Genomic DNA, 144,179 nt, shown 5'->3' with positions numbered 1-144,179 from the left:
TTCACCATCCACCACACAGCTTGGCCAGCCCAAAGCTCTAGAGAGGGATTTGGACGATTCTCTTAGACGCAAGGTCACGGGGATTTGCTGTGCTGACGATTGCTCTTTATTACAGATCAACACAGATCCCCAGTCCCAAGGGCGCCAGGCAGAATCTGGAGAATATGTAGATACGAGGTTCTTCCATTTCTTACGGGGAAAGAAAGAGATCTGTGCATTTCTCTCTCTCTCCACCTTCGGAAAAACATAGGAAGGGGAGAGTACTAATGAACAGGAGCATGCTCAGCTCAGCCACCACGAAGGAGGCTGCCCACTCCTCAGCACCTCTAAGCAGCAGCACCTTCAAGTCTCCTCCTGCAGCAGCAGCACATCAGTGTCTCTTGTCCCACCAGCAGGACAGTGGCGTCTCCCATTGCACCATGCCGACCTCCACGCCTCGAGTGCCAGCACCAGTCCTCATTGCGAGCTGGACGCTCAGGGCACTTGTGGCCACCCACCTTTGTGAGCTCCAAGGCTGACAGTGACTCTCTGCTGAGCTGCCACAGCTCTCAGGCATCCCGGTGACAGAGCTTTCGGCGCTAAGCTGACTGCCAGGAGAAAAGGCTGCCGTGAAATGGCTGTTCCACAATGCCAGGAGCAAGGGCTGCTGGGCTGGGGGTTCGCAGGGGAGCTCGGCCTTAGGCCTGGCAACTGCGCCTGGAAGCCAGGGACGGCCTTGGTGTGCAGCTGAACACCTGGGCCTGAGAAAGCAAGGTCTCTTTCCAGACACTTGGCACCATCGTCACCCAGTGGCTGTCTCAGGGGGACGAGAGAAATGCACAGCATCTCTTCCTGCCCTGCAGTGCTGCTGTCCTACACCCTTGGGGGTCTGCGGGATAGAAAAAGGGATGGATTTTGACCCAAAACCCAGCTCCTTTCTCTCGGAAGCATCACGTCCTCCCGTCTTTCTTGTATTTGGCTATGACTTTAGGAATCCCTGCATTCCCTGCAGCTGTGTCCCCTGCCAGCTTCTTGTGTGCCCCACGCATCCTCGCTTGCAGGGCAGTAGAAGATGCAGAAAAGGCCTTGCCTTAGTGGAAGCACTGCCCTGCAGGAGCTCCAACATCCCTCTCAGCAGCACGCTGTAGCCCCCAAATGCCCCCAAAACGGCACATTTCAGCTACTGGGAAGGAAATGAGCTCGCTCAAGGTGAGCTACCCACTCAAGGCCCTGCTCTTTGGCCCAGGTATCTCTGAGGCAGTATTGGAAATGAGTTCTGTTGTGAACATAAGAACATAACATAAGAACATAAAATAACATAACATAGAAAAAATGTATAATAACATAATGTACCATAAGAACATAAAACAAGAACAACTATCATCATGTGGTCTGCTAAGATCTAGGAGAAAGCAGAAATCCAGCAATGCTGTGTTTCCTACTCCTCTAAACCAATTCAGTTGACAACTATGAATGCTTCCAGCTGGAAAAAATTGGAAGAATGAAGTGGAGGACTCCTTGCCATCACTGTGTTTCTGGAGCACACCTCTACCTCTCTGCCCAACAAGGGCTTCTTCTTGGGAGAGAATTGCAGAACATGAAAAAACATGACCTAAGCCAGAGGACCCATCTCCACAACAGCACGATAAATATAAAAGATATCTCTAGATGCAGATCCCAGAGCTCCAATTCACTATGTCCCACTATTGGAAGCTATTTTTTATGCTTTGTTTTTAAGGCCGCTGGCTGCCTCCTCCCTTATGCTCCCCCTTGTCCCTGTTGTCCTGTCTTTCTCCTGCATTGCTTCCTTTCCTTGGTGGACCTTGCTGAGCTCTTTGATGTTGTGTTGTTGTCGTGGGTTTACATGGCAAGGTTTTGGTAGCAGGGGGCCATAGGGGTGGTTTCTGTGAGAAAGATCTAGAAGCTACCCCATGTTTGGGAAGGGCCCCGTTGTTTTCCAGAGCTGAGCCAATAAGCGATATTGTTTTGCGCCTCTGTGAGAGCATATTTAAGACAGGGAAAAAAAAAGGCTGCACCACACAGCAGCTGGGAGAGTGAAGGGAGTGAGGAATGGCCTTGCAGGTGCCAAGGTCAGTGTAGAAGGAGGGGGAGAGGTGCTCCAGGTGCCGGAGCAGAAGTCCCCTGCGGCCTGTGGTGAGGACCATGGTGAAGCAGGATGTCCCCCTGCAGCCCATGGAGTACCACAGTGGAGCAGGGTCCCCCGCTGCAGCCCGTGGAGGAGACCACGGTGGAGCAGGTGGCCCTGCACCGACGGAGGCTGCCGCCTGTGGAAGACCCCTGCTGGAGCAGATTCCGGGCCGGACCTGTAGCCCGTGGAGAGGAGACCACACAGGAGCAGGTGATCTGGCAGGAGCTGCTGCCTGTAGGGGAGCCAGGTTGGAGCAGTTTTCTCCTGAGGGATGGACCCCGTGGTACGGACCCATATCTGGAGCAGTTCTGGAAGAGCTGCTGCCTGTGGGAAGCCCACACCGGATCAGTTCATCAAGGACTGCATCCCGCGGGTGGGACCCCACAGCACAGGGAATGAGAGTGACTGAGAAGGAGCGGCAGAGAAGAAGCGCTGTAGACTGACCATAACCCCCATTCCCCCGTTCCCCTGCGCCGCTCGGGGGGAGGAGGTGGAAGAGGGTGGATGGGGGGGAAGGTGCTTTTGGTTTCTTTCCTTTGTTTCTCACTTCTCTAGCTTGTTAGTTAATAGGCAATAAATCTTACTATCTCCTTATGCCGAGTCTGTTTTGCCCGTTACAATAATTACTGAGTGATTTTCTCATCCTTGTGTCAACCCTTGAGCCCTTTTCACATATTTTCTCCCCATTCCTCTTTGAGGAGGGGGAGTGAGAGAGCAGCTGTGATGGAGCTCGGCTGCCCACTCGAGCGGAACCATGACACTTAGTTACAAGAGGTGAGGAAAAGGCGGAGGTGCTCAATGCCTTCTTTGCCTCAGTCTTTAGCGGCAATACCGGTTGTTCTCTGGATACTCAGTACCCTGAGCTGGTGGAAGGGGATGGGGAGCAGGATGTGGCCCTCACTATCCATGAAGAACTGGTTGGTGACCTGCTACGGCACTTGGATGTGCACAAGTCAATGGGGCTGGATGGGATCCAGCCAAGGGTACTGAGAGAACTGGCAGAGGAGCTGGCCAAGCCACTATCCATCATTTATCAGCAGTCCTGGCGATCGGGGGAGGTCCCAGTTGACTGGCGGCTAGCAAACGTGACACCCATCTACAAGAAGGGCCGGAGGGCAGACCCGGGAAACTACAGGCCTGTCAGTTTGACCTCAGTGCCAGGGAAGCTCATGGAGCAGATCCTCCTGAGAGTCATCACGCAGCACTTGCAGGGTAAGCAGGCGATCAGGCCCAGTCAGCATGGGTTTATGAAAGGCAGATCCTGCTTGACGAACCTGATCTCCTTCTATGACAAAGTGACGCGCTGAGTGGATGAGGGAAAGGCTGTGGATGTGGTCTACCTTGACTTCAGCAAGGCTTTTGACACCGTCTCCCACAGCATTCTCCTCAAGAAACTGGCTGCTCTTGGCTTGGACTGGCGCACGCTTCGTTGGGTTAGAAACTGGCTGGATAGCCGGGCCCAAAGAGTCGTGGTGAATGGAGCCAAGTCCAGTTGGAAGCCAGTCACTAGTGGCGTCCCCCAGGGCTCGGTGCTGGGGCCGGTCCTCTTTAATATCTTCATCGATGATCTGGACGAGGGCATTGAGTGCACCCTCAGTAAGTTTGCAGATGACACCAAGCTATGTGCGTGTCGATCTGCTCGAGGGTAGGAAAGCTCTGCAGGAGGATCTGGATAGGCTGCACCGATGGGCTGAGGTCAACTGCATGAAGTTCAACAAGGCCAAGTGCCGGGTCCTCCACCTGGGGCGCAATAACCCCAAGCAGAGCTACAGGCTGGGAGAGGAATGGTTGGAGAGCTGCCAGGCAGAGAAGGACCTGGGAGTGATGGTGGATAGTCGGCTGAATATGAGCCAGCAGTGTGCTCAGGTGGCCAAGAAGGCCAACGGCATCCTGGCTTGTATCAGAAACAGTGTGACCAGCAGGGCTAGGGAGGTGATCGTCCCCCTGTACTCAGCTCTGGTGAGGCCGCACCTTGAGTACTGTGTTCAGTTTTGGGCCCCTCACTACAAGAAGGACATCGAGGTGCTTGAGCGGGTGTAGAGAAGGGCGACGAAGCTGGTGAGGGGCCTGGAGAACAAGTCCTACGAGGAGCGGCTGAGGGAACTGGGCTTGTTCAGCCTGGAGAAGAGGAGGCTCAGGGGCGACCTATCGCTCTTTACAGATACCTTAAAGAAGGCTGTAGTGAGGTGGGGGTTGGCCTGTTCTCCCACGTGCCTGTTGACAGGACAAGGGGGAATGGGCCAAAGTTGCGCCAGGGGAGTTTTAGGTTAGATGTTAGGAAGAACTTCTTTACTGAAAGGGTTGTTAGACACTGGAACAGGCTGCCCGGGGAAGTGGTGGAGTCACCATCCCTGGAAGTCTTCAAAAGACGTTTAGATGTAGAGCTTAGGGATATGGTTTAGTGGGGACTGCTAGCGTTAGGTCAGAGGTTGGACTCGATGATCTTGAGGTCTCTTCCAACCTAGAAATTCTGTGATTCTGTGATTCTGTGAAATTACTTGATTTTCACACAAGGTGGTGAACACTGTGCATATGAAGGTATGCGGACTAAAGGTTTTCTCTTTTTTCTTTAGAGTGCTCGCAGCAACGCAATTTGAGCCAACATTTGCAAGAACAGCCTTCCCGTGTTTCGATGAACCAGCTTTCAAAGCCAGATTTTCAGTTAAGATTAGGAGGGAACCAAAGCACCAATATGCCCCTTGTAGGTGGATACATTCAATGTTGTGCTGTTGCTTGATGACCTTTAAAAAAAGAAAGTAAAAGGAGAACAGAATATCTAGGAAGTTGCTGTTCATGGGAATATTGACCTAAAGATTGTGTCAGTTCTTTTCTGAGAGTAAATGATTGCTGGTAGTGTTGATACACAGTTATAAAGGAATGCAACAGATGTTGCATCCTATGGGTTCCTGTTCTCTGCAGTGGTTTGAGAACAATGTAATCTCGCTAACCTTTATTTTACTCATAAAATGCTTTCATTCTTTGTCTTAGATTTTAAGAATTAATGTTAAAATGTATCTGAATACAGACACAATATTATTCAGGACCTTATATATATATATTAAACAACAACAACAAAAAAGTTTATTTTGGCCTTCAAAAAATATCTGTGAAAGTGGAGTATGTGTAATACCTACAAATATGGTTTGCAGTTACAAATATGTAGGCGTACGTAGGGTGGGTCACATGTCATACATTTGGTCTTACTCTGTGCATAAGAGATTCTTGGAACTTGGTTAAAAACAAACTAACAAACAAAACAGTTCTTGCATTGAAAAGTGGATAAAATAATGAATGAATGGTGGGTGCCAGTATTAGTATTCCAATGTGGCTAAATATACTCCAAGTCTAAGTTAGTTACCTAAGGCGAATCAAAAGGGAAAACTCTAACAGGCGACTCATTTTGTCTTGAAATAGATATCTGAGAGAGCTGAGTCATTGTTTGGAGTAGTTTATTTCTTTCATGTGTAACAAGTGATGTTTAGATTTAGACAACTTCTGATCAACTCAAGTGTGATCTTAATTAGATCGATGTGCTGGCAGACACTGAGGAAAATTAAAGCTTTTGAATGAGTATCTTCATCTAGTTTTAGCAATGTTGAAGTAACACTTACGAGTGAAACTACCTGTATGTTTCTGTTTTCTTTGTGTGGGGACGGGCTGGCATAGGGTTGACTTCTTTCCAACTTGTCTTTAAAATTGTCTTAGTGAAACTGAAAAGAAACACATTGATTTTTGGTGCCAAAGTCCTTATAGGTACTACCGGATGATGAGCTGTGCTTGTCTTTTTTTTTAGATGAAGACTGTGAATGTAAATTCATGGCTTGTTGAAGACCATTTTGATACCAGTGTCAAGATGAGTACCTACCTCGTGGCCTTTATTGTTTCCGATTTCAAGTCCATCAGCAAAATATCCAGTCTTGGAGTTAATGTAACTATTCTGATTTTCTAAGAGCTTATTTTATAACAAAATCTATATGGAAACATATACTGTACTTTCAAGCTAAATTGTTGGATTTATACATTGTGAAGTTTTACATGAACAAGAGGACAGAAAAAAGTTGGCTTTGTAATTGGATTATTAGTTTGCATTAAGACTAATTTTACTAATTCCAAAAGTTTTTGGTAATATGCTTTCTTTTTATATACTTACATGCATTGGTAATGTTGTTTCATGTAAGACTGTTTGATTAAAAGGAAATTAAATATAGTTTTATTGGAGAATCAGGAATAAAACAGAACAGTGGTAGTTAAACAGCTCTGGCTTGGTAGGGGATGGAAGGTATAGATGTCCTTTTACAGGCATAGTGGTTCTGGAGGATAAAGTAAAATTCTCATTTCTAATTTTGAACATATCTGTGTCTGGATTTTTTAAAAGTATCTTTTGTATGAAAGCTGTTAGGTATGTGCTCTACTGTCACTTTTCATGACCACTCACGTACCTATGTTAAAGAACAAATTCTGTAAACTTTTGATGCTGGCATTTAAATACTGCCTGCTTGTTTACTGTAGATTTCTGTATACACGGTACCAGAGAAGATCCACCAAGCTGATTATGCACTGGATGCGGCAGTAAAACTTTTAGACTTTTATGAGGATTACTTCAGCATTTCATATCCCTTACCTAAACAAGGTAAGTGTTACCTAATTTAATGTATTCAAGAATAGCATTAAGAATAGAGAGTAAAATTGCATAAAATCAATAAGTTAGGTAAGACTGGGACAATTTTGGCTCACATGTTTTTAAACTGTCTGCTTCGTGTAACTTAAGAGTATGTTGAAAAGCTTCACTGAGAACGGAAAATCCTTCTATAGAGAACTTTTTAAAGGTATGTTTTTGCTGTTACATTTAGGAGAACCCTTAAAGAAGGTGTGATGTGGGAGCTGTTGTGAAGTGGGATGAGCAGGTGACTGGGTTCTTTACTGGGTAAAACAATCCTAGCAGTTTATTAATGCTTCCCTCTCCCCCTCCTCCTTCCTCCCCCCTCCACCAGATTTAGCAGCTATTCCTGATTTCCAGTCTGGTGCTATGGAAAACTGGGGATTGACCACATATTGGGAATCCGCATTGTTGTATGACCCTGATAAATCCTCAGCATCTTCTAGACTTTGGATTACTATGATAATAGCCCACGAACTGGCTCATCAGGTGAGATTTAGGAGCAACAATAAAGGATCAGAAGGGACCCACAAAGTGGTCACAGCTGTGTGGATGGAGAGATATTTGAGAATATAGACTGAAAAGAGCTGTTTCAGTTTGAGGGTGTTCATCCGTGAATCACGCGACTGTTCCCAATAAAGTCTCGTTGGGCTTCATAGACATGCAGGGCTGTAACCAAAATCTGTATAGTTCAGTAGCTGTAGTGCTCTGGGGACTTTGCACCATTGCTAACCCTTGAAATTAATTGCAAGCCATGAATATAAGTAAAAAAGTTAAGAATTGTTACAGGTTTATGTGTGGCTCTCCTATCAAACCTGGTTTATTTATAAAGTTTCATGGAATTGTAATGGAAACCCATGCTGTAGAGTATTACCATTAAAATAAGAAATGAAATAGAAAGAGGCCAGAACAAGCTGCATTACTACAAAAATGTGCCTTAAATGTCAGTGATATGCTATAAATTCAATTTCATATCAGTCAGTAGCAGCTTTTGTGAAAAACTGTGTATTTAAATTAAAATTGTTGTTGCTGTTGTTTCAGTGGTTTGGCAACCTAGTTACCATGGAGTGGTGGAATGACCTGTGGTTAAATGAAGGGTTTGCAAAATTCATGGAGTTTGTGTCGGTCAACATTACCCATCCAGAACTGAAAGTTGTAAGCAGCATTTACTGTATTTTTATTGTATATTTGCATTCTAAGTCCACTAATTTGTAAGGGTGAAGACCAAGCATGTTTGTGCTGTGAAATAGTTTTTACTTTCTCTTTGAAAGAACTGTCTGATCTTAACTCGAAGGGTAAGAATATTGATTTTATTGTATCTAATTATTTCAAAAACTGGTGATGGAAGTTAATGATTGCAATCAAAGTATATTCTCTTTTCAAAAGCTATTTAGACTTCCGAAAGTATAAAGGCATTGCTAGTTAGTCAAGGGAGGTGATTGCCCCACTCTACTCTGCGCTAGTGTGGCCTCACCTCGAGCACTGTGTGCAGTTCTGGGCACCGCAGTACAAAAAGGATGCAAAACTGTTGGAGAGTGTCCAGAGAAGGGCTACAAAGATGGTGAAGGGCCTAGACGGGAAGACGTATGAGGAGAGGCTGAGGGCACTGGGCCTGTTCAGCCTGGAGAAGAGGAGGCTGAGGGGGGACCTCATCGCGATCTACAGCTTCCTCACGAGGGGGAGTGGAGAGGCAGGCACCGACCTATTCTCTGTAATCACCAGTGATAGGACCTGCAGAAATGGTGTCAAGCTGTGGCAGGAAAGGTTCAGGCTCGACTACAGGAAGAGGTTCTTCACCGAGAGGGTAGTCGCACACCTGAACAGGCTTCCCAGGGAAGTAGTCACAGCACCAAGCCTGTCGGAGTTGAAGAAGCGATTGGACTGTGCTCTTAGTCATGTGGTCTGACTTTTTGGGTAGACCTGTGCAGTGCCAGGAGTTGGACTTGATGATCCTTATGGGTCCCTTCCAACTCGGGGTATTCTATGATTCTATGAAATTTTATTTTTTTTTTCCATCATGTACAGTCAGACTTAAATCCTAATGAAGACCCCCAAATCCTTCCGCTAGCTTTAGTACAGGTTCAATATATGAAACTTTGCAAGTATGCCTAGTTCAAAGTAGTGAAACGAACAGTGCACTGGGAAGATCTATGCAGAAACTTGCCATAAAACTGCAGTGGAAAAATAATGAAGGAATTCATCATTTGCTTTTTTTTTTTTTTTTTTTTTCCCTTTGGTTTGTTTTGTGGTTACTAACCATTCATTTTGTCATCAAACTGTTGGAACGTGTGCATGTCTTTTTGGAGTTATTTTTAAGTCTCACTAGCTGGAGTATTAACGTTGGTTTAGAAGGGTAGAGGCAGTTTGCCTCTCTATATTCATTCCCTTCCCTTCCCTTCCCTTCCCTTCCCTTCCCTTCCCTTCCCTTCCCTTCCCTTCCCTTCCCTTCCCTTCCCTTCCCTTCCCTTCCCTTCCCTTCCCTTCCCTTCCCTTCCCTTCCCTTCCCTTCCCTTCCCTTCCCTTCCCTTCCCTATAAAGCTCTGGAATGAAATCAAAGATATGTTTGGCTTTCCTTATGGGATTTCAACATCATGTAGAATGGACTGAAATATGAACTAATAGGAATTCAGTAGTCACTAAGCAAAATTTGGTAGTAATAATCATTTTTGTCTCCTATTAGGAAGATTATTTCTTATCAAACTGTTTTGATGCCATGGAAGTGGATGCATTAAATTCATCACATCCTGTGTCTACTCCTGTGGAAGATCCAGCTCAAATTTTAGAAATGTTTGATGATGTTTCTTATGTGAAGGTAAAATCTGTAACTGATTTCATTCTCAGTTGTACTGATTGTACTATACGTCTGCATTGTACTGATTTCAGTCAGTCCTTTATACAAAACATCCCTGAACCGTGGTGTTAATATACTTTTTAATGTTGTTTTTATCTTTATATTCTATCTAAATCCTAGTCCAAAACTCCTGAATGTAGTTCAAATTGTGGTTTCCTGTTCCATCTATAGAAAGAGGAGGTTTTTGCCCCTTCTTATCTATTGTGTATCAATTTAAACATTAAAACATTATTTTAGGTGCTTAAACCAACCAGCATTTTTAATTGGAGCCTGCTCTATATAGTAATTGAAAAAATAATAGCATATTTTACTCAATCCAAAATATATTTAAGGAAATAATGAAAGCCAAATTACTGTTTAAATATATATAAAACCCAAATATTTCTCATCAGACAGACATACAAAATTGAACTGCTGTTTAGGTTAGCCTGCTGAAAAATTTCTGAAAGAAGCATCTTGCTGTCTAGGGAGTGGTTTTGTAAACATTTTGTCACACTTTTTTTCAGGGATCCTGTATATTAAATATGTCGAAGGACTACCTGACTGATGATGTTTTTAAAGCTGGACTTGTGCAGTACCTGCAGAAGTACAGCTATCAGAACACAAAAAATGAAGATTTGTGGAACAGTATGACAAATGCAAGTATTTCTTATTCTCTTTTTTTTTTTTTTTTTACTTTTTTTTTTTCCCCCCCAAATTTCATAGCTTTTTGTGAATAGTGTGTTTTTGTAGTATATTAATGAGGACTGTGACCAATACTTATGGTAATGATATCAAAAACAGATGACCAAAACTTTCTTCTACAGATTTGTCCCACAGTAGGTACTGATAAAAGTGAACAACAAGGTGATGGCTTTTGCAGAAGGAACCAACAGTCATCTTCAAATGCAGTAAGCATCTAGTTTTTTACTCATCAGTATTTGAGAGTTTGGTATTTATCTGAGTCCTCTCATGTTACTATACTGTATTGTGGCATCAGTATGTGTACAGACAGAAATCCTACCTCTGTGCCTAGGGCTGATCGGAAAACAGCACTATTTAAAGAGATGTCATTAACTATGTAAAAGTGTCCCGAAAAAGAACAGCCAGAGTTGTCATTGATATCCCATCTAAACTTTGATATCAATAAATATTGATATTCCAATCTAAACTTAACTATGCTGAGCTTACAAATTTACAGCAGTTTTTATGAAGTTCTTAGCTACTAAATTCATTGTCTATGCACTCCATCTTCCTCCTCTTCTTATGTATCCAGGCTTGTCCATGATTTTTATTGCAACTTTTTCACCGGTAAGAAGATGTCGTCCAAGCTTTACCTTCGCAAACCCACCTAAAAGTGAAAACACGGACATTTAAAGCTCAGCGTGATAACATGCTTTCATCCTTTTAATCCCGCTTGCAGAGCAGAGTACGCAGCACGAATTGTGCGCAATGCCTTCATTAGAGGAAGAGGCGATTTGAGTGATGGGCTGCCAACTAGCTTCAGAATCCTGCTCCAAAATTCACGGGCTTGAAGTCACTCTGTGCTCAGACAGCTGCCAGAGCAGCCAGGCAGACAGCAGGCAGGTGTCTTTGCTCAGAGGTCACTCCTACCCGTCCCAATCGTTTCGCGCAACTCGTAGTACTTCAGAATCTCCTCATCGCTGCTGACAGACATCCTGAGGCCGGCGGGCGCCTGCCCTTCTGCCCGGCACCTGCAACGACAAAGCGCCACGCGTGGCTGCGCTGCCCTCACAGCACGCCCCGAGGCGCGGAGGGGCCGCTTGCAGCACCGGGACCCACCGGGACCCACCGGGACCCCCCCGCCGGGCCCGTCCCCCCACCGCCTCACCGCTCCGCCACAGCGCCCGGCGCGGCCGTTGCCGTTTGAACCGCCTGCCCCGCTCGCCCGCTGGCAGCACGGGGCCAAAGGCGGCCGCCACGCGGCGCCCAACGGGAGGGAGGGAGGGAAGGAGGCTCAGCGGGGCGGCCATGTTGGGAGGGTCGGCGCTGCTGCTCTGCACCCTGCGGGGTCTGGGGGAGGGTGGGGAAGGAGGAACATGGTGATGCGCAAGGCCAGGGGGCCTGAGGAGATGGATCTGTGGGTCCTGAGCGAGTGGGCAGGCATTGCCCATCACCAGGCTGGGCAACCAGATCCAGTGGGTGGCACCCCTGGCCATGGCAGGGGGAGTGGAACTAGGTGGTCTTTGAGGCCCCTTCCAACCTGAGCCACTCGACATTTCTATGACTGTAGGATTCCGTGATTCTACGAAGACCAAGACACTGTCTGTGGCAGGGTCACAACTCTTTATTTTGATGACAACCACATTTGCCCTGCTAAAGGCGCGGGGGCCTCTTGCAGGGCTGGGGAGAGTCCGGGTTGCTGTCGGCTCTCCTCTTCGGGGGGCGCCGCGGCCCCCCAGGTGAGCTGTCCCTGCCCTGGCCAGGAGGAGAGGGCCCGTGGCTGCAGCTCGGCACCGCAGCATGTTCTGCTTCCTCCTCTTCAGGCTCTGAGAAGAGCTCCTCCTGCTCCTCAGGGATGGGTGCAGTGGGTGGGTTGCCAGGACCCCCAGGCAGGGCGGCACTGGAGGTGCTGGGCAGCTCCTCGATGTCAGAATCCTCCGCGCTGCTGGAGGAGAGCAGGCTGGTGACAGGAGTGTCCCGGGGGGAGGCAGCAGGGCTGTGGGTGGCCTCCAGGCTATCTTCGGGCTCCCAGGTGTCTTGGGAGCCCTCGAGGTCCACCTCAGGGCCGTTGTACATGTAGAGCTGGCTAGCAGGACGTGGTTCCAGGAAGCCCAGCTCCTCGAGGAACTCCTCGCTGCACGTCTCCCCCATGATGGAGATGAGCTGCTGCACAAAGCTCACCGTGTGGCCCTGCAGCAACGGCTGCAGCTCCTGCACCAAGGCGTGCTCATCGAGCCCACAGCGGCACAGCCAAGCGACGACGTTGGCCTCCAGCATGTCCTGGTCCCACCAGGCAGCGTCGAACAGCTCCCTGGCTTGCTGGCGCACCCAGGAGCGCAGCGGACCGAGGACTTCTAGGTGTTCCCTGAAGAGGGCTGCCCATTCCTCGGGCGGGAGGCCTCTCACAGCAGGCTGGGGCATGGGCTCTGCAGCCCCCTGCTCGTCCTGGGGGCTGTCATCTTGCGCCTCTGCATCGGGGGCCACCTGCACCTCCAGGAAGTCGTCTTCCGCCCAGATGGAGTAGCGGATGGAGGTGATGTGCTGCCTGCAGAGGGGGCAGGTGCTGCTTCTCTTGGCCCAGCGCATGATGCACCCGAAGCAGAAGTGGTGCACACAGGGGAGGACGTAGCTGGGCTCCTTGGGGACCCCCTGGCACACAGGGCAAGTGATGTCCTGGGCCTCACTTGCCATGGTGTCGGCTCGCTGCAGCGGGCTGGGGAGAGCTGCAGATGGGGAGCTGCTTCCCCTCGCTGGCACCGCTGCGACAGCTGATGTGCGCTGCAAGAAGGAGAGAGGTCAGGGTCAGTGGCTGAGCCAGGGCAGGCAGCGGCAGTGCCCCGGCCCCTCAGCAGGACAAAACCCCAAGCCGAGCCCCGGGGCACGTGTCCCCGCACAGCTCACCTGCACTGCTGCGAGCACTCCCTCCACAGCCCCGGCTGCCTGAGCCAGGCAGGGCCGGGGAAACGGAGGCACTGGCTGCGGGGACGGGCACCAAGAGCAGTTGCCGACGGCCCCACAGCACAGCTCCAACAAATCTCACAAGAGATCCTTGCTCGGCACTCCAAGCCTCGCACACACGCTCAGCGGGAGTCCAGGCACGAGCCAGGCTGGGCCAGGCTCTGCCGGCGCCCCAATATAAGCAGCGAGGGCCGTGAGGTCACAGCCCATTGCTGGCTGACCTCACAGCCCATCGCTGGGTGACCTCAGAGCCCAGCGCTCTGGGTGACCCCCAATAACCAAAGCACGTGTCTGAAAGCACTTGCCAGACATTTGGTGAACCCCAGCAGCTTGGCTGCCATGACCACTTCACTGGGAGGCCTGTTTCAGTGGCCAAGCCCCGTGTTGGTGTACAATCTTCTCCTCACCTGCAGCCAGACCCTCCACTGTCCCATCTCCTTGCCATTCCCTCAAGTTTTGTCAGTGGCCCCAGAGAGCAGAGCTCAGCGCCGGCCCCTCTGCTGCCCTCGTGAGGAAGCTGCCGGCCGCCATGAGGCCTCTCCTCAGTCTCGTGCAGGCTGAACAAACACGCGGACCTCATGTGCTCCTCATCCATGTTACTCTCCCGATCCTTCACCACTTCGAAGCCCTCCTTTGGACACTCTCCAATAACCTGATGTCCTTCTGTTAGTGTGCTGCCCAAAAGTGCACCCAGGACAGGACTCGAGGCGATGCTGCACGAGCGCAGAGCAGAGCACAGCAATCCCTGCCCCCGCCCAGCTGGCGATGCCGTGCTGGAGGCACCCCAGGATGCTGTTGCCCCTCCTGGCTGCCAGGGCCTGTGCTTGAATCACGTTCAACTTGCCATCGACCAAAACCCCCAGATCCCTCTCTGCAGGGCTGCGCTCCAGCCTCTCGTCCCCCCGACTGTCCATACAGCCAGGGTTGCCCCTTGCCAGGCGTGGAATCCCTCACTCGCTCTTGCTAAACCTCATATGCTTGGGGATTGCCCAGCTCTCTGCTTTGTCAAGATCTCTCTGCAAAGCCTTCCTCCCCTCGATGGAGTCAGCCACTCCTTCCTGTTTAGCATCATGCCTAAACAGACTCCATATGCCCTCAAGTCCTACATGCGAGTCAGTCGGGACAACCCTGAAGAGAACAGGCCCTAAAATGGAGGCCTGCACAAGCCCCTATGACTGGCCGGCAGCCTGATGCCACCCCATTTACAGTAACGCTTGGAGCCCGACCCGTCAGCCCCTTGTTCACCCATTGCATTATGCATTACTCTAGCTGTGTGCTGCCCAATTTGTCCAGAAGGAGACAGTGAGAAACAGTCTTGAAGCTGTGCTGAAATCCAAACAGGTGCCATCAGCTGGCTTCCCTTGGGCAACCAGATGGTTGGCCACTTCATAAAAAGAAATCAATGGTGGTGGGCAAGTGATGGGGAGGGGACATCGATAGGGCAGCTGACCTAAACCAACCAAAAGGACATTCCAGAGCACCTGATGCCACACTCAGCAATAAACAGGGGGGCTCCCGTGGGGAAGGGGGCTGTTCCTCCTGAACAACCACTACATGTTTTGATGCCCTGCTTCCCAGGACATGGCTGAACATTGCTCGTTGATGGGAAGTAGAGAATATTTCTTTTTCCTTCTCTCTGTGCTTCCCCGCGGCCTTATTGTTTCTTTTGTTTCTTTTTCTCCCCATTCCCCTGCCCTTTAATTAAACCATTCTCATCTCCAGCCTCTTTGTGCTGTATTTTCTCCCCCAATTTAATAGCCACTCTTCTGGGTTCGCAATAAGTGAAATAATTTTAATTCCTACCTCGCTTTTTTAATTATTTTAAAACAGCATCAGCAAGGTCTGTGGGACACCAGAACACCCTTATATAACACCCAAATAATTGCCATCTCCCTTTGGTGATTTGTACCACCGTGCCTGCTGTTTGTCATCATCGCACCATGCCCTGCTGAGATAGCTTGGCTTTGTCTTGCTGCCCTCCTTGTAGTTACGAGAAGGCTGCCCTGAGGTTCCTCTGCAGTCTGACCAAACATCTTTGCCTCAGCCCCTCCTCACTGAGCAAGGGCCCCAACCCCTGAGCATTGTGAAATTGCCTACAATCCATTTCTAAGGATCTCCCTAATGGGTTTTTGAAGACAAGATTGAAATTCTTCCTCCGTGGAAAGGAACCCATGATGGAGCAAAACACAAGTTTTCATACAAGCGTGTTGGACGTGCTTATGGTTTATCTCATTTCTATGTCTCAGAGAATTGCTTGTTCGGCTAACAATTTGACCTCTTTGAAAGCGTTTGTCCTGACCGTCTCTCAATTGTTTGCCAATGCCTCCTGCTGGCCACTGGCTGCCGCTGTTTGTCTAGGTAAAGAACAGCTTGTTGCACATGCACCGTTAGTTTTAAGCGGCTCCGGCAAAGACGTGCACGCCTGATGTAGCTTTGCGTATTTAAGAAGAGGTAAAAGTGTAGCTTCCACTCAAGTGAAAAATCTCATCTGCAGACAGCCTTTCCTATGTGAGTTCAGAACCTCTCACCAAGGAGGGCCGAGACGCTAAAGTTGCTGAAGTTGTGTGACTTTCTCCGTTTACTCACGGCAACGTTTAGCCATGATGCTAACTAAAATACAAAACCTGAAATCTTGGATAATTAGGGACTCAGCCTGCTGCATATCACAACAGTGTCATGGTCAGATGTGTCTTGGTGAGACAACCTGAAAGCCTCATGCTTGAATGTAGTGCGTGTTCTTGCAGCAGGGACACCTTGACGAGGACTGCGTGACAGAGCTTTCCGTGTTTCACAACCAGAGCAGGGAGAGTATATCGGAATTAATATCAGAGGTAAGAAATACATGTTGTTAATTTGTTGTAATTAAGCATGCTGATACAGTAAGTAACCTTAGCGTATTGGCAGCCTCATGGTCCCTTATTCTCAGGCGTGAGTTTTGCTGTGCTTTTCCAACCTACGGAATCCCCACAGAATTTCAGATCTGTCAGTACAGCTCTGAAGCTCAAATTTGCCTTTTCTTTTTTCTCCTTTTCATTGTGTTTCCTAAACTTTATTGATATTTTCTACCATGCTGATATCCTTATGAATTTCTGAAAGGCAAAATAGGCTCAACCTAAAGATGTCTGGATGAACAACAGATTTCATGCACTGGCTGAACTCCGTGCTTTTTTCAGTGCATCGCTCAGCCAGGCTATAAAATAAGCGCGGGGGAATTACTTTTCATAAACTTTGAAAGAAGTGAATCAGTTCCTGTCCCATTGGAATATAAATGTCAAAAGCTGAGCTGACTACCTGTAGAGGAATTGTACCAATGCGTTAGTGGTGATATTCTAACCTGGTAGAAGAGACTTACAACATGAGGTGGACTCCGGCCTTAATGTGAATCTGAAAATTGTCCTTTGAAAAATATTTTTTTTTATTCTACTGTATAGAATGAAGACTTGGGATAAAATCTTTCACATAACTGTAGCAGAAACAGACTTTAAAGTATGTGTTCTACTTAAAATGGATAAATTTTGGAGTAAACGTTGTTTGTTTGTTTTTGTTGTTGTTGTTGTTTGTTTGTTTGAGGAAACAGCTTGTCCAATTAAGTTTTGGCATTTACACCGTCCTTTACTAGGGGACTTCTATTGCCTTATAACTTATTCAGGCTAATGGTATTATGCTGCAAACCTGGCAAGCATTTTTCTTGTAGTCCTCATAGCAGTTGTGATACTGAAAATCACACCAAATGTTGATTAAAAAAAATTTTCTTGTTGTACTCCCAGTCAACTTGCTAGCAGGCAGCCTGGGAAGAGGAAAGAACTCGACTCCGTGTACACACTATGCAGAAACAACTAAAACATTGGTCTGTTATCAGCACTACTTCCATTAAAAATCTAAACATAGCACCACATGAGCTACTATGGACAAAATTAAATCTATCACAACCAATCCAGCACATACAGGAACAATGGTGGTCTGTCAAACCTTCCTGGCCCTGAGTTGACCATGAGGGTAATGATTTAAAAAACTAGGTGATGAGGTGATTCCTGCACCTGTTTGAGCCTCTGGTGTGGGTATAATAAGGGATTTTCCCCAGAATTAGTGATGACAGTGAAAGATAGGCTCCAGTTAACTTTTCTAATCAATACAGAAGCATAAGTGTACATGGTTAATGACGAACAGTATAGTGGAACTGCTCCATTAAAAAGATAACCATTATCCATTGTGGGAATTAATGGAAAGGTAACAATGCACCCAAAGATAAGGCTGAATTGGAATTAGCTGATTGTCACGAGATACAATCCCTCTTGTTATTCGGGGAAAAAAATGAATATCCTTGGGGTGGAGGTTTTTCAGGGACAGTGATGGATAGTTTTGTTTGGGAATGAAAAATTGCTGTCCTGCAGAGATGTGACCTTGTTGGTCATTCCCCATTACAACTGAATTTGTTACAAATGACTGAACTGCTGCCCAGCAGCAAAGAAACAAATACCCTGCAGTAAGGGATTCCACCAGAGGCACGAAAGCCAGGCAATGAATTAACAAAATATTTGGTGGAGAGGGGAACTGTTAAAAAAGTCCATTCCCCTTTTAATTCTCCAGTATGGCCAGTTACAAGTATTAAGGACATGGTGGCTTACAGTAAACTATAGAAAGTTGAATGCAGCTACTAAACCATTGACTGCCACAGCACCCAGGCTGTCTGACATACCTAATCTGCTTAATACAGCAGGATTTAAACGATGGCTGTCATTGGTGTTCGAGATATCTTTTGGTCACATTACCACGGCAGGGACAAGACAAATTTGCTTTTACTTTGGAAGTAATAGAGCATTTTTTTGCTCATTTACCCCAGAGGTTTAAGCACAGACCTGCACCAACACATGCTGAATTGGCTAAGACATTAGAAGAAGTAAGGTTACCTGCTGGAATCACATTAATTCGATATGGAGATATTGAGTGGGGGCAGTGATGAGCAGCAAGTACAAGAAGGAATGGGCTTCCTCATAGACAGACATATGCCAGCAGTACTCATACCTGTTACCCACTCTCACAACTGTTTGCACTTGCTGGCAGTTGTACTGATTATTGTGCTAAGAAGCTACCCATGAATGGCCAGGGGTATATTCCGAACATAGAGTCCCTACTAATATCAACGAAATTCTCAAATTCACCTTTCCAACCAAATGGCACAAACATAACACTAGTACTACAGAAAGTACAAATGAGAATTTTGAGTACAATGAGACATGGACAGGCTGGAGAGCTGGGCAGGAAGAAACCAAATGAGGTTGTTCGAAATGGCTCAGTCTTCAAAATAGGATTAAATAAAAAAATAGGATTTATTAAAAGAATAGAGGTAAGCAAACAGCGCTGGGTGCACCGGGAGTCTCCACTCCACCAGGACGCACACCAGGTACATCAAGTAGCTGATTTTTATGCTCCTAGACTGATACATATTCATTACTACTTCTAAAAAAAATAGGTTATTATAATTAGCTTCTGGGGTCCAGTCCCTCCTACTGGACCATGCGCATCAGTCTCCGGTGGTCCCTCTGGGGGTCTCTAGGGGTCTTTCATGCTGAAGGCTCGTAGTCTTCCTCTCCAAGTTTTTTTCTTGTCCTTCCCCTTTGTACTCCTTGGCACCATGTCAAGTTTATACAGCATCCCCTGCTGGTCTTGTCTCCTAGCCGTCCTCCAGCTTCTTTTTTTTCTTCTTAATCTCTTGGCCACCTGGCCAGATATCAGAGGCCTGCATAGTATCCCATAACAGTCACTAGTTGTTATCAGTTGTTCTGAAACCCCCAGACATCAAAGACTTCATACAAACACAAATAGCTTTCTTATTGACACTTCACCAGTAATTAAAACATTCCTCACCAGCCATTCACAGGGACAGTCACATCTATAACAGTGTTAAGTTAATCTCGAATAAGACAAAAAAAAAGGCTGTAACTGTTAGAAATAGAAGTCTGGAATAACAAAGGCAAACAGGTTCATAAATTTGAGGAGTATTTTCTGAAGACTTGATAAATTGAGTAGAATGAGGGGGAGACTGGGACACACTTCATCTGTGGTTCAAGAATTAAATTGCCAGTGCAGGGCCCAGAGGCAGACAGGACTGTTCTTTATTGACATGAATTGTTAAAACATTCCTAACGAGGTTTAACAAGAGCAAGTGTAGAGTCCTGCACCTGGGAAGGAACAACCACATGTATCAGTAGAGGCTGGGGGATGACCTGCTGGAGAGGAGCTCTGAGGAGAAGGACCTGGGGGTCCTGGTGGACGACAGGTTGGCCATGAGCCAGCAGTGTGCCCTCATGGCCAAGAGGGCCCATGGGATCATGACGTGCATTAAAAGGAGAGTGGCCAGCAGGGCAGGGGAGGTGATCCTCCCCCTCTACTCTGCCCTGGTCAGGCCTCACCTGGAGTACTGTGTCCAGTTCTGGGCTTCCCGGTACAAAAAAGACAGGGATCTCCTGGAAAGAGTCCAGCAGAGGGCCACAAAGATGACACGGGGCCTGGAGCATCTTCCCTATGAGGAAAGGCTGAGAGACCTGGGTCTGGTCAGCCTGGAGAAGACTGAGAGGGGCTCTTACCAATGTTTACAAATATCTTAAGTGTGGGAAACAGTGGGATTTGTCCAACCTCTTTTCAGTGGTTAGCAGGGACAGGACAAGGGCCACAAGACAGAGCACAGGCAGTTTCGCATCAATACGTGAAAGAACTTCTTCATGGTGCGGGTGACGGAGCACTGGGACAGGCTGCCCAGGGAGGTTGTGAAGTCTCCTTCTCTGGAGATATTCAAGGCCCATCTGGATGCCTCCCTGGGCAGCCTGCTCTGAGGAACCTGCTTTGGCAGGGGTGTTGGACCCGATGATCTCTGGAGGTCCCTTCCAACCCCTTCAATTCTGTGATTCTGTGAGAAGAAAAAGATCAGGCTACCAGGCTAGCAGGTCTGTATCTGAGATCTCAAATTGTACCTTCATCCTGATGTTGGTGATGCTCCTGGGGAGAGGTTACCAGCACCACCACCGAGGACCTTCTTTTCCATTTTCAGTTCTTATTGCAGAGATATCTGAGCCTGTTGTCCTTTACTAGAGATCTGCTCTTTCTGCAGGGTGAGAAACTCTTTTGGTAGTTGTTCTGCTCTGGTCATCTGCCTTGGTCATCCTAGAGTTTCCAGCATTCCTTGGGTGGTTTTGTCCTTCAGCAGTGGTACACATGGACCCAGGAACTTATTTCTGTGCCACAGGAGTGGTTAGAAACGCTTGGAACAGACCAGAACACCGTGATGACAGAGCATATTTTCATTTGAACTCCTTTGAAAGGACTCCTTTAAGGCTGGCAGGAATCTCGTGGAGTTGTGGCAAGTCCTGTACCTGTGGAATAACAACCCCAGGCACCTGGACATGCTGTGGGCACCCTGGTGGAGAGCAGCCTGGCAGAAAATAACCTGAGGTTCCTGGTGGACACCACGTTGAACATAAGCCAGCAATGTGCTCATGCAGCAAGGAAGGCTGATGGCTGGCGAAGCCCTCTGTGAAGCTGGAGAGCTGGGTCCTTTTCTGGGCTTCCATGTACTAGACAGACGTGAGTGTAGCGGAGAGAGTCCAACCAAGATGATCTCTGCTATTTATCAAAAGAAAGGCTGAGAGTGCCCAGGCTGTTCAGCCTGGAGAAGCGGAAGATCAGGGAGATCTCATCAATGTCTATAAACACCTGAAGGGAGGGTGAAGAGAAGACAAGAGCCAGGCTCTTCTCAGTGGTGTCACAAGAGGCAGTGGGCACAAACTGGAGCATGGGAGGCTCCCCCTGATCACAAGGCAGCGCTTCTGTGCTGCATGGGAGACAGAACACAGGCACAGGCAGCCCAGAGAGGTGGTGGAGATCTCTTTGGAGATCACCAAAAGCCTCCTGGTCGTGGTGCCCAGCACCCTGCGCTGTGTGGCAGCTGCAGCAGGCGGCCTCCTGCGGTGCTTCCAGCCGCAGCCTGGCCAGAGGCGCGGCCGTACCGTGCTCTGGGCTTCCTCTGTTAAACCCTGCTGAGAGAGGGACTCAGTCCTGACAACAGGTGCTCAGCGAGCAGCTGCTGTGCTGCCCCATGCCTTCCTTAGGGCAGTGCTCACACCCTAAGCCCCTGCTTTGGGGCCGGGCTTCTCCACCCCCCCACGGCTTCCGTGAGCGTCGGCGGCGCGCTCCGCCCCGCATCCCGCCCGGCTTCGCTTCTTTCACTTTCGCTTCCCGACTGGGTCCTACTCCCTCTCGGTGTCCCCGTCCTCCCTCAGGCTCTCTCGGTGCCAGCCTCCTGCTTCGGTGCCGGCAGCGCGGAGAGGGGGCTGGGGTCCCGGGGCTGCTGTGAGGCGGCGGGCGCAGGGCAGCCTCGTTGCCTCCTCCCTGCACTAGGTGCAAAATGGCAGCGCCTCGCCCAGCCGCCCCCATGGTGTCCGTGGTGCTGGGCTTGGCCGTGGTGGCCTCTTCCATTGGCGGTGGCAGCAGCGCACCATTTCCCTGGGACAAGGTGAGGCTACCTGAGCACGTCGTCCCGCTGCACTACCAGCTCCTCGTCCACCCGAACCTCACCACGCAGACCGGCCACAACTACACCGTCACCATCCAGTACGCTGCCAACCTCTCCGACTCCTTCCATGGCTTCTACAAAAGCACCTACAGGACCCAGGCAGGAGAACTCCGGTAATCCTCTTCTTTTTCGTTAATAGATATGTCATCGTAGATACCACATGTAACTGTTTTTAGAGTTTGTTGTCGGCTGCTTTGTAATTTCTCTTTGAAATTATCCGTGGCTGAGGTTCCTTTCACACACAAAACCACACCAGACTGTATATATAATGGGATATCGCAGAGATTGCCATTCTTTCAGGTAGCTGTGGGGTTCTTGGCTGTAGCCTTAGCAGGCCTTAATCCACCAATACATCCAGCCGTCCTGCAGTGATGTGAGAGGAAGAGTCCGGGGACTTGCTGGGCTCTGACAAGTTGTCTCTTATTGCAGAATCCCTTATCAGGGGGGTTGGTCAAGAAGCTTTATGTATCCACTTCTGTTCCCCACCACAGATTGAGAAATGGTAATTCTTAGCATACCAAAGATTTTGAAAGTACTTAAATTATCTCATAAATGTGAAATTTATGCAGCAGTTCAGGTCACCGGATGCGGGGAGTGTCTGAGCCTGTTGCTGCCATTGGCGGGAGGCTGAGAAACTGTGTGCATGAGGTGCGAGCAGGTGGATGACATGGTCCGCATGGTGGCGGAGCTCAAGAAGGAGGTGGAGAGGTTGAGGGCCATCAGGGAGTGTGAGCGAGAGATAGACTTGTGGAGTAACACCCTGCAGGGCCTCAAGGAGAGGTACCGAGGTGAGACTCCTCAAATGGGGGTGGACCCCCTGCCCTGTAGCCGTTGGGCAGAGGGAGGGGATCTGGGAGTTGAGGAGGAATGGAAACAGGTCCCCGCTCGACATCGCAGGCGACGCCCTCCCCTTCCGGCCCCGCATTCCCAGGTGCCCTTACGCAACAGGTTTGAGGCCCTGGAGCTCGACAGACCAGTTGCTGAGGAAGAGGTAGCAAGTGCTCCCAGGAGGATGCCTAGGGTGAGGAGGTCGACTCCACGCCTCAGGACTGCCTCCACCAAGAAAGACAGAAGGGTTATAGTTGTTGGAGACTTGATTCTTAGGGGAACAGAGGGCCCTATTTGTCGGCCTGACCCTACTCGTAGGGAAGTCTGCTGCCTCCCTGGGACCAGGGTCAGGGACGTTGCCAGGAAGCTTCCCAACCTGGTACGCCCCTCTGACTATTACCCTCTTTTGATAGTCCAAGCGGGCAGTAACAACATTGAAGACAGAAGCCTGAAGGCTATCAAAAGAGACTTTAGGGGGCTGGGTCGGTTAGTGGATGGAGCGGGAGTGCAGGTGGTGTTTTCATCCATCCCTGAGGTGGCAGGGAGGGGTACAGAGAGGACACGGAAAGCCCACCTGTTAAACACGTGGCTCCGGGGCTGGTGCCAACGCAGAAATCTTGCGTTTTTCGATCATGGGGCACTTTACTCAGCACCTGGCCTGATGGCCGCAGACGGGTCCCTATCTTTTAGGGGAAAAAGGATCCTGGGCCAGGAGCTGGCAGGGCTCATTGAGAGGGCTTTAAACTAGGTAGGAAGGGGGATGGGGCTGAAGCTAAGATTGTTGGGGCTGTGCCAGGGGGAACAATGGCAAGGCCGGAGGATAAGGCAATGGCCCAGCTGAAGTGCATCTACACCAATGCACGCAGCATGGGTAACAAACAGGAGGAGCTGGAAGCCATCGTGCAGCAGGCAGGCTACGACTTGGTTGCCATCACGGAGACGTGGTGGGACCAGTCTCATGACTGGAGTACTGCAATGCCTGGCTATAAACTCTTTAGAAGGGGACAGGCAGCACAGAAGGGGTGGTGGTGTGGCTCTCTATATTAGAGAGTCTTTCGAGGTTGTGGAACTCGAGGCTGGGAATGACAAGGTCGAGTCCCTTTGGGTTAGGATTGGCAGGGACAACAAGGCTAGTGTCCTGGTTGGGGTCTGCTATAGACCGCCAAACCAGGATGAGGAGACTGATGAGGAGTTCTACAGGCAGCTGACAGAAGTTGCAAAATCTTCAGCGCTTGTACTCGTGGGGGACTTCAACTTCCTTGACATATCCTGGAAGCACAACACAGCCCTGAGAAAGCAGTCTAGGAGATTTCTGGAGAGTGTGGAAGATAGCTTCCTGACGCAGCTGGTTAGTGAACCTACCAGGGGTGGTGCCCCGCTAGACCTTCTCTTCACAAACAGAGAAGGACTGGTGGAGGATGTGATTGTCGGGAGCTGTCTTGGGCAGAGTGACCACGAAATGGTGGAGTTCACTATTCTAGGCGAGGCCAGGAAGGGGACCAGTAAAACCGCTGTATTGGACTTTTGGAGGGCTGACTTTGAGCTGCTCAGGACACTAGTTGGTGGAGTCCCTTGGGAGGCGGTTCTGAAGGGCAGAGGGGTCCAGGAAGGCTGGGTGCTCTTCAAGAGGGAAATCTTAATGGCGCAAAACGGTCTGTCCCCACGTGCCCAAAGACGAGATGGCGGGGAAGAAGACCAGCCTGGCTCAACAGAGAATTGTGGCTTGATCTTAGGAGAAAAAAGAGGGTTTATAATCTTTGGAAAAGTGGGCAGACCACTAGGGAGGACTTTAAGGATGTAGTGAGGCTGTGCAGGGACAAAATTAGGAAGGCCAAAGCTCATCTGGAGCTCAATCTGGCTACTGCCGTTAAAGATAACAAAAAACGTTTCTATAAATACATCAACACAAAAAGGAGGACTAAGGAGAATCTCCATCCTTTACTGGATGCGGGGGGAAACCTAGTTACAAGAGATGAGGAAAAGGCGGAGGTGCTCAATGCCTTCTTTGCCTCAGTCTTTAGCGGCAATACCGGTTGTTCTCTGGATACTCAGTACCCTGAGCTGGTGGAAGGGGATGGGGAGCAGGATGTGGCCCTCACTATCCATGAAGAACTGGTTGGTGACCTGCTACGGCACTTGGATGTGCACAAGTCGATGGGGCCGGATGGGATCCAGCCAAGGGTACTGAGAGAACTGGCAGAGGAGCTGGCCAAGCCACTATCCATCATTTATCAGCAGTCCTGGCGATCGGGGGAGGTCCCAGTTGACTGGCGGCTAGCAAACGTGACACCCATCTACAAGAAGGGCCGGAGGGCAGACCCGGGAAACTACAGGCCTGTCAGTTTGACCTCAGTGCCAGGGAAGCTCATGGAGCAGATCCTCCTGAGAGTCATCACGCAGCACTTGCAGGGCAAGCAGGCGATCAGGCCCAGTCAGCATGGGTTTATGAAAGGCAGATCCTGCTTGATGAACCTGATCTCCTTCTATGACAAAGTGACGCGCTGGGTGGATGAGGGAAAGGCTGTGGATGTGGTCTACCTTGACTTCAGCAAGGCTTTTGACACCGTCTCCCACAGCATTCTCCTCAAGAAACTGACTGCTCTTGGCTTGGACTGGCGCACGCTTCGTTGGGTTAGAAACTGGCTGGATAGCCGGGCCCAAAGAGTCGTGGTGAATGGAGTCAAGTCCAGTTGGAGGCCAGTCACTAGTGGCGTTCCCCAGAGCTCGGTGCTGGGGCCGGTCCTCTTTAATATCCTCATCGATGATCTGGACGAGGGCATCGAGTGCACCCTCAGTAAGTTTGCAGATGACACCAAGTTAGGTGCGTGTGTCGATCTGCTTGAGGGTAGGAAAGCTCTGCAGGAGGATCTGGATAGGCTGCACCGATGGGCTGAGGTCAACTGCATGAAGTTCAACAAGGCCAAGTGCCGGGTCCTCCACCTGGGGCGCAATAACCCCAAGCAGAGCTACAGGCTGGGAGAGGAATGGTTGGAGAGCTGCCAGGCAGAGAAGGACCTGGGAGTGATGGTGGATAGTCGGCTGAATATGAGCCAGCAGTGTGCTCAGGTGGCCAAGAAGGCCAACGGCATCCTGGCTTGTATCAGGAACAGTGTGACCAGCAGGGCTAGGGAGGTGATCGTCCCCCTGTACTCAGCTCTGGTGAGGCCGCACCTTGAGTACTGTGTTCAGTTTTGGGCCCCTCACTACAAGAAGGACATCGAGGTGCTTGAGCGGGTGCAGAGAAGGGCGACGAAGCTGGTGAGGGGCCTGGAGAACAAGTCCTACGAGGAGCGGCTGAGGGAACTGGGCTTGTTCAGCCTGGAGAAGAGGAGGCTCAGGGGCGACCTTATTGCTCTCTATAGGTACCTCAAGGGAGGCTGTAGTGAGGTGGGGGTTGGTCTGTTCTCCCACGTGCCTGTTGACAGGACGAGGGGGAATGGGCTTAAGTTGAGCCAGGGGAGTTTTAGGTTAGATGTTAGGAAGAACTTCTTTACTGAAAGGGTTGTTAGGCATTGGAACAGGCTGCCCAGGGAAGTGGTGGAGTCACCATCCCTGGAAGTCTTCAAAAGACGTTTAGATGTAGAGCTTAGGGATATGGTTTAGTGGGGACTGCTAGCGTTAGGTCAGAGGTTGGACTCGATGATCTTGAGGTCTCTTCCAACCTAGAAATTCTGTGATTCTGTACCAAGAGGGAGATTCAGAAAAATTAGATATGGAACCCTTGGTAGTAGAAATAGTGGATCCACAACAGCCAATAAGGATTAGGTAATATCCTATCCCATTGGAGGGGAAAAGAGGACTCAAACCAGTGTGAGGAATGTTTGAACAATTCTTGTCAATAGAGAGCTTGAAGGAAAATGTATTCGTAAGTTTTTTCCTTGAAGTCTCTGATATCCGGGGGTTTCAGAACAACTGCTAACTATTATGACCTTTGCATGGGACACTATGCAAGCCCCTGATATCTGGCCAGGAGATGAAGGAGAAGGGAAAAGCTGAAGGACGGCTACAAGACAAAGCTTGCAGGGAACGCTGTGCAAGCTTTTGACATGCACCCAAGAAGTACAAAGAAGAAGGACAAGAAAAAAAGCCTGAGAGGAAGACTATGAGCCTTCAGCATGGGAGACCCCCAGAAGGACCACCAGAGACTGATACACATGCTCCAGTAGGAGGGTTCAGATTCTGGAACTAATTATAATAACCCTGCTTTTTTTAGAAGTAGTAATGAATATGTATTAGTCTAGGAGCAAAAAAAAATCATCATCTTGATGTAACGGGTGTGCGTCTAGGTGGAGCGGAGACTCCCGGCACACCCACTGCTGTTTGCTTACCTCTATTCCTTTAATAAATTGTAAACGTTGATTATTATCCTATTTTGGGATTTAGCCATTTATAACAACTTGGGGGCTCGTCCGGGATGGTTTTGGTTCCTGGATTTTAATCTAGGAGAGGCGTCCCACCATTTGGTGGCTCCTGTCTGGAACCAATGCCATCTTGAACCTGAATAAAGGTAAGCAAAGATTTTGATTTTTATGAGCTCCCGTGCCGGCTGCAGCATTATTTTTGCCCGTAATTCTGCGCGCGAAGATCTGGATGAAGACGACGGAGTCGTAAGTGTTTAAGGTGTATACCGTTCGGTTGTGTGGGATTCGGTTGCCTGTGTGTGTGTAAGAGCGTGACTGAGACGGAACGTAGTTCCGAAGCGAGTGTGGAGGTCTTCTAACCGCGGTTCCAATCTCCCGCGAGGGACTTGGCCGGTGAAGGACCAAAGTGATTCCTATAGGATCCGTGGGTGGGTGACAGGTCCCAACCCCCCTGCAAGACACTCTTACTAAGGTTATCAAGGGCTGTGGGAATTGCCATAGTAAAATTCTTAGATGGGTCAGACAAAGTCAAAGACCAAGGACCAGAAGGAAGGGAGCGAAATACCAGATATACCACCAGAAAGTCCATTAGGAGTAATGACTGGAAATTGGAACGATAGGGGCCCCAGAAAGGGAAAAAGTAAATTAAAAATGGTTCAGTATTGTATGAGAGTAGGGCCAAAGGAGCCTTTAAGACCACATGTCTTCTGGCCTGCTTTTGGATCTTTTGAAGACTGGATCTGCCAGGCCTTAAATATGCATGTTAATTCAAAAACACCTTTTTGCCGGGAAGAAAGTGATTATGCAAAATTATGGATTAGGACTTCACGTCCAGCCTCAATATTTACACTAAAAACAAATGAGAATTTTGAAGAAGAAGAAAAACAGGAGAAAGAACAAAATGATGAATGGGAGCCATTGGATAATTTACCACCTCTATATCCTAACAATACACTCCCGGCGGCTCCCCCTCCGGTGGCCGTAATATCTCCAGCAGTACCACCGTTGTCCCTGCCTCCACCACTAACAGCACCGGAATTAGACCTGCCTCCGGCTGCATGTACAAGAAGTAGGACTGCCGTATCTGAGAAAGCTTCTCTATACCCATTAAGAGAGGTAGCCCTCGGAGGCAATCAGTGAGGCATCGGGTTCATGGCAGTCCCCTTAAATACCACAGATGTAAGGAATTTTAAGAAAGAAATGGGGATCCTATTAAATGACCCCCTCGGAGTAGCTGAAAAACTGGACCAATTCCTAGGCCCTAATACTTATACCTGGGAAGAAATACAGTCCATTTTAAGAATCTTGTTTACTGCTGAGGAAAGGGGAATGATTAGGCAAGCCGGAATGAGGATTTGGGAAAGACAAAATCAAGCAGGACCCCCAGGAGACCAAAAATGGCCAAATGTGGATCCCCACTGGGATCATCAACAACCCCAGGGAAGACAAAATATGAGGGATTTGAGAACATTAATCATACAGGGAATAAGGGAAGCAGTTCCCCGAGGACAAAACATCGATAAAGCATTTAATGAACAACATGGAAAAGATGAATCTCCAACAGAATGGTTGGAGAGATTAAAGAAAAGCCTACAAATGTCTTCAGGAATTGATCCGAATACAGCAGTTGGAACCGCACTCCTTAGAACACAATTCGTAGCTAAATCCTGGGGGGGACATAAGAAGAAAATTAGAAAAGCTAGAAGATTGGCAAGAGAGAGGGTTAGAAGAATTACTTAGGCAAGCACAGAAAGTATATGTTAGGAGAGATGAGGAAAAACAAAAAGCAAAAGCCAAGATCTTTGTAGCAGTAGTAAGAGAAAGTCAGAAAAAGACCTTGTCCGGGGAGAGGAGAAAAAAAATAATAGAAAAAACCCCTAGGGGTCAGCCTTGTCGAGGGAAATCGACAATTCCCGTCTGTTACTATTGCAACAAGAAGAGACATGTTCAGAGGAAATATCATTAGCGGGAACAAGATGAGAAAATATTCAAAGAAGAATAGGGGTGTCAGGGGCTATATCTTCTGGGGACTTCAACATCAACAGAGCCGTTGATAAAACTATTAATTGGTCCCCATAAAGAGGAAGTCTTATTTTCAGTAGACACAGGGGCTGAAAAATCCACTATTCAAAAACTTCCAAAAGGAATAGAAGAAGGGAAGAGTTGCATGTCTGTAATAGGGGCAAAAGGAGAGCCCTTTAAGGTACCTGTTTTGAAAGATGTAGAGACAGAAACAGATAAAAAAATCTGTCTTAATGATTTACTTTTGCTCGCTGAAGCGGAGTACAATTTACTAGGAAGGGATTTGATTTTAAAATTAAACTTGAGCATTCAAAGCCAAGGGGATAAATTGCAGATTAAATTATACACTTTGACACAAAAAGACGAAGAATTCATTAACCCTTCAGTGTGCTATAAGGAAGGGGAAATTGGAAAAATAGAAATGGACCCCATAAATGTTCAAATAATGGATCCACATCGTCCAATTAGAATTAAACAATACCCTATACCAATGGAGGGTCGAAAAGGATTAAAACCCATAGACTTCTGGAAAAAGGAACTCTAGAACCGTGTATGTCACCTCATAATACACCCATCCTCCCTGTAAAGAAATCGGATGGGTCATACAGGACCTGAGAGCTGTAAATCAGCGAACAGTCACTAAATTCCTTGTGGTGGCAAAACCTTATACTTTACTAAGTCATCTCTCTCCCAAACATACTTGGTATAGCGTAATAGATCTGAAAGATGCCTTTTGGGCCTGCCCTCTGGATGAAAAATCCAGAGATTATTTTGCTTTTGAGTGGGAGGACCCTGAAACGGGACGGAAACAACAATTAAGGTGGACCGTGCTACCACAGGGGTTTACAGAGTCACCAAATCTATTTGGACCAACTTTAGAAAAAGTTTTACAAGATTTTGCATTACCCAGGGAGGTAAAATTATTGCAGTATGTGGATGATCTATTAATAGCAGGAGAAACTGAAGAGGGAACCCGAGAAGCTCCTATTAAATTGTTCAGTTTCCTGGGAGAAAAGGGATTCAAGGTGTCTCGATCAAAATTACAATTTGTGGAACAGGAAGTAAAATACTTAGGACATTGGTTAAGTAAGGGAAAAAAGAAGTTAGATCCTGACAGGGTATCTGGGATCCTATCCTTAAGACCCCCACAAACTAAAAAGGAAATCCAGCAAATATTGGGATTATTAGGATACTGTAGACCATGGCTTGAAAGCTACAGTGAAAAAGTTAAATTCTTATATGAGAAATTAATTAAGAACCAACTTAAGTGGTCTGCAGAAGATAATCAACAATTTGAAGAAATAAAAGAGGCATTAATACAAGCACCTGTGTTGAGCCTTCTGGATCTGGAAAAACCTTTTTATCCCTTTGTGAACACATCAAACCAGGCGGCATATGGAGTTCGTACTCAAGACTGGGCAGGAATTAAGAAACCCATGGGGTATTGTTCTAAGTTACTTGGTCCAGTAAGTAGAGGGTGGCCTGCTTGTCTCCAAGCTTTGGTCGCTACGGCATTATTAATAGAGGAAGTTAGAAAGATCACTTGTAATGCTCCCTTAAAAGTGTATACTCCACACAATGTCAGAAGTGTCTTACAACAGAAAGCAGAGAAATGGTTAACAGACAGCCAGATCCTAAAGTATGAAGCTATACTAATTGACTCCCCTGACTTAGAACTAAGGGTAAGCTCTGCTCAGAGTCCAGCACAATTTTTGTTCGGAAAACCATCAGAGGAATTACAACATAACTGTTTAGAGGTAATTGAGACCCAGACTAAAGGAAGACCCGATTTAAGAGATACTGAATTAGAGAAGGGAGAAGCACTGTTCATAGATGGCTCCTCCTGAGTAGTGGAGGGAAAAAGAAAATCAGGATATGCAATAATTAATAAGCACCTGGAACCTGTGGAATCAGGACCCTTGAGTCTATCATGGTCAGCTCAGGCTCGTGAGCTGTATGTCCTATATAGGGCCGTGGAACTATTAAAGGGGAAAAGTGGAACTATATATACAGATTCTAAATATGCATATGGGGTGGTTCATACCTTCGGAAAAATTTGTGAAGAAAGAGGTTTCGTTACTACTCAAGGGAGGAATCTTATACATCAAGAATTAATAATAAAAAATCTAAGGGCATTAAGAGAACCAAAAGAAATAGCAGTGGTACATGTAAAAGGACACCAAAGAGGATTAGATTACCACACCAGAGGGAACAATCTAGCAGATAAAGAAGCTCAGGAAGCAGCCTTGAGAACTCAGGCTGCTAAAATTAATACAGTACAGGAGGAAGAAAGACGAGAGGGAGAAGAAAAAAAGTTTACTCCTGAAGAACAGACAAAACTGGAGACAACAGGTGCTAGATTAGAACAAGGAAAATGGACATTGCCAGACGGGCAAGAGATATTACCACAAGCTTATGCAAGGCAAAGATTGGAACGTTTGCATACACAAACACATTGGGGTACAAAAGCATTAAGTAATCACTTACTTCAACAATTTGGTTGCATAGGGGTTTTTGAAATAGCAAAGCAAATCACACAAGGTTGTTTAACTTGTCAGAAGATAAATAAGAAAGTGTTTTGACAAGCAGCCGCGGGAGGAAGAAAAACAGCTTATAGGCCTTTCGAGAAAGTACAAGTTGATTTCACTGAATTGCCCAAGGTAGGGAGGATAACGTATTTATTGGTAATAGTAGATCATTTAATACAATGGATAGAAGCCTATCCCGTAGCACCAGCTACGGCACAAATGGTGGCAAAAATTTTATTAGAACACCTGATACCTAGATATGGGATAATCCAGTACATTGATTCTGATCAGGGCACACACTTTACTTCTAAAATAATAAGATTATTGTGTCAATCATTAGGTATTCCATGGGAATATCATACTCCATTGTCGTGGTTTAACCCGACCGGCAGCTAAACACCACGCAGCCGTTCGCTCACCCTCCCCCCTCCCTCTCTGGGATGGGGGAGAGAAATGGAAAGTGAAGCCCGTGAGTTGAGATAAAGACAGTTTAATAAGACAGGAAAAAAAATAACAAAAATAATAATAACAATAATAATAATGATGATACAATGGTGATAATACGAAAGTAATAATAGTATGTACAAACAAGTGATGCACAATGCAATTGCTCACCACCCGCTGACCGATGCCCAGCCTAACCCCGAGCAGTCCGGCCCCCTCCCCCCGGCTAGCCACCCCTATATATTGTTTAGCATGACGTCAGATGGTATGGAATACCCCTTTGGCTAGTTTGGGTCACCTGTCCTGGGTCTGTCCCCTCCCAGCTCTTACTGCACCCCCCAGCCTGCCCGTTGGCAGGACAGAGCAAAGGCTGAGATGTCCTTGGCTTAGTATAAGCACTGCTCTGCAACAATTAAAGCATCGGGGTGTTATCAGCACTCTTCTCATTCTAAGCCAAAACACAGCATTCCACCAGCTACTAGGAAGAAAATTAATTCTGTGCTAACTGAAACCAGGACATCTATCCACCCCTTATTCCATACCATTTATGTCATGCTCAGGTTACACTCTTTTCCATACATTCTAATTAGTCACCTATAGTAATCATGGTAGTGATAACATACAGTATAATATACTATTTAACATGGTGCAATTCAGTTCATGGGCTATTCTCACCCAGTATTAAATCTCCTTGAGGTACACACCGGACCTCTCCGTTCTTTTGCATCAGCCACCAAGTATATCCAGGTCCCTGAGCGAAAACAATTCCACGAATAGGTTTGCCTTTTCCTGAGGCAGGAGTAGCCCAGACTGTTTTACCCAGCATATTTTTTACATGCACTACAGGAACTTTATCCCCATCTACAGTACGTAACAGGTTTGATTGGGCAGGTCCAGCTCGGTTGGTAGATCCCCTAGTATTGACTAACCAGGTGGCCTTTGCCAAATGCGTATCCCAGTTTTTGAACGTCCCAGCGCCCATTGCTTTCAAGGTAGTCTTTAACAGGCCATTGTATCGTTCAACTTTCCCGGAGGCTGGTGCATGATAGGGGATGTGATACACCCATTCAATACCATGTTCTTTGGCCCAAGTGTCTATAAGGTTGTTTCGGAAGTGAGTCCCATTGTCTGATTCTATTCTTTCTGGGGTGCCATGTCGCCATAGGACTTGCTTTTCAAGGCCCAGGATGGTGTTCCGGGCGGTAGCATGAGGCACAGGATATGTTTCCAGCCATCCGGTGGTTGCTTCCACCATTGTAAGTACGTGGCGCTTGCCATTGCGAGTTTGAGGGAGTGTGATGTAATCAATCTGCCAGGCCTCTCCATATTTATATTTCAGCCATCGTCCTCCATACCAAAGAGGCTTTGACCGTTTGGCTTGCTTGATTGCAGCACATGTTTCACAGTCATGAATAACCTGTGCTATAGCGTCCATGGTCAGGTCCACCCCTCGATCACGAGCCCATCTGTATGTTGCATCTCTACCTTGATGGCCTGAGGTGTCATGGGCCCATCGGGCTATAAATAATTCACCTTTATGCTGCCAATCCAGGTCCACCTGAGCTACTTCAATCTTAGCAGCCTGATCCACCTGCTGGTTGTTTTGATGTTCTTCAGTAGCCCGATTCTTGGGCACATGAGCATCTACGTGGCGTACTTTCACAGCCAGGTTCTCTACCCGAGCAGCAATATCTTGCCACAATGCAGCAGCCCAGATAGGTTTGCCCCTACGCTGCCAGTTGTTTTGCTTCCATTGCTGTAACCATCCCCACAGGGCATTTGCTACCATCCATGAATCGGTGTAGAGATAGAGAACTGGCCATTTTTCTCGTTCAGCAATGTCTAAAGCCAGCTGAATGGCTTTCACTTCTGCAAACTGACTCGATTCACCTTCTCCCTCAGCAGCTTCTGCAACTCGCCGCGTAGGACTCCATACAGCAGCCTTCCATCTCCGATGCTTCCCCACAATACGACAGGACCCATCAGTGAACAGGGCATATTTCTTTTCATTCTCTGGCAACTGGTTGTACAGTGGGGCTTCTTCAGCACGACCCACCTCCTCCTCTGATGATATCCCAAAGTATTTGCCTTCTGGCCAGTCCATGATCACTTCCAATATTCCTGGGCGACTGGGGTTTCCTATTCGAGCCCGCTGAGTAATCAGTGCAACCCACTTGCTCCATGTAGCATCAGTTGCATGATGCGTAGAGGGGACCCTTCCCTTGAACATCCAGCCTAGTACCGGTAATCGGGGTGCTAGGAGGAGCTGCGCTTCAGTACCGACCACCTCCGAAGCAGATCGAACTCCTTCATATGCTGCCAATATCTCCTTTTCAGTTGGAGTATAGCGGGCCTCAGATCCTCTGTATCCCCGACTCCAAAACCCCAGAGGCCGACCTCGAGTTTCCCCAGGTTCTTTCTGCCAGAGGCTCCAGGTGGGGCCGTTCTCCCCGGCTGCAGTGTAGAGCACATTCTTTACATCTGGTCCTGTTCGAACTGGCCCAAGGGCTACTGCATGGACTATTTCCTGCTTGATTTGTTCAAAGGCTTGTCGTTGTTCAGGGCCCCATTCAAACTCATTCTTCTTACGAGTTACTTGGTAGAGTGGGTTTACAATCAGACTGTAATTTGGGATGTGCATTCTCCAAAACCCCACAACACCTAGGAAAGTCTGTGTTTCTTTTTTGTTAGTTGGTGGAGACATAGCTGTTATTTTGTTGATCACATCCATTGGGATTTGACGACGTCCATCTTGCCATTTTATTCCTAAAAACTGGATCTCCCGTGCAGGTCCTTTGACTTTATTTTGTTTTATGGCAAAACCGGCTTTCAGAAGGATTTGGACTATTTTCTTCCCTTTCTCGAAAACTTCCTCTGCTGTGTCACCCCACACAATAATGTCATCGATGTACTGCAGGTGTTCAGGAGCTTCCCCCTGCTCTAGTGCAGACTGGATCAGCCCATGGCAAATGGTAGGGCTGTGTTTCCACCCCTGGGGCAGCCTATTCCAAGTATATTGGACTCCCCTCCAAGTGAAGGCAAATTGTGGCCTGCACTCTGCTGCTAGAGGGATGGAGAAAAATGCATTAGCGATATCAATTGTGGCGTACCACTTGGCTGCCTTCGATTCAAGTTCATACTGAAGTTCCAGCATGTCCGGCACTGCAGCACTCAGTGGTGGCGTGACTTCGTTCAGGCCGCGATAGTCCACTGTTAGTCTCCACTCGCCATTAGACTTTCGCACTGGCCATATGGGACTATTGAAAGGTGAATGAGTCTTGCTGATCACTCCTTGGCTCTCCAATTGACGAATTAGCTTATGGATGGGAATCAGGGAGTCTCGGTTGGTGCGATATTGCCGCCGGTGCACAGTTGTGGTAGCAATTGGCACTTGCTGTTCTTCGACCCTCAGCAACCCCACAACAGAGGGGTCCTCTGAGAGACCAGGCAAGGTAGATAATTGTTTAATGCCCTCTGTCTCTAAGGCAGCAATACCAAAAGCCCACCGGAACCCTTTTGGGTCCTTGCAGTATCCTCTTCTAAGATAGTCTATGCCAAGGATACATGGAGCATCCGGACCAGTCACAATGCGGTGCTTTTCCCACTCATTCCCAGTCAGACTCACTTCAGCCTCCAATACAGTCAACTGCTGAGATCCCCCTGTCACTCCACAAATATAGATGGGCTCTGGTCCTTTATAGCTCGATGGCATTATAGTACATTGTGCACCGGTGTCTACTAAAGCCTTATACTTCTGTGCGCGTGATGTGCCAGGCCATCGAATCCACACAGTCCAATAAACTCGATTGTCCCTTTCCTCCCCCTGGCTGGAGGCAGGGCCCCCCTAATCCTGGTCAGAATCTTCCTCGTTTCTGTGTTTGAAGGACTGTCTGCTGGAAGTTGGAGCAGCAAACTTTTCGGAGAATCCCTTTTTCCTGATTGTTTTCTTTTGCAACTCACGTACCCGTGCCTCTAGGGTCGCGGTAGATTTTCCATCCCACTTTCTCATGTCCTCTCCATGGTCTCGTAAGTAAAACCACAGGGTGGCACGGGGTGAGTACCCACCATATCGTCTTCCTTGTGTGGGTGAACGCCTACCCCTGACAGCTGAGACACTGCTTTGTACAGGTGCGAAGGAGAATAATCTCTCTTCAAGTTGGTGAACCTTTTCAGAAAGTTTCTCCCAAGTGTTCTCCTTTGGTCGGTGGGCACTGGTTGGTTCAGGTGGGGAGGACAATAGATTCTCTTCAAGTTGGTGAACCTTTTCAGAAAGTTTCTCCACAGCTGAGACGCAGGCCTGTAAGGAAGAGGAGAGACTTTCTTCGTACTGCCGGAGTTGTTTAGCCGCTTCACCCACTGTGGGTTCCTCATCCTCTTTCCAGGCCATTATTGCCAATGAGCTGGCATATGATGATGGTGCACTCCGTACAAACTTCCGCCACATGGGTCGTGTACACTTGACTTCATCTGGATCTGTGGATGTTTGTTTGAGGTCTGGATCCTCATAAATCACTTCCCGTACGGCTAATTCCCTCAGGTACTGGATTCCCTTCTCCATAGTGGTCCACTTGCCTGGTAGACATAAAATATCTTCCTTGAAGGGATACCTTTCCCTCACAGCTGAGAGGAGACGCCTCCAGAGGCTGGTGGGTCGTGCTCCATCTGCAATTGCTTTGTCAATGCCGGCGTCTCGAGCAAGGGATCCCAGCCGCTTGGCTTCCCTGCCGTCTAATTCCACACAATTGGCTCCAGAGTCCCAGCACCGGAGCAGCCAGGTGACAAGCTGCTCACCTATACAGCGACCAAAATCTTTTCGCACATCTCGTAGCTCGCGCTCGTTTAGGCTTCGGGTAGTTACTGTTGCTCTTTCGGCATCCTCATCTTCCTCCTCCTGAATCCTTGACGGCCCAGCGTCGTCATCATCTTCGTCATCTCTATACTTAGTTTTGGCAGAAGCCTTACCTGGATTGGCAGAAGACTCTCTGCGTTCTAAACGACTTGAATTTCTATACCATATTTTCACCTTCTCTACAGGGGCAGCTTGCACTGCTACTGCTCGTTTCTCTGACTTTGTTACAGGGTCTGCCACAGGGGTTGGAATGCCCTCTGCAGGGTCAACTTGCACTGCTACAGCTCGTTTCTCTGACACGGCCACAGGAGCTGGAGCGGCTACAGGAGCTGGAGCAGTTGCAGGAACCGGAGCTGTAGCGGCTACAGGAGCTGGAGCTGGAGCTGGAGCAGTTGCAGGAGCTGGGACTGGAGCAGCAGTAGGAGCTGGAGCTGGAGCGGCTTCAGGAGCTGGAGCTGGAGCGGCTTCAGGAGCTGGGACTGGAGCAGTTGCAGGAACTGGGACTGGAGTAGCGGACGGAGCTGGAACTGGAGCGACTGCAGGAACTGGGACTGGAGCAGCTGCAGGAGCTGGAGCTGGAGCGGCTTCAGGAGCTGGAGCTGGAGCAGCTTCAGGAGCTGGGACTGGAGCAGCTGCAGAATCCACCGTAGGGGTCACAGTGGCCGTTGGATCTGTCACAGGGTTTGGAGTGGCCGCAGGGTCTGTCACTAAGTTGACAGCAGTATCAATGGCAGCTCGATAGGCATGAGCCAGGCCCCAGCACGTTACAATGATTTGTGTTACTTTGGAACTGCCAGAATCATTACACCTTTTTTTCAAGCATTCTGCCAGTTTTTGAGGATTTTGCCATTGTTCAGGGGTGAATTTCCAACACACTGGGGGTGCCAACTGCTCTAGATGCCTGCCCATATCCACCCATACTCCCTGCCACCCACAACTATACTGCCTCCGGGCAGATCTCCGGATGAGCTTCATAAGTAGTTGTTTAACTTTAAGCAGAATCTGAAGTGCATTCATGAGGCAGAACAACAAGACTATGGTATTCTGAGTATTCCAGAAATATTCAATATCTTGGAGAGCTATTGTGACAAGCTCAGGGGATAAGAGGGTGGTGAAGGAGGAAGGCAGAGTGACCCAGGAGGATACAGGGGTGGTGAAGGAGAAAGGGAGAGTAAGCAAGTAAGGAAAAATATCCTCCCCTTTCCCCTCCACAGATTGACTCTCTAATGGAGAAAAACAATAGGTATAATTGCTAATAGTTCCCAAGATGCTGTTTCCAAAGTACAGAGTCCACGATGTTACTGAGTATAAATACCAAGTTAGAGTCATGACCAGATATCTTATCGTCTCATAAGCCATTGCTATAACACTTAGTACCATAATGGTCTGAAACCAGGGCCCGGAGAGGAGAAACAACACTACAGAGAGCAAATACGGAAAATAATGTACTATAATACTCAATTTGGAAAACAGGCGCAGCAGAGTTGTGATTAAAGCAATCAGCATCATGACAAGTGACTATTAAGCAGGTCTAATCCTTCCACCAATTTTAGTTTAACACACTCTGATCAGATCTGCCGTTATCTCAACCTTTCGGGCCCCACGTTGGGCGCCAAAAAGACTGTCGTGGTTTAACCCGACCGGCAGCTAAACACCACGCAGCCGTTCGCTCACCCTCCCCCCTCCCTCTCTGGGATGGGGGAGAGAAATGGAAAGTGAAGCCCGTGAGTTGAGATAAAGACAGTTTAATAAGACAGGAAAAAAAATAACAAAAATAATAATAACAATAATAATAATGATGATACAATGGTGATAATACGAAAGTAATAATAGTATGTACAAACAAGTGATGCACAATGCAATTGCTCACCACCCGCTGACCGATGCCCAGCCTAACCCCGAGCAGTCCGGCCCCCTCCCCCCGGCTAGCCACCCCTATATATTGTTTAGCATGACGTCAGATGGTATGGAATACCCCTTTGGCTAGTTTGGGTCACCTGTCCTGGGTCTGTCCCCTCCCAGCTCTTACTGCACCCCCCAGCCTGCCCGTTGGCAGGACAGAGCAAAGGCTGAGATGTCCTTGGCTTAGTATAAGCACTGCTCTGCAACAATTAAAGCATCGGGGTGTTATCAGCACTCTTCTCATTCTAAGCCAAAACACAGCATTCCACCAGCTACTAGGAAGAAAATTAATTCTGTGCTAACTGAAACCAGGACATCCATGGCACCCACAAAGCTCAGGGAAAGTAGAGAGAATGAATCAAACAATGAAACAACAATTGGCTAAATTAATGATTGAGACACAAATGCCCTGGACAAAATGCTTACCATTGGCACTTCTAAACATAAGAACTAAACCACACAGTGAGACTGGATTATCACCATATGAAATGTTATATGGTATGCCTTATTCACAGGGAATGCCTCTGGGAAACAATGTAGTTGAGGATCGTAGTATCCAGAAATATGCAATTACTATTGGGAAAAGATTGCAAGAGCTAAGAGAAATTGGAAGAATGGCTCAGACACCACCTTTAGGGTTTGCTATTTATCAAATACAACCAGGGGACAAGGTCTTAATAAAAACTTGGAGGGAAGAATCATTACACGCCCGGTGGAAGGGACCATACCTTGTTTTACTTACCACTGAAACAGCTGTGAGAACAGCAGAAAGGGGTTGGACCCATGCATCTAGAGTAAAAGGACCAATAAATACCCAAACTTGGAGGGTTGAGTCTGCTCCTGGGGAACTGAAATTAAAGCTAAAAAAGAACTAATGTGCTGGCAATAAGGCTCTGCATAAATTAAGAATGCCAGAAGAAGGGGACAAGCCTGAAGGGAAGAAAGGGAGAAGGCAAGACCGGGGCAGGACCCTCCACTGCGGTGTGTATAGTCTACCAAGGGAGGCAACCCCTATGGGTATTGACTGCCGAGTGGGAGGGCCTCGACCGGACTTCGCCCACACTAAAGCCAGGTTGTCCCAGGAAAAAGAAACAAACAAGCAAACAAAAATATATGTGTATATATATATATATATATATATATAATCGTATATAATATATACGATTATATATATATTTGAGGGAGAGACCCCCTCAAATAGATCCTGGAAGTGGGCCCAACCCCTTGATTGGAGGCATTTCTCACACCCCCACGATAACCCCTGGATGACGCAGAAGGATGTTATACTTCCTGGTACTCTTTTTACAGGGGCAATTAAGCCACGGGAATAACTTGTTCATTCTGGGGGAAGAAGTGGCCAAGGCTTTTAACCTTAGCAATTGCTGGGTTTGTGGGGGACCACAGGGAACTGAAAGTTGGCCCTGGGTAGCTGGCCCGGTTGAACCTAAGTGGTGGGTTAGTAATTTGAGTGAAGTTCATAATGGTACACAATTCTGGAAAGAGGAAGAAGGCCCATGGCAATTGCACTTGTCAGAGCAGGGTATATACTGTTTAACCAGAACAGGAACAGTAAAGGTGGGAAAAAGCTTTTGTAAATGGACTCTATCTCCCGGATATGATTGTACTGATCCTGAATGTGGACCTATAAACTGTACATCAAGTAAAGGAAAATGGAACGCTACACATGTCCAGCTGAAAAATGGGACTTGGCTGAAATGCTCATATAAGAAATTTTTTGGACCTGGATGTGAAGCCATGGCAAGAGCACAATCAAAGGGACAATTTGACGTTCAAATCCCGAGTTGTCAGCGTGATAACACCACTAGGGAGCAGCATGTGGCAAGAGTCTACTGCTGGAGGTGGCAAGATGAGAATGGGACACAAGTGTTCTTTAAACATTTCTGGTCAGCTCGTGGTATGACAAGTCGTGAAGGAGAACTTAGTTGTAATTGTGAGTGGGAATCTAGTGCGGGAGCTTGGAGGTGTATATATACAAGTACTAATGGGGCAAACATTGTAACAGGACCACTTGGTAACGAAAACCCTTTGTATTTTCACACCCCAAGGAATAAAAGAGAATGGGACCGTCCTTTTCCAAATGGGACGTGGGCTCTAAAGGGACATTATTGGGTGTGTGGCAAACAGGCCTACAAAAGGCTACCAAAGGACTGGTCAGGAATATGCTACGTGGGGTACATAAGACCCTTGCTCTTTTTATTGTCACAAATACAAGGAAATCATTTAGGAATAAAATTATATGATGATCTGAATAGAGAAAAACGATCTATTGATGCTTCCTTAGCCGGAGGTAGTGCTCAACAACGGAGAGAAAATGAATGGCCCCCTGAAAGAATCATACAGTATTATGGACCAGCTACCTGGAACCCAAATGAGATAATATCTGGAGCCCGAGAACCTATTTATAATTTGAATCGAATAATTAGGTTGCAAGCTGTCCTCGAAATAATAACCAATCAAACAGCGACAGCTTTGGATCTTTTAGCTGATCAGTCCACCCAGATGAGGAATGCTATCTTTCCACATAGAATGGTTTTAGACTATTTACTAGCAGAAGAGGGGGGGGTGTGGGGGAAACTAAATGATTCTAATTGTTGCTTACAAATTGACGATAATGGGAAAGTGGTTAAACAGATAACAAAAGAAATTAGAAATGAGCCCACGTCCCAGCACAAACTTGGAAGGGTATGGATAGGGATTTATTTTCATGGCTGCCTGGTGGACCATGGGTTAAAAGGATGTTATTTTTATTTTTATGTGGTGTAATGATGTTATTATTCATACCTTGTATGATACCTTGCTTTACATTATTGATACACCAGATAATAAATAGTACGTTTGTAATGACTTCATTAAAAAAGGAAGGGGATATGTCAGTTATGATGCTTAAGAACTGGACCCTCCGAGAACGGACTGATGAAATCCAGTTATTAATGGAAAAGGTTGAAAAAGAGACACAAATTGAGGATATTAAAAAGAAGATAAGGGATTGTGAGGAATGTTTTAACAATTCTTGTCAATAGAGAACTTGAAGGAAAATGTATTCGTAAGTTTTTTCCTTGAAGTCTCTGATATCTGGGGGTTTCAGAACAACTACTAACTATTATGACTTTTGCATGGGACACTATGCAAGCCCCTGATACCTGGCCAGGAGATGAAGGAGAAGGGAAAAGCTGAAGGACGGCTAAAAGACAAAGCTTGCAGGGAACGCTGTGCAAGCTTTTGACATGCACCCAAGAAGTACAAAGAAGAAGGACAAGAAAAAAAGCCTGAGAGGAAGACTATGAGCCTTCAGCATGGGAGACCCCCAGAGACCCCCAGAAGGACCACCAGAGACTGATACGCATGCTCCAGTAGGGGGGGTTCAGATTCTGGAACTAATTATAATAACCCTGCTTTTTTTAGAAGTAGTAATGAATATGTATTAGTCTAGGAGCAAAAAAAAATCATCATCTTGATGTGACGGGTGTGCGTCTAGGTGGAGCGGAGACTCCCGGCACACCCACTGCTGTTTGCTTACCTCTATTCCTTTAATAAATTGTAAACGTTGATTATTATCCTATTTTGGGATTTAGCCATTTATAACACCAGTTATAGACAGGTTGCTCCAAAAGGGGATGCTGGAACCATGTATGTCCCCACATAATGCCCCCATTTTGCCAGTAAAAAAGGCTGATGGATCATACAGGTTGGTTCAGGATCTTAGGGCTGTGAATCAGCGAACCATAACCAAATTTCCAGTGGCAGCTAACCCATACACTTTATTAAACCACCTAACACCTCTGCATAAATGGTATAGTGTAATAGATTTGAAGGATGCTTTCTGGGCCTGCCCATTAAGTGAAGGGTCTTGGAATTACTTCGCCTTTGAATGGGAAGACCCCGAAACAGGAAGGCGACAACAGCTTAGATGGACTGTACTTCCTCAGGGATTTACTGAATCCCCACATTTATTTGGCCAAACCTTAGAAAAATTATTACAACTTTTTGAGGTAAAGGGGGAAGTGAAATTGTTGCAATATGTGGATGACCTATTAATAGCTGGGGAGACTGAAAAAGAGACATGGAGAACCACTATCGAATTACTTAATTTCTTAGGAAAAAAGGGTTGAAGGGCTCAAAATCTAAATTACAATTCGTGGAAAAAGAAGTAAGGTACTTAGGACATGGGCTTAGCCAAGGAAAGAAAAAATCGGATGCCGACAGGGTATCTGGGATTTTAGCCCTATCATCACCCAAAACGAAGAACGAAGTGAGGCAACTGCTTGGGCTCTTGGGATATTGTAGACCCTGGATTGAAGGGTTTAGTGAAAAGGCAAAGTTTTTATATGAAAAATTGACTGGAGAAAAAATTAAGTGGAACGAGGAAGATGAGGAAAAGTTGAGGTTGATGAAGAAAACGTTAATAGAAGCTCCAGTGCTGAGCCTCACAGATTTACAAAGACCCTTTTATTTATTTGTAAATGTTTCTAACCAAACTGCATATGTTAGTTGCAATTTACAGCTAACTCAAGAATGGGCAGGAATCAAGAAACCTGTGGGATATTGTTCCAAACTCTTAGACCCTGTGAGGAGGGGGTGGCCAGTGTGCTTCCAGGCAATTGTGGCTACTGCCTTACTGATTGAGGAAGCTAGAAGTCACTTGTAGGGCACCTCTGAAGATATATACTCCACATAATGTTAGGGGAGTACTCCAGCAGAAGGCTGAAAAATGGTTAACTGATAGTAGGATGCTGAAGGATGAGGCCATCCTGATCGACTCCCTTGATTTAGAATGAAAAATAACTGCTGCACAGAGCCCTGCACAATTTCGATATGGGGAACCCCTAACAGAACTACAACATAACTGCGTGGAAGTGATTGAATTGCAAACCAAAATCCGACCCGATCTCGAGGAGACAGAACTAGAAACAGGGGAAAAATTATTTATTGATGGATCATCCAAAGTAGTAGATGGAAAAAGAAGATCAGGGTATGCCATCGTAAATGGGGATATGGTCCTAATAGAGTCAGGACCACTCAGCGCTGCCTGGTCCGCTCAAGCACGTGAACTTTATGCATTATTACGAGCCCTAGAACTATTGAAAGGAAAAAGTGGCACTATTTATACAGACTCTAAATATGCTTATGGAATAGTCCACCCATTTGGGAAAATTTGGGAAGGGGACTCATAGGCACACAGGGAAAAGGGCTGATTCACCAAACTTTAGTTACTCCAATATTGCAGGCACTGAGAGGACCTAGGGAGATTGCTGTGGTACATGTCAGAGGACATCAAAAGGGAACTGCCTTCCACATAAGAGGGAATAACCTAGTGGATAGAGAAGCTAGGGAAGCAGCTCTTAGGAAGCATGATGTAGTCCTAACCCTACAAGAAACAGGTAACGGAAAAGGGACACAAGAGAAAAAGTATACAGAAGCAGAAATAAAAATTATAAAGACCATAGGAGCAGAACTGAAAGAAGGAAAAGGATTCTGCCTGATGGAAGAGAAATACTGCCAAAGGAACAAACTAGGTGTCTACTTTTACAGCTACACCTACAAACCCACTGGGGAACAAAAGCATTGAGTGATCAATTTCTAAAATTTTATGGGTCTGTAGGAATATATGAGATAGCCAAACAAACCGTCCAAGGATGCTTAACATGTCAAAAGGTGAATAAGAAGGTGATTAGGCAAGCACCTGCTGGAGGAAGACGAATTGCATATCGACCATTTGAGAGAATACAGGTGGACTTTACTGAACTACGAAAGAGACGGCTAGAAGAACGGTGGAAAAGGGGTGGACACATGCATCACGACTAAAGGGACCCGTAACAGGAACCTGGAAGGTTGAGTCTACTTCTGGAGATCCGAAAGTTAAGCTTAAAAGAACTTGAAGCATATCAGGGCATAGCTACCCTTTGGATGCTAATTGTATGTATATTAAATCTTGTACTGATTAGAATATTAGCAATCATTGGAAACTCATATAAAGGCCCTAATAGAAGGATTGGGGGACCCCAAAATCCCATAGGGGGAGTGCCACCTCCAGTAGAGATACCCACAACATCTTGAATTACCTGAAAAATTTAAAATAATAGGTGGGAAAATTTACCTAGATGATTGGTTATCTGCTTTGAATCGAGCCCCCACTAACTCGTGGAAAAGTTGAACGCAAATAGAAGAACCATTGCGTGTGTAAGTCTGGACCATTTCCTAAGAAGCATCAGGGAGAGGGCAAGACCGGAGAAGCGACCAGTACTGCAGCTCAAGAAGGTTTACCAAGGGCTGCAACCCCTTAGGGTAATAACCACCGGGTAACATGGCCTTTACCGGACCTCTCCTAATTACATGCTATTGGTCTCAGAATTGTAGTGAATGTATTGTTAACACCCGGAGGGGAAGAATTCAGGAACAAACACTACTATGCCTGTTAAACCTATGCTATGGAAACCAGAGTATGCTCGATGTAATGAAAGCAATAAGATAACCAGTTACAAGCCGAAAGAGGTCCCCTATCAATGGCGGATAGAGGTAAGAGCTAACAATGAAGGAGGGTTAATTGGGAAAAGTACAATTATTATACACCCTGCGGAATCATGAAACTGAAACACGAGCTAACTATGGGATTCCAACCATTGCTAAAAACTTGTTTATAAATCTTACCGAGAATATTGTGAAAGCATTCTTTTATGGTTCAATTGGCCTCGGCCAAATTCAAAGCCAAGACACGAATTAATGACATTCAAAAGAAGAGGAGGGATTGTTACATATGGGGTGGTAATTTGTGTCAGAAAAATGACTGACATTAATAAAGAAGGGGGAGATTTGGGAACGTGGCAATGGGGGTCGGAAAGCCTCCTGGTTGGTGATAACATCAGACTCTTAACGGTGAGGTCATCAGGAATGTAAAGTGGTTAGAGGAAATAAAGAAGGGGGATTGAGGCAACGCCCTGCTGTCTGGGGTTGCTTGTTTTCCCCTCTGTTAAGGCACAAGGCACGGAAGTTGCTGGGGGGGTTGTTGGTTAGAACTGTTAACATTTATTGTTTTATGTTATATGATAATAATATTATTAGTGTGGTTTCAAGGGTTAATGAAACGCGGGAAAAGCAATCCCGTTTTGTTGCTTTTGGGAACCTTGTGGTGGGCAGAGCATGTGCAGAAGAAGAGGGAGACAGTCGAAGCCGCTCCTGCAGTCTGGAACAAAAGGTTGCTAATGGTGATGGGGAAACCATGAGCCTTTCACCCACAAGGACCACCACAAAGAGAACTCTAATATGAAGCGGGGATAGGATATCCATATGTATAAGCGTACTTGGGTTTCTTGTAAATATGTAACAGCAATGTCCTCTATATATTTGGAAAGTTTGACGGTTGGGTGCGCGTGCTGGTAGAGCATAGACTCCCCACGCACCCAGCGCTGTTTACTTGCCTTTTATAAATATTCTTTTATGTTACTAAATTCAGAGGGAGTTGAGACTTCATTTATAACATGATGAGGTTGCATCATCGGTTGTGAAGGTAAAAGGCAGTCGGTTTTGACTGTAAAAGGCAGTCGGTTTTGACGGTAAGAAGACGTTGGGATTGATGGTAAGAAATTGTAAGAAGTTGTTGGGTTTTTGATGGTAAGAATTCGTAAGACGTTGTTGGGTTTGACGGTAAGAAGTTGTTGCGTTTCCATGGTAAAAAGGTTGTCGGATTTTTTGGTAGGTTTAGTCTGAGTATTGAAGGCTTCCAGCAGTAAGCTCTGCATCTGAAAGACAAAGGGAAGAAATGTCATTCCCTGCTGTGATAGTCTACGTGGAACTGTCTGGCTCACTGGTTTTCTTTCCAAAGAGAGAAGTCACAACCCTGTACACGGATTGATCTGCTCTCTGACTACAGGGCTGAACTGACTGGAGAAGGCGGCTTCCAAAGCCCTCCCATTAAACGGACTACATTTGAATTCTATGCTAAAATTGGTGAGCTGTACAGAATAGTAGGACAAAGCTACCTGCTTTGATAGCAAATGGTTGACCTTAGGTAAGTTACAGTCATATGAAGGTTTGACTGGATGGCATCCTTGGTTTACTAGTGATCAAAGCTGACCAAATCCTAGCCACAGAACAGAAGCGTTCACTAACTTGCTAGAGAGAGCACTTAGGAATGCAGGAATTTAACTGCTTTAATGCTGCTCTTTCTCTTACGTATCTGCAATTTCCTTAAATCACAAATTGTCACTAGCTATCCTTGTTCATTTATTCAAAGGAACATGATTCCGGTTGAAAAGGCACTCTAACAAGTCCTCCGTTGCTCCTAGTCTGTCCCTAGCTTCTTTGAGAGGTTCAATACAGTAGAAAATTAAAAATAATAAACTAGCAAATAATTAACGTGTGGAAGTGGTCGTTTTTCAGATTAGATTCCACCATTCAGAAAATCCTGCTTAAGAGACATTTTTTCTTTGCTTTGAAAGACTGACCTTCCCCAAAAGGAAACTAATTAGTATCTTTAGGCTTGACGAAATACTTGAATTCCTCAATTTAACAGAATTGCTTTGCACAGCCCTCCTATCCTGCTTACCTTGCAAGCAGTGTATCCAAGTGGGGTGGGTACTGCTGTATTTATCAACAAACATCTCTTTCACGTATATAGCCCAGGGATCCCCATGCCCCGCACTTGTGTAATGCATGCAAGACGTTGACTTTCTTCCTCTACTTTGGACTGTTTTAGAGAGAACGAGTTCGCCATCTGCTGGCCAGAGAATTCACTGAAGCCCGAAGAGCAGTAGAGCAGAGGCATTTTCTTCTGTGCTCTTCCTGATTTTTCAGCTAGAAGAGATACTTCCAGTCCAGTACAATCAGGATTCTTTTGACATTAGTATAGTAAAAAGTCCATTTTTGCAACACTGGAATTTGAAAGACCTCCGTTCAGTCCCTAATTTTGTTCTTGATAATGGGACAGATTGCATGAATGTTGGCAAGAATGTGTGAACAACCAGCCTCCCCTCCATGTCGTATTTTAAGATGACAGCTTCTGGTGCTCCCTGTCTCAGAAAAGAAAAATGCTTGGAAACAATTGCACTCGCTCTTAAGCTTGAAGAAACTTGTCAGTGCCAGAATCTACTGACTCTGGCAATTTACTTCATCATCCAAACTGGGCAAAAGATATGAAAACCTCTTCCGAGATTTTACTTCTCCAAACATTACGTAAAAGGCATTCAGCTGTACAGCAAGAAGCTGAAATAGCTGAAGGTAGTATGTTATTCACGTGAATTGTTCAGGCAGGTTTTTTTTAGGAAGGCTGTGATTCATTAGAACATTACTAGCCTCTAAGCCTCATGGCATCACCTTCCATCTTGACTGCTAAACCTCCTTGCTCCCTACTATCTTCTTTGCCAAGATACAGCTGTCCACATTTACTTTTCCTACTTGGCTGGACTGAATTTAAGAAGGGAGCTTGCAACTCTTCCTCTTGTTTGCCACTTCATCATCAAACCAAATGAAAACCATTTGCCTTTAACCTCTTTATTTCAGGCCTTCTTTCCTAGTGGTCATTCAAAACTGGGAAAAAAATAGTCTACCAAGTCGGGTTTTTTTTTGATTTGATAATAAATCTGCAGACTGTTAAGTCATCAAGCACTTCAAGACTGTTTGAAATAATCTCGAGATTAATATAAAAGGAATTCCTCACACACGCTGCGGCCGCTTACCTTTAGTATAGTCGTTGGATGCGATGGAGCAGTATTTCTTGCTTTCGCCTGCACTGGAAGTCTTCCCTTCCTTGTAAGGTTGTTTACTGCTCTCACTTCTGCATTACTGACATGAAGAGCCATCTGGAGGATGGGATTCTTCCTTCTTCTCCCGCGTTATCTTCTGGAAACGAGGATCTAAGTGTTCCAAGGAGCCTTTTGCTTTCCTGGTGTTTCTCCTTTTTCTTCTTTTTCTTCTCCTTTTTCTTCTTTTTCTTACGCTTGCGATTGGCATTGTCAAAGCGGAGCGCACAGAAACACAAATCATGAAGTCTGAAAGAAACATGCAAGTTAAAAAGGGAAAAAAAGATGTGGCACTTGTTGCCTATATGAAACCTGATTTATTTTACCACAGGTGATGATTTGCAGCATGTCAGCTATTTTGTGGTGCTTTGTGCACACGCAACTTACTTTAGATGCAGCAAACTTAAGCCGTCAGATTGAAGGACCATAGGTCCTGGTTTGTACACAGATCATTAACAACGGCTAGCTCTGGAATACGTGCAAGCAGAAAAAATCTTTTAACCTAATCTGGAATGGTGTACGGATGTGATTCGAACTATGTGGTCCAAAGCTAGTGCTCTGACACAATTCAGCAAGAGCTTTCCTGTCTTCACTGATCAACCTAACAACATGATCCCCAGCCAGCTGGTGCTATCTAAAGAACTTAGAAACTACCAAAAAAAAAAAGGAAGACATGAGAAGCACCCAGAAAAGAATTAGGATAAAAAATGCGGAGTATGCTGGAATCCTTGCTTACTTGGAATCCTTCTCTCCATCTTTATCCTTAGACTTCTGTTTCTTCCAGAACTTGTGATATTTTTGCATTTTTTTCACCACCTACAAGCTCCTTTTCTATCTTTCTGTCTTTCCTTTCTATTTCACTTTCACTACCTTCTGCACGGGTATATTTTCTTTTTCTGTTTCCTTCTGTTTCAGTTTTCTGGCGACAGTTCTCCAAATGAGCTGACACAGGTGGAAGCGCATGTCTTTCACGAGAATGTCTTCCGGAATGTTGCTGAGGTACCGAGCAACGATGCAAGTCTGCTCGGGGTGTGCTAAAGCGACGTACATCTTCCTCTCTCAAGAGGGAACCGTGAGGCCATCTGCTTTTGTAATGATAATGCTTATGTGACCTGCTGTAGTAAGTTGCAGTCGATCTGTCAAAGGCTGAATCGCCGTGAGAGAACTTTCTCTCTCTACTGTCTCCTGTCGCATGAGGTGAATAGTAATCCTTGTAATAGCCACATCTTTCCCATCTCCGTGCTTCGTCTCGATAGTATCTTTCTCTGCTCCAACTTCTTTCCCCTTTGGATCGGTAGTACCTATTGCTACCTTGTTCTGATCTTCCTCCACTGCCAGATCTGTACTTTGAATATTTGACTGCTCTTCTGCCATTCTCAGGGCTGTTTCTTTCACGAGGGAAAGATCTGTACCTGCTTCCCTCCCAGTACTCCTGCTTGTGACTCTTTTGCTCAACAAATTCCACGCTCTGAGAACACCTCCTCTTGCTGGAAGGACCTGCTTTTTGACTCTCCTTCTCTTCACTAGGAGCATGTTCCCTCTTGCTTCGGTAATGCTCTTTCTCAGTGGTTTTAGTCTTGTCCTTTGTATCTTGGCGTCTATCTGCAATAGCTAAGGAAGAAAGATTGTTAGAGCTACATTCAGTGTCAGACTGGAGAGAGGAAGTTTGCCGCAATTTCTCACCAGGCTCACAAGACTCTTTGCCGGACAAAACATTTTCTTTTGAAATGAGGTCACGTTCTTTTGATCTTCTTGCTTTCTCCTTGTCTCCACGGTCATCACAGTGGTACTGGGCGAGGTATTCATCATTCCCAGGAGATTTCGGAGGTTCCGCAACACTGCATAAAATAAAAACCCATTTCTCACTTCTGCTGAAGGACGTGAATATTAAGAGTAAAACCTTCCAAAGGCAAACAAACAAACAAAAACCTCCGGACTACAGGAACGCTCGCAAAGATATGCTATTTAGAAACCTCTCCTGTGATTAGGACACCTTCTTCAGCTCCCAGAGAAAGTGCTTTTTCCCCTCTTGCTTCTGAAGCCATTGCACTAAAAAAGCAAACGCATCTGTCTCCTTCCACCTGCTGCTCTGAGAAAAAAGGCATAGGGGCGAGCGGGGAACAGCCAGTGTTTCTCCAGACAGTGGAGAAAAATGGAAAAACATTCTATAAAGGAACACAAGTTCTCCTTGAGGCACCAACCTGCATCAGAGTGATATGCTCAGTGCTGATCATTAGTTCTGTTCGTGACACTGGACACACAGTATGGAATTGTACTAATTTAAATCCTTCCATTAAATACTATTAGTAGACAGATAAAACTGTAACGAACTTCCATAAAGTCTTGTCTTAATCAGACTGTGCTCATTTTACCTCATTTCCTCTGACAAGCTGTTCAGCTGGCTGGCTCTGAAGGACTCCGTGATGACTTCTCGATTGACTGAAGGCATAGCTCCAGGCATCTGCAATTAAAACGCACAAGTCAGCAGACAAAAAAATACTATTTGTAGTAGTACTGAGGACTAGTCTTGTCAGAATGTCTCCATTAAATGGTAAGCAAGACCGCTGTGAGTTGTATGCATTATCTACACTTCAAAGATAACCCCAACTCACCCCCCAAAATCTACTTTATGAAACTTAGGAATTTTTATCTCAGCTGAGCTTAAGTTGACAAGTTCTAATGTAAGCTCAGGTCTGCAAATTCTAAGGGGATAATACCACAAAGTCTTACGATCACATGTGTGCTGTGTTTTCTCAGTATTTCACCTGAATTAGGAACACAATAAACACTCCCGAATACATCGTAGGTGAGAAATTCTCGATGGAGCAAATCTATGTTTCAAGCAATCCATTTGTTTTAGAAAAGAACATCTCAGAAGGTTTAACAGGTTCAACTCGGCAAGTGGAATCATCAAGTTTCAGTCCGTTTTCTTTAGATTCATTAACTAACCTAATAGCACCATTTAGTGAATCTGTTTTTGGCAGCTCATGCTGGGATCTTCCTTTGTCAGCATTCTGACAGGAAGAATTGGAATGCTGCAATGTACGGACTACCTTTCCAACCAAAATTCCATTAGAGGACATTGCATTGCATTTCAAATTCCTTTGAAATAAGCCCTTTGACTCCTCCTCAGATTTTCCTGAAGATTCTGCACCATAAGGGACTGTGTTATCAGAGCTGAATTTAGGATTTTCATTCACTGTTGGCTCCACAAAAATTTCATCAGAAACTTTTTTGTTTGTTTGCATTTGCTTCATTTGCATTACCGAATTTGTAATTGTGGATGAAGGAACAGCCTGGTAGAGATCTTCATCCTCCACAGCACTGCTAAGACAGTCAGGCTGTGACACAGTCTGACGAGCAGGCAATTTATTGTGAATACTGATGGTGATCTTCTGTTTTCTTGACGTATCAGTCATTGAAGGCCTGGTAATTGCCTGGTTTTGAACACAGGCCATTGGTGGTGCTGAAGATGGCCTTTTTAGGGTGACACCAGTGGTCTTTGTGTCCTCTTTTATGGATCCATTTCCATTTAAACGGCTTGAATTCTGTATTTAAAAAGAAGAAATTGCAAGATGGATTAACGCCAACACTGCATGTAACATTTTGAAACACAAAACTCTCCTACTGAGTGTTTCTACAAATGGTCTTAACACCTAAAAAGAAAAACACACTGCCCTTTAAGGATAAATGCAAGTCCAATAAGCGTATTCAATTCCTGCTTTTGGTTTACTGCAGATTGGTATCAAATTAACATCATCTTTGAAAACCAGCCAAGCAACTTAACATTACCTGCTGCTATTCCCAAATATATTTATTTTCCCCTTTAAACATACCCTGAAAAGCCTGAAGTAATCGTTCTGGTGCTCAGGAATAAGACATTTAGTTTTCCCTGTCTTAGCTAAAGTGACGAGGATAGGAAAAACAAGTCCTCTTTTAAATGATTTGAGGATTAGTACACTCTGCTTAAATTGTCAAAGAGCGTAGCTCTCTGTGCTTTAGAAAGCTGTCTTGGAGGTATAAAGTAATGGAGTCGCATGGCTGCACAATTTAGCAGTAACCACTGTTTGAATGACTCTGGCTGTAGCATGAGGGCTGTGAAGAAAGCTGCAGCGTGGGAAGGAAAACAAAACTAAGATGCCGAAAACCAAACAAAAAACCCCACACCAAACCCCAAACCCACTAGCAGTTTGGTGCTGTTATCTGCCCTCCCGCTTCCCTGAATTACCTTAATCACATGAGGAAGAAGTCGTGGTCCCATAAATCCAGCCTGCTTACTATTAGCCCCCTGCTGACCAGGAGGGAATGAACAGGGATAAGATGGTGCTGGCAAGTAAAACGCACGTTCTCCAAGTGTCAAATCATAGCGCCTTCAGAAAAGAGCAGTCATCGTAGTTTAGTTTTTCTTTCAGCCTACTCTTGGATTAAATCCCATCCTATCATTTTAGAGGAACAGCTCATACGATATGGAAGCCTTCTCTACAAAAGGCTTCGCCAAGACTACAAACTGAAAAGTAGAGAACAGTCTTCCTACTAAGACTATCACTTGCACAGCAATAGTTCATTCTTACACCACAGATGACCTTCATTTCTCTCCTTCTCTAAAGTAGCCAGCTACAGATAACACATAGATAGCAATTTACACAAGTGCTGCAGTTTAAGGCCAAGCAACAAAAGATAATAAACGACACAGAGAATTTCAGGTTAGACAGAACTGAATTAGACAAATAATAATCTTCTCCCGGGATAGCAAGAAAAACACTTGCAAAACAGAAAAATATCAATAACAGGAAAGTAAATCTCTTCTGAACACATTTTAAGATTTGTTATTACCTGATATAAAAAAGTATGTAAGCTTGCTGACCAAGAACTCTTTTAATGTCAGTACGCACTACTTTAGCATCATTCATCTGATACCAAAGTCCATTACCAGCCTGCAAATAAAGACAACGATTTCTTTAGGTGAATTGCACGTTTTCCAATTGAAATCACGGATAGGAACAAAATACACACATGTCAAATAAAAATATAATGAAATCTTTTTCCCTAGAAACAGTAGCTGCTAGTCATGCTTTAATTGGTTTGCCAGCACAACCTTTACCCTGTTAGAAATGCTGTTGACTTCTACCTTTACATAGCATATATAGTGTCCTAAGTGACAGCTGACACCGTGATGTTCCAGCACCGCGTATAAGGCATAGAGCAGTGGTTCTCCCATTGACTGCGACATGTAGGCTCTCAGGTCCAAATACTCCGGATATTTCACCTCCTAAAGAGACATCAAGAAGATAGAAAGATTATCCCAGAGTACTTCGTGGACTAGCCAGAGAAAAACACTTCCAAAAAAAAAAAACTAGAGTTTATTTCTAGAATATATTTCTCGAATATATTTCTTGATTCACTACAAATAAGTCTTCCCATAAATAATGTTTAAGACTAGAAGTTGCAGAGAACTGTTTCCTGATGAATCAGCCTTCTCAGAGGAAAGCATATGCTTCTTGTCAAGCGGGAACTTTATTGATATTAAGAGAAAGAATAAGCCATAGTCGTTAGTCTACAATTATTGTCTGAAAATATTAACAACTTTCAGCTTTGGGGGATGTCCCATTACACAATGATATAGTTGCATTACAGTGGTAAATATACCTTGTTGATCTTTCCACCTGTGAAATCTGCAAATCTTTTCAGTGATATTGTGAGAACCTTGGAAGAACGGTGTATGGTAAATCTCTTGGATGCAGGAACCATCTTTTTACACCTTAAAAACAAGCAGAGAGAAGTGTTTGAAGGCATCTTCTTTTTTCGCCCCCAAAACAAACTCCTTTTAATGTCTCACGCATGCCTATGCTATTTGAATGATATTTACTTGCATAATAGGTTGGTCTTTTTTCTTTTCATAAACCCATGCACTGCGTGTCAGGTTTGTTAATACACAGAAGAAGGTAAATTTTCCCAACAACTCAGAGCACAGCGGGAACAGGAATCTCTCACAAAAGGGTATGACCAGGTTGGATGGCAAGGTACCATTTCTTGGTCTACAAAAGTGGCTATTTGAACTCCAATCATGGAAACATTCTTTCAGCTTTCAAGGGAAATACAAATACTGAAAGCGGAACGAGAGAGCCTTGGTCCCCAGGGCTAGAAATTGCAAATAATCTCCAACATAGGTCGACTATCAACATCAAGAATACAACAGAAGCACATGGTCATTCTACAGGAGGGAGACATTTAACAGTAGGAAGTCTTCATGTACTGAGCTTGTCTGGAAAGACACTGAACCCATCTGCCATCCTTTGAAACAAAATAGTTCAGTTTGACACATTGCCCGCTCCAAGGTAGGACCTACGGTGTAAGCAGTGAAAATTAGCCACTAGCCCAGAGAACAACGGAAACTGGGCAGTTTACATCAAGAAAAGTACTGTCGAGAGCTAATAAATAGAAAGAACAAAAGTAGCTCTTTTTGAATTCTGATGGCAAAATACAAGCCAGAGAATTGCAAACCCATAGGGAATGCCTATGAACAAGACTTCCCCCCTCCAAGGAAACAAAAATCCAAGTCTTTTATAAACTTCCACAAAACTTGTAAGTAGATCCAAAGTTTAGAGGTAGTCCAACAGAGTCATGCAACATAGAAAACTGACATCTAGGATTAAGACCTAATTCGTCAAAATCTTACTCGCTACATTTATAGCAATTCTCTCCATCCAGCTCTTCAGGTTTCACAAAGAGTTCCAGAGCTCTGCTAACAGACGAAACCGCCTAGAGCAGTGAGAAAGAAGAGCGTAAAGTCACCGTAATTCAGAATTCCAGAGACATACTAGTAGTTTATAAGAGAATCTTACTAACATACTCAAGCGATCTACTAGGAGCACTGTCAAGAAGGAGGCAGAAAGAGCATGCTCAGCATTGACCTCACCTGGAAGGCATTTGACTTTGGAACAAATACTTTTCCAGTAGCCTAGACAGCATCTATAGTGTGCTTTGTCATCAATACTGGGGACAAATTCATCAGTCTAACAATTAGATGTATATTGAGGTAGAACAACAAAGAAGTATGACAGCATTATCATTTTTGCAGAAAGAGAATTCTTTCCCCTTAAACCCAATGCAAATGTGGAGACTATTTACATGGGTTCCACGGAAGGACAAAGTCCAATCCACTTCCTTAGCACCACCAAGCTCTTATGTTTTAACATTATATGTGGTTTGGTTTTTTAAGTTAAACAAGTTTAATTTAGAAAGTTATGCATGTACTTAAACATCATGAATTATATTTAGAAAACATCTTACCTTTATATCCAAAGTGATATCAAGAAATGTCTCATACGTATCCGAAACTGCTTTGCAATTCAAGCACTTCACTGGAAGCAAAATATAAATGCTTAACATTATGTGAAGGAGACTAACTGTCCAAATTCAAGTTGTTGACAGATACTACTTTAGACAAACTACAGACTGCTTTACTACCGACAAAAGACACAGATCAGTTCTAAGGACAGGAATATTTTTTCAAGTACCTCTCGATCTTAGAAATCCTCCAAATATTTGATGAATGATGGTGGTAGCTTGAGAAGATCTGTCCAATCTGGAAATAAATTATAATCAGACCTCAGAAGATTTAAGGCACAGAGTCAACTCTTCAAAGAGTTTGATGAAAACCAAGGATGATGTAGACTTGCGTTGCTGATAGTAAATAAGGCACTAAAAGGTGCTAGAGATCATTTCTGAGAGTAAATAAAGGACTAGAAGGTGCTAGAGAATGTATGAAAGTGAACTTGTTTATGCTTACTCGGTGCTTCCGTTCAAGCACGCTTCCTGCATAGCATCAACAGTATAGCGCAAGAACTCGTGTGCGTCTTCTTGACTGCCAAAACGGAAATGTTGTCCTATTCCTAAATAAGAAGATGATAGTATTGACCTCATTTAAAAATGAAATCATTATTGTATTTCTAAAATCTCTCTTCATTGGAGTGTTAAAACCACTTAGACACATCAAATAATTATTTGAAGATTACAAGCTATCGAAAAGAAACACATCTGAAGCCACTTACGACTGAGATTACTGATAACATGCGTAGGCTCGATGGCATCAACAGTGCAACGCAGGGCCTGGTTAATGTGAGTCTCCATCGTGCACATCATGCAAAAATCTTGTTCACGACCTGAAGAGTGAAAGAACAAAGCATCCCAGTCCAGCGAAATATCCATACCTACAAACATCTAAGTACAATTTAAACTATAGATACAATATCCACTCTCCTTGCTACATTCTATTCTCCCAAGATGCCAATGTCCCAACAGTCTTGTAACATTTCATTTCACACAACTTGACAGAAGAAAAATATCCACTAAGCCTGTATTCAAATGCATTTTGTGAAGAGAAATCTAAAAGACTACTGCAAAGTCGCAGTTGTAAAGGCTGACAGGAATGTGAACTCCACAGGCTGCAAAATGTATTACTCTCTAAAATTACTACTAAATGCATTACTGTCCAATGCACTTCATTATTCCCATGAAGCAATAAATGATCCTTTAATAAACAAACAAACAAACAAACAAACAACTAACTAACTAAATAAATAAAACATGGTGCATTAATTGCACTCCATATGCTATTCGGAGCCCACTGCTAATACAGTGCTCAAAGCCAGCTGCTACAGGTAAAATCAGGCAAATAAGCTTATCTCACAGAATCACTGCTGTTCTTTCACCTTCAGAGCTATCCAACAGATTCAAAATACTGTTAGAAAGTACTCACATGACTGGCTGTGCTCAAGAGAAAGCATGTAATTGGCAAGTGGGGGTGTGTAGGTCAAACACTGCAGAGTAGCATTAAGAAAACATGTGTTGCCAAGATTGTACAGGCCAACTCCAACACTTTGTGTTTCTCGCCAATCCATACAAATCTTCTCAGGTGGAAAAAGAATGCTCTGTGGCGGAGCAATTCCATCATTAACGACTGCAAGAAAGTTAAATTTAAAAAGAGATCTTGTTTGTTTGTTTCGAAGAAAGGTATTTAAAAAAATACTATTCTGCAGGAGCACCTAGAGGAGCTAGCTACAATCCAAACCAGAAAAACTTATTGCAGACAGCTTTAATACCACCAAATTCAAATTGGCTGGTCAACACAATGTTTTGGGGAAAAAAAAAAAAAAAACAACTTTAGTCAACCATTTTAATTTTTCTAAGGCAAGGCTAACTGCCATTCTGTTTGTAGCACCTAATGCCAAGTTCCTCTCCATCTATAATCTTTAACCTGATTAACTCAACTACTGTTTTTTTCCTTATTATAACTTAAACCACAAACTTAGACTTGAAATTATACGGTAAAAACGTAAAAACTAGGAACTAGGAATGACGGTACCCCTACAGATACCAGATCTTTTCCTGAGCAATGTTATCCTTCAAAAAACCTGTGAAAAATGAAGCTGTGAATAGCAACAATCAAACACTTTTCTTTGCAAAACAGAAAAGACATGGAGGAATCTGTGCATTACAAAAAGCTCCCCATATTTCTCTGTTGACTGTAAATATATCAAAATTAATTTCTGTAACATCAGTCATTTCAGTTGCCTTAGGGGATTCGCTTTTGAAGTCTTTGTTCACAGTCGTCCCCTTCTCTATCAGTGCAACAAGTAAGAACTGCATTTTCTACTTTTGCTTTGAAGAAAATGGAGACAGGATAAAACGCACACTTACTTAGATCTCTTGGGGCAAAAGCCTTAGATTTTTCAGATGATCTACAGTAAATAGCACCTCCACGTCCTTGGGCCACAGAGACTTGGCTTGAATCTTCTGCAGGCACTATCCGGCCCCAGTTGGCGGTGCGTGACATCAGTATTTTAGGACTTGGTTTCTTGGATTTGCCAGACCGCCTTGAAGAGGGCTTTTTAGGCTTTGAAGATTTGGGCTTCTTAGCTACGGTCATTGTTCACATCTGCAACAGAGAAAGAAGTTCTGGCTGACGTAAGACTATCAAGAAGCATTCCAAGAAGAAAAGAGTAACAGAAGTCCTGTCACTTAATCTCAAAGAAACAGCCTTAAGAACTAAATCGCTGGTATGAATGATTTAAAAAGAATCCCCAAACTAAACACACAAAGTGAAAATTTCCATCTAAACTCTATCGGTATTACTTTTAGCTTCTGCAGAACTAGTGGCTGATGCCATTTCTTTCCCTTCCGTAGGATTTTAATCCATTACAACTCTGGAGTCTTTTTAATATAAAAATGTAGAAGACATTCTCTGAGGGGAATCAGTTATTTATTGATTTCCGGAGTTGCGCAATTATCTGTTAATTAGTACCTATGATCTAATAGATAATTGTTGCAATTATCTATTGCTGGCATTAGTAATGGAACACTATTACTTCACTGCCTGCCTTTTTCTGTTTCGTCTGCACAAAGGTACCCAGAACTCACTGCTACTTTTCTTCTGTCTTTCCAGGGCTCGCCCTCTACCTCACTGTCTACTGCACCAGTCATGAGGGGTTTGTTGTGATTCTATAATGAGCCTAGCTTTTAAATACACCTTTCATGGGCGTCACTTGGTGATGGCAAGTTAATCTGTGAGGGCTCCTCAGTCTACATCATGCGGTCGCTTTTTCCAGGTGAAAAAGCGGAGCTGTAAGTGGCAGTACACTAAAGCCCTGGCATGCTGAGATCCAAGAGGAGAGATGTTTGGCCCTCCTTTTCACTCCTGGGAACCATATACCTCAAAACCCACAGAGGATGGGCTATATCTCAGAGAAATCTTGGGAAAGGAGAGCATGAAGAGCATGTTTGCAAATTTATTTCTCCCTGGGCTTCTTCTGCTTCTCCAAGAAAGACGAGTTTGAATATAACTTTGGCAGCAGTACTTCTGGTGTTTTACTCCTACCACATTTAAAACTCCTATGACAAACTGAAAAGTTAGACTAAAAAGCAGCTCTTTCCGTTCTCCTTTCTAAAGTTGCACGCTTTCCTCATGCAAAACAACAGGGGAATGTAAGCTAGAAATGGAAATGCTGAATGTAAAACAAAACAAAACAAACCTCAGCCCTCCAGGACAAAAGCCAATAACTGCTACAAAGTCCTTTTTAAAATGCTGATTAGGTTTCAAGGTGATACCGCTTTAAATAAGCGTAGTTGTGTGTCCATAGGCAGAAGCTGAATAATGACAGGATGAACTTCTATACTTCATGTTTTGTTACTGTCTTACTGTAGCACACAGGGACTTGTTACCTTTAGGGAAACCACTAACCTCATGGAGGGTTTAAAACATAAGCTAGTTTGTTATACCAAAATGACGGAGAGAACAAAGCATAAAGTGCTTTCAGATTTCTAGCACGCCTTGATTGCTGTCCATTAAACTTCAGACACGTTAAACAAAACACAGTAAATAAGAAAACTCTTAGTCCCACAGCTGGCAAATTGTGTGCAGAGGTTGTAATTAGAACTTTTTTGCCTTGACGTTTTACATTTAAAGTTGATTTTAAATCCATTCTATACACACTTTCCATTCCTGAAAAAACAATACGCAAACCTGACAAATGCATTTACATGAGAAATGAAGTCGTCCTTGTCCGATTGGAAGACTAAGGTGACAGCTCCTGGGCTCAGGGATAAGCTCCGATCTTCACCAGTGACAGCTCCTTTTTTAGGATTGAAAGGGAAAATGTTTCAGCAACACATTGGAAACATACTTAAGGGACAAGAAACAAAATCAAGACTGCAGTGAGAACAGAAAAACAATACTGGGGGGAAAGGAGAGGAGAGGAGAGGAGAGGAGAGGAGAGGAGAGGAGAGGAGAGGAGAGGAGAGGAGAGGAGAGGAGAGGAGAGGAGAGGAGAGGAGAGGAGAGGAGAGGAGAGGAAAGGAGAAAAAAAGGGAAGGGAAGGGAAGGGAAGGGAAGGGAAGGGAAGGGAAGGGAAGGGAAGGGAAGGGAAGGGAAGGGAAGGGAAGGGAAGGGAAGGGAAGGGAAGGGAAGGGAAGGGAAGGGAAGGGAAGGGAAGGGAAGGGAAGGGAAGGGAAGGGAAGGGAAGGGAAGGGAAGGGAAGGGAAGGGAAGGGAAGGGAAGGGAAGGGAAGGGAAGGGGGGAAGGAAAAAAGAAAAAAAGAAAAAAAAAAGAAAAAAAGAAAAAAGAAAAAAAAAAAAGGGAAGGGAAGGGAAGCAAAGCGAAGCGAAGCGAAGACCTTGATCTTTATACTGACCCATGAGATAAGCCTTACACATTTTTAAGTTTATTTTTGACAACTGATTGAGGTGTTACCAGGTATTAAGTACGATTCAAGAGCAAATATTAACACTAGAAAGAAGAAATCCGATCCACCACCACTGTTTCAAAATACATCCATTTCTCATTTGGAGATGACGTCTCTCTGGCAAGATAGTAGAAAAACTGTAAATACCGATAGAGCTTCCTCTCCCGATGTTCCATATACATACCGATGCTGTTCCTACACCTACGCTCTGAGCATAAATTTATGTTGACATGAGTGACAAGAGAGGGTGTTACTCCTCTCTTTGTTTGCCTTGAGAGACACACCTCTTGTCCATTGAAAAGTAAATTCAAGATTCCAGATCACTTAAGACAGTTGCTATCCCCCCATTCAGAGTTCTGCAGCAGCACTCTTCAGATGTGTTTAGCAGTCTCTTTAGAAAATGTTATCACTTAGGACCTGCTTCTCAGTAGGTCCACGTTTGGCCTCCGCTTAGCAGAGAGTCAATCCCAGCTTAAGCTTTCGTACAAGAGCCCCTTCACGAAACGGAGTTGAACCCTGACATAACTGAGTTGAACCTTTAACCTTGAAGCTTCCTTAAAGAAGAAAGCAGCACCCAGGCCAGGAAATAGAAATTAATCGTCACTTTACCCTGAAATGCAGTGGGCTATTCTGTGCTGGCAGGATTGCTGCCGGGCTGGCCGACGAGGCGGCGGGCAGCTCCCCGGGGCCACAGGGCCTGGCACAGGGAGCCGCCGGGGGTCTCCAAGGTCCGGCAACAGCGGCAACAGCAGGGAAAGAGGGGACAGCAGCGACAGCAGCAGCCACCTCAGCCGGGGCCGTCTCCACAACCGCCACAACGGCCTCGGAACGCCGCCGAACTCCGAGCTCCAGCGTGACGCCTTTTGAACCTGGCCGCGCTGCTCATGGCTAAAACCAGAGCGTTTCCTCCGGCGTGTGTTTACTGTCGGTGCCGGATCGGCCCTCACCCCGAGCTCTCCCTGCCGGGAGGGCTTTGGGGTTGGGGTTTCCCTCCCGCCGCCCCGCGCGCAAGGGGTCCACACTGGGGAGCAGCATCTCACCCACGGCAAGAGACCGAGGCCACGACATGAAAAAGCCCCAACACGAAAAAGCCCCGACACGAAAAAGCCCCGACACGAAAAAGCCACGACATGCGGCCGAGGCGGCAGGGAGACGGCTCTGAGGGAGCTGCCACTTCGCCCCGCCGTCCTCCCCTCCCGGGCCGCCCCGCCGAGCCCCGTGCGCCTCAGGTGCTGCGCTGAGGGGGTGGCTGGCTACTGAGACAGCTGCCCAGGGCACTGCTCATGGCACCGAGCCTGATGGAGGTCAACAAGTGTTGAACAATGCTCTCAGACATTGGGTCTCACTTTGGGGTGGTCCTGTGTGGAGCCACGAGTTGGACTTGGTGATTATTGGGAGTCCTTTCCACCTTGGGATGTTCTCTGATTCTAGGTCAGCAATCCAGTAGCTGATGAGAAGTGTGGAGTCATTCAAAGGGAAGAGAGAGCACAACACTTCTCGTTTGCAGAAGCGGCTATTTGGTAACCAAACCGATGATTCCTTTGCTTCTAGAGCAACTAACAGCAGGGATCCGCTTTACAATAGAGGGAAAAGAGTCGTTGGCATGTCATGTGAAGTAACCTTCAAATCCCAGAGGATGATTTTGTTGGAACTTTATTCAGCTGAAAACACGGAAGCCTTGCTTCTGCTTGTGTTAGTTACAGCTCCAGTTTACTTTGGTTGGGAGGGAAGGCATTCCAGGCTAATGTGCTGTACCTGTTCCTTCAGCTCATTGTCCATAAACGGAGGAGCAAACGAAATCAGTTTAATCTCCATTAAATGCAGCAGACAAAGCGGAGTAGAGGGCGATCTAGCACTTAATTTTTCCTGTAAGCAGGAAACCCAGAACTCAACAACACTTTTCAAATCTTGTCCTGCAGTAAATGACCAGCTGAGTGAAGCTTGCATTTAGAGGATGTGCTCCTACAGTAGACGGAAATAGCTTTTCCTCTTCACAAGTGCAACTGAGTGGTGGACTGGCAGCTACGTGGTTAACTAGTTGTGCCAAAGGGGTTGTGTTGAATGCACAGAAAAATATGCAGGTCCCAACAGTAAAGGGTTGTCTGTAGGCATGACACTGAGTACAGATGTTGTCTGCAGGTTCGTGCAGAGTGCACCGCGCCAATAAGCACCCAGAGTCGGAATGCACACGAAGGTCTTTTAATTAGATAATTACTTATAGAACTCTGCAGAGTCAGGTACTTGGCCATCTTTCGCAAAGCAAGCACACCTCTGACTCGAATCACCGTCATTTATACACAGGAAACTTGTGAAAACTCTCTCTTTGGCTCCTTTGGATTGGTTATTACAGCTCACCTAACTTATCTCCACTGAGCTTGTGCATTACAGAGGAATACCGGGGGGGAGGGGGAACAGGAGAGGGGGGACACACACCGAATCCCACATTAGCATAGATTAGCATTTTGACAGGTGTGATTTTTAATGTGCTAATGACCCTTAATGAGAAAAAGGTTACTATAGGTCAGTCTGGAGCTGGTGTTCTCCTTCCTGTTTTTTCCCTTTTAGCCCTTCTCTTCCTTGCTTCTGCTAGCTCAAGGCTACCTGTCTCTCTCCTTCTTTATTTTCTCAGCTAAAAGACTGCACAAGCTACAGGCCTCCCTATTTGCTTCAACATTTCCTTGTTTCTGTTTTTTTTGTTTTTTTTTTCCCAGCTCTGGGACGACACAGGTGTGGTTTGATATTTGCCAGTATAGCTAAAACTCACGCCAGTCTGCTCACGCACAATAAGTAGTAAGATTTAAGGACTGGTTTCATCGGCTTCTTCCATACTAACATCCTTCTTATGTTTTAGATATGCTGTAGTTAAATCAACACTAAGTTACTACTTGTGGAGTAATCGCCTTAAGCGACTAGGCATCATAAGCACACCTCCATCCCAAAAGCTACCCGCCTCCAAGGTGCAACCACCCCTCACTGAGCACGCCCTCGGAATTTCTCAGAGCCTGTACCTTTAAACGCAAGTGAGATCATTTCTACCAAGCACAACCAAGATATGCATGACTAGAGTCACTCAAGCTCCACCTTAAAGATAGAAAATAATATCAATTGCTTTAAGAGAAAGGGGATGTTAGGGAAGATACTATCAGGAAGGATTCCTTCTGACATCACTCGACAGGCTGAGCCTCTCACTCCCCCACCCCCACTCCATTGGGACGCCGTGGGGTAAGATCTGAACGCTTGCTTATACCAGGCGTCTCTGTGGAATCTTAGAAATCTCTAGAGTTTTGATGCTTTTTCATGTCTTAATACCTAGGCTGTGTACCTGTGCATTTCATGCATGCTAGCTTGCTTTTGCAGACAGTGAATTTATCACTGACAATCCAAAGTACCTGTGTACCTGTCGCCGTAAGAAATTGCACTTAATTGCATTCTTCCTAGCTGTGAGAGTTCTCCTTGAATGCGACTAGAGCGAGGCCGTACTGCGTTGTTGGTGAATCCGTGACCGTGATAGTTCAGCACCCTGAATCCGACGGGACCCATGACGGTCAATCGGCTACACCCCTTAACGTGACACTACTAGACGAAGAAGATGACAGGGCTTGCATGCACTGCATTAGGCTTTGCATGTGAAAACACCCCCAAATAATTTCACGTGCATTTAACGTTTTTAAAGGGAAAAAAACAGGAAGGTGTAGTCTCTCTGTAAGCTACAGCCCTACATAGTTAAGGCATCAGCATTCATTCCTTTGCTTGATAGCAAAGTATGAACATACAGAAGAGTTAAATATTTTCTTTGCATTCTTAAAGGCGATTTTTCAGACTTGGGCTTCAGTTGTTGGAGTTGAAGAGATCAGTAGACATCCTTACTTTTACGGTAAGACCAAAATCTTTATCTAAGATTGTGTTATCGAACGCAACTAAACTCCCACCCCCACATGGTTTTTTTGTAACTTCGCAATGATCTTGCTGCAGTCCCACTCTGATGGTCTTTCAGTAACATGCAAACTGCCGTGGCAGATTCTGTTACAGTGCTTTTCTATTGACAGTGTGCATAACACTCAAGGTAAAGCCCCTCATTTCGCAGTGGGGACATAAAGTGTTTCTTTGGACCCTGCTGCTTCTGTTAGTACTCATTTTTTCACAAACTTGTTGAACCTGAGCCGTGCCTACTGAGCCAACGAATGCTTTGATGACACAGTATTTTGTCAAAGCAGTTTTGCTTCTTGGAGCTACAGAAGCAGCTCTGGCTACGTGATAGGGAATTGTGCTGCATTGGCAAAACCAGACTTAGCTACAGACTTACAACACTTGCTAACTCGATCTATTTCAAATCTCATTTTAACTTTAAAGGACAATCAGTTTTGTGGCTCCTGTCTTACTAATTTGCCTTGTTTTGCATGGAAGGGCAGCCTGTGAATGTTTTGCTTTATTGCATGCTTCAAAAAAAGGCTGAGGAAGAGACTGGAGGAACCTTTTCTATTCTATGGACTTTCCCCCGAGAGTGTGGAATTGCAGGCTACTTGGATGAATGTTCCAATGTGAGTAAGGGAGCAGACCTCAGCCAAAGGAGGTGGAATCCTTGCTTAATAGTAAGTATCAGTGTGGGGACATCTTTGCTTAACGGGAGCCATTTAAACTCTTCAGGGATCTGGGGGGTCGTGGTAGACAGCAAGTTGAGAGGGATCTGGGGGTCGTGGTAGACAGCAAGTTGAATATGAGCCAGCAGTGTGCCCTGGCAGCCAGGAGGGCCAATCGTGTCCTGGGGTGCATCAAGCACGGCATCGCTAGTAGGTCAAGGGAGGTGATTGTACCGCTCTACTCTGCGCTGGTGCGGCCTCACCTTGAGTACTGTGTGCAGTTCTGGGCACCACAGTATAAAAAGGACATGAAACTGTTGGAGAGTGTCCAGAGGAGGGCTACGAAGATGGTGAAAGGCCTGGAGGGGAAGACGTACGAAGAACGGCTGAGGTCACTGGGCCTGTTCAGCCTGGAGAAGAGGAGGCTGAGGGGAGACCTCATCACAGTCTACAACTTCCTCGTAAGGGGGTGTCGAGAGGCAGGAGACCTTTTCTCCATTAATGCCAGTGACAGGACCTGCGGGAACGGGGTTAAGCTGAGGCAGGGGAAATTTAGGCTGGACGTCAGGAGGGGGTTCTTCACAGAGAGGGTGGTTGCACACTGGAACAGGCTCCCCAGGGAAGTGGTCACTGCACCGAGCCTGTCTGAATTTAAGAAGAGATTGGACTGTGCACTTAGGCACATGGTCTGAACTTTTGGGTAGACCTGTGCGGTGTCAAGAGTTGGACTTGATGATCCTTAAGGGTCCCTTCCAACTCAGGATATTCTATGATTCTATGATTCTATGATTCATAGAAACAAAATAAGCCGGACATCTTATGTTTGGAAAGCAGTATGGTTACACAGCGGCTAACATAATGACTTGAGTCTTCTGCTCTGCAACTTCAGGTTTTGTTTTCAAGCAGTGCATACATCAGTTTAAGCTTTGGACAAGGAGATTTGCAATGCAAATAGTGATAAACCAGAATCAGCAGCGCTGACGAGTGTAATGGTGAAATGCAGCAAATCAAGTATTCCTGGAGAAATGTGAGATTACAAAACTAGCAAGCCATGAAGCACTTTTGTTGTTGTTGTTGTTGTTTTTTAAATCAATTCTTATATGCTGAAATAGCACCTTCAAGACAATCTGTTTATCTAGCCAGGTAACGGTGTCTCCCTGTAAACATGAAGGAAATGCCAGGAGCAGCCATACCTCTTTGCTGTCAAAATAAAGAGCAAGTCGAGGCCAACATCATGCCATAGTGCAAAGGCTTGCTAAGAATGATCATTCTAAGAGGTCTGCAAGAAAAGATGACTTACTTTGTCATAAGTTTGTCAAATAGAATGGACGAGTTAGTAGTCGAGTACCGACTGTGTCCGACTCTACAGCTGCGGCGCAGCTCCAAGTCCCTGTTTTCTCCGTGGACTCGTCTCACAGTTTTTGCACCAGCTCTACTCCTCAATGTTCGGGTGACTGAAACGCAGAAACAAAGTCTTTTGAAACAGTGAAGATGGGATTCTCCTTATTTCACCGTTGCTCTTGTAAAATGGAAACAGACAAACAAAAAAGGCACCCTGAAGTGGATTGAGTTTTCTTTACATTTCAGGTCAGAAGTTGGTGTCAAAACCACTGCATTCCACTTCTTTATCGCTCTGCACGTTTAAACTGTCTACTTAAAACCGGGACCTGTAGGGAAATTTTTAAAGAGACTGAAAGCTAGCCAGACAAAAACAAACGTGCAACTTTTGTTCCATGCAGGAGGGAAATCTACTCCAGTTATTTCTGTCTTGGAAAAGTGAGAACAATCAACACCTTTCTCTAAGGTGTTTTCACTCCATTCATGTCAAACTGTATCTAACAGTGCTCAAAACAAACACTATGACATTGTGCATCATCATATGCCAGCTCATGGGCAATAATGGCCTGGAACGAGGATGAGGAACCCACAGTGGGTGAAGCGGCTAAACAACTCCGGCAGTACGAAGAAAGTCTCTCTTCTTCCTTACAGGCCTGCGTCTCAGCTGTGGAGAAACTTTCTGAAAAGGTTCACCAACTTGAAGAGAATCTATCATCCTCCCCACCCGAACCAACCAGTGTCCACCGACCAAAAGAGAATACTTGGGAGAAACTTTCTGAAAAGGTTCACCAACTTGAAGAGAGATTATTCTCCTCCGCACCTGTACAAAGCAGTGTCTCAGCTATCAGGGGTAGGCGTTCATCCACACAAGGAAGACGATATGGTGGGTACTCACCCCGTGCCACCCTGTGGTTTTACTTACGAGACCATGGAGAGGACATGAGAAAATGGGATGGAAAATCTACTGCGACCCTAGAGGCACGGGTACGTGAGTTGCAAAAGAAAACAATCAAGAAAAAGGGATTCTCTGAAAAGTTTGCTGCTCCAACTTCCAGCAGACAGTCCTTCAAACACACAAACGAAGAAGATTCTGACCAGGATTAGGGGAGCCTTGCCTCCAGCCAGGGGGAGGAAAGGGACAATCGAGTTTATTGGACTGTGTGGATTCGATGGCCTGGCACATCAGACGCACAGAAGTAGAAGGCTTTAGTAGACACCGGTGCACAATGTACTATAATGCCATCGAGATATAAAGGACCAGAGCCCATCTGTATTTGTGGAGTGACAGGCGGATCTCAGCAGTTGACTGTATTGGAGGCTGAAGTGAGTCTGACTGGGAATGAGTGGGAAAAGCACCGCATTGTGACTGGCCCGGATGCTCCATGTATCCTTGGCATAGACTATCTTAGAAGAGGATGTTGCAAGGACCCAAAAGGGTTCCGGTGGGCTTTTGGTATAGCTGCCCTAGAGACAGAGGGCATTAAACAATTCTCTACCTTGCCTGGTCTCTCAGAGGACCCCTCTGTTGTGGGGTTGCTGAGGGTCGAAGAACAGCAAGTGCCAATCGCTACCACAACTGTGCACCGGCGGCAATATCGCACTAACCGAGACTCCCTGATTCCCATCCATAAGCTAATTCGTCAATTGGAGAGCCAAGGAGTGATCAGCAAGACTCATTCACCTTTCAGTAGTCCCATATTGCCAGTGCGAAAAGGCTAATGGCGAGTGGAGACTAACAGTGGACTATCGTGGCCTGAACGAAGTGACGCCACCACTGAGTGCTGCAGTGCCGGACATGCTGGAACTTCAGTACGAACTTGAATCGAAGGCAGCCAAGTGGTACACCACAATTGATATCGCTAATGCATTTTTCTCCATCCCTCTAGCAGCAGAGTGCAGGCCACAATTTGCCTTCACTTGGAGGGGAGTCCAATATACTTGGAATCGGCTGCCCCAGGGGTGGAAACACAGCCCTACCATTTGCCATGGGCTGATCCAGTCTGCACTAGAGCAGGGGGAAGCTCCTGAACACCTGCAGTACATTGATGACATTATTGTGTGGGGTGACACAGCAGAGGAAGTTTTTGAGAAAGGTAGGTTGCTATGTTTTGGCTTAGAATGTGTGAAAGGATGTTTAGAAGATTGCTGATACCACCCCGATGTTTCAATTGCTGCAGAGCAGTACTTACAACAAGCCAAGGACCTTTCGGTGTCTCACTGTCCTACTGGCGATCAGAATCGGCGCACAGCAACAGCTGCGAGGGGACAGACTCAGGATGGCCGACCCCAACTGGCCAAAGAATTCTATGCCTTATGGCAACACGCTGCACCATGGATAGGGCGGGGCAGCCGGGCTGCTAGGGGTTACGCTGGGCACTGGTCAGCGGGTAGTGAGCAACTGCATTGCACATCACTTGTTTTGTACACATTACTATTAGCAGTACTATTATCATCATCATCATCATCATCATTATTTTCCTGTCTTAATAAACTGTCTTTATCTCAACTCGCAGGCTTCACTTTCCCGTTTCCCTCCCCCATCCCAGAGAGGGAGGTGGGAGGGTTGCAGAAGGGCTGTGTGGTGTTTAGCTGCCGGCTGGGTTAAACCACACCACCACCTCAAAGGGGTTGGGGAAAAAAACAGGTTTTTTTAGAAAAGCAGAAGACTTTCACTGAGAAGAGGGATGCTAGTTTTAAGGTACTGGTACGCCATCAGCATGCTCATAGGCCTCTGCTGATTTTAGCCGGAGGTTTATCAGGCCACAACTCACTGCACATGCTTTCTCTCTTGCTTTTCAATCTACAAATCAAACAGAGATTGAACATATAGAAACACAGTACCTTGAAAAGCGTCTTCTCTTGACATTTCCCCTCAGTATCGCCATACTTTCTTCAAAGCTGGAGACTGAACACCGCAGGATGCTTTTGCTCACTGATCTTAAACGGTGTCCGTTGAAACATTCAATACTGGGAGAAGAATAATCCTAGGGAAAGAAGGAAACAAGAATATATTTATGTGAACCACGTAGATTCAGATAAAGAAATCCTGCCTCACGCAAGTTTAATTGACCCTCCTGACTTGGTAGTGGGGCAACTAATGGCAGGCAGACACTGAAACGCTGCTGTGCTCAAGAAAAACCTGGAGAGAAAAAAAAAAAAAAAAAAAAAAAGCTTTCAAAACTAAAGCTTCCTTTTCCCCACCGTTTTCTTGTGGATAACTTAAGCTTAATATCCTTGGCAAAAAGATATTGCAGCAAAACCTTTCACATAAACTTAGTGTTTCGTGAAAAACTACAACAACAAAACATTAAATTCAATTGGAATTTTTTTCAATAAATTCAATTGGAATTTAAATTCAAAACTTTAAATTCAGTTGAATTTAAATTAAAAAAATAAACTAATTAATTTAAATTAAAAAAATTTAAATTCAATTGACTGTTCAGAGGAACAGTCAAGCTTGACATTATACATCCTAGAATTAAAATCTAGTTTGAGTTTTTCTCCCATCTCCAGACCTTGCTAAAGATGCTTATTAGGAGCTCTGTCAAAAAAAGTGTAAGGCTTGTTATATCAAAGCTTCGAACCCTTCTTACTGCCCTTGACCTTCTTCACATTGCTGCTCCTACAAGGGTGAGTACTATCATTTTTAGTACGGGAGGGAAGCTGTCATATCCTTGAGTGGGGGGTCGTTCTGTTTACAAAATGAAGTTCCAGTAAGAGTACATCAAATGAACCAACTTTCTTTGAACTTTAATTCATCGCTATATTGAATGAATGACCTCTGGATTTCTCTCTCCCATTTGGAAGTCAATTTGAAAACAAAATACCTCTGCCATAAAGAGCCAGGCATCAGAGACACCTGTTGCGCCTCAAGAACAGAGAAGGTATGAACGACAAGAGCAGCTGAATAAAATGCAACTTGCCATTAGAAATGGGTGTACTGGCATCTACAGGTGCCGCTGGCATCTCCTCATTTTCATTACTCTCTTCATCTGGTTTCTCGTCTTCAGTAGCAGGGTTCTGCTGTGGTGACTTGGAGTTGTCGCATGGAGCACACGCTGCAGAGGTGCGACCTTGCAAGAAAGAATAGATACCAAAGATCTTCGTCGTGCATTTTCAGTTACAAATGCAGAGACAAGTCTTCAAATCCTTAGCGTTAAAGCACGTACCTCTTTTCTCACGAGATTCTTTAATTTGTTCACAAAGTCGTCCAAACTCTGTATCCGTTTCGTTCCTCACCATTGAATATGCAGTGTCTTGCAAAACATAGGCGCTGTGACGATCTGAAATTTTACACACTTTAACTGAATGTTGTCTACCAACCAATGAAACTGTTTTGATCACAGAAAAAAATTGCTTTCTTCATAGGTTGGTTCCGAAAGCTTATCTCAGTGAATATTTTCAGCATAACAACATCGAAGTTAATTAAAACAAAAGCACTAGTTCCTTGGGAACACTTATATCACAATTCCATGCCCAAGTAGCAAAATGATAAAATATTTACAGTCTGGACGTCCAAAATCATCTAATCCATCCGAAGTCTATTGTCCGCACACAGCATTTATCCATCTATATGTTTGACAGATTTTTTAAACTAGGGCTAAAAAGCACATCCTCACCTGTAGATCTTTGATCCGGGTAGTACTCTAAGGCATTGTTACAGATTAGATCGATGTCCTTCAGCTAGTCTCCTGCAGCGAGGTACTGGCGCGAGTCAATTTGAGTCAGAACTGTTGAAAGATCCATCGGCTCTTTAATCCTTGTGGCATAGTCAGGTACCTGCAGATCAAATACAAGCATTCAGAGGTTTTCTTAACCTTGCACACAGTCTACCAAAATTATTCTGAAAACTTTAAATAAAAAACTTCCTAAAAACTCTGAACATTTGCGATGCATCAGAAGACGCTGAAATTAAACAGTTTGCTTCTCAAAAATGGAAGGGCTCTTTCATTTTTCATTAGAGCGGCCACGAGAGGACAACAAGAAGTAGGGAGGTCAGAAGCACGTGCATGGTAGAGAAGAAACACTGAGGGTGGGAGATTCATTTCACTTTGCTTCAGAAAATCACAACAGTGAAAGCTGAGCAAGCCATCCGGCATTCTCTTTGTTGTCGACATTGAGGAAAAGGTGCATGAATTGCACCTGTGAAGTACCTATTGCAGGCATCTACTTTAGAATGAGATAACTGGGCCCTGAGGTGCTCATTTCTTCCCTCAGAGCAGAAGAGGAGCCTAATGACCAGTTCAGATGAGGACATATGTATCTGTCTAGATTTTTCACAGCTCAAGAACCTAGGAGAAAAGGGGAAGAAAAGCCAGTGGATGCCCACAAGAAGAGGACTTTGCTGATCCCCAGGTATATTCAAGTTACATCTGTCTTTGAAATATACGCCCCTAGTTTAGGCTTATCTCATAAATTAAGGAGAAAAAGGCATCTAAGCAGCCAATTGGAGGAAAAAGAAAACACACTGCACTTATGGTTGATTCCTATTGAGGAGTTCCAGATGAAACAGAGAACAGGATCTCAAAACTTAGTTTTACAAACTGCTGCTCCTATTCCTGTTCCCACAGGAACTGACAGTTCAAGAAAGGGCTTCAGACTTCACTCAAGTACTCCTGTAAATACTGTTTGTCATTATAAGGAAAGATCTCTGTGCTTTTCAGTGCTGTGACACGCCTACATATCAAAGCTTTTTCACGAGCAAACTGTGTTGGCATTTGGACTGGCTTTTTAGAATGAAACCAGGGCTTTCAGTGAATAATCCCATAAGAGACATTTTAGAGTCAGCAGAAGTAAAAGCACTGCCTCTGCTTCTTGCAAAATCCTTACAGTGCAGCCCTAAAAACAAAGTTGAACCTTCCCCAAAACGCTGAGAAATACGAACAATGAGAAGTTACAGACACACACGGATCAGCACTACTTTACCTTCTGTGGGTCAACGGGCTTTGCAAATTCCCTGAAACGTCTGTCAGTGGCAAGTCTGTGAGTAACGTCCCTCAAGAAAATTCTAAGGTCACGCAAGGTATCCTCCTCTTCCTCCTCCAGCATCCCTACTTCTTCCTCTTGTGGCTTCTGAGGCTCAGCTGGTGGTGCTACAGGCACAACTTCCAATGTCCAATCAACTTCAATTCATCAGGAAAAATTAGCCAATTTACAGTACTCAGATAGAAGCATATGACAAATTACTGACAGAAAATGACCACCAAAGCAAAGCCCAAAGAGCTAGTAACTTTGATAGGAAAGTTTTAGATGTACTTCTCATATCCTCCTCACCTCTTTTCTTTACAGGAGGCTTAGCCACTTCATTTAGAATTAGGTCCTCAAAAAAAGGCTGCTCTCTCTGCCCTACCAGGCAACTCAATATTGCACACTTCTCCAAATTCCGTATTAAATCATTTTTGCATCTAAAGCAGAAGGAGGAGACATTTCAGATTTAAGGCCACAAAAAACTCATCTTCTATTCCAAAAAGACGAGTACCTTTTCAAATTAATAATAACCTGAAGAACACAAACTGAAAAAAGTTATCTTCCTGGCCTTAAAAGGCTACATTTTCACAGGCTGGCACGGCAAATTCAAATATCACCTTTAAGAATCACCTGTAGAATTAAAGCTTGCTGAAGGGATTGTACGCTACACTGGTAAAGTAATGGCTTTCACCACATCCAACAGCGCCTCCTTTGTATTTACTTGCCTTGCTGCAGCCTTTACTTAGAACCTTTATGGCTATCGAGGGAAGAGACAGGCTTCAGCAGACAAGTGAGGGCTTTTTGCTGAGTTTTTATTTCTCTACCAAAAGGTGTCTGAAGTAGCTAGTACCTCTACGTCTTCCTCCATTTTCAAGTTCTAGTATTAAAAGGTAGGTGAGGAATTTCACTACTTATTTTAGAAGGAATTTACAGCCTGTACAAAAACTTCTGTGGGAACTCAAGCACTTTCAAAGCAGTTGATAATAAACACGTCTAGGTAAGACCCGTTCTCTTCCCCCAGTGACTGAGACCAAATCATCAGAATGACAACAGCGTGGTCCTGTTTTGGGCACCTTCCCTTAATGTAAACTCTCAGAAGTCAATGAAGTTCTGCACCTACTTTTACTACAGTTTATTTAGGAATACAACTAGAATTCGATTCCAAAGTTACTTTAGCAGAAATTGGAACTCAGCTTTCCAGCTTGGAAAGCTTTGGCCTATATGAAGAAAGAAACTGATTTATTTATTTATTTTTTAATCAAAGTGTTTCAATTCTCTACTAAATTGCATTATTAGCAGTTTACCCAACATAGCATGGAATGGCAGACTGTCAGAAGAAATCTCTTCAGTAAACACATCCTCTTGTCATTTCAAGCACTGCATATTCTTGACTGAACCACTTTGTAGCCACCAGAATTATTGTATTAATTTATTATTTGCATGTGTGAGAAGGGGGTGAAAGTCACTTGCTTGACTCAGAAAAAACCTTAAGCAGATGCTTTCACAGTATTCTTTTTCTCTAAGCAAATTTTAAGTGATTTGTTAGGGTGCCTGAGTAATAACAGCATGCATTTAAGAAAGCACACCAGTTTGATGTTGAAAGCATTCATAAATTACAAGACACTGAAGAAATAGTAAGGAAAGTATTGACAAATACCTCTTCTGGGAGATCTGAGTGACGTACATCAGACGTAGCAAGCAGCAAAACTGGCGAAAATGCTGGAATGTTACGTAGTAGAGTTAGAAAAGTAAGTTTCAAGGCAGGTCCAGCGTTGTCCCACCATAAATGCATATCTGGGACATAAATTGTGCTTGGTGCTGTCTTCTGAGCATTTCGGATCAGCTAGTGAAAAGGAAAGCTTGCGTAAGAAAACTAAAACACGTACAAGAACCTCTTAATACATAGCTACATAGCCATCTGACTGCCCCATGAAATGAAACTACGTGAACAGAGTGGCAAGCATCCTTTCACATAAGGAATTTCTCTGTGCACCCTTTCAGATTATCAGTATTCGGAGAACTCTAGTCAGAAGATGGGAAGGATATATTCAGGCAGTGGCTAGACACCGTAGCTATATGGCCACAGCCACAATCATCGCATAACAAAGAAAGGAAACGTCCCTCTTAAGGGACACATCAGTATTCAGTCGTGTAACATGTCTGTCCTTACTTGTATGGCTCTCAAACGTTTCCACTAAAGGTAAAAATATTTTAAGGTAGTGATGCCAAACAAGAAAATGGATTTCCTGCCTAAAAGTAAAAACACCAAATCTGTTCATTTTTTCTAGTTAAAACCACATCACCGTGCAAATGAAGTGTTTTCTGAATGTTAATGCTTTTATTGCACATACTGCAACAGCACAAGTTGTGCATGTCCGTGCGAAAACAAAATAAACAGAAGCCCCAAACCTTGGTTGCCTTACTAATATAATTTAGAAGAAGCCTACAAAAAGTAGCCGACATGCAGTCTGATACAGAGCCATCTACTGGGAGCACACAGTCTTAGGAGGCAATGAGAACTACTTTCTGGATCCCAGTGACATGAGCAGCATTTCTTTCCACAAAGAGATGTTTATTAGCAACACCGCCCAGCTTCCTGAGCTGCTAGCAACAGCCTCACTGTAAAACTGGGTATGGAAAATGTCGACATGTACAACATCCAGATTGTTTGTGGTGCTGTCTAAAAGAAAAGGGGATTTTCAGATAGAAGCAAACATCCCAGCACATTAAAACAAGGCCACCTGCATTACCAATGAATTTTGCTCACCTTACTTGCAACTCGATTGATCTTTTACATACAGTCAGTGAATCCGATGAGAAGAAAAAGAAAAAAGGTACCTGTCCGCAGATTTCTTCTGGCGGTGCAATGTTTGTAAGCAGAACAGAAAGGTCCAGGGTGTGAACGGGAAACTTCTCCAAAGCGTGCAACACCACGGGTGCCACGTAAGAAACCTGGCCGTACCCTTCTTTTCCTACTATTAGCAGACAGGGCTGGCATGATGTTGGTTCACAGAAAGCACTCCTAGAACAAGAGTTAAGAAAACAAGTTTATAGATGAGGTGCTGAATAGACACACAGATGTTCCAAGTAATTTTCCTATAGACTTTCTTTTCCCTCCCCAAATAATCCAAATGGCAGCGGTACATTAAATACATGTAAGATTTCCAGTTAAGTTATTCAGTCATTCCAATTGTTTCACCTTCTTCCCTTTGTTTCATCTTCTTCCCTTGTGTTTCCTATTCTTTACTAAACCAAGACAGCAAATTAATATCCCTGCAATCTTGCTTTACTACTAGGAAATAAATTGGTGAGGAGCATTTGTTTCCCCACTACAATCAGGCTGTACCTCTGCTGGCTTAAATCAAAGATGCTAGAGACTTAGCCTTGCTCTAAAGCACAGAAAATCTTCTGGACAGCACAGCAATAGAAACGGAGAAAAATAACTGATCCAGCTGTGACAACATGATCTAACTTTCCAACTGTGGGCTTGCATGACTTCCATACTAAAATATCACAAGATTAACACAACTTGGTGGCTTAACAAATAAAGACACCATTCAATTTTTTCTCAAGGTGTTTTAACAAGCCCTTTCTCTGTTTTCTTTCTGCTACATAATTCACTACTGGTTTAACAATCCTGGAAAACAGAAGGGCAAAAGGTGGCAACACAAACCCATGAAGTTGGGGTATTTTTAGCTAAAAGGACAGACAGCACATTTATGTGGTCTTGAGTCTTTCAAAGAATGCCATGGATTAAGTCAACGTGTTCTGGTAGTCTACGGATCACTTTGGCTTACGAAGAGAAGCCTGGCCTTTTCAATTTGGTCATTCAGAGCAACTTCGTTACAACTTTAGTCCCTCCACCCTTTCTTCTTGTGAATACCAAGCACCCCTTCAACACACAAACTTGATGTTGCCCCTTCCTCTACCACCCCTCGCACTTTTAACAGCTGGAACTGTTTACAAAGACTCAGCAGACCTGAGAATTTAAATGTAACAGGGATCTATCTTTCTTTACCTGCTGAAACAGAGGCATTTTTTCTCTGGTCCGTCAGGCATTCCATCTTTTAATTCATCTCCAGAAACCAAGGATGCATCGTCATCACTGTCAAACATATCATCTTGTAAAATAGGATTGAAATGCTCTGAAAGGCAAAAGAGGTTTGTTAACTTTCCTGAATAGCCTTTGTCTCTTTCTCTTCCATTAATACAGCTTCTAAATCAGTGCCAAAACCCTTTCTTCATTTGAGAGCACACACTGAAAGTTATTTCCTAGAGTTCATCCCACCACAGATGTAAGGAGATGGCACAAGGCCCTACAAAGCTGTACTAAATCCCACTGATGTGTACGTGTAAGGTACGCTACTCTTGGTGATTTTTTTCTCCCCCTTAGAATAAAGGAGATTACCAACAATTTCTGCAGTTGCTAAATAGCTAAAAAACCAAACAAACAAACAAGACCATTTCTTTCTGGAGGAGGTTCCCACAATGAAAGCACGGGGATAAAGGATGTGATGGCCACAGAATTCCATTCATCTAGTAAATATCAATGCTAATTGATCTCACGTGTATAGTACGATCCACAAACATTTAAATTAGGAGACTGGTTAAAAATGATGATAGCTAAAACAATATTTAGCTTAGACCAGTTATACTTGTATCCTGGTCCTGACATTCTTCAGAAAGGAATCAGAAACATTGACCTAGAAATGCTTCCCCTCCAAAGATCTGAGTTTTGATTTTTTAAAGAAAAATAGGTGCCTTATACTTCAAACCTCAAGTCAACCTCTACAAATGCTAATTATCTTAGCTGCCGTCAGAAGCAGGATGCTTCAGTAGAGAACGCATCGTCCTTTACTGTGTATTGAGTCATTCAGAGCTTCCATTTGGCATTTCAGTTTCGAATCCACAATAAAACCTATGTGTTATATTCCAGACTTGCCCAAAAGAAAGACATGCACATGCAAATAATAAAATTCTACCACCATTATGTCTGAAAGCTATAAGTTGATTGCACAAACCACAAGTTTTTGCTTTAGCAGAATTATAAAGAAGTGGATGCTGTGGTTATACCTTGCTGTCGGTCCTCCTTTAGTGCAAGCTGTGCATGCGGGAAGATCTTCTGCACAACTTGTAAAATATTCTCTACTGATCTTTGAAAAAGTGGCTTGAAAATGGGTGAGAGTGCTTGTACGGGTGAAGCCTCGATCCGGTTTGAAGCTGGAACAACCTTCTTCATAGCCATGAAAAAGTCCTTTGCTTTTATTTTAATAGAATTAACGTCTAGTAGCAACTTCTCCCTACTTGCATAAATCTGAGGATAGCATCGGCGTAGAGAGCACAGCGCAGCTTCAGTACAGAGGGATTTGATATCTGCACCACAGTCTCCTAACAAACAAAAATCAAACGTTACATCAGTCAAGGCCCAGGTTTACAACATGCAACATTTAAAGAATTTGTAATGCCAAAACCAAACAGCTTAACAGGGAATTCAAAGTGCTACCGCTTGTGAGGAATGTTTTAACATTTCGTGTCCATAAAGAACAATTCTGTTTGAATCCTGTCTGCCTCTGGGCCCTGCACTGGCAATTTAATTCTTGAACCACAGATGCAGTGTGTCCCAGTCTCCCCCTCATTCTACTCAATTTATCAAGTCTTCAGAAAATACTCCTTAAATTTATGAACCTGTTTGCTTTTGTTATTCCGGACTTCTATTTCTAACAGTTACAGCCTTTTTTTTCCTGTCTTCTTCGAGATTAACTTAACACTGCTATAGATGTGACTGTCCCTGTGAATGGCTGGGGAAGAATGTTTTAATTACTCGTGAAGTGTCAATAAGAAAGCTGTTTGTGTTTGATGTCTGGGAGTTTCATAACAACTGATAACAACTAGTGACTGTTATGGGATACTATGCAGACCTTTGGTATCTGGCCAGGGGGCCAAGAGATTAAGAGGAAGAAAAAAGAAGCTGAAGGACGGCTGGCAGACAAGACCTGCAGAAAATGTTCTATAAACTTGGTACAGTGCCAAAGGAGTACAAACAGGAAGGACTTGGAGAAGAAGACTACGAGCCTTCAGCATGAAAGACCCCTAGAGACCCCCAGAGGAGACTGATGCGCATGCTCCAGTAGGAGGGACTGGACCCCGGAGGCTAATTATAATAATCTAATTCTTTTGGAAGTAGTAATGAATATGTATTAGTCTAGGAGCATAAAAATCAGCTGCTTGATGTAACTGGTGTGTGCCCTGGTGGAGCGGAGACTCTCAGTGCACCCAGCACTGTTTGCTTACCTCTATTCTTTTATATTCTTCTAATAAATCCTATTTTTTTTATTTAATCCTAATTTGAATCCTGAGCCATTTATACCACTCTCTGCAGGGAAGTTTCATGTTGCTCACTGCCTGATATCCTGCGCTTATGCAGCTGAAGCAGACTCCTCATCAAAAACTATACTCTTGAGGAAGATGCCCCAGAACCATTTAATGTTCTCAGACAACAAGAGGAACGACAATAAAGAGTAAATAGATGAAAGCATCTCACTCTGATTGCTATGAAGGCGTGCCAGCTGCCTCGTTGACTAGTTGTGCAGCAAGGCACAAGAGCATGGGTACTGCCTGGTACAAGCTAAGGTTCTTTACAACTTGGTCACAAGCAAGAATCCATTTTGATTTCAGTCTTACCAATGCATTTCTCAGCTAGTTCATCAAGCAACATGTCCGGTGGCTGAGGGGTCCAGTCACGAGTATGAATCTTGACAATTTCTTTTCTAGCCTGGAAGCAAAATCATTGCATTTTAGCTTGTCCCAAGTTTTCCTTAAAAATACCAACAAGAAACAAACAAACCAAAAGGCAAACAAACAAACAACAAAAAACAAAACAGTCCTCCCTCAAAACCCCTCATCTACTAATACACTTTTCTTACTTGCTCAACTTTCAAGTATTTTACAGTTATTTAATATACACTCTGCATTGTCAACCAGGAAATTGAATAGTTCTTATTTGTTATACTGAACTTTTTCTAGGAACCTACAGTGAAAGAAAAGGCATTTATAGCTTCAATAACAAGTTTCCAAACTACGAGACCTAAGGACCCAGAGGAAAATACTGTAATGAAAAATTTATCCAGAAACATTTCTTTGCTGTCCAAAAAACTTCTCTAAAACTTAGCAAGCTTTCATTGGGACAGTCTCATTACTTCATCACATTTGCTTTCCAGTCAGTAAATTCACAGAAAGCACTTCTGGCACAATGCTTCCAATTGCTACAATTACTATAAAGAAGAAAAGAATTATGACTCAAACTACTACCACTGAGCAGGGGAACAATCAAATGCAAACACATCCCCTATTCATTCATAAGTGAAGGATTGAGACCAAAAACACAACGTCATGATGAAAACACCCAAGTGGACTAAATAATTAAGCAAACAGGTACAACTTTGGGAATGAAAGGTTTGATTATAGAACTAACTACTTGGTGGTATCATCCTGACCATATATATTCAGTACCAGATTTGCCCTCCATGGAACAATGCAGTGTCTCCACATATCACTCTTTCGTTCAAGTTGTCAATTTTTTTTCCTATAAAGTTGGACTTTGCCATGGTAGCACTAACGTTGAATTTAAGTTCTCACCTCTTTATCTGGCAAGTTGAAGAGGAACTCTCTGTCAAAGCGTCCTGGTCTTCGTAAAGTAGGACCTATAGAATCCAGTCTGTTGGCAGCTCCAATTACCACGATCTCTCTTCTGTTATCTACGCCATCCAGAAGGGTCAGAAGAGTTGAAACAATGGAACAAATAGAAAAATATAAGTTTTACTTACTGGTTCAGTAAATTTTGTTACATTCCACATGACTTTCTTCCATGAGTAGTCATAAAGGACAAGCTTTTTAAGGACAAGACTCATTTTAAGACATAAAAAATAGGTAAGTTAACACAGACCACATGCTGATATCAGGCTTAGTAAATTGGTTTCTACTATCGTTTAGAATCACCTGTTTTGGCATTGAGTTACAAGTTTTCAGGATAAATTAACATGTTCACAGTAAATTAAACAGGTCATCATCCTTTTTTTTTTTTTTTTTTCCCAAAGATCAAGCAGATTTTATGTAGGTGCAAAACTGTAATACCTATGAATGTGGTCTTGTTTACTGGAGCGCACAGGAGCGAGACCATCTATCTCATCAAAGAAAATAATTGAAGGTCGCATCTGACAGGCCTAGCAGGAAAACACTGAGTAAAACAGCATTATTTAAAGGAAAAATGCACAAAAACATCATGGTTGGAATGTCATCTAAACTAGATTTTTCACTTTAGCCTCTGGGACCTCTACTGATAGAGCTACTGGAGTATCTGGCATGACTAACAGAAGACAGCAGTCTGTGTCAACCCACTGTATCCAGGTGACAGGAAGCAAATTGTTCCAGTAGTTCTTACAGCTGACATTCACAGCAGAAACACTGGCATTTCCATTTCAGGGGGAAAAAAAAATAACAAAATACAAAAAAAGAGCAAGTGCTACTTAAGAACGTTGACCACAGAAAATTATGGTTTCAACTCTGACAGAATACACTGTGCATTTCAACCTTACCTGTTCAAATAACACACGAAGTTGGCGTTCTGATTCCCCCACGTGTTTTCTCATGCAGTCCGAAGCATTTCTCAGAAAAAATGATATTTTCCTGTCACTTCGACTATATTCACTGGCAAGTGCACGAGCAACTAGTGTTTCCCCTGTTCCTGGGGGGCCATAAAATAGACAACCTCTGCAATAAAAAAGATCCAGATAGGAAAAAAAACATCATGATGAGTACCTCCTATAACTATCGTCTCTAGAACAAACTCGTCTTTCCTAACCAAAACACGTCATGTACAAGACAGCAGTAATAGCTGAAGTGTGGGTAGAGGCAGAACAGATAGAAGTTCCGCGTTTTTACAACGTTTCACAAGAAAATTCATTTTTTTCACCCAAAGAAATGAATAAGGAGGTAACTCAAACGTATAAAAACTTCAAAAGAGAGCATACTGTCCCAGAAGGACACTTCCAAAACTGCTGACAAACAGGGTGATTACAGCAAACCGGAGCCAAACGGGCAAACTTCAGCACAGAATCTGAGAATGGGCTGAATGGTGAATCACCAGTTCATTCTGCAGCAATAAACTGCAAAAGTAGGCAGGAAAAACAACTGGGCTTCCAGGCAACATATTACAATTGACTTCCACACTAGATAATCCCTTCTTGCTTACAGACTAATCAAGCTGACTTGTACATAAAACTGAGAACAAAACCACTCCAACCCAACTAACCCAACTTTTTAAAAACACCAGATGGTAAAACTTACAATTTTCAGACATTGCTTATATTTTTAACCTACAAATATTCTGGATTTTATCCATTTTTAAGAAACCACTTTTTGCTACTACTAAAACAAATGTTCACCGCTGCCAAAAATGTTGAAGCATGGAAGCATATTGATACCTTAATTGAACTTTCTCCTGAAAACAGCTGACTTACGATTTATCACTGTCATGAGTTACCTTGGGGGCTGAATATTGAACTGCTGAAAAACTTCTGGATACAGGACGGGAAAAATCACCATCTCTTTCAAAGCTGCGATGTGTTCCGAAAGACCACCCACGTTCTCAAATCCAATCTAAAGAGAAATTCAACACCACAGAGTTTGTATGTTAAAGAAAGCAGCAACCTAGATCAAGGTTTCATCAGAAATTATCTCAGCACAACGCAAACATTCTGGGCAATTTTTGAAGTTGCTTTAGAGAAAACCATCAACAAAGGTAGTTCTAGATGGCACACTGAGATCTTTCAGAATCACTGGAAACACTCGCTGACACGATGATTAGTTTACCACTTACCGCACTATCTATTTGCATTGCATCTCCCTGACTTCCTCCAGCTTTCTTTTGATCCCTCTGAACTCTCTTTAGGTCCCGTTTCTGACGTTTCACTCGAAAAGTCCTGATTTGAATTAAGGAGAAGTTACAGGGCTTCTTTTTCTTTAAGATGCAGCTCGAAGATTTTTGTTTTTCATAATAATGCCAAGCAAATGTAGAAGACATTAATTAATATATTAGAAGACCTAATTAATTGACATAAACTTAAACAGTTACATTTAGATAAACTTAAACATGGCTAAATATTCATTTGAAGGAGATTCATCCCTCCCCTATTCTCTACCGACAGCAACCTTCTTGGAGATGTGCTCTCGCCGTCCTCACTGCTCTCACCACCCTCCTCCGTATCACACGTGCTAAGCAAGGGAGATGAGCAAGAGGGTGTAGAATCACTGATGTCATCTGCACATCTCCGTCTGCAAGCAAGCATATAAACGAGAAAGTTAAAAAGAAAATAGAGCAGATACTAAGTAACACCAAAAATTAAGGGAATTCTATCTCCAAATTGCCTCTGAGATCTATTTTCCAGTCCACTGTACTCCTTAGGAATCTGATTTCAAAGGCCATGACACGATTTTCCTCGTGACAACTGTCTGCTTTCAAGAATGCTCAACAAAATATCTGGCAATCAACAGCATTCTCTACGCACTAACTGCTTACAGAATCCAAAAAGCCTTTATCATTACTAAGGCAATTTATGATTTCATTTAGATCTTTTATTGTTTAAGGTTAACTGCATATAGAAACATTAGTTGATTCCAAACAGAAACTAGAGTCAGTATTTGAGTGATAACTTTTTTTTTTTAAATCTAACAAAACTTCCATAAAGCCTCTCCCTCTAAATCGAATAAAATTATTTTCGGTTTTAAGAAAATCCTTTGTATCCTTCAAGATTAAATAGTCTGACTAAGATATTTAAGGGGGGATTCCGGCTTCAGTTCCAGAACCAAAGAATTTCAGTTACAGAAACTCAGACACTACCTCCATAATCATCTTATCAGCGACCCACAAATATTGGATTTAAAACAGAAACCAACTTAAAAGTATCCACCTCCTCCCCTCCAAATAGTTCTTTCCTCTCTATCCTCAGACTACCAAAGTACTGATCATAAACTTACTCTGTAATTACCACTAAACTGAAAACCCTTTGAAGCATTATGCAGTAAAGAGACTGACAGCTCTACGGATAAGTAAGAGCTATCACTAGCCATACACCAACCTGGCACGTCTTCTATATTTTTGTGACCCAGCATTTTCAAGTGACTCTTTCTGTCTGACAGAACACGGCTGGCCCGAGTTAGTCCTCTCTCGATCTCTTTGTCTTACTGAAAGGAAAGAATTTAGAATAATGATACAGATACATTTAAGAGAGGAGGATATCAAAAGAAAAAGAAAATGCCACGTGTTTCACTCATCCCTAATTCCAGAAGAATTTTTAACTGTTTTTGCTTTTCATCAGTGCATGGTACAAGTGGAAAACTACACCCTGTTTAAAGGTGAACTGAAAATCACAAGAGCAAGACCATTAAGTGTGATTAATTACTGTTATAGCAAGGATACATAGCACTAAGTATGCCAAACAGCAAAGAAATAAAATGTGCACAGGACACACGTGTCTGATAAAAACAGGGAAGTTCATGTGCAGAATGAAGGTACAGAACTGAAATAGAACTGTGTGCGCAAACACGTCTTTGCATTCAAAAATTCTATCTCACTTATGTGCAAGAAATAAGGTTTTAAGAGAAACTGTGCGTTCAACCTACTTTCCATAGGAGCTTGGTAGCGGTCAACAGGTTTACTCTGTCGAAGGTTGTAACACCTTGGAACATCTTCACCACCATTTTCTTTGTTCTCACTTCCTCTTGATGTTTGTACTGTACCACAAAATGACACCGAATCGTTAAGTACTTTTGCAAATTATATGAAATCCAAAATGCATTACACAGATGCCTGTCAGTTTTAGTATTAGCATTATTTTAATGACACAGTGGATCCTGCAAAACCTTAAGATGAATTTATGCAAGTCACGTTTCAGAAATCACAAATCCTAGCAGATGAGCATGCATCTGGACATTGTTCTGTGCTCTCTGAAACTGCTGATGGACTTGTCGTCAGCCTCAGTGTTTAACAACAGGCAAAATTCTGTCATATTGCTTAGCTAAGATGCAGATCTTCTGAAAACAGCTATTTCAGAAAGTCACTTCTTAGTTTGAGAAAGTATTTAATGGAAAGGGTTTTAATAATCTGGAGTGCTAAGACTAAGCATAGTAATCTAAGTCCAAGTCTAGCTCTGCCACAAATTCTGTGAGCAATAATGGGCCAGACACAGGCTTGAAGCTCACCAATGAGAAAACAATGCCAAATGCACATAAGCTTAGGCCATTAGCTTCTGTCACGTAACCTGAAGTTGTTTCATGAAAGATGGTAAAAAATGCAAGAACCAGAGTGCAATCATCTACTGGGTTCTGGTGAATATCCTCTCACGTTAACAGCAGGACACCGAGGAAGGAACGTACATACTCCGTTCACCTACCTGTTTGCCACAAGGACTTATCTTTTTTTCTTGGAAAGCACTGCCCTCTCTGGTTTTTATTTTTTAACCCCAAAGGTTGCATTGCTTTCTGAATGCGAGGTAGGTGCCATGGGGTATACAGACAGCACATGGAAAACTGAGCGATCGGGAAATGAGTTTGTGATCACTACCATCTCCAGTCCTTGGTGTTCCAACACTTCTATCACAAAAGCATGAATTTCTCTGCTTTATTGCTCCTCTAACCCTTTCCTTTGTTCCAGTAACTTCCTTTATAACAACACTGACACTTTCCTCACTCTTTTCTGGCGTATTTTTCATTATAAAAGTATAGTCTACCTCTTTCCTGATTTAAAATTGTAGTTTGCATTTTGATCATCAATTAATTGCCCCGGGCTCATTTCCCATTCAACGTGCTATTTAAAATTCCTCTCTACAAGTCTCTACTGCACAGCTCCCTGAAACCCACACACTTTAACCAAGCTTCTCCCTCTAGACTGGCGCCCGCCTTGTATTCAAGCTACTCTTAATAAGACTTTGAGCTAATGTTTTCCTAACTAAACCTCCAAAGGAGTCAACTCTGCTTCTCCCTTACTAGTCCATGGCCCAGCCATTCTTCCTCTGAAGAACTTCCCTCGGGTTCCCACCTGCCACTGTGCATCTCTCTGCTCCTCTGGGCCTCTGAAGGGAGGAGCAAAGTATTTTCTGGGGCTCAGCCTCCTCTCACTGTCTCTCTGAGCTCCTTTGCAGGTGTGCAGCTGAGCTCTATCACATAATCTAACTCATCAGCTATCTACTGCAACACCCTTTTCGGTCCTTAAGTACACTCTTGCCCTCTTCTGATCTGTTTAGAAAGCTCCTACGAGGATGATCTAATTTACTGCCTTAATCACAACTAACATTCTTCTTAAAAACTGTAAGTTTTCCCATCACTTCCAAGTTCATACGGTCTTTCGTGGCTTAACCTCATTCCACAAGACCTTGTCCGGGGAGAGGAGAAAAAAAATAATAGAAAAAAACCCTAGGGGTCAGCCTTGTCGAGGGAAATCGACAATTCCCGTCTGTTACTATTGCAACAAGAAGAGACATGTTCAGAGGAAATATCATTAGCGGGAACAAGATGAGAAAATATTCAAAGAAGAATAGGGGTGTCAGGGGCTATATCTTCTGGGGACTTCAACATCAACAGAGCCGTTGATAAAACTATTAATTGGTCCCCATAAAGAGGAAGTCTTATTTTCAGTAGACACAGGGGCTGAAAAATCCACTATTCAAAAACTTCCAAAAGGAATAGAAGAAGGGAAGAGTTGCATGTCTGTAATAGGGGCAAAAGGAGAGCCCTTTAAGGTACCTGTTTTGAAAGATGTAGAGACAGAAACAGATAAAAAAATCTGTCTTAATGATTTACTTTTGCTCGCTGAAGCGGAGTACAATTTACTAGGAAGGGATTTGATTTTAAAATTAAACTTGAGCATTCAAAGCCAAGGGGATAAATTGCAGATTAAATTATACACTTTGACACAAAAAGACGAAGAATTCATTAACCCTTCAGTGTGCTATAAGGAAGGGGAAATTGGAAAAATAGAAATGGACCCCATAAATGTTCAAATAATGGATCCACATCGTCCAATTAGAATTAAACAATACCCTATACCAATGGAGGGTCGAAAAGGATTAAAACCCATAGACTTCTGGAAAAAGGAACTCTAGAACCGTGTATGTCACCTCATAATACACCCATCCTCCCTGTAAAGAAATCGGATGGGTCATACAGGACCTGAGAGCTGTAAATCAGCGAACAGTCACTAAATTCCTTGTGGTGGCAAAACCTTATACTTTACTAAGTCATCTCTCTCCCAAACATACTTGGTATAGCATAATAGATCTGAAAGATGCCTTTTGGGCCTGCCCTCTGGATGAAAAATCCAGAGATTATTTTGCTTTTGAGTGGGAGGACCCTGAAACGGGACGGAAACAACAATTAAGGTGGACCGTGCTACCACAGGGGTTTACAGAGTCACCAAATCTATTTGGACCAACTTTAGAAAAAGTTTTACAAGATTTTGCATTACCCAGGGAGGTAAAATTATTGCAGTATGTGGATGATCTATTAATAGCAGGAGAAACTGAAGAGGGAACCCGAGAAGCTCCTATTAAATTGTTCAGTTTCCTGGGAGAAAAGGGATTCAAGGTGTCTCGATCAAAATTACAATTTGTGGAACAGGAAGTAAAATACTTAGGACATTGGTTAAGTAAGGGAAAAAAGAAGTTAGATCCTGACAGGGTATCTGGGATCCTATCCTTAAGACCCCCACAAACTAAAAAGGAAATCCAGCAAATATTGGGATTATTAGGATACTGTAGACCATGGCTTGAAAGCTACAGTGAAAAAGTTAAATTCTTATATGAGAAATTAATTAAGAACCAACTTAAGTGGTCTGCAGAAGATAATCAACAATTTGAAGAAATAAAAGAGGCATTAATACAAGCACCTGTGTTGAGCCTTCTGGATCTGGAAAAACCTTTTTATCCCTTTGTGAACACATCAAACCAGGCGGCATATGGAGTTCGTACTCAAGACTGGGCAGGAATTAAGAAACCCATGGGGTATTGTTCTAAGTTACTTGGTCCAGTAAGTAGAGGGTGGCCTGCTTGTCTCCAAGCTTTGGTCGCTACGGCATTATTAATAGAGGAAGTTAGAAAGATCACTTGTAATGCTCCCTTAAAAGTGTATACTCCACACAATGTCAGAAGTGTCTTACAACAGAAAGCAGAGAAATGGTTAACAGACAGCCAGATCCTAAAGTATGAAGCTATACTAATTGACTCCCCTGACTTAGAACTAAGGGTAAGCTCTGCTCAGAGTCCAGCACAATTTTTGTTCGGAAAACCATCAGAGGAATTACAACATAACTGTTTAGAGGTAATTGAGACCCAGACTAAAGGAAGACCCGATTTAAGAGATACTGAATTAGAGAAGGGAGAAGCACTGTTCATAGATGGCTCCTCCTGAGTAGTGGAGGGAAAAAGAAAATCAGGATATGCAATAATTAATAAGCACCTGGAACCTGTGGAATCAGGACCCTTGAGTCTATCATGGTCAGCTCAGGCTCGTGAGCTGTATGTCCTATATAGGGCCGTGGAACTATTAAAGGGGAAAAGTGGAACTATATATACAGATTCTAAATATGCATATGGGGTGGTTCATACCTTCGGAAAAATTTGTGAAGAAAGAGGTTTCGTTACTACTCAAGGGAGGAATCTTATACATCAAGAATTAATAATAAAAAATCTAAGGGCATTAAGAGAACCAAAAGAAATAGCAGTGGTACATGTAAAAGGACACCAAAGAGGATTAGATTACCACACCAGAGGGAACAATCTAGCAGATAAAGAAGCTCAGGAAGCAGCCTTGAGAACTCAGGCTGCTAAAATTAATACAGTACAGGAGGAAGAAAGACGAGAGGGAGAAGAAAAAAAGTTTACTCCTGAAGAACAGACAAAACTGGAGACAACAGGTGCTAGATTAGAACAAGGAAAATGGACATTGCCAGACGGGCAAGAGATATTACCACAAGCTTATGCAAGGCAAAGATTGGAACGTTTGCATACACAAACACATTGGGGTACAAAAGCATTAAGTAATCACTTACTTCAACAATTTGGTTGCATAGGGGTTTTTGAAATAGCAAAGCAAATCACACAAGGTTGTTTAACTTGTCAGAAGATAAATAAGAAAGTGTTTTGACAAGCAGCCGCGGGAGGAAGAAAAACAGCTTATAGGCCTTTCGAGAAAGTACAAGTTGATTTCACTGAATTGCCCAAGGTAGGGAGAATAACGTATTTATTGGTAATAGTAGATCATTTAATACAATGGATAGAAGCCTATCCCGTAGCACCAGCTACGGCACAAATGGTGGCAAAAATTTTATTAGAACACCTGATACCTAGATATGGGATAATCCAGTACATTGATTCTGATCAGGGCACACACTTTACTTCTAAAATAATAAGATTATTGTGTCAATCATTAGGTATTCCATGGGAATATCATACTCCATGGCACCCACAAAGCTCAGGGAAAGTAGAGAGAATGAATCAAACAATGAAACAACAATTGGCTAAATTAATGATTGAGACACAAATGCCCTGGACAAAATGCTTACCATTGGCACTTCTAAACATAAGAACTAAACCACACAGTGAGACTGGATTATCACCATATGAAATGTTATATGGTATGCCTTATTCACAGGGAATGCCTCTGGGAAACAATGTAGTTGAGGATCGTAGTATCCAGAAATATGCAATTACTATTGGGAAAAGATTGCAAGAGCTAAGAGAAATTGGAAGAATGGCTCAGACACCACCTTTAGGGTTTGCTATTTATCAAATACAACCAGGGGACAAGGTCTTAATAAAAACTTGGAGGGAAGAATCATTACACGCCCGGTGGAAGGGACCATACCTTGTTTTACTTACCACTGAAACAGCTGTGAGAACAGCAGAAAGGGGTTGGACCCATGCATCTAGAGTAAAAGGACCAATAAATACCCAAACTTGGAGGGTTGAGTCTGCTCCTGGGGAACTGAAATTAAAGCTAAAAAAGAACTAATGTGCTGGCAATAAGGCTCTGCATAAATTAAGAATGCCAGAAGAAGGGGACAAGCCTGAAGGGAAGAAAGGGAGAAGGCAAGACCGGGGCAGGACCCTCCACTGCGGTGTGTATAGTCTACCAAGGGAGGCAACCCCTATGGGTATTGACTGCCGAGTGGGAGGGCCTCGACCGGACTTCGCCCACACTAAAGCCAGGTTGTCCCAGGAAAAAGAAACAAACAAGCAAACAAAAATATATGTGTATATATATATATATATATATATATAATCGTATATAATATATACGATTATATATATATTTGAGGGAGAGACCCCCTCAAATAGATCCTGGAAGTGGGCCCAACCCCTTGATTGGAGGCATTTCTCACACCCCCACGATAACCCCTGGATGACGCAGAAGGATGTTATACTTCCTGGTACTCTTTTTACAGGGGCAATTAAGCCACGGGAATAACTTGTTCATTCTGGGGGAAGAAGTGGCCAAGGCTTTTAACCTTAGCAATTGCTGGGTTTGTGGGGGACCACAGGGAACTGAAAGTTGGCCCTGGGTAGCTGGCCCGGTTGAACCTAAGTGGTGGGTTAGTAATTTGAGTGAAGTTCATAATGGTACACAATTCTGGAAAGAGGAAGAAGGCCCATGGCAATTGCACTTGTCAGAGCAGGGTATATACTGTTTAACCAGAACAGGAACAGTAAAGGTGGGAAAAAGCTTTTGTAAATGGACTCTATCTCCCGGATATGATTGTACTGATCCTGAATGTGGACCTATAAACTGTACATCAAGTAAAGGAAAATGGAACGCTACACATGTCCAGCTGAAAAATGGGACTTGGCTGAAATGCTCATATAAGAAATTTTTTGGACCTGGATGTGAAGCCATGGCAAGAGCACAATCAAAGGGACAATTTGACGTTCAAATCCCGAGTTGTCAGCGTGATAACACCACTAGGGAGCAGCATGTGGCAAGAGTCTACTGCTGGAGGTGGCAAGATGAGAATGGGACACAAGTGTTCTTTAAACATTTCTGGTCAGCTCGTGGTATGACAAGTCGTGAAGGAGAACTTAGTTGTAATTGTGAGTGGGAATCTAGTGCGGGAGCTTGGAGGTGTATATATACAAGTACTAATGGGGCAAACATTGTAACAGGACCACTTGGTAACGAAAACCCTTTGTATTTTCACACCCCAAGGAATAAAAGAGAATGGGACCGTCCTTTTCCAAATGGGACGTGGGCTCTAAAGGGACATTATTGGGTGTGTGGCAAACAGGCCTACAAAAGGCTACCAAAGGACTGGTCAGGAATATGCTACGTGGGGTACATAAGACCCTTGCTCTTTTTATTGTCACAAATACAAGGAAATCATTTAGGAATAAAATTATATGATGATCTGAATAGAGAAAAACGATCTATTGATGCTTCCTTAGCCGGAGGTAGTGCTCAACAACGGAAAGAAAATGAATGGCCCCTTGAAAGAATCATACAGTATTATGGACCAGCTACCTGGAACCCAAATGAGATAATATCTGGAGCCCGAGAACCTATTTATAATTTGAATCGAATAATTAGGTTGCAAGCTGTCCTTGAAATAATAACCGATCAAACAGCGACGGCTTTGGATCTTTTAGCTGATCAGTCCACCCAGATGAGGAATGCTATCTTTCCACATAGAATGGTTTTAGACTATTTACTAGCAGAAGAGGGGGGGGGGTGTGGGGGAAACTAAATGATTCTAATTGTTGCTTACAAATTGACGATAATGGGAAAGTGGTTAAACAGATAACAAAAGAAATTAGAAATGAGCCCACGTCCCAGCACAAACTTGGAAGGGTATGGATAGGGATTTATTTTCATGGCTGCCTGGTGGACCATGGGTTAAAAGGATATTATTTTTATGTGGTGTAATGATGTTATTATTCATACCTTGTATGATACCTTGCTTTACATTATTGGTACACCGGATAATAAATAGTACGTTTGTAATGACTTCATTAAAAAAGGAAGGGCATATGTCAGTTATGATGCTTAGGGCTGTGAATCAGCGAACCATAACCAAATTTCCAGTGGCAGCTAACCCATACACTTTATTAAACCACCTAACACCTCTGCATAAATGGTATAGTGTAATAGATTTGAAGGATGCTTTCTGGGCCTGCCCATTAAGTGAAGGGTCTTGGAATTACTTCGCCTTTGAATGGGAAGACCCCGAAACAGGAAGGCGGCAACAGCTTAGATGGACTGTACTTCCTCAGGGATTTACTGAATCCCCACATTTATTTGGCCAAACCTTAGAAAAATTATTACAACTTTTTGAGGTAAAGGGGGAAGTGAAATTGTTGCAATATGTGGATGACCTATTAATAGCTGGGGAGACTGAAAAAGAGACATGGAGAACCACTATCGAATTACTTAATTTCTTAGGGAAAAAGGGTTGAAGGGCTCAAAATCTAAATTACAATTCGTGGAAAAAGAAGTAAGGTACTTAGGACATGGGCTTAGCCAAGGAAAGAAAAAATCGGATGCCGACAGGGTATCTGGGATTTTAGCCCTATCATCACCCAAAACGAAGAACGAAGTGAGGCAACTGCTCGGGCTCTTGGGATATTGTAGACCCTGGATTGAAGGGTTTAGTGAAAAGGCAAAGTTTTTATATGAAAAATTGACTGGAGAAAAAATCAAGTGGAACGAGGAAGATGAGGAAAAGTTGAGGTTGATGAAGAAAACGTTAATAGAAGCTCCAGTGCTGAGCCTCCCAGATTTACAAATAAATAAAAGGGTCTTTGTAAATGTTTCTAACCAAACTGCATATGTTAGTTGCAATTTACAGCTAAGTCAAGAATGGGCAGGAATCAAGAAACCTGTGGGATATTGTTCCAAACTCTTAGACCCTGTGAGGAGGGGGTGGCCAGTGTGCTTCCAGGCAATTGTGGCTACTGCCTTACTGATTGAGGAAGCTAGAAAAGTCACTTGTAGGGCACCTCTGAAGATATATACTCCACATAATGTTAGGGGAGTACTCCAGCAGAAGGCTGAAAAATGGTTAACTGATAGTAGGATGCTGAAGGATGAGGCCATCCTGACCGACTCCCCTGATTTAGAATGAAAAATAACTGCTGCACAGAGCCCTGCACCCCTGACCCCAACCCTAACCCGGATCTAACCCTAACCCCAACCCCAACCCCTAACCCCAGTTTCCTAGAACTACATCTCCCGGCATGCTATGGGCACCAAACATGGCCTCCCGGATACCCAGTGCCGGAAAACTACGCCTACCAGCATTCCCCAGGCAGCTGGCCTGACCAATCACAGGCCGAGTGTTCGAGAAATACCTTTTACCAGCACTCACTGTAACCCAAGCACTTACCGGCCTTTCAAAAAAGCCACAAGCCCTAACACTAAAAATCCTCGAAACCCCTACAGGCATAACCCAAACTATTTACCACACTAAACCCCTGAAGTCCTATGCCTAAAAGCCCAAACCCAAACACTTAAGACGCTCAAAACCCAAACCCAAAACATTAGGATTCTCAAAGCCCTAAACAACAAAATTAGAACGCTTGAAGCCCTAACCCCAAAATTAAGACGCTCAAAACCCAAAGCCAACCCAAATCAGTAGGATGCTCAAAACCCTAGCCCAAAAAATTAGGACACTCAAAACCCTAACCCTGGAGAACCTAACCTGAAAAAAAAAAAAAAAAATCTTAAAACCCTGAATAACTGACCAAAAATAAAACCCTAGGACCCTAACACTAAAAAGCCTATCAACACTACAACCCAAAAAACTCTAAAACCCTAACACGATAACCCTGAAACCCTTAAAACCCTAACTGTTAAAACTCCAACCCAGTTATACACCAGTTACCTCCCTTAAGGGATATAGAGGAGCTCTCTCAGATATGGCAGTCCTACTTCTCATGCATGCAGCCGGAGGTCGGTCTCATTCTGGTGCTGATGGTGGTGGAAGCAGGGGCAACGGTGGTACTGCTAGAGATACCACAGCCACCGGAGGTGGATTGTTAGGATATGGAGATGGTAGGTTATCCAACGGCTCCCGTTTATTATCTTTTTCTTTTTCCTGTTCTTCAAATTTCTTATCTGCTTTTAGTGTAAATATTGAGGCTGGAAAAGGACATGAAGTCCTCCTGATCCATAATCCTGCATAATCGCTTTCTTCCTGGCAAAAAGGTTCCTTCGAATTAACATGTGTATTTCAGGCGTGACAAATCCAGTCTTCAAAGGATCAAAAAAACAGACCGAAAGACGTGATCTTAAAGGCTCCTTTGGCCGTTCTATCACACAATACTGGACTGTTTTTTATTTACTTTTTCCTTTTCTGGGGCCTCTATCGTTCCAATTTCTAACCGTTATTCCTAATGGACTTTCTGGTGGTATGTCTGGTAATTTGCTCCCTTTCTTCTGGTCCCTGGTCTTTGATTTTGTCTGACCCATCTAGGAATTTTACTGTGGCAATTCCCACAGCCCTTGGTTACATTAGTAAGAGTGTCTTACAGAGGGTTTAAGATCTATCACGCACCCACAAATCCTATAGGAATCGCTTCGGTCCTTCACCGGCCAAGTCCCTCGCGGGAGATTGGAACCGCGGTTAGAAGACCTCCACAATCGCTTTGGAACTAAATTCCATCTCAGTCACACTCTTACACAGGCAACCAAATCCCACCCAACAGAACAGTATATGCTTTAAACGCTTACGACTACGTTGTCTTCATTTGGATCTTCACACGCAGAATTACAGGCAAAATAGAGTGCTGCAACCAGCAAGGGAGCTGAAGAAAAATCACAACCTTTGCTTACCTTTATTCAGGTTCAAGATGCCATTAGTCCCGACCCGACTCGAACAGCAGCCACCACATGGTGGGGCGCCTCTCCTAGATCAAGTAAGAATTCAGGAACCAAAGCCCTCCCGGACGATCCCCCAGTTGTCATACACGACTGGGTCCCAAATTCGATTGCAATTACAGTTTACAATTTACTAAACAAAGAGAGGTACACGGGCAGTTACTCGCAAACAGATACATTGTGCCAGCTGCCCTTCAGTAGCCCAGTGTCAGACCGGATGTCTTTGCCAAAACAGCCCGGACAATGTATTAGTACACCGATGCACTACCACGTTAATCACTAACTGCCAGGCAGGACAGCTCCAGACCAAACACATACACACAGGCATGCCAAAAACACTACAAACAAAACACACAACACAATGCACAAGAAAAAGTGACCCCCAGAGGGAAGCCCTATGGCAACAGCAAGTCAGAACAGGTGCTCTGTAGCAGACCCAAGGAGAGACTCAAATATCATGACAGGAGACTGGAAGCAACTGCCAGAACTGGGATGATGGAGGCCTAAAAAGCCTGCCTTCAAGACAAGAGACCAGAAGGATGGGGAGTGAAAACCCCTGAAGACGACACTTAGGAAATCAATTCCAAAGCAAGAGCTCCTGATGCGGCCCAGATGACTTCTTCAAGAGTGAGGATGGAAATAGATGTGATCTCAAACAGAATACAATGCACAAGACCTGAAACATATCTGCACTTCAAGCAGCGACTGCAAGACAAGTGCTCGCATCAGCCCTACGATGATGAAACAAGCATTTAGGAACTTCGGTGTGGCTACCAAGTTGCCCGTCTAATCTGTCCAGTGGAAGAAGGAAATGCGGATATCAAGACCTGAGGAGCATGTAACATATGTTGATCATATCAAGAAACGTTTGATACAAAAAAAGTATTACACACACAGAAGTGATTCCTTTAAACTCCCACTGCAAGATGAGAGGTGCTCAGCTCCCAATTGAACATCAGCATTATTCTGATGATGTCAAGTGTTCAGTACCCTCAGGATGGCTTCCCCAGGGCCTGCCAAACACCAAGAGCAACAGCACAGTACAGCACAGACAACACAGAACACAGATGACAAACTGGGACTGCCCTGCCTGGCATGTGTTCACACTGTACGTGACAGAACTCCCCACACATAATCTCTCTGCCTGACCTGATCGATCCTGAAAGGCCCCATCCAAAGCAATGACTTAGAAGCACAGACCCTCGCCCTATGGGTGCATTCACAACCCCAACTCAAACATAGCACTTGCCCCCCAACTTAGCTTGGGAATGCTGGGAGGCAGGTTCCATCTTCACCAAGGAACACAAACACTAGCCAGGACATTGCCTCAGGCACCAGGCTCTTCTTCACCTGCAGAAATAAAGTGCCATCAGGCACCAGCACACCAGCCAAATTTCTTCCAGTAGAACAACCTCCTCAGAAACAGTCGTAGTCAACTGACCTGCTCCGCTTCTGAAACCAGATAGATACCCTCTAGAAAACTCCCCGCCTCCCTCTGCCAACCACTCCCCAACATACAATATTTGCCCCCAGACTTAATTCTCAGGGCTCAGAATCCACCATCAACGTGGACCACAAAGGCCAGCTAGGATGTTCCCAGTACCTTCTTCGTCCCTGCAAAAGAGGAGTCACCCAGAGGCGCACCAATAGACTACAACACCAAAAACAATGCCTGTTTTCCACCTTTTCTCCACTCACCTTCCCGATCCAGGCTTAGCACTTCCATTCAGTGTGCCGAGCCAAAGTCATAGGGCTTAGACCAAGGAGAAAGAACAGACAAACGTGACGATCCACAAAACAGTCTTTCCCCACTCCTCTTCCTTCCTCCCCTACTGCAACAGCCAAGAAGCCCCAAAGCCACGTACCCCAACCCAGTACGACCGCTTCGCTCACCTAACATCTCAAGGAGATGCATCATGCTCCCTGCTCCTCTTGCGCCCTGAGCAGCTACAGCATTTCAGGAACTGGAACTGCTGATGTCTGGCAGGTCTCAGAAATGTGGCAGGAGACGTACTCTGCTGTCACAAGGCGCTTGCAAAGCCGGCCCGACAGGTGAAGCAGACTAACACAGTCCACCGAACAACTCGGGGACCCCACTGCTGTCCACTCACTCTCATGCTTCGTTCAAGTTTCCGTGCCTATGCCCTGGGCTACAAAAAATAGAGAGAGAAGGTCACATCCACGATGGACACACAAACAGTACAGCTCCTTGATAAGAACTCAAACACAGAGACCAGAGCTAGACAAATAAAAAAACCACCCTGAAGTCCACAAATGCCAGATGGCCATGAATGCATAGCAGCTCCAACAGGGCTAATCACAAACTTACACTTTGCAGATGAAGAAGGTGACCCTGCTCAGTCTCTTGGTAATACTGTACCAATGTGGTCAAGCCCCTTGTAGCATGTAATCAAGCTGGTTTTAGTCCTTTGTAGAGTTACACAAGTGGGTTGGTTCATCTAGAGATTAAAAAATAGCTCAAACACAGGAACGTATGCCACCATCCCAAAAAACAGTGAGCCAGCAGCCTCTACTAAATATCCCTCTATTAAGTGAATTCCAAGCACTTAGAAATCCAGAAATCCATAGACTCCAGCCTGCCTAAAGAACCCTGCAACTGACTGAAGGAATCACCTGGGAAAGGGGAGGGGCAAAGCACAAGAAAGTAGAAAGAGGAGGAGCAGCAGCTGTGGTTTATTTACTTATTTATAAGGCTTAGCTCAACAGCATGCAGACTGCAGACAAGACAACTGGGGTGTTTCTAGAAGCAACAATCCCCATGCTTTTGCTACGGCTTTTAATATTAAAAGGACAATACCACCAAGCAAGTAACTGAAGCTTTTCCAGCTGGAATTAGCTCAAACTTTTATTTACATTTAAAGAAAACTCTAGGAGCAGAACAGATTATACACCAACAAAATCAATTCCATTCCATTCACAGGAAAAATCACTTACTTCAGTAGGCTATCTGAAAACCAAAGGCTATGCTGATGGGTCAAAACACGCTACAGGACACTGGGGCCAGGCCCTCCGCTGCATCAGCTTAAAACCCATCCCTACACTCACCAAGGTGCAACCCCAACCCAAACACAGATGCAGCATTTCAGCCTCAACAGTTTTGCAAACTGCTGGAAAGCAGGCTTCATCCTCAGCGAGGCATGCTCAAGCTACACAGGACAGGGCTTCGGGCACCTCTTTGCCTACCAAAGACGACCAACATCAGGAACTGCCACACCAGACAACCTTTTTCCTACACAACACCTTTCTCAGGAACCACACAGCATTCCAGTGACCTGCTTTCCTCCTACTCTAAAGGCTATCTCAGCCCACCTTGTCTGTGGCACCTCATAAACAGGAGAGAAAGCAATCGCAGGAGCAAAAGCCACAGCGCCCTCGGGACAGTTACTCTCATCCCCTCCTGTACCTCTGCCGCTTGCCTGCCCCACATGGCACATGCTTCCATCTGTTCTCTTTACCCACTTATAGCACCTCTAAAAGAGAAAGTGGAATTTTACTCGATTGGATGTAAGAAAATAACTGCAGTGACAACCGCACCCCAAAAATAACAGCTACCTCTGCTCATCACACCACTCACTCCAGAGGCACCTCGGGTCATGATGTCCTGGACTACATACTGAGTTTCAGCCTGAACAAAGGAAAACACAGTCACAAGATAATCATTCAGCTGCCAGCATTAGCACCCATTTACAATATTATCATTTCAAAACAGCAGCCCCCTTGCCTCAGCACCTGGAAAGGGGATCAAGCCAGTCACTGAGTTGCCTACCAAGTGCTGGACAGTTCCAGAAGGAGCTCTTCCCTGTGACAGGTTCCTCCAAAGCTTTACACTCTACTGGGGACAGGAAAGAAATAAAAATAAGAATTTCAAAACCCCGTATCTGTAAGCTTTCAAGATTCGACAGACCTCCTCAAGCACACCGTTCAAGCGCTATGCGAGCAGCTGCTCGCAAGCAGCTCTACTCTCCTCCCCCCCAAATCTGCCAAACACCACAGAGATGACTGTGCCAGCTGCCCTTCAGTACGTGCCCAGAGGCAGACCGGATGTCTTTGCCAAAACAGCCCGGACAATGTATTAGTACACCCATGGACATTAGCTACCATCACTAACTGCCAGGCAGGACAGCTCCAGACCAAACACATACACACAGGCACGCCACAAACACTACAAACAAAACACACAACACAACGCACAAGAAAAAGCGACCCCCAGAGGGAAGCCCTATGGCAACAGCAAGTCAGAACAGGTGCTCTGTAGCAGACCCAAGGAGAGACTCAAATATCATGACAGGAGACTGGAAGCAACTGCCAGAACTGGGATGATGGAGGCCTAAAAAGCCTGCCTTCAAGACAAGAGACCAGAAGGATGGGGAGTGAAAACCCCTGAAGAAGACACTTAGGAAATCAATTCCAAAGCAAGAGCTCCTGATGCGGCCCAGATGACTTCTTCAAGAGTGAGGATGGAAATAGATGTGATCTCAAACAGAATACAATGCACAAGACCTGAAACAGATCTGCACTTCAAGCAGCAACTGCAAGACAAGAAGTGCTTGGATCAGAGTCATGATGACAAAACAAGCATTGAGGCCCTTCAGCACCGCTATCAAGTCGCATGTCTAGTCAGTCCAGTGTAAAAAGCTAGAAGGATATCAAGACCCAAGAAGCACAGAACAGACATTGCAGAAGCAACACTACAGGACAGACGAACAGAAGGAAACTGTCATGCCTGGCACACGCACTCAACCTACAAAATAATCCCGCTGCTTCTATTAGCCTGGTGACCCAGCCACAAGCAGCCTGAACATGACCCAGCCTGAACTACCCTCACAGTGGCACCAAGTATATTCAGCCAGCTGGCTCCACGCTGCTCTGACTCCCAGCTCCCATTAGCCACCCCAGATATGCAAATACCAGGTGCCCCCCAACTTAGCTCTCAGGTTGCTGGATGGTAAAGTCCCTCCGCCTCAAGAAACGCACAGGCACCGATTGTCATCTTAGTCAAGTGCCAGGCTCATCATCAGCTGCAAAAACAGACTACCAGCATTCACTAGCACTCCGGCCATGATGCCCACCTTCTCCACAATGCTGACTACTTCTGATGTTACATACGATTGTGCTCATGTGTTCCTCTCCAAATCCAAACTCCAACAGTGCAGCCAGTATCATCCACACCAACTGGGAAAACAAAGGGATTAAATGATCACTGTGTTCACAAGAAGTCACCCAATGGTGTTTTTTTGTTGTTGTTGTTGTTTGTGTGTGTGTTTTTCTTTGTTTTTTTTTTTTGTTGTTTTTTTTTTTTTGAAATCTGCTTTAGCTCAACAGCATGCAGACTGCAGACAAGAGAACTGGGGTGTTTCTAGAAGGAACAATCCCCATGCTTTTGGTGCAGCTTTGAATATTAAAAGGACAATACCGCCCAGCAAGTAAATGGAACTTGCTTAACTGGAAATAGCTCAAACATTTTTTTATGTAGAAAGAAACATCTAGGTGCAGAACAGATTATACGCCAAAGCAATCAAACACCAAACAATCTTTCCTTCGCTTCGGATAAGGGATGACCAGGCTGACAACACTCACCTTCCCTCAGAGCTTCGTAACATGAAGATTTCCCTTCCCTGTCCACGACTGCACAAAGCACCTGCAAAGACAAGAGAAAAGCACACTCTGAGGCACCTCATAGCCACAGCGTACCTGCTGCAATACCTCTCTCTTCCCAGCTCTGTTACTTCAGCTGCTCACCAGCTCTAACTGAGATTCTTCGCTCACAGCGCCACTGCAAACTCTGCCTGGGCCACACAACACACCAAAAAGACATGCACACACACATGCCAAAAAGACATGCACACACAGCAGCCCTGGCAGGGGTAATCACAGACTTACCCTTTGCGGATGAAAAAGGTGACTCTGATACAACTGTGCTCAATCTCTTGGTAATGCTGCATCTACACTGTCAAGCCATATGTAGTATGCAATCAAGCGGGTGTAACTCTCCAGAGGACTAAAACAAGTGGTTTTATACCTCTAGAGATTAAAATATAGCTCAAAAACAGGAGCATATGCCACCATCCCAAAAAAAAAGTGAGCCAGCAGCCTCTACTAAATATCTCTCTATTTCAAGCACTTAGAAATCTAGAATTCCAACCACTTAGAAATCCAGGAATTCATAGACTCCAACCTGCCTAAAGAACCCTGCAACTGACTGAAGGAAAAACAAAGCACTGACCCCAAAGAGCAGCCCAGGCAGAGGGAGCTCTCTGATGCCATACCTGGGGCTCATATACCTTTTGGCCCCGCCCAGCACCCAAACCAAACCATCTGGGAAAGGGGAGGGGCAAAGCACAACAAAGTAGGAATAGAGCAAGAAAAGCAGCTGTTGTTTTTTTTTATTTCTTTTTTAAAATAAACTGTACCTCAAAAGCATGCAGAGAGCAGACAAGATATCTCTGGTGATTCTAGAAGCACGAATCCCCTTTTGCTTTTTCTGCAGGTTTTAATAAGGGATTTACAGTATCACCAAGCTAGTAACTGAAACTTTCTCAACTGGAATTAGTTCAAACAGGCTCATCCCCATCTGTAAACGCAGAGAACCAGCATTCACTAGCATGCCAGCCCTAATACCCACCTACTCCACAACGGTGACTACTACTGATGGAACATACAGTTGTGAAATACCTCTCCGTTCCCAGCTCCTTTACCTCACCTGCTCAGCAGCTCCACCTGAGAAACGTGCCCGGGCGGCGCCGCGCCGCAACGTGCCCGGGCGGCGCCGCGCCGCAACGTGCCCGGGCGGCGCCGCGCCGCAACGTGCCCGGGCGGCGCCGCGCCGCAACGTGCCCGGGCGGCGCCGCGCCGCAACGTGCCCGGGCGGCGCCGCGCCGCAACGTGCCCGGGCGGCGCCGCGCCGCAACGTGCCCGGGCGGCGCCGCGCCGCAACGTGCCCGGGCGGCGCCGCGCCGCAACGTGCCCGGGCGGCGCCGCGCCGCAACGTGCCCGGGCGGCGCCGCGCCGCAACGTGCCCGGGCGGCGCCGCGCCGCAACGTGCCCGGGCGGCGCCGCGCCGCAACGTGCCCGGGCGGCGCCGCGCCGCAACGTGCCCGGGCGGCGCCGCGCCGCAACGTGCCCGGGCGGCGCCGCGCCGCAACGTGCCCGGGCGGCGCCGCGCCGCAACGTGCCCGGGCGGCGCCGCGCCGCAACGTGCCCGGGCGGCGCCGCGCCGCAACGTGCCCGGGCGGCGCCGCGCCGCAACGTGCCCGGGCGGCGCCGCGCCGCAACGTGCCCGGGCGGCGCCGCGCCGCAACGTGCCCGGGCGGCGCCGCGCCGCAACGTGCCCGGGCGGCGCCGCGCCGCAACGTGCCCGGGCGGCGCCGCGCCGCAACGTGCCCGGGCGGCGCCGCGCCGCAACGTGCCCGGGCGGCGCCGCGCCGCAACGTGCCCGGGCGGCGCCGCGCCGCAACGTGCCCGGGCGGCGCCGCGCCGCAACGTGCCCGGGCGGCGCCGCGCCGCAACGTGCCCGGGCGGCGCCGCGCCGCAACGTGCCCGGGCGGCGCCGCGCCGCAACGTGCCCGGGCGGCGCCGCGCCGCAACGTGCCCGGGCGGCGCCGCGCCGCAACGTGCCCGGGCGGCGCCGCGCCGCAACGTGCCCGGGCGGCGCCGCGCCGCAACGTGCCCGGGCGGCGCCGCGCCGCAACGTGCCCGGGCGGCGCCGCGCCGCAACGTGCCCGGGCGGCGCCGCGCCGCAACGTGCCCGGGCGGCGCCGCGCCGCAACGTGCCCGGGCGGCGCCGCGCCGCAACGTGCCCGGGCGGCGCCGCGCCGCAACGTGCCCGGGCGGCGCCGCGCCGCAACGTGCCCGGGCGGCGCCGCGCCGCAACGTGCCCGGGCGGCGCCGCGCCGCAACGTGCCCGGGCGGCGCCGCGCCGCAACGTGCCCGGGCGGCGCCGCGCCGCAACGTGCCCGGGCGGCGCCGCGCCGCAACGTGCCCGGGCGGCGCCGCGCCGCAACGTGCCCGGGCGGCGCCGCGCCGCAACGTGCCCGGGCGGCGCCGCGCCGCAACGTGCCCGGGCGGCGCCGCGCCGCAACGTGCCCGGGCGGCGCCGCGCCGCAACGTGCCCGGGCGGCGCCGCGCCGCAACGTGCCCGGGCGGCGCCGCGCCGCAACGTGCCCGGGCGGCGCCGCGCCGCAACGTGCCCGGGCGGCGCCGCGCCGCAACGTGCCCGGGCGGCGCCGCGCCGCAACGTGCCCGGGCGGCGCCGCGCCGCAACGTGCCCGGGCGGCGCCGCGCCGCAACGTGCCCGGGCGGCGCCGCGCCGCAACGTGCCCGGGCGGCGCCGCGCCGCAACGTGCCCGGGCGGCGCCGCGCCGCAACGTGCCCGGGCGGCGCCGCGCCGCAACGTGCCCGGGCGGCGCCGCGCCGCAACGTGCCCGGGCGGCGCCGCGCCGCAACGTGCCCGGGCGGCGCCGCGCCGCAACGTGCCCGGGCGGCGCCGCGCCGCAACGTGCCCGGGCGGCGCCGCGCCGCAACGTGCCCGGGCGGCGCCGCGCCGCAACGTGCCCGGGCGGCGCCGCGCCGCAACGTGCCCGGGCGGCGCCGCGCCGCAACGTGCCCGGGCGGCGCCGCGCCGCAACGTGCCCGGGCGGCGCCGCGCCGCAACGTGCCCGGGCGGCGCCGCGCCGCAACGTGCCCGGGCGGCGCCGCGCCGCAACGTGCCCGGGCGGCGCCGCGCCGCAACGTGCCCGGGCGGCGCCGCGCCGCAACGTGCCCGGGCGGCGCCGCGCCGCAACGTGCCCGGGCGGCGCCGCGCCGCAACGTGCCCGGGCGGCGCCGCGCCGCAACGTGCCCGGGCGGCGCCGCGCCGCAACGTGCCCGGGCGGCGCCGCGCCGCAACGTGCCCGGGCGGCGCCGCGCCGCAACGTGCCCGGGCGGCGCCGCGCCGCAACGTGCCCGGGCGGCGCCGCGCCGCAACGTGCCCGGGCGGCGCCGCGCCGCAACGTGCCCGGGCGGCGCCGCGCCGCAACGTGCCCGGGCGGCGCCGCGCCGCAACGTGCCCGGGCGGCGCCGCGCCGCAACGTGCCCGGGCGGCGCCGCGCCGCAACGTGCCCGGGCGGCGCCGCGCCGCAACGTGCCCGGGCGGCGCCGCGCCGCAACGTGCCCGGGCGGCGCCGCGCCGCAACGTGCCCGGGCGGCGCCGCGCCGCAACGTGCCCGGGCGGCGCCGCGCCGCAACGTGCCCGGGCGGCGCCGCGCCGCAACGTGCCCGGGCGGCGCCGCGCCGCAACGTGCCCGGGCGGCGCCGCGCCGCAACGTGCCCGGGCGGCGCCGCGCCGCAACGTGCCCGGGCGGCGCCGCGCCGCAACGTGCCCGGGCGGCGCCGCGCCGCAACGTGCCCGGGCGGCGCCGCGCCGCAACGTGCCCGGGCGGCGCCGCGCCGCAACGTGCCCGGGCGGCGCCGCGCCGCAACGTGCCCGGGCGGCGCCGCGCCGCAACGTGCCCTGCTCACTCTCTAGGCACTACTGCACTTATGCGGTCAAGAAACTGTACCCCACGGTTTCCCAAAACCAACGTACCTGACAACCCCTCATAAAAGAACATCGAATATGTGAATTCCCAGCACTTAAAGCCTAGAAGGCTGCAAGATCTAAAGACTCAACCCACAAGCAAACCCACAAGCAAAAGATCCAAAAATATAACAAACTGTCCCTAGACCTGAAACAGACTACCCCTTACATGCCCACTGCTGCCTTTTTCATATACATGCTCACATAGGGAGCCTCCATGATACATTTCTCCTAAACCATGCTCCATCACTTTTCCACCAACGTTGTGGCTTTGGTAAGATTTGACATATAGGCAAAGACTCACAGAAAGCCCCGTAATTCTGCAAAAATCATAAGGGACCCAGAACCACAAAGCAAACACACAAAGTAACATCACCATACTATCTGTAACACTGCTATAACAATTACTCACCTGAGGAAGAGCTGCATGCAATAGAAGCACCTACTACTAGATTGCTTTACTGTGACAGATCCTGCCAGTTGCCACCTAGAAAAGACATGCGTACCCTTTTCTACTTGAAAATGCATCAGTCCATAGACTGACCCACCTAAAGAACCCTGCAACTGACTGAAGGAAAAACAAAGCACTTACCCCAAAGAGCAGCCCAGGCAGAAGGAGCTCTCTGATGGCATACCTGCAACTCAGTTACCATTAGGTCCCACCTGGAACCTGAAGCCAATCACCTGGGAAAATACAAAAAAAAAAAAAAAAACAGAAAGAGGGGGAGTAGTAGCTGTGGTTTCTTTACTTATTTATATGACTTAGCGCAACAGAATGCAGAGTGCAGACAAGAGAACTGGGGTGTTTCTAGAAGCAGACTAACACAGTCCAACAAAAAACTCAGAGCCCCCACTGACATCCACTCACCATCATGCCTCATTCACGTTTCCGTGCCTATGCCCTGAGCTACAAAAAACAAAGAGAGAAGGTCATATCCACGATGTACATGCAAGCAGTATAGCTCCTTACAGAAAACTCAAACACAGAGACCAGAGCTAGAAGAAAAAATAAATAAATAAACACCCTAAAGTCAACAAATGCCAAAAGGCCATGAATGCACAGCAGCTCCAACAGAGGTAGCCACAGAATTACCCTTTGCAGATGAAAAAGGTGATCCTGCTCAGTCTCTTGGTAATACTGCACCTACGTGGTTGAGCCTCTTGTACCATGCAATCAAGCTGGTTTTAGTCCTCTGGAGAGTTACACATGTGGGTGTATACATCTAGAGATTAACATTTAGATCAAAAACAGAAGAGTATCCCCCCACCCCAAAAAACAGTGAGCCAGCAGCCTCTACTTAATATTCCTCTATTAAGTGAATTCCAAGCACTTAAAATCCAGAAATCCATAGACTCCAGCCTGCCTAAACAACCCTGCAACTGACTGAAGGAAAAACAAAGCACTTACTGCAAGGAGCAGCCCAGGCAGAATGAGCTCTCTAATGCCATGCCTGGGGCTCATATACCTTTTGGCCCCGCCCAGCACCCAAACCCAATCAAGTGGTAAAGGGGAGGGGCAAAGCACAAGAAAGTAGGAAGAGAGCAGGCACAGCAGCAGCTGTGATGTTTTTTTGTTTGTTTGTTTTTTGTTTCTTTTTTTAAATCTGCCATCAGGGAGTGTGAGCGAGAGATAGACTTCTGGAGTAACTCCCTGCAGGGCCTCAAGGGGAGGTACCGAGGTGAGACTCCTCAAATGGGGGTGGACCCCCTGCCCTGTAGCCGTCGGGCAGAGGGAGGGGATCTGGGAGCTGAGGAGGAATGGAAACAGGTCCCTGCTCGACATCGCCGGTGACGCCCTCTCCTTCCAGCCCCGCATTCCCAGGTGCCCTTATACAATAGGTTTGAGGCCCTGGAGCTCGACAGACCAGTAGCTGAGGAAGAGGTAGCAAGTGCTCCCAGGAGGATGCCTAGGGCGAGGAGGTCGACTCCACGCCTCAGGACTGCCTCCACCAAGAAAGACAGGAGGGTTATAGTTGTTGGAGACTCGATTCTTAGGGGAACAGAGGGCCCTATTTGTCGGCCTGACCCTACTCGTAGGGAAGTCTGCTGCCTCCCTGGGGTCAGGGTCAGGGACGTTGCCAGGAAGCTTCCCAACCTGGTACGCCCCTCTGACTATTACCCTCTTTTGATAGTCCAGGCGGGCAGTGACAACATCGAAGAGAGAAGCCTCAAGGCTATCAAAAGAGACTTTAGGGGACTGGGTCGGTTAGTGGATGGAGCGGAAGTGCAGGTGGTGTTTTCGTCCATCCCTATGGTGGCAGGGAGGGGTTCAGAGAGGACACGGAAAGCCCACCTGTTAAACACGTGGCTCCGGGGCTGGTGCCAACGCAGAAATCTTGTTTTTTTTGATCATGGGGCACTTTACTCAGCACCTGGCCTGATGGCCGCAGACGGGTCCCTATCTTTTAGGGGAAAAAGGATCCTGGGCCAGGAGCTGGCAGGGCTCATTGAGAGGGCTTTAAACTAGGTAGGAAGGGGAATGGGCTGAAGCTAAGATTGTTGGGGCTGTGCCAGGGGGAACAATGGCAAGGCCGGAGGATAAGGCAATGGCCCAGCTGAAGTGCATCTACACCAATGCACGTAGCATGGGTAACAAACAGGAGGAGCTGGAAGCCATCGTGTAGCAGGCAGGCTATGACTTGGTTGCCATCACGGAGACGTGGTGGGACCAGTCTCATGACTGGAGTACTGCAATGCCTGGCTATAAGCTCTTTAGAAGGGACAGGCAGCACAGAAGGGGTGGTGGTGTGGCTCTCTATATTAGAGAGTCTTTCGAGGTTGTAGAACTCGAGGCTGGGAATGACAAGGTCGAGTCCCTTTGGGTTAGGATCGGCAGGGACAACAAGGCTAGTGTCCTGGTCGGGGTCTGCTATAGACCGCCAAACCAGGATGAGGAGACGGATGAGGAATTCTACAGGCAGCTGACAGAAGTTGCAAAATTGTCAGCTCTTGTACTCATGGGGGACTTCAACTTCCCTGACGTGTCCTGGAAGCACAACACAGCCCTGAGAAAGCAGTCTAGGAGGTTTCTGGAGAGCGTGGAAGATAGCTTCCTGACGCAGCTGGTTAGTGAACCTACTAGGGGTGGTGCCCCGCTAGACCTTCTCTTCACAAACAGAGAAGGACTGGTGGAGGATGTGATTGTCGGGAGCTGTCTTGGGCAGAGTGACCACGAAATGGTGCAGTTCACTATTCTAGGCGAGGCCAGGAAGGGGACCAGTAAAACCGCTGTATTGGACTTTTGGAGGGCTGACTTTGAGCTGCTCAGGACACTAGTTGGTGGAGTCCCTTGGGAGGCGGTTCTGAAGGGCAGAGGGGTCCAGGAAGGCTGGGCGCTCTTCAAGATGGAAATCTTAATGGCGCAAAACGGTCTGTCCCCACGTGCCCAAAGACGAGCTGGCGGGGAAGAAGACCAGCCTGGCTCAACAGAGAATTGTGGCTTGATCTTAGGAGAAAAAAGAGGGTTTATAATCTTTGGAAAAGTGGGCAGGCCACTAGGGACGACTTTAAGGATGTAGTGAGGCTGTGCAGGGACAAAATTAGGAAGGCCAAAGCTCATCTGGAGCTCAATCTGGCTACTGCCGTTAAAGATAACAAAAAACGTTTCTATAAATACATCAACACAAAAAGGAGGACTAAGGAGAATCTCCATCCTTTACTGGATGCGGGGGGAAACTTAGTTACAAGAGATGAGGAAAAGGCGGAGGTGCTCAATGCCTTCTTTGCCTCAGTCTTTAGCGGCAATACCGGTTGTTCTCTGGATACTCAGTACCCTGAGCTGGTGGAAGGGGATGGGGAGCAGGATGTGGCCCTCACTATCCATGAAGAACTGGTTGGTGACCTGCTACGGCACTTGGATGTGCACAAGTCGATGGGGCCGGATGGGATCCAGCCAAGGGTACTGAGAGAACTGGCAGAGGAGCTGGCCAAGCCACTATCCATCATTTATCAGCAGTCCTGGCGATCGGGGGAGGTCCCAGTTGACTGGCAGCTAGCAAATGTGACACCCATCTACAAGAAGGGCCGGAGGACAGACCCGGGAAACTACAGGCCTGTCAGTTTGACCTCAGTGCCAGGGAAGCTCATGGAGCAGATCCTCCTGAGATTCATCATGCAGCACTTGCAGGGCAAGCAGGCGATCAGGCCCAGTCAGCATGGGTTTATGAAAGGCAGATCCTGCTTGATGAACCTGATCTCCTTCTATGACAAAGTGACGCGCTGGGTGGATGAGGGAAAGGCTGTGGATGTGGTCTACCTTGACTTCAGCAAGGCTTTTGACACCGTCTCCCACAGCATTCTCCTCAAGAAACTGACTGCTCTTGGCTTGGACTGGCGCACGCTTCGTTGGGTTAGAAACTGGCTGGATAGCCGGGCCCAAAGAGTCGTGGTGAATGGAGTCAAGTCCAGTTGGAGGCCAGTCACTAGTGGCGTTCCCCAGGGCTCGGTGCTGGGGCCGGTCCTCTTTAATATCCTCATCGATGATCTGGACGAGGGCATCGAGTGCACCCTCAGTAAGTTTGCAGATGACACCAAGTTAGGTGCGTGTGTCGATCTGCTTGAGGGTAGGAAAGCTCTGCAGGAGGATCTGGATAGGCTGCACCGATGGGCTGAGGTCAACTGCATGAAGTTCAACAAGGCCAAGTGCCGGGTCCTGCACCTGGGGCACAATAACCCCAAAACCTGTCTTATTAAACTGTCTTTATCTCAACTCACGGGCTTCACTTTCCATTTCTCTCCCCCGTCCCAGAGAGGGAGGGGGGAGGGTGAGCGAACGGCTGCGTGGTATTTAGCTGCCAGCCGGGTTAAACCACGACAGTCTTTTTGGCGCCCAACGTGGGGCTCGAAAGGTTGAGATAACGGCAGATCTGACCAGAGTGTGTTAAAACAAAATTGGTATAAGTATTAGACCTGCTTAATAGTCACTTGTCATAATGCTGATTGCTTTAATCTCAACTGTGCTGCGCCTGTTTTCCAAATTGAGTATTATAGCACGTTATTTTCCGTATGTGCTCTCTGTCATGTTGTTTATCCTCTCCGGGCCCTGGTTTCAGACCATTATGGTACTGTGTGTTGTATCAGTGGCTTATGAGATGATGAAATATCTGGCCATGACTCTAACCTGGTATTTGTACTCAGTAACATCTTCGATTCTGTACTTTGGAAACTGTATTTTGGAAACTATTAGCAATTGTATCTGTTGCCTTTTTTCATTAGGGAGTCAATCTGTGGAGGGGAAAGGGGAAGATAATTTTTCTTACTTGATCACTCTCCCTTTCTCCTTCACCACCCCTGTACCCTCCTTGATCACTCTCCCTTCCTCCTTCACCACCCTCTTATCCTCCGAGTTTATTACAATAGCTCTCCAAGATATTGAATATTTCTGGAATACTCAGAATACCATAGTCTTGTTGTTCTGCCTCATGAATGCACTTCAGATTCTGCTTAAAGTTAAACAACTACTTATGAAGCTCATCCGGAGATCTGCCCGGAGGCAGTATAGTTGTGGGTGGCAGGGAGTATGGGTGGATATGGGCAGGCATCTAGAGCAGTTAGCACCCCCAGTGTGTTGGAAATTCACCCCTGAACAATGGCAAAATCCTCAAAAACTGGCAGAATGCTTGAAAAAAAGGTGTAATGATTCTGGCAGTTCCAAAGTAACACAAATCATTGTAACGTGCTGGGGCCTGGCTCATGCCTATCGAGCTGCCATTGATACTGCTGTCAACTTAGTGACAGACCCTGCGGCCACTCCAAACCCTGTGACAGATCCAACGGCCACTGTGACCCCTACGGTGGATTCTGCAGCCGCTCCAGTCCCAGCTCCTGCAGCCGCTCCAGTCCCAGCTCCTGCAGCCGCTCCAGCTCCAGCTCCTGCAGCCGCTCCAGTCCCAGCTCCTGCAGCCGCTCCAGCCCCAGCTCCTGCAGCCGCTCCAGCCCCAGCTCCTGCAGCCGCTCCAGTCCCAGCTCCTGCAGCCGCTCCAGTCCCAGCTCCTGCAGCCGCTCCAGTCCCAGCTCCTGCAGCCGCTCCAGCTCCAGCTCCTGCAGCTGCTCCAGTCCCAGTTCCTGCAGTCGCTCCAGTTCCAGCTCCGGCCGCTACTCCAGTCCCAGTTCCTGCAACTGCTCCAGTCCCAGCTCCTGAAGCTGCTCCAGCTCCAGCTCCTGAAGCCGCTCCAGCTCCAGCTCCTGCAGCTGCTCCAGTCCCAGTTCCTGCAGTCGCTCCAGTTCCAGCTCCGGCCGCTACTCCAGTCCCAGTTCCTGCAACTGCTCCAGTCCCAGCTCCTGAAGCCGCTCCAGCTCCAGCTCCTGAAGCCGCTCCAGCTCCAGCTCCTACTGCTGCTCCAGTCCCAGCTCCTGCAACTGCTCCAGCTCCAGCTCCAGCTCCTGTAGCCGCTACAGCTCCGGTTCCTGCAACTGCTCCAGCTCCTGTAGCCGCTCCAGCTCCTGTGGCCGTGTCAGAGAAACGAGCTGTAGCAGTGCAAGTTGACCCTGCAGAGGGCATTCCAACCCCTGTGGCAGACCCTGTAACAAAGTCAGAGAAACGAGCAGTAGCAGTGCAAGCTGCCCCTGTAGAGAAGGTGAAAATATGGTATAGAAATTCAAGTCGTTTAGAACGCAGAGAGTCTTCTGCCAATCCAGGTAAGGCTTCTGCCAAAACTAAGTATAGAGATGACGAAGATGATGACGACGCTGGGCCGTCAAGGATTCAGGAGGAGGAAGATGAGGATGCCGAAAGAGCAACAGTAACTACCCGAAGCCTAAACGAGCGCGAGCTACGAGATGTGCGAAAAGATTTTGGTCGCTGTATAGGTGAGCAGCTTGTCACCTGGCTGCTCCGGTGCTGGGACTCTGGAGCCAATTGTGTGGAATTAGACGGCAGGGAAGCCAAGCGGCTGGGATCCCTTGCTCGAGACGCCGGCATTGACAAAGCAATTGCAGATGGAGCACGACCCACCAGCCTCTGGAGGCGTCTCCTCTCAGCTGTGAGGGAAAGGTATCCCTTCAAGGAAGATATTTTATGTCTACCAGGCAAGTGGACCACTATGGAGAAGGGAATCCAGTACCTGAGGGAATTAGCCGTACGGGAAGTGATTTATGAGGATCCAGACCTCAAACAAACATCCACAGATCCAGATGAAGTCAAGTGTACACGACCCATGTGGCGGAAGTTTGTACGGAGTGCACCATCATCATATGCCAGCTCATTGGCAATAATGGCCTGGAAAGAGGATGAGGAACCCACAGTGGGTGAAGCGGCTAAACAACTCCGGCAGTACGAAGAAAGTCTCTCCTCTTCCTTACAGGCCTGCGTCTCAGCTGTGGAGAAACTTTCTGAAAAGGTTCACCAACTTGAAGAGAATCTATTGTCCTCCCCACCTGAACCAACCAGTGCCCACCGACCAAAGGAGAACACTTGGGAGAAACTTTCTGAAAAGGTTCACCAACTTGAAGAGAGATTATTCTCCTTCGCACCTGTACAAAGCAGTGTCTCAGCTGTCAGGGGTAGGCGTTCACCCACACAAGGAAGACGATATGGTGGGTACTCACCCCGTGCCACCCTGTGGTTTTACTTACGAGACCATGGAGAGGACATGAGAAAGTGGGATGGAAAATCTACCGCGACCCTAGAGGCACGGGTACGTGAGTTGCAAAAGAAAACAATCAGGAAAAAGGGATTCTCCGAAAAGTTTGCTGCTCCAACTTCCAGCAGACAGTCCTTCAAACACAGAAACGAGGAAGATTCTGACCAGGATTAGGGGGGCCCTGCCTCCAGCCAGGGGGAGGAAAGGGACAATCGAGTTTATTGGACTGTGTGGATTCGATGGCCTGGCACATCACGCGCACAGAAGTATAAGGCTTTAGTAGACACCGGTGCACAATGTACTATAATGCCATCGAGCTATAAAGGACCAGAGCCCATCTATATTTGTGGAGTGACAGGGGGATCTCAGCAGTTGACTGTATTGGAGGCTGAAGTGAGTCTGACTGGGAATGAGTGGGAAAAGCACCGCATTGTGACTGGTCCGGATGCTCCATGTATCCTTGGCATAGACTATCTTAGAAGAGGATGTTGCAAGGACCCAAAAGGGTTCCGGTGGGCTTTTGGTATTGCTGCCTTAGAGACAGAGGGCATTAAACAATTATCTACCTTGCCTGGTCTCTCAGAGGACCCCTCTGTTGTGGGGTTGCTGAGGGTCGAAGAACAGCAAGTGCCAATTGCTACCACAACTGTGCACCGGCGGCAATATCGCACCAACCGAGACTCCCTGATTCCCATCCATAAGCTAATTCGTCAATTGGAGAGCCAAGGAGTGATCAGCAAGACTCATTCACCTTTCAATAGTCCCATATGGCCAGTGCGAAAGTCTAATGGCGAGTGGAGACTAACAGTGGACTATCGCGGCCTGAACGAAGTCACGCCACCACTGAGTGCTGCAGTGCCGGACATGCTGGAACTTCAGTATGAACTTGAATCGAAGGCAGCCAAGTGGTACGCCACAATTGATATCGCTAATGCATTTTTCTCCATCCCTCTAGCAGCAGAGTGCAGGCCACAATTTGCCTTCACTTGGAGGGGAGTCCAATATACTTGGAATCGGCTGCCCCAGGGGTGGAAACACAGCCCTACCATTTGCCATGGGCTGATCCAGTCTGCACTAGAGCAGGGGGAAGCTCCTGAACACCTGCAGTACATCGATGACATTATTGTGTGGGGTGACACAGCAGAGGAAGTTTTCGAGAAAGGGAAGAAAATAGTCCAAATCCTTCTGAAAGCCGGTTTTGCCATAAAACAAAATAAAGTCAAAGGACCTGCACGGGAGATCCAGTTTTTAGGAATAAAATGGCAAGATGGACGTCGTCAAATCCCAATGGATGTGATCAACAAAATAACAGCTATGTCTCCACCAACTAACAAAAAAGAAACACAGACTTTCCTAGGTGTTGTGGGGTTTTGGAGAATGCACATCCCAAATTACAGTCTGATTGTAAACCCACTCTACCAAGTAACTCGTAAGAAGAATGAGTTTGAATGGGGCCCTGAACAACGACAAGCCTTTGAACAAATCAAGCAGGAAATAGTCCATGCAGTAGCCCTTGGGCCAGTTCGAACAGGACCAGATGTAAAGAATGTGCTCTACACTGCAGCCGGGGAGAACGGCCCCACCTGGAGCCTCTGGCAGAAAGAACCTGGGGAAACTCGAGGTCGGCCTCTGGGGTTTTGGAGTCGGGGATACAGAGGATCTGAGGCCCGCTATACTCCAACTGAAAAGGAGATATTGGCAGCATATGAAGGAGTTCGATCTGCTTCGGAGGTGGTCGGTACTGAAGCGCAGCTCCTCCTAGCACCCCGATTACCGGTACTAGGCTGGATGTTCAAGGGAAGGGTCCCCTCTACGCATCATGCAACTGATGCTACATGGAGCAAGTGGGTTGCACTGATTACTCAGCGGGCTCGAATAGGAAACCCCAGTCGCCCAGGAATATTGGAAGTGATCATGGACTGGCCAGAAGGCAAATACTTTGGGATATCATCAGAGGAGGAGGTGGGTCGTGCTGAAGAAGCCCCACTGTACAACCAGTTGCCAGAGAATGAAAAGAAATATGCCCTGTTCACTGATGGGTCCTGTCGTATTGTGGGAAAGCATCGGAGATGGAAGGCTGCTGTATGGAGTCCTACGCGGCGAGTTGCAGAAGCTGCTGAGGGAGAAGGTGAATCGAGTCAGTTTGCAGAAGTGAAAGCCATTCAGCTGGCTTTAGACATTGCTGAACGAGAAAAATGGCCAGTTCTCTATCTCTACACCGATTCATGGATGGTAGCAAATGCCCTGTGGGGATGGTTACAGCAATGGAAGCAAAACAACTGGCAGCGTAGGGGCAAACCTATCTGGGCTGCTGCATTGTGGCAAGATATTGCTGCTCGGGTAGAGAACCTGGCTGTGAAAGTACGCCACGTAGATGCTCATGTGCCCAAGAATCGGGCTACTGAAGAACATCAAAACAACCAGCAGGTGGATCAGGCTGCTAAGATTGAAGTAGCTCAGGTGGACCTGGATTGGCAGCATAAAGGTGAATTATTTATAGCCCGATGGGCCCATGACACCTCAGGCCATCAAGGTAGAGATGCAACATACAGATGGGCTCGTGATCGAGGGGTGGACTTGACCATGGACGCTATAGCACAGGTTATTCATGACTGTGAAACATGTGCTGCAATCAAGCAAGCCAAACGGTCAAAGCCTCTTTGGTATGGAGGACGATGGCTGAAATATAAATATGGAGAGGCCTGGCAGATTGATTACATCACACTCCCTCAAACTCGCAATGGCAAGCGCCACGTACTTACAATGGTGGAAGCAACCACCGGATGGCTGGAAACATATCCTGTGCCTCATGCTACCGCCCGGAACACCATCCTGGGCCTTGAAAAGCAAGTCCTATGGCGACATGGCACCCCAGAAAGAATAGAATCAGACAATGGGACTCACTTCCGAAACAACCTTATAGACACTTGGGCCAAAGAACATGGTATTGAATGGGTGTATCACATCCCCTATCATGCACCAGCCTCCGGGAAAGTTGAACGATACAATGGCCTGTTAAAGACTACCTTGAAAGCAATGGGCGCTGGGACGTTCAAAAACTGGGATACGCATTTGGCAAAGGCCACCTGGTTAGTCAATACTAGGGGATCTACCAACCGAGCTGGACCTGCCCAATCAAACCTGTTACGTACTGTAGATGGGGATAAAGTTCCTGTAGTGCATGTAAAAAATATGCTGGGTAAAACAGTCTGGGCTACTCCTGCCTCAGGAAAAGGCAAACCTATTCGTGGAATTGTTTTCGCTCAGGGACCTGGATATACTTGGTGGGTGATGCAAAAGAACGGAGAGGTCCGGTGTGTACCTCAAGGAGATTTAATACTGGGTGAGAATAGCCCATGAACTGAATTGCACCATGTTAAATAGTATATTATACTGTATGTTATCACTACCATGATTACTATAGGTGACTAATTAGAATGTATGGAAAAGAGTGTAACCTGAGCATGACATAAATGGTATGGAATAAGGGGTGGATAGATGTCCTGGTTTCAGTTAGCACAGAATTAATTTTCTTCCTAGTAGCTGGTGGAATGCTGTGTTTTGGCTTAGAATGAGAAGAATGCTGATAACACCCCGATGCTTTAATTGTTGCAGAGCAGTGCTTATACTAAGCCAAGGACATCTCAGCCTTTGCTCTGTCCTGCCAACGGGCAGGCTGGGGGGTGCAGTAAGAGCTGGGAGGGGACAGACCCAGGACAGGTGACCCAAACTAGCCAAAGGGGTATTCCATACCATCTGACGTCATGCTAAACAATATATAGGGGTGGCTAGCCGGGGGGAGGGGGCCGGACTGCTCGGGGTTAAGCTGGGCATCGGTCAGCGGGTGGTGAGCAATTGCATTGTGCATCACTTGTTTGTACATATTATTAGTAGTAGTACTATTATCATCATTGTATTATTATTATTATTATTATTATTATTATTATTTTCCTGTCTTATTAAACTGTCTTTATCTCAACTCACGGGCTTCACTTTCCATTTCTCTCCCCCGTCCCAGAGAGGGAGGGGGGAGGGTGAGCGAACGGCTGCGTGGTATTTAGCTGCCAGCCGGGTTAAACCACGACACCAGACCTCCTTAGGAGACCCTCTGGATCAATATCAAAGGAAGAGGGCAGGGAATTGAAATAAATCAATAAAGAATCCAGCTTGAAGGGAAAGCTCCCTTATTATCAACTGCTCATTGAAATGTGCCTCATTCACTAGCTTTCTGAAATCTCCCCAATTAGACGTAAAAGCTCTGAAGCCTTGAAGGAACTGCTGGGCAGAAAGAGGACACAGGAGGGCTCTCTGCATTGTGCCGAGCCCCAGGGTGTATTTGGCGCTGAGTCCATGCACCTCTGATGCTGAGAGGAGATAGCGCAGGCTGTTCAAGAGGTTAAGGCCAGGAGAAATGCTGAAGGTTCTGGGAGTGTTAATTGGTCCCACTGGGGGCCATTACCACCACAGCTCCCCCATGGACTTGTTAGCAAAGGAAAGGGGAGGCAGTGATGATAGGCAGGCAAAGGCAAAGTAAAGGTGGCCCTGATGGCAAGGAAACCTTGATGTGTTTTATCAAAGCAAGCACCAAGGCCTGACACCCAGCTCTGGGAAGAGTGCTTCTGTCCCTCACGCTGCTCTTCAAGGGGCAGTGGGATCTGGGGTGTGTGATGGCAACTAAAGGACAACAGTACAACTCCAGTGCACAGGACTGCAAAGAGGCCACATGGTTCCAGTGCCAGGAGCACAATGTGTCGTCTCATAGGCCCCAGTGGCAGAGACAACAGCCAGAGCCACGGGGACAAAGACTTCTGCTGTGTCAGGGCCTTCCAGCCCTGTCAGTGCCCTTGGACATCTCCCCACAGGTTGTCCTATCCTGTCCCATGCCTGAACCATTTTCCCTGCAGCCTGGAGACATCCAACCTGCTTCCCCACCACAGCATCTCCCTACCCATACTAGGGACTCCTTGTGCTCACTGCCTCTGACTTGAAACACAAGCCATGGGCTGAAGCAGACTCCCTCTGAGTCACCACAGCACTGCCCTTGGAGTGGCATTTCTTTCTCCTCATCACCACTCTGGACCTCCAAAACAGCCAAACTATGGTGGATGGATTTCCTTTCTCATGCTCTTTACCCTTACCCAAAATGTGCCATCATCTCTGAAAGCAGATTTCCATCTGTCAGGAACTCCTACAAGGGTGCCCTGAGCCTGTTCTTCACCAGGCCTACGAAGCGCAGGGCTCTCAGCAACAACACACATGACCCCTAGCCCTGTCTTGGCACACCTCCTCTGAACCGTCTCCATTCCTCCCTAGTCCTTCAGAAAAGGAGCCTCACACTTGGAAGCCCTCTTCCAGTTATGGCCACACCAGTGTGGAGTCATGGAAGATGAGAAGTCCCTCGCCCAGGTGGACACACTCCACATGCTCCACATTGGAGCATCCCAATGTGGATGTGACCATATCCGTGTATACACTGCTGGCTCATATGGCATCCCTGGTTGTGCCCAAGCTCTCTCCTCCTGGTTGCTCTTCCTGCAGTCTGGTCTAAGCCTGCTGTGATGTATGGAGCTGTGCTGCCCCTGATGCAGAGCAGAGCATCACAAGATGGGAAAGAGAGGCTCTCTTCTCCTTGGAAAACAGAATGAGATTTATTCACCAAATCCCAGCGTTTCACAAGGTCATCTGCAAGGAACACTTACAGTTGATGGACAAGTCTCAGGTTAGGAACCATGTAAAGAAACTGGGAACTGTGAGCATGGTAGCCCCGAGCCCTGCCTGCCCTCCTCCTGCCACGCTCCATCAGGCGGCTGCAGCAGAGGGGACCCACAGCCAGCCCCTGGCTGGGCTCTGCCAGCCACCTCTCCAGTGCCATCCCTGCTGCCTTAGGGTGCTCTGTGAGGTGCTGGGTGACCTCACAAGGCCTGCTGGCCAGCACATCTTCTGCAGGGCAACCAGCAATGCAGCAGGGGCCTCACCACAGCCCTTCCATTCCCCTCTCTCCCCTCATCCTCGGCCTTGTCTCTGCTGGCACAAGCAGCCTTGGGAGGGGCTTCCTGGCCTCCCATTGATACTGAGCTGAAAGGAGAAATAGTTTCTTCCTTGACAGAACAATGGCTTCAAATTTGAAAAGCTTCATTAGGAGATAGGTGAAACCTTTTCTAGGTTTTGTTAGAAAGAAGGAAGTTCAGAAACATTCACCCCTGATGTTACTTTAGTCACTAATTAGTCAGCTTTATCTATAAGAGCCTACAGACTTGTATCTCAGAATGAGGGCAAGGTGACCCAGGCCTAGAGCATGTGTCAGAAGATTAGGTGAGAAACTCATGCTATATATATCCTTGGATGTGTAACCACCTAAGCTTTGTATGCATGCCTGAGATGAAAGAATAAGAGAAGAAAGATTTCGATGGCTTGAGCATGGACAAGAACTGGATTCAACTAATGAACATAGTGAGGAAGACTACCGATGACCACCAGAGACCCCTGAAAGACAGGGGAAACAAATGTGCATGTGTCAGCGACACTTACTGATTTTAATGAGTTACAGGAAGTAGTATGAATATGTTTTGGGGAAATGTGATTAACATGTATGTTTTGCTTGTATATAATCCCTATAGCTCAAACAGTTCTGTAAGCACTGGAGTGATCCCCTGTGCGTCCAGGACCTCAATAAAAGAACACCTGCTTTCTAAAACTCCAAACTGAGTCTTAGAGAGTTACTTTGACTGGCTTTTATAGTATCACCCTCGCCTCCTGCCAGCTGCTGCCCTCTGAGGATCCTGCTGTGAAATACGTTCATCTGATTCATGTCAGTATGGAACAATGCTAGGGCCGCATGGTATGATGAATGTGACCTTCTGTCTTACATACCCTTGTATAACCACAAGTCTAAGAAAACCAGAGTGGTTAATGTATATAGTTCTTGTATCTTGCAAAGGAATGTTTTAGCAATTTGTGTCAATAGAGAGCTTGAAGGGAAATGTATTTGTAGGCTTTTCCTTGGAGTCTCTGATATCTGGGGGGTTCAGAATAACTGCTAACTATTATGACTATTGCATGGGACACTATGCAAGTCTCTGATATCTGACCAGGAGATTAAGGAGCAGGGGAGAGCTGAAGAACAACTAAAAGACAAAGCTTGCAGGGGACACTGCACAAGTCTCTGACATACAGCCAAGTTGGACAAAGGAGAAGGACAAGAGGGAGGAAGACTATGAGCCTTCAGCATGAGAGAACCACAGAGACCCTCAGAGGGACCACCAGATACGCATGCTCCAGTAGGAGGGTTTGGATTCCAGAAACTAATTATAATAACCCTGTGGTTTTTTTTGAAGTAGTAATGAATATGTATCAGCCTAGGAGCATAAAAATCATCCGCTTGATGTAACTGGTGTGCGTCTTGGTGGAGCAGAGACTCCCGGCGCACCCAGTGCTGCTTGCTTACCTGTATTCATTTAATAAATTGTAAACTTTGATTATTGTCCTATTTTGAAGACTGAGCCATTTATTACACTGGTACAAACGTGGCCCCACACCAACAGCACTGTTCATGCTGCCTTTGCTGCCTTGCCTTGTCCTCTCCCTCGACTCCTTGTCTTTTCCAGGCCACACATTCCACACCCAAACGCATCCCTTTGCTGTGGCCACCCTCTCCCCTGCCCAGTGGGATGGCAGAACCAGGGCAGGACATGGTAGAGTTAGGCTGTGTAGCACCCATGCAGAGCACTTGTGGCAAAGTGGGAGCTGAGATTGGGTGGTGCAGAGGAGGCCCCATGCAGGAAAGATGAGGTTAAACAGCAGCTTTGCAGTGTGTGTGGGGGGGGGCTGGTGTCCATCGTGGTTTGGCATGGGAGGCTTCTGGCCATGAAGGGGCAAGGGATGGGTTGACACAACTTCTCTGGGCAACCTGTTCCATTGACCACCACCCCCAAAGGAAAGAATGTCTTCCTTATACCTAATTTTAAAGCACCCTCTTTTAGGCCCCCTTTAGGTACTGGAAGGCTGCTATAGAGAACCAGCTTTCTCAGCCAGTCTTCACTGAAAAGTTGCCCCAGACTCTCTATCTTGTTTTTGGCCTCTTCTAGACTTTTTCTAATAATTCTAATGCTTCCATGTCCTTCTAGAGTTTGGGGTCCCAGAACTGAATGCAGTACTGAAAAGCAGAGCTGAGGGAGAGAATCAACTCTGTCAACCTTTGGGCCAAACTTGATTGATGCCACCCAGAATGCAGTTGGCTTTCTGGGCTGCAAACTCACATTGCCAGCACAGGTTGAGCTTCTCATCCACCAGTACCCCAAGTCCTTCTCCTCAGAGCTGCTCTCTACTCATTCTCCACCCTGCCCCAATCCAGCTGCAGGACCTTGCACTTGGCCTTTGTGAACCTCATGAGGTTCCCACAGGAAAATCTCTCAATCCGGTCCGGGTCCATCTGCATATCATCCTTTCCCTCCAGTGTATTGACTGCACCACCCAGATTGGTGTCATCAGCATACTCACTGAGACTGCACTCAGTCACACTGTCCATGTCACTGACAAAGTGTTAAACAGTGCTGGCCCCAATACTGACTCCTGAGGAACATCACTCTTTACTGACCTCCACTTGGACATTGAGCTGTAGACTCCAGCTCCTTGAGGGTGACCATCCAGACAATTCCTCACCCACCAGGTGATCCATCCATCACACCCATGTCTCTTCAATTGAGAGACAAGGCTATTGTGTGGGACAGAGTCAAATGATTTGCACAAGTCAAAGTTCACGATGTGAGGTGCTCTTCCCCTCTCCACCAATGCTGTAAACCCATCGTAGAAGGCCACCAGGTTTGTCAGGTACAATCTGCCCTGTGTGAAGCCATGTTGGCTGTCACCAACAGCCATCAGTTTGCTGTCACCACCAGTCCAAAAGGCAGAGTAGAATGATATGTCAGAGAGAAGCATTTGCAATGAACCTGTGCAAGGATGGTGACAAAAATCTCATGGGAACACTGGGGGTAATTACTGGAGTTCTACACAGAGAAATGTCAAGGCTTTGTGAGGTGCCCATATCTGAGCTGGCCTCGTGCACTGCTCATCCACACTGGGCTGTTCAGAGACACCAGTCCCTGCCTTACACATACACAGTGCACTGCAGCACTTGAAGGGTCCCTCTGGCTCCTGCAGCCACTGCCAGAGGCTGGGAGGCACCTCAGCCCTGTGGTGGGTGCATTACCTGGCTCTGTCCTCCTCTGAGATGCCCCAAAGCATGAGAAATGGGCACAGGGACCTTGAGGGTTCAAGGAAACACATTGCAGAGCTGCATTCACATCTTGTACTTTGGACTAGACGGTCTCTGAAGGTGCCTTCCCCCTGGACTATTCTCTGCTATTCAGGCAGGTGCCCCATGGTTGTTACTCTCAGGAAGAAGGGACCTGAAGACACTCTGCCCCACTGGCCTTCATGACACCCCTAGGGATAGCTGATGGCCTTTGTGCTCGCTCTTGTTCCTCTCTCCATGTGCATACAATGTGCCTGCAGGTAGCAGCAGCTGCAAAGGGTTTCTGTTCCTGTGTCTCTCCTGCACCTGAACAGGCCCTGCTCTTCTCCCAGCACATCCTATATCCCAGGGAGCCTTTGGGACTCTTGTTGAGCATGTTCTGATGTGACGGCAACTCTGAAAGATGACGTGAGCCTTCAGGCATGGCCCTTTTAGGAGGGAAATTCTGTTCTGGAGAGCAGCTGTGTCACTCATGTGCCAACTGCCTGTCCCTGCCTGCAGTCCCAGCACAGCATCACAGCAGCACTGGCGCCAAGCTACAGGAGCATCCAGGCCTTAAACCGCCAACAGGGCTCAGCAGGAGAGGGTGTCAGTGGCAGGAGAGCAGCTCTGCATGGACCCAGTGCTGGTGCTCCCAGGCTAGACTGCCACGACTCTTTTCCCCTCCACCACTGCACACTGTCCCTGAAGCCACAGAAAACGTCTCAGAGGAATGATATAAGACAAAAAGTCACTTTAATTGGTTTAAATACTCAAGCAAAATGAAGAATTATATTTCTTTGTGGAAAATATTTGATAAAAAAAAATTGAGAAAAAGCAGAACACCAATAAAAACACAAGAACATAAGACCCACTGGCTTCGCCTATCATGAATAAAATTACAAGTGGTTTACAGAAAAAGGCAGGCAATATATTGCTGAAGAAAAACACCCAGTCATCACTTTCCACATGGCAACCTTGATCTCCTTGTTCCTCATGCTGTAGATGAAGGGGTTCACTACTGAAGGCACCACCAAGTACAGAAATGCCAGAACAACATCCAGGAAAGGGAAGGAAGTTGATGGGGGCTTCAGGTGGGCAAAGATAGCTGTGCTGAGAAAGAGGAAGACCACAGCCAGGTGAGGGAGGCATGTGGAAAAGGCTTTTTGCCGGCCCTGCTCAGAGGGCATCCTCAGCACAGCCCTGAAGATCTGCACATAGGACAGCACAATGAAAACAAAACAACCCCCAAATAGAAAAGCAGTAACTGTAGTAAGTTGAACTTCCCTTATGTACGAGTCTGAGCAGGAGAGCTTGAGGATCTGGGGGATTTCACAGAAGAACTGGCTGAGAGAATTTCCACAGCAGAGGGGCAGGGAAAATATGTTGGCAATGTGCAGCACAGCGTGGAGAAAGCCACTGCCCCAGGCAGCTGCTGCCATCTGGGCACAAGCTCTGCTGCCCAGGAGGCTCCCGTAGTGCAGGGGCTTGCAGATGGCAATGTAGCGGTCGTAGGCCATGACAGTGAGAAGAGAAAGTTCTGATAAATTCAAAAAGATTATAAGAAAGAGCTGTACAACACATCCTGAATAGGGTATGGCCTTGGTGTTCCAGAGCAAATTGGCCATGGCTTTGGGCAGAGTAGTGGAGATGCAGCCCAGGTCGTTGAGGGCAAGGTTGAGGAGGAAGAAATACATGGGGGTGTGCAGGTGGTGGTCGCAGGCTACGGCAGTGAGGATGAGTCTGTTTCCCAGGAGGGCAGTCAGGTAGATGCCCAGGAAGAGCCCAAAGTGTAGGAGCTGCAGCTCCCGCATTTCTGTGAATGCCAGCAGGAGGAACTCAGTGATGGAGCTGTTGTTACACATTTATTGCCCCTGAGCAAGGTAGTCTGTCCAAAAGAAGAAGTGACATTGTAAAATTTAAGGACTTCTCTGACCAAAATACTTTGTATGTCTCATAGAACAGTCACACAGAACACATTCTTTCCCATTCCTTTCACAGGAAGAGCTTTCTGCAGCTGCTTGGCTTACTTCTGCTTGGTGTTCTGAGGGTGCCAAAAGAAGCAGGGGGCTGTGCTGTGGGCTCTGAAGCAGTCAGTCCTAGTCTACAGCAACAGGTAAAAGGGAACCCTAAGTGATCTGAGAAGTCCACTGGGCAAGGTCATCTCCCTGTCTGCAGGAATGGAGAAGGTCAAATAACTCCTCAAGAAACAACAAAGGTGGTGTTGGTACAGTCTGTATGCTGAGGTGTGTGAGGTGCCTCAGAGCAGCAGCAATGCTTGAGGAGACTTAGTCTCTGCTACAGATGCTCCTACTCCATTACCATCCTTCTGCCTCAGCACATGGGCAGGAAAATGAAGCAGATTCTAAAAAGTGCACTGCCTTCAGGTAGCTCTTGCCGGGCAGTTCTGCAGTGCAGTGCCCTAGGGAGGTGCGGGGCTGTGAGCAGCCTGCCCCAGGCAGCAGACTCTGGGCAGCAGCAGGACCCTGCCCTGCCCTGCGGTACCAGGGGGGCTCCTTCCACCCGCAGCTTCTCCCCGCAGCCCCTGGGCAGCTCCCCAGGCAGGCTGATTGTGAAGACTGGCAGGTAGCGGAGGCCCTGCCGCGGCACACAGCCTCTGGGGCACAGCAGGGACCCTGCTCTGCACCACAGCCCTGGGCACCCCTGCCTGCATCCCTGGCTTCACAGCCTGCAGCCGGCCTCAAGAGAAGGGAGCCCTCGGGCCCTGCATTCTGACCGTGCAGCACACAAGCCCTGCATGCCCTTCAGCTCCAACACCAAGAGTCCTCCTGATAGCTCCCATCAGCTGAGGGCTGGGCCAGCTCCAGGAGAGCCTGGCAGGGTGTGCAGCAGCATTGCCCTGCACCCAGAGACTTACCATGGGGAGGTGGCTGGGAAGATTTCTCCCTCTGCCAGCTCTTCCCTGCCTTCCTATTCCAGGCTGCCCTGAACCTCTCTCCCCCTTCTCTCCTCTCCCCATGCCAGCTGCACGCAGTGCCCCCAGCAATGCTGTGCCTGGCAGAGGAGCTTTATCTGGGTAGCTGAAGCAGCTTCTCAAGTAGTCCAAGTCTGATACAAACTCCAAAGCCTCTTACAGTGCTAACGGTCCCACTGAGGGACATTACTGTCAAGGCCTCCCCATGGACTTGTTAGAGCAGAAAAGGGCAGGCAGGGAGACCAAGGCCCAGGAAAGGTGGCCCTGATGCTGAGGAAACCTTGATGTGTCCCATGAAGTCCAACAGTCGGGCCCTGACCCCAGCCTCTGGGAAGGGAGATGCTGTCCCTCCAGCAAGGTTTAGGACTCTTCCTGGGTCAGTGTACGGTGGGTAAGTGCCAAGTACAAGGCTACAGGAGGACATCTCCCAGGCTCCTGGAGGGGGATGAGAAGGCATTGAGGCCCTACTGCTGTAAGGATGAGGTGTCTCCTCATAGGCATCACTAACGGAGACAAGAGCCAGAGCCCAGCAGACAAAGCTGTTGGCTCTGTCGGGGGTTTCATCTTGCAAAAGATCCTTGACAATAACCACCACACGCTGTCCTATGCTGTCATGTCTGCACCTGTTTCCCTGCAGGACTTAGATACCCACCTTGCTTCCCCACCTTGCTCTCACCTTGCTCTGAGCACCTTCCTGACTTGACTGATTTCTCTCAATCTGCCCTCAGTAATCCATGAAACACAAAGCCAGGGGCTGATCCGGACATCCCTAGAGAGGGAGGGAGAAGGATGAGTGAACCTCTACAACAATTTAGTAGAGGTAAGAGGCTTCAGCTAATATTGATGCTGCTTTAACACGGAATTAAAACATTGATGTAAGGCCGTTAGCCAATTTTAAAGAGTAACCAATTTTAAAGAAAACCCACATTAGAAGAGTTTTAAAGAGTAATCCCTAAACCTAAATGCTACTCCAACACCCTGACAAGAATCCCTATTCTAATGCTTGAACTCAAAATATTCCATGAAGCAAAACTCAGCCCATAGTCCTTTGCCCTTGCCTTTACTCTTGTCCTCACCCTAATCCCTGCCTTCAATACTAGCATTAACATGTTCCATTAAACCTAGACTTCTAGGCAGACGTAAAACAAAGAACTATTCCACAAAGCTTGCCCATAACCTAACCACAGACCTGACACCCTAAGCAGAACAGCCCATCTGCTAAATTTCTAATCCAGAAAAGTGAACCCTTGTCTCTAAGGGACTAGAGAGGTCAGCTCTGCCTCAGGATCTCCAGCCCCAGCAGGAGGAATGTGACTGTGGCAGGGACTGTGAGGTCACTTCTGTCTCTGCAGTGGATAGGGCAGCAGCAGGAACGTGTCACGGAAAGGGACTGTGAGGTCACTTCTGTCTGTAGCTGACAGGTCAGCCTTGCCTTCTCCCTGGGATCTGTACTTTTGTGCGGACATGTGCCAGTGGCCCTGGAAGGCCAGCAGAAGGCACCTGGTTGGCATGCTGACTATGGGATCCCCTCTATGGGACCCAGACAGAAAGAAGGCCCCCATATGGGTCATCTTGTCCCTTCAGCTTGAGTCCATGACTGGAGAGCAGGAGGCACAAAGCTTGGCTGTGTCTAGCCAAGAAGCTGCAAGAGCAGCAGTCAGCCCATGTCTTTAAAAATGCTGGTGAGTTGACTTCTGTCTTGTTGATTGCTGCACCCATGGGCTGAGGCCAACTGCATGAAGTTCAATAAGGCCAAGTGCTGGGTCCTGCACTTGGGGCACAACAACCCCATGCAATGCTTTGGGAAGGGCAGCTGGACAGCTGCCCAGGGGAAAAGGACCTGGGGATATTGGTGGATAGTCGGCTGAATATGAGCCATCAGTGTGCTAAGTTGGCCAAAAAGGCCTGCCTTGTACCAAGGATACTGTGGTCAACAGACGTAGGGAAGTGATTGTCCTTCTGTATTTGGCCGTGGTGAGGCCACACCTCAAGGATTGCATTCAGCTCTGGGGCTCCATGTGTAAGAAGGACAATGATCTACTAGATCAGTGCCCCATCCCTTGATGCGTTCAAGGCCAGTTTGGATGGGGCTTTCATCAACCTGGTCTAGTGGAAGGTTTCCCTGCCCATGGGAAGTGAGTTGGAATTATGTGATCTGTAAGGTCTTTTCCTACCTGAACTAGTCTGTGATTCTGTAAATATGAAACACAGCACCATACCAGCTACTAGGAAGAAAAATTAACTCCATCTCAGACAAAACTAAGAAAATACCCAGCACTTATTCCATACAATCTATGTCATGCTCAGCTCTGTCACTTTCCAATTAATCACCACCACCTTTCCTGTTTTTTGATACACACACAAAAATTTCATGACCTTAGTTGATTCGTGTCAATAATAATAATAATAATAATAATAATAATAATAATAATAATAATAATAATAATAATTCCTTTTGTGTTCTATTAAATTGCCTTTATCTCAACCCATGAACTTTTACTTTTTTTTTTTTTTTTTTTTCCCTCTGAGTTCTCTCCTCTGTCCCATTGGGTGAATAGTTTTGTAGTGCTGAGCTGCCTGCAGGGTCAAACCACAGCAAATCTTCTTGGTGCCTAGCATGGAGCACAAAGGTTGAGATGACAGGATGACAGATCTGACCAGAGCATTTTAAAAATAAATTGTTATAAGCATTAGATCAGTTTAACAGTTGCTGATCACAATATTGATCTTTCTGATCTGGGGTCTGTTGTGCTTCTTTTCAGAACTGTGTTGTATAGCACATTAGTAACTTCCATGTCATGCTGTTTATCAGTTCTGGGGGCTGGTTTAAGGTTACTGTTTTTCTGTACTGGATAACACTGACTTCTGATAGGATCAAATTATTGCTCCCTCAATACCTCAGGAACCATCTCTTAATCTCTTGGAAACTATTAAGAATTACAGTCTTTGCCTTTTCTCCTCAGGGAGTAAATCTATGCAGGGTGGTGGGGGATGCTTTTCCCCACTTCTTCACTCTCCCTTTCTCCTTCACCTCATGCTTCTCTTCCAGGCTAATTACAATAGCTCTTCAAAGCTTTGAATATCCTTGGGATGGTCAAACCAGCATGTTCCTATTTTTAGGTCTCCTGAATGCAATTCAGGTTTTGTTTAAGTTTAAACAATTACTTAAACGTGCCACCCAGAAATCTGTCCAGAGGCAGGAAAGTTAGGAGTGGCAGGGAGAGTTCGAGGATCTGGGCAGACGTCTAGTGCAGTGGGCATGTCCAGTGCTTTGGAATTTCACCTCTGAGCAAGTGCAGAATCCTAAAAAAACTTGTGAAATGCTTAGAAATTTGTGTCATCATCCCAGCAATTTCAAAGAGACACAAATCACTGCAATATGCTGGTGGTTAAGGTATGCTTATGAAGCTACAGTCCACGCCTCTCAAACCACTATGACTTTTCCTGCAGGCACACTCCAGCCCCTTTGACAGGCCCAGAGCCTGTCCAAAGCCACTCCAAACCCTGCTACAGGCCCTACAGGGCTTAATGGTTAAACACATCCCTATAATAGGCCCTATAGCCACTCCCAAACCTGCAATAGGCCCTGCAGCCACTCCAACTCATCCAAAAGGCCCTGCAGCCAGAACAACTCCTGTGATGGTCCCTACGGCCACTCCAGCCCCTGCAATGGGCCACATCAATGGGCCAGAGAACCAACCTAAGCCAGTATCGGTTGCCTCTACATTGAAGAGAAAACAGTGGATGTGAAAAACTCAGTTTTTCTTTAGAAAGGAAGGAAACTCCTACCCAGACAAGAAAGGAGGAAAAAGAAGATGAGCCAGGTTTCTCCAAAGTTGGGCCATCTTGGAAGCAGGAGGTCAAAGCAGAAGAAATCATATAAGCATCAGAAACCAAATGGTCCCTGTCCCAGGGTAAGCTACGAGGTATGGGAAAAGATTTCAGCAATCATCTCGGTGAGCGCATTGTCATCTGGCTGCTCCAGTGGGGGGAGAACAGGGCCAATAGCCTGGAATTGGAGAGCAGGGAAGCCAAGCAGCCAGAATCTCCCTCTAGGGAAGGGCTGATGGACAAAGCCATTGGAAAAGGGCACAAAGGAACTTACTCCCATCATGCTTGAAGGAAAGGTCTCCTTTGAAAGATCTTGTATGTCAACCAGGAAAGTGGACCACCATGCAGAGGGGTATCCGTTCCTGAGGAAATTAGACATGCTGAAGGCGATTTGTAGAAACCTAGATAACAAACACCTATTCAAAGATCCAGATGAAGTCAAGTGCACATGACCCATGTGGCAGGAGTTTGTACAGAACACACCATCATCATATGCCAACCCATTGGCAGTGATGACCAGGAAAGACCAAGAGGAACCCATGGTGGATGAATTGGCTAGCCAACTATGGCATTACAAAGAAAGTCTCTCTTCTTCCCTATGGGCCTGTGTCTCATCCAGAAAGAAACTTTCCCAAGAGGTCCAACAGCTCCAAGAGAATATGGCTTCCTCCCCACCTGCACGAACCAATAGCTCAGCTATCAGATGTAAGCATCCCTCTGCTCAAGAAAGGTAACATAGTGGGTACATACCAGTTTCTATCCTGTGCTTTTGACTGTGTGACCATGGAGAGGCCATGAGAAAATGCGATGCAAAAATTGACCTCCACCTTACAGGCACAGATACATGAAGCACAAGGAAAAACATTGTCAAAAAGTGGTTCTTCTGAGACACTTGCTGCTCCAATTTCTAGTGGCAATCCTCCAAACAGAGTAAAGAATACTATGAGCAGGACTCGAGGGGCACAGCTTTCACCCTGGGGGAGGGAGAGGACAATCAGGTATATTGGACTTTGAGGATTATTGGCCTGGCACATCAAACCCAAGACTTAACTGTATTGGAGGCTGATGTGAGTCTAACGGGGAAGGAGTGGAAAATGTAACGCACTGGGACTGGCCTGGAGGCTCTGTGTAACCTTGGCGTAGACTACGTCAGGAGCGGGTACTTCAAAGGTCCACAAGGGTATTGGTGGGCTTATGGCATAGCTGTCTTGGAGACAGAGGACAGGAAACAGTTGTCTACCTTGCCCACTCTTTCACAGGACCCTTCTGCTGTGGAGGTGCTGATGGCCAATGAGCAGGAGGTGCCAATCGCTACCACAACAGTGCACCTGAGGCAATATTGCACTAACAGAGACTCCCTGAGTCCCATCTATGAGCTGGTTCATCGGCTGGAGAGCCACGGAGTGATCAGCAATACTCTCTCACTCTTTAATAGTCCCATATGGACAGTGCAAAATTCTAATGGTGAGTGGAAGAGAACGGTGCACTTCTGTGGCTTGAATGAAGTCCCACCACCACTGAGTGATGCTGTGCCAGGCATGCTAGAACTTCATTCAGTACGAACTGGAGTCAAAGGCAGCCAAGTGCTATGCCACAATTAATATTGCTAATGCATTTTTCTCCATCCCTTTGGTGGCAGTACGAAGGTCACACTTTGCTTTCACATGGAGGGGTGTCCTGCCCACCTGGAATCAACTGCCCCAGGGCTACTTTTGCCATGGGCTGATCCAGACTGCCCTGGAACACAGGGAAGCTCCTGAACACTTCCAACATACTGATGCCCCATCACATGGGGCAACACAGCAGAAGTATTTGAGAAAGGGAAAAAAATGTTCCAAATCCTTCTGAAAACCTCTATTGCCCTATAACAAAGTAAGGTCAAGGGACCTGCACACAAGAGCCTAATGCAGGCTGTCCAGGTTCTGTGGGACCCCTGCTTGGGGAAAGGTTGGGCATCGGTCAGTGTGTGATGAGCAATTGCACTGTTCATCACTTGCTTTATACATATAACAATAATAAAAATAAAGTTTATTATTATTTATTAGTAGTATTGTTACTGTTATTCCTATCTCTTCATTTTCTGTCCTTTTACATTATCTTTATTTCAACCCATTGTCTTTTTAGGGGTGGGTGTGAGCTAACAGCTGTGTGGTGCTGAGGTGCCTGACAGGTTAAAGCACAACATGTTTGACAACCACAGTCTAAAAGCACAAATCACCCTTGTAAAAGTCATCCTTCCTGTGTTCAGAGAAGGGCAGTCGGTGATGAATTCTGTCTGCCTCAAACACCACACCCCAGCAAAGACCCTGCTGCCTTCAGGTGCTGTCAGCCCTGAGGCCTTGGGGACACCTCGAGGGAGCCCAACGGCACAGAGCAAGCAAGCAAAGCGGGTGCTGTGCTGCTGAGCTGGGCCGGGCTCCTGGGCCCAAGGGGAGCTCCTAGCAAGCGGGCAGCGCATCAGAGAGACAGCTCTGCCCAGGAGCAGCTCCTCTGCACAGCGCAGAAGGGCTGGGGGCTCTGACAGCAGCTGGCACGGGGAGAGGAGAGAAGGAAAGAGGGCTTGTGAGGAGCTCAACAACAGAGGACAGCGTGTAGTAGGACACATCTGCAGGCTCTTGACACTGTGAGTCTCTGGCAGCAGAGCAATGCAGGTGGGGTTGCCAGAGGGGTCTTCTACAGCTGGCACATCCGATGGCTGATAGTATCTGTCGGGATGGGTCTCTCTGTTTCTGAAGTGTTTTAGAGAATGGCATTATGAGGAAGCATTTCAAGAGGAAGATTGACTCTTGGTTTATCTGAAGGGTAAGGCTTTTTCTGCAGTCTGTGTTTTGAGATTCCTGCCATGGAGGGGAGGCAGATTTCATAGTAATGGATTATTGGGGTTGTACAGCAGACTGAGGCTCCTGGAGCATTGCATTGAAAAATCAAAGTGCCAGTTATTAATTTTGTGAAGTCCCTTCCCACACCTCATCCCACAGACTGCACTAACATCATCATTGTGGTCCTCTCAGGTTTTATCCTAGCTGACCTTAGGAGCTGCAAACCCTCTGTGATGCCCAGTGCCCTGTCTTTGAGAGGTGTCTGCAGGCCAAAGCAGAGCACACAGCATTTGCAATGAGAAGGAGCTGCCTCCTCTGCAGGCAGAGGTGCAGCACAGGAGGGTCTGCTGAGTGTCCGTCTGTCCCTCCCTGGCCTTGCCTCCCCTGGCAGCAGCACACTGGTGTTCCTCTTGGCTTCTCCACCTGGCCGTGCTACTGCTGTTCTTGTTTCCAGGCATTAAAAGGAGCTTGGAGACAGGTCAAGGGAGGTGACCCTCCCCGTCTACTCTGCCTTGGTCAGGCCTCACCTGGAGTGCTGTGTCCAGTTCTGGTCTCCCCAGTGCAAGAAAGACAGGGATCTCCTGGAAAGAGTCCAACGGAAGGTCACAAAGATGATACGGGGCCTGGAGCATCTTCACTATGAGGAAAGGCTGAAACCTGGGTCTGTTCAGCCTTGAGAAGAGAAGACTGAGAGGGGATCTTATCAATGTTTACAAATATCTTAGTGTGGGAGACAGAGGGATTTGGCCAACCTTTTTTCAGTGGTTTGTGGGGACAGAACATGGAGCAAATAGCCAAAACATGGAGCACAGGAAGTTCCGCACCAACATGCGAAAGAACTTCTTCACGGTGAGGGTGATGGAGCTCTGCAACAGGCTGCCCAGGGAGGTTGTGGAGTCTCCTTCTCTGGAGATATTCAAGGCCTGTCTGGATGCCTACCTGGGCAGCCTGCTCTAAGGAACCTGCTTTGGCAGGGGGGTTGGACCAGATGATCTCTTGAGGTCCCTTCCAACCCCTGCAATTCTGTGATTCTGGCTGGGGATGGGGTTTCACATGCACATGAAGTGAACCCTTGGTGTGCTTGGGGAATGGCAAATACAGGGACAGGGTGAGGTGTCTGGAGATGTGCACTCTGAGTCTGGATTCAGCAGTGTCCTGCTTCTTTTCAGGTGAACATGTGAGCATAATTATCCTACAGCTCATACACATGCCAGCAGAAGAGACCAGCCTCTATAGACAGATCGGCTGTCCCCTCTGAAAGTACAACCTGAACTAAAGGGACAGTACCTTTGCCTCTGAAGATTCACAGGATTTCACAGAATCATAGAATATCCTGAGTTGGAAGGGACCCTTAAGGATCATCAAGTCCAACTCTTGACACCGCACAGGTCTACCCAAAAGTTCAGACCATGTGCCTAAGTGCACAGTCCAATCTCTTCTTAAATTCAGACAGGATGTCTTCACTTGGAATGCAACAGAAGTGCCCAGGATTTATGCCTTATAGACAGTCCTCAGGTGTGGTGGGGCAGCTAGAACATAATATAGAAAATATAAATCCACCTATGTTCTTCATCTCTTGCTGTAGGTCATGACTGACTCCTGCATTGTCCAGAGCAGAGTTGCCTGCTCCCATGGAGGCCCTAAGGCAGCATCACTAATATGGCATGAAAAAGACCCGCCAAAGGTCTACGAATATTTGCAGAGGGAGGCTTAAAAGAGAAATGGAAATTATTCCTCTCACATAACTCTGTGGTAAATAGTCTTCCTCTGTCTTGAGCAGGACTCCGTGGCAGAACCTGTAAATGTCCAACAGCAGCTCTGTGAGTGAGTTCCTCCTGCTGGCATTTGCAGCCATGCGGGAGCAGAAGCTCCTGCACTTCGCGCTTTTCCTGGGCATCTACCTGGCTGCCCTCCTGGGCAACGGACTCATCCTCACCGCTGTAGCCTGCGACCACCGCCTCCACACCCCCATGTACTTCTTCCTCCTCAACCTCGCCCTCCTCGACCTGGGCTGCATCTCCACCACTCTGCCCAAAGCCATGGCCAATGCCCTCTGGGACACCAGGGCCATCTCCTATCAAGGCTGTGTTGCACAAGTCCTTTTCATAGTCTTCTTTTTTGATGCAGAGTATTCCCTTCTCACTGTCATGGCCTACGACCGCTACATTGCCATCTGCAAGCCCCTGCATTATGGGAGCCTCCTGGGCAGCAGAGCTTGTGCCCAGATGGCAGCAGCTGCCTGGGGCAGTGGCTTTCTCAATGCTGTCCTGCATACAGCCAGTACATTTTCCCTGCCCCTCTGCCACGGCAATGCTGTGGACCAGTTCTTCTGTGAAATCCCCCAGATCCTCAAGCTCTCCTGCTCAGATGCATACCTCAGGGAAGTCGGGGCACTTGTCTTTAGTGTTTCTTTAGTTTTTGGTTGTTTTGTTTTCATTGTGATGTCCTATGTACAGATTTTAAGGGCAGTTCTGAGGATGCCCTCTGAGCCAGGCCAGCACAAAGCCTTTTCCACATGCCTCCCTCACCTGGCTGTGGTCTCCCTGTTTCTTAGCACTGGCATATTTGCCTACCTGAAGCCTCCCTCCATTTCTTCCCCATCCCTGGATCTGGTGGTGGCTGTTCTATACTCAGTGTTGCCTCCAGCAGTGAACCCCCTCATTTACAGCATGAGGAACAAGGAGATCAAGCATGCAGTAAGGAAACTATTTGAATACATCTTTCTTCAGCAGAAATAATGTGCATATAATACTAACAGGACACACAGGATTTCTGAAAAAAAGACTCCATGCAAATTCTAGAAAGTAATTTTCTTTATTATTATTTCCTCTAACTTGTGGCTTTGATTTAATGTTATTCTAAGTCTCTTAATTTATTATTATTATTATTATTATTATTATAAGTCAATAATTTCAAATACCTTTACAATCAATATTCATGTTTAAATAAAGACAATAAAGAAACTGGGAGAAATTCATTGGTCTCAACTGCAATCTCTTCCCATCACCAGTGCCTCCAGCTGTGAACCCCCTCATCTACAGCATGAGGAACCTGGAACTAAGGGATGCAGTGAGGACGCCATTTCAATACATGTTCTTCAGCTTCTTCACCTATAACAATTATCCTATAATCAGAAACACCTATTTTTCTCAGATTTTTTTTTCTTAGTTTACATTTGTCTGTGTTATTATTTTCACTAACTATTGTTTCTGATATAAATAATATTATTCTTAGCCTTCTACTTGTTAAAGATTTACCTATAGAACCAGGCTTCCTGTGTAGATAAAGACAATAAAGAATCCAGCAGAAATTCATTGGTCTCAGCTGCCATCTCTTCCCATCTCCTCTGGAGCTGGGGGAGCAAACCCCGGCACGCAGGAGGGGCTCAGGGACAAGAGCCCAGCTGACACATGAACGAGCAGCCCTGGTGGCCCTCGGGGCTGCCCCTCACTGCCCGCTGGGTTCTGCCTCTCTGCTGCCTTCGGGTCGGGGCTGCTGCTTCCCTGGAGCCATGGCCAGCAGCAGGATGTGGCCTTTTCACTGCTGCTTTCTTTTGGCTTCCACATTGGTCTCTTGTGTTTCTTGTATTTGGGTTAGACTTTATATCTCATGTAATTTGATGCCAGTCCTGTTGTCTCTGCAGTGGCATCCATGTCCCAGCAGGCAGCAGCAGGCACTGTGCAGTCCTCTGTCACAGCTGGCCTCCCTGCTAGCACCAAACAAAAACCAAACAGTAACAAAAGGGGCTGTTCAGGGCAAACCAAGAAGCCTGGATGCCTCTTCCAATGCTACTGTCTGGAATAGAGAGAAGGGGTTCCTCCTTGCTCTTCTGTTTTCTGGGCCTCTTCATGGAGTAAAGAACACAGGCTGAAAATCCCAGGGTGATCTGTGAGGGATCAAGGACTGCACCAAGAGCTCTCTTTATGGTGGCACTTGCCAAAGTAGACAACTGGATTCATCTGCATGGGACTACACCCCCTGTAGCGGGGCTGATGGCCGATGCAGGCCTGGAGAGGAATCTGGAGCTGCCAGGAGAAGTCAGAAGATCTGCAGGAACAAGCTGTTCAGTGGGCAGTGATTAGAACCTCATAAAATGAGTGATCATCCAAAAAAGGTTTTGGTAAAGGAAAAGGCGAATTTGAGGAGACAATGGGCTAAAGCAGGGCTCTGCAATGCCAGAAGTGGTGGTGAAGAGTCATCAGGCAAAGGCCCATAAGACTACAGAGTAACTGAGGATAAGCATTTTGAAGTGCTGTGGGCAAGGTCTGGTGCATCACTTGCCTGCCCTTTGTGCCCTTAGAGACACCCGATTGTCCTGCCCAGCACTGTCCTATGCTGCTGAGCCATCAGGGCAGATGGAGAGGGGCTCAGCAGCAGAGATCCCCATGGAGTTGGGTCTGCTGCCCCGCCGAGCAGCATTCCCGGGGGTCCCAGGGCACCACAGTCCCTGGCTCTGCACAGCAGCACTGCCAGCTCTACCTCAGGATCTCCTGTCACAGCAGGAGGAATGTGACTGTGGCAGGGACTGTGAGGTCACTTCTGCCTCTGCAGTGGATAGGGCAGCAGCAGGAACGTGTCATGGAAAGGGACTGTGAGGTCACTTCTGTCTGTAGCTGACAGGTCAGCCTTGCCTTCTCCCTGGGATCTGTACTTTCCAGCTGACATCTGCCAGTGGCCCTGGAAGGCAAGCAGAAGGCACCTGGCTGGCATGCTGACTATGGGATCCCCTCTGCCTCCAGACCCAGGAGGATCCAGACAGAAAGAAGGCCCCCATATGGGTTGTCCTGTCCCTTCTGCTTGAGTCCATGACTGGACAGCAGGAGGCACAAGGCTTGGTTGTGTGTAGCCAAGAAGCTGCAAGGCCAGCAGCAGGCCCATGGCTTGGAAGATGCTGCTGAGGTGACATGTGCCTGGCTGGCTGCCAGGCTGCAAGGAGCCTGACGGGTTGGGATGCCTTTTAGGAATGGTTCCATCCTGACGGAGCTTCCATTAGTAGTAGGAAAGAGCAGGAGAGAAAGACTTCCAGGGAGTGTACCTTGGAAGTTATGCATTGGCCATGAGGAAGAAGAAATGTCCCTCAAAGGGCTGAGCCGTGGTGTCAGAGGTGACCCTCTGATCAGACCATGGCTTTGTGTTTCAGGGAACAGCTGGTGAGGGTTGACGATACATGGGTGAAATCAAGGGATGAGAGCAAGGTGGTGAACTGAGAAGGGGGTTCTGCAGACTCCAGGAAATAGGGCAAAGTGTGGGACAGCATAGGACAGCCTGCAGAGGAGAAGGCAGAAGGTGCTGGCGTGTTTCTTCATTAAAATGAAGAAACTCCTAACATCTCTTCCATAGTTTTCTTCTAACCTTCATGCCTTGTGCAGCTAATTGCAGAACTTGCATGGTGTATTTAAAAAGGAAGATTTCCAAAAGCACCTAATACAAATTTTTTCTGTTTTTAAAGGCTGAATTTTGCTGCATTTCAGTTTTGAGCATCATTCTTCTATTGCTGTTCATCCAGGGTGACTGCTTTGGAGACCTCTATCAGGAGGAAAAGCAGAGTCTGGAGGTCTTACACCTCCACTGCCAGCAGTGGTCTTTGTCCCTGTAACTGCAGCCCAGCCCAGCACATGAAACCCTTTCTAAGAAAAGTCAGGTGTTCTTTGGGAACAAAATAAATAATAAAATATATTAAAATAAATAAAAATAAAATAAAATAAAATAAAATAAAATAAATAAAAATAAAATAAAATAAAATAAAATAAAATAAAATAAAATAAAATAAAATAAAATAAAATAAAATAAAATAAAATAAAATAATTGAAATAACCATTGGAATCTGAGAAATTCAGCTTGAATATTAGTAAACACCTGGACATCCATGGTCTCTCATGGGTCTTCTGTGGAAAACTCTGGAAGAAAAGTAAAGAAAATATTTCTTCAAGTGGCTGTAGTTGTACCCACGAGCTAGGCCTCTTTTGGGAAATTGTCCCCTTCCAGTCACAGAAACATAAACTGAGTAATGTGAAAAGACCTGCCCAGTCAATAGAGTAGGGCAAAGTCATGCTTCCTGTGCTATAGATGCAAAAGGCAAAAAGAATTGCATTTTGCCTTATACTGCTCAAGGATGTGTAACCCAGGTCATGCAACTTTGCCTCAGTACTGACAAGTCCATCACTAAACCATGCTACTAAGTTCTACAACTACACCTTGGCTCTCCAGTCAATGAACTAGCTCATGGATGGCAATCAGGGAGTCCTGGTTAGCATGGTAAGGAGGAGCTGGAGGTTAGCATGACAGGAGGAGCTGGAAGCCATCGTGTAGCAGGCAGGCTACGACTTGGTTGCCATCATGGAGATGTGGTGGGACCAGTCTCGTGACTGGAGTGCTGCAATGACTGGCTATAAGCTCTTCAGAAGGGACAGGCAGCACAGAAGGGGTGGTGGTGTGGCTCTCTATATTAGAGAGTCTTTCGATGTTGTAGAACTCGAGGCTGGGAATGACAAGGTCGAGTCCCTTTGGGTTAGGATTAGCAGGGACAACAAGGCTAGCATCCTGGTCGGGGTCTGTTATAGATCGCCAAACCAGGATGAGGAGACGGATGAGGAGTTCTACAGGCAGCTGACAGAAGTTGCAAAATCTTCAGCGCTTGTTCTCATGGGGGACTTCAACTTCCCTGACATATCCTGAAAGCACAACACAGCCCAGAGAAAGCAGTCTAGGAGGTTTCTGGAGAGCGTGGAAGATAGCTTCCTGATGCAGCTGGTTAGTGAACCTACCAGGGGTGGTGCCCCGCTAGACCTTCTCTTCACAAACAGAGAAGGACTGGTGGAGGATGTGATTGTCGGGAGCTGTCTTGGGCAGAGTGACCACGAAATGGTGGAGTTCTCTATTCTTGGCAAGGCCAGGAAGGGGACCAGTAAAACCACTGTATTGGACTTCCAGAGGGCTGACTTTGTGCTGCTGAGGACACTGGTTGGTAGAGTCCCTTGGGAGGCAGTTCTGAAGGGCAGAGGAGTCCAGGAAGGCTGGGCGCTCTTCAAGAGGGAAATCTTAATGGCGCAAAACGGTCTGTCCCCACGTGCCCAAAGACGAGCTGGCGGGGAAGAAGACCAGCCTGGCTCAACAGAGAATTGTGGCTTGAGCTTAGGAGAAAAAAGAGGGTTTATAATCTTTGGAAAAGTGGGCAGGCCACTAGGGAGGACTATAAGGATGTTGCGAGGCTGTGCAGGGACAAAATTAGAAAGGCCAAAGCTCATCTGGAGCTCAATCTGGCTACTGCCGTTAAAGATAACAAAAAATATTTTTATAAATACATCAACACAAAAAGGAGGACTAAGGAGAATCTCCATCCTTTACTGGATGCGGGGGAAAACTTAGTGACAAGAGATAAGGAAAAGGCGGAGGTGCTCAATGCCTTCTTTGCCTCAGTCTTTAGCGGCAATACCGGTTGTTTTCTGGATACCCAGTACCCTGAGCTGGTGGAAGGGGATGGGGAGCAGGATGTGGCCCTCACTATCCATGAAGAACTGGTTGGTGACCTGCTACGGCACTTGGATGTGCACAAGTCGATGGAACCAGATGGGATCCACCCAAGGGTACTGAAAGAACTGGCAGAGGAGCTGGCCAAGCCGCTTACCATCATTTATCAATAGTCCTGGCTATCGGGGGAGGTCCCAGTTGACTGGTGGCTAGCAAACGTGACGCCCATCTACAAGAAGGGCCGGAGGGCAGACCCGGGAAACTACAGGCCTGTCAGTTTGACCTCAGTGCCAGGAAAGCTCATGGAGAAGATTCTCTTGAGAGTCATCACGCAGCACTTGCAGGGCAAGCAGGCGATCAGGCCCAGTCAGCATGGGTTTATGAAAGGCAGATCCTGCTTGACGAACCTGATCTCCTTCTATGACAAAGTGATGCGCTGGGTGGACGAGGGCAAGGCTGTGGATGTGGTCTACCTTGACTTCAGCAAGGCTTTTGACACCATTTCCCACAGCACTCTCCTCAAGAAACTGGCTGCTCTTGGCTTGGACTGGCACACACTTCGTTGGGTTAGAAACTGGCTGGATAGCCAGGCCCAAAGAGTCGTGGTAAATGGAGTCAAGTCCAGTTGGAGGCCAGTCACTAGTGGCGTTCCCCAGGGCTCGGTGCTGGGGCCGGTCCTCTTTAATATCTTCATCAATGATCTGGACGAGGGCATTGAGTGCACCCTCAGTAAGTTTGCAGATGACACCAAGCTAGGTGCGTGTGTCGATCTGCTCAAGGGTAGGAAGGCTCTGCAGGAGGATCTGGATAGGCTGCACCGATGGGCTGAGGTCAACTGCATGAAGTTCAACAAGGCCAGGTGCTGGGTCCTCCACCTGGGATGCAATAACCCCAAGCAGAGCTACAGGCTGGGAGAGGAGTGGTTGGAGAGCTGCCAGGCAGAGAAGGACCTGGGAGTGATGGTTGATAGTCGGCTGAATATGAGCCAGCAGTGTGCTCAGGTGGCCAAGAAGGCCAACAACATCCTGGCTTGCATAAGAAACAGTGTGACCAGCAGGGCTAGGGAGGTGATCGTCCCCCTGTACTCGGCTCTGGTGAGGCTGCACCTCGAGTACTGTGTTCAGTTTTGGGCCCCTCACTACAAGAAGGACATTGAGGTGCTTGGGAGAGTCCAGAGAAGGGCGACGAAGCTGGTGAGGGGCCTGGAGAACAAGTCCTACGAGGAGCGGCTGAGGGAGCTGGGCTTGTTCAGCCTGGAGAAAAGGAGGCTCAGGGATGACCTTATTGCTCTCTACAGATACCTTAAAGGAGGCTGTAGAGAGGTGGGGATTGGTCTGTTCTCCCACGTGCCTGGTGACAGGACAAGGGGGAATGGGCTTAAGTTGCACCAGGGGAGTTTTAGGTTGGATCTTAGGAAGAACTTCTTTACCGAAAGGGTTGTTAGACATTGGAACAGGCTGCCCAGGGAAGTGGTGGAGTCACCATCCCTGGAGGTCTTTAAAAGACGTTTAGATGTAGACCTTAGGGTTATGGTTTAGTGGGGACTGTTAGTGTTAGGTCAGAGGTTGGACTCGATGATCTTGAGGTCTCTTCCAACCTAGAAATTCTGTGATTCTGTGATTCTGTGATATGATGCTGTCTCAGGTGTGCCGCCATGGTAGCCATTGGCACCTGCTGTTCTTCAACCCTCAGCAAACCCACAACTGAAGGATTCTGTGGAAGGCCAAGCAAGGTAGACAACTGTTTACTGTCCCCAGTCTCCAAGGCAGTGATGCCAAAGCCCCACCAGTGGTGCCCTCTGGAACTTTCAAGTACCCTCTTGTAATAAATGACTAAGTCCCAAATAGAATTACAATCAAAGTTTACAAATTTTTAAGCTAATAGAGGTCAGCAAACAGCACTGGGTGCGCCAGGAGTCTCTGCTCCACCAAGATGCACACCAGTTACATCAAGCAGCTGGTTTTTATGCTCCTAGGCTAATACATATTCATTACTACTTCTAGTAAAGGCAGGGTTACTATAATTAGTTCCCAGAATCCGAACCCTCCCACTGGCACATGAGTATCAGTCTCCAGTGGTCCCTCTGGGGGGTCTCTCATGCTGAAGGCTCATAGTCTTCCTCCCAGGCTTTTTTCTTTTCCTTCTCCTTTGTCTATCTTGGCCGGATGTCAGAGACTTGTGCAGAGTCCCATGCAAGCTTTCTCTTTCAGTTGTCCTTCAGCTTTCCCCTTCTCCTTAATCTCTTGGCCAGATACAGAGACTAGTGTAGTGTCCCATACAATAGTCAAAATAGTTAGCAGTTATTCTGACCCCCCCCCCAGATATCAGAAACTCAAGGTTTACCCTTCAAGCCCTCTATTGACACGAATTGCTGAAACATTCCTTACACTCTCCTGAAGCAGTCTATTCCAAGGATGAACATAGCCTCCAGGCCAGTCCCAATGGGGTGTTTTTGCCATTCCTCCCCAGTTAGACTCACTTCAGCCTCCAAGACAGTTAACTCTTGGGATCCCCCTGTCACTCCAGAAATATAGGTGGGTTCTACCTCTTTAAGTCTTGATGTCGTTAGGGTACACTGTGCACCGGTGTCCAGTAGAGCCTGATACATTTGTGGGTTTCATGTGCCAGGCCATTAAATGTACACAGTCCAGTAAACCCAATTGTCCCTTTCCTCCCTGCATCCCCCTGGCTGGAAGCAAGACCCCTCTAGTCCTGCTCATAGTATTCATTACTGTGTCTGGTAGACAGCCCACTGGAAACATGTCCCACTATGGCACTGTCACCCCATGTGGCAGGGGAGAATGCGATGACAGCCAAGGGGCACATCTGGGTGTGGAAGGTGGGGCCCAGCAGAGACAAGGAGTCAAGACAGTGGTGTGGGCAACACCAGGAGAAGCAGCCCAAGGGGTGGTGCTGCTGGTGAGGACAAATTTGTGCCAGCAGCCTGAGTGGGCAGCAACTGTGCGCTGGTGAGGGGAGGCCAGGAAGCGCATGCCAAGAGCGCTCCTGCCAGCAGAGACAAGGCCAGCGGTGAGGCCAAGGGGAGAGGCAGGCCCAGGGCAGGGGGCTGCAAGGGCCATGCTGAGCTCCCTGCCCCAGAAGCAACCGCACTGGCCCTCAGCAGATGTGCTGGCTGGCACACATGGGGAGGTGCTGGCGTGCATCAGAGAGCAGCAAGGAGGGCGCTGGAGAGGGCCGGGGCAAGGCGGGCAGCAGATCCCCATGCAGGGGCTGGCTGGCCCTGGATGCTCCATGAGTGCGTTGCAGGTCCTGGCAGGCTGCGGTGAGGGGGCAAATGCCCTGGGCCCCCTTTCTGCTTTGACCAGGCCAGCAAGGGCCCAGAGCAGCCTCCTCTCCCCTGCCCCTCCAGCTCTGGGCTCCCTTCACGCAGTCCTGGCTCTGCAGCACCAAGCCCTGCTGGGAGCCCTCCCCTGCATGCTGCCACCACTCCCTGACGCTGCTGTTGCCCTTTGCTGGGCAATGCCCAGCCCAGCCCAGCAGCCCAGGCTGGGCTGGCCCCAGGGCAGTGCCCACTGCAGGCTGCTGCAGGGCTCTGGGCATGGCCACCACAGCCCCAGCCCCTCGCAAGGCACCTCAGCTGCTGGGACAAAAGCGGCTCTGGGCCTCCCCAGTAGTCCCCAGGCTGGGGCCAGCCATGGCTCAGGCGATGGAGGTCCATGAAGCTGCAGGAGCCCTGGTCTCTTGCCTGCGAGATCCCTAGCACAGAGTATCTGTGTCCCACAGGGCCAGCACAAGAGGCCTGGCCCAGGCACAGAGCAGCTCCAGATTCCAGTCCATGAAGCTCCAGATTGCCCCACTGAGTAGTGATGGGCAGCCCCAATGGCCAGCTGAGCTATTCCTAAATGTGACAGCAGTGCTTTTGGCCTTGAGCCCCTTCTCCATTGGGAGAATGAGATGGGATCTGAGAGCTGTGAATATCTAATGGCTTCTTTATTGTCTTTATCTACACTGGAAGATTGGTTCTTGAAGTACCGTAGATGACTGGGTCAAAATAAAAATCAATATGTAGGAGGATAAGAAGAAATTCCCTTAAATTAAAATAATACTATCACACGTTAAAAAATAAAAATAAAAAAAAATAAAAAAAAATCAGAAAATATTTTGTGAGATATTCGCTCAGTATTTTTAGGCTGGTGAGCATATTAATGATGCTTAAGAAGTATGTATGAAAGTAATTTCCTGAGAGCATTTTTCAGTTCCTGGTTCCTCATGCTGTAGATTACGGGATTCACTGCTGGAGGCATCACTACGTACAAAAATGCCACCGCCAGGTCTAGGGATGGGGAAGAGACAGAAGGAGGCTTCAGGTAGGCAAACAAACCAGTGCTGACAGTCATAGAGACAACAGCCAGGTGAGAGAGGCATGTGGAAAAGGCTTTGTCCTGGCCATGCTCAGAGGGCATCCTCATCACCGCTCTAAAGATCAGCATATAGGACACCACAATGTAAACAAAACAACCAAAAACTAAAGAAACACTAAAGACAAGTGCCCCGACTTCCCTGAGGTAGGCATCTGAGCAGGAGAGCTTGAGGATCTGGGGGATTTCACAGAAGAACTGGTCCACAGCATTGCCGTGGCAGAGGGGCAGGGAAAATGTGTTGGCCATGTGCAGGACAGCATTGAGAAAGCCACTGCCCCAGGCAGCTGCTGCCATCTGGGCACAAGCTCTGCTGCCCAGGAGGCTCCCATAATGCAGGGGCTTGCAGATGGCAACGTAGCGGTCGTAGGCCATGACAGTGAGAAGGGAATACTCTGCATCAAAAAAGAAGACTATGAAAGGGACTTGTGCAACACAGCCTTGATAGGAGATGGCCCTGGTGTCCTAGAGGGCATTGGCTGTTGCTTTGGGGACAGTGGTGAAGATGCAGCCCAGGTCGAGGCGGACGAGGTTGAGGAGGAAGAAGTACATGGGGGTGTGGAGGCGGTGGTCGCAGGCTACAGCGGTGAGGATGAGGCCGTTGCCCAGGAGGGCAGCCAGGTAGATGTCCAAGAAGAGCCCAAAGTGCAGGAGCTTCTGCTCCCGCTTGTCTGTGAATGCCAGCAGGAGGAACTCACTCACGGTGCTGACGTTGGGCATTTGCTGACATTAAACACAGCTGTCTGTTGAAGAGGATAAGGCAGAACAAGTTAGTACACACTTCTCTGAGGGAGACTTATTACGAGCCTTAGAGCACCCCCAGCCCGAGCATTTGTTTGCAGGAGAACCTTTCTGCAGCTTTCTTGCTTGAGCTCCAGCTGGTGCTGGCTGATAGTGGCACTGGGAGCAGGGGCTGCTGTGGGCTCCAGAGGAGTCCTTCCTGCTGTGCTGCAGGATGGAAGCAGGAAGATGGGAGAAACTCAAGTGCCATCCACTTGGCACATCCATGAGCTTTTCAGTGTTGTTGTCAACAACCCAATGCAGAGCAGAGCTGCAGGTTTTTTTTTGCCCCCCCCCCCCCACTTTTTTTTTTTTAATTTAGCTTTCAATAACACTTCTAATGCTTATGACAGGTGTTGGATGCTTGAACTCCCTTACATTACCTGTGCACTCCCAGAGAAATCCTGTGGGTGCCAGGAGGAAAAGGGACCGTGCCTTGGTGAAGACTGACCAGTGCAGCTCTGTCACTTTTGTCATTCCTCTGAGCTACAGGACCATCCCACTCTGGTGTTTCCCTGAGGAAAAAAAAAAAAAAAAAAAAAAAAAATTAGATGGCTGCTAATTGAGGAGAGCCACAGCAAGCCAGAAGGAGCTTGAGAGCTTCTCCTCGTCTGAGCTCTGCCTGCTCTGCTGGCCATGCCTGCCCCACAGCCCATGGGATGCAGGGGGAGAGGAAGCCAGGGAGGGACTGCTCAAGGAGAAGGCATCTGCACTGCAGGGCATGGCCACGAGGTGCCCGAATCCCCCCTTCCACAGCGTTTCTAGCAACAGCTCCTTCTGGCTGCCTGCCCCTCTCTCTGCTGCCTGCAGCTGTTCCTGCCGGGAACTTCTGATCTGCGACCACCTCTTCTTTCCCCCTGCCCATGCTCACAGACCCCATCCCATGCGGCTGTGCTCAGCGCTGCCCTGCAGCACCCTGCCACCAACAGGACCCTGCCAAGGGGCACCTCCATGGCTGCAGGAGCTACGGAGTAGCTGACAGAGAGCCTGGCATGGGCAGCCACGGCAGGGTGTTCTGGGCTGACTGGGGGCACCTGGCT

At 46.9% G+C, this 144,179-nt stretch overlaps 5 protein-coding genes across 5 annotated transcripts in view; 2 read left to right on the top strand and 3 right to left on the bottom strand.

The window, feature by feature from the left end:
• The window catches only part of LOC309891135 (endoplasmic reticulum aminopeptidase 1-like), a gene marked incomplete at both ends in the record, with an annotated part of 10,464 nt that extends 88 nt beyond the window's left edge, over window positions 1-10,376 (top strand). The window contains 9 exon segments of the mRNA XM_082785520.1: window positions 4,702-4,815; window positions 4,817-4,829; window positions 5,922-6,056; window positions 6,638-6,758; window positions 7,120-7,274; window positions 7,827-7,940; window positions 9,466-9,597; window positions 10,143-10,263; window positions 10,369-10,376. Coding sequence (XP_082641646.1) covers window positions 4,702-4,815; window positions 4,817-4,829; window positions 5,922-6,056; window positions 6,638-6,758; window positions 7,120-7,274; window positions 7,827-7,940; window positions 9,466-9,597; window positions 10,143-10,263; window positions 10,369-10,376 — 913 coding nt within the window.
• Window positions 10,377-30,483: 20,107 nt separating this feature from the next.
• On the bottom strand, window positions 30,484-120,223 carry LOC309891134 (ATPase family AAA domain-containing protein 2-like; the record flags this gene model as incomplete). Its single annotated transcript, XM_082785519.1, has 9 exons — window positions 30,484-30,540; window positions 77,780-78,018; window positions 79,312-79,402; window positions 80,266-80,425; window positions 80,761-80,849; window positions 81,222-81,396; window positions 82,169-82,284; window positions 82,827-82,959; window positions 120,024-120,223. 9 exons carry the CDS (start codon window positions 120,221-120,223, stop codon window positions 30,484-30,486), a joined length of 1,260 nt encoding a protein of 419 aa, XP_082641645.1.
• A 1,365-nt stretch (window positions 120,224-121,588) lies between these two features.
• On the bottom strand, window positions 121,589-122,556 carry LOC309891133 (olfactory receptor 14C36-like; the record flags this gene model as incomplete). Its single annotated transcript, XM_082785518.1, has 2 exons — window positions 121,589-121,633; window positions 121,891-122,556. 2 exons carry the CDS (start codon window positions 122,554-122,556, stop codon window positions 121,589-121,591), a joined length of 711 nt encoding a protein of 236 aa, XP_082641644.1.
• A 9,759-nt stretch (window positions 122,557-132,315) lies between these two features.
• Window positions 132,316-133,251, top strand: LOC309891132 (olfactory receptor 14C36-like; the record flags this gene model as incomplete). The annotated part of the gene is made up of 1 exon (XM_082785517.1): window positions 132,316-133,251. One exon carries the CDS (start codon window positions 132,316-132,318, stop codon window positions 133,249-133,251), a length of 936 nt encoding a protein of 311 aa, XP_082641643.1.
• Window positions 133,252-142,143: 8,892 nt separating this feature from the next.
• Window positions 142,144-143,079, bottom strand: LOC309891131 (olfactory receptor 14J1-like; the record flags this gene model as incomplete). Its single annotated transcript, XM_082785516.1, has 2 exons — window positions 142,144-142,754; window positions 143,058-143,079. 2 exons carry the CDS (start codon window positions 143,077-143,079, stop codon window positions 142,144-142,146), a joined length of 633 nt encoding a protein of 210 aa, XP_082641642.1.
• Between the last annotated feature and the right edge of the window lie 1,100 nt (window positions 143,080-144,179).

Source organism: Aythya marila, assembly GCF_965140915.1.
Source record: "Aythya marila genome assembly, contig: HAP1_HAP1_SCAFFOLD_164, whole genome shotgun sequence".
NCBI lineage: Eukaryota > Metazoa > Chordata > Aves > Anseriformes > Anatidae > Aythya > Aythya marila.
This window is presented reverse-complemented; position numbering and strand designations above follow the sequence as displayed.